At 50.9% G+C, this 141,666-nt stretch overlaps 6 protein-coding genes and 3 pseudogenes across 6 annotated transcripts in view; 4 read left to right on the top strand and 5 right to left on the bottom strand.

Moving 5' to 3' along the window:
- Positions 1-9,107: 9,107 nt before the first annotated feature.
- On the bottom strand, positions 9,108-9,848 carry LOC135993653 (olfactory receptor 14A16-like). The gene has a single exon (XM_065643663.1). It carries the CDS (start codon positions 9,846-9,848, stop codon positions 9,108-9,110), a length of 741 nt encoding a protein of 246 aa, XP_065499735.1.
- A 30,911-nt stretch (positions 9,849-40,759) lies between these two features.
- Positions 40,760-40,878, bottom strand: LOC135993711 (5S ribosomal RNA; annotated as a pseudogene).
- A 20,164-nt stretch (positions 40,879-61,042) lies between these two features.
- Positions 61,043-61,978, bottom strand: LOC135993652 (olfactory receptor 14J1-like). The gene has a single exon (XM_065643662.1). It carries the CDS (start codon positions 61,976-61,978, stop codon positions 61,043-61,045), a length of 936 nt encoding a protein of 311 aa, XP_065499734.1.
- A 12,129-nt stretch (positions 61,979-74,107) lies between these two features.
- Positions 74,108-74,226, top strand: LOC135993702 (5S ribosomal RNA; annotated as a pseudogene).
- A 7,049-nt stretch (positions 74,227-81,275) lies between these two features.
- On the top strand, positions 81,276-94,867 carry LOC135993650 (olfactory receptor 14C36-like). Its single transcript, XM_065643661.1, has 3 exons — positions 81,276-81,314; positions 85,775-86,728; positions 94,676-94,867. The coding sequence occupies exons 1-3, from the start codon at positions 81,276-81,278 to the stop codon at positions 94,865-94,867; spliced, it is 1,185 nt and encodes a 394-aa protein (XP_065499733.1).
- Positions 94,868-108,005: 13,138 nt separating this feature from the next.
- Positions 108,006-109,007, top strand: LOC135993649 (olfactory receptor 6E1-like). Its single transcript, XM_065643660.1, has one exon. The coding sequence runs from the start codon at positions 108,006-108,008 to the stop codon at positions 109,005-109,007; it is 1,002 nt and encodes a 333-aa protein (XP_065499732.1).
- A 2,312-nt stretch (positions 109,008-111,319) lies between these two features.
- On the bottom strand, positions 111,320-112,255 carry LOC135993648 (olfactory receptor 14A16-like). Its single transcript, XM_065643659.1, has one exon. The coding sequence runs from the start codon at positions 112,253-112,255 to the stop codon at positions 111,320-111,322; it is 936 nt and encodes a 311-aa protein (XP_065499731.1).
- A 12,901-nt stretch (positions 112,256-125,156) lies between these two features.
- Positions 125,157-126,205, top strand: LOC135993647 (olfactory receptor 14C36-like; annotated as a pseudogene).
- An 11,627-nt stretch (positions 126,206-137,832) lies between these two features.
- Positions 137,833-141,666, bottom strand: part of LOC135993596 (olfactory receptor 14J1-like) — an 11,489-nt gene continuing 7,655 nt past the window's right edge. Inside the window, exons 2-3 of the mRNA XM_065643548.1 lie at positions 139,806-140,282; positions 137,833-138,021 (exon numbers count right to left, since the gene is read on the bottom strand). Coding sequence (XP_065499620.1) covers positions 137,833-138,021; positions 139,806-140,282 — 666 coding nt within the window. The remainder of the gene's footprint in view (positions 138,022-139,805; positions 140,283-141,666) is intronic.

Raw genomic sequence — 141,666 nt, 5'->3', positions numbered from 1 at the left:
ATCTATTAGATAAATTAGATGAAACCAGCTTAGTTTTACCTGCTCACACACTGGAGCACAAGGAGGGTGATGGCTGGGTATGATGTCATGTGCTCAGCTGTGTCTCAGGAACTCATAGTCCACTAGGAAGCGAATGGCTGTGGAGGGGACTGTGAGGTCACTTGTGCCTCTGCAGGGGATAGGCCAACAGCAGGAACATGGCTGGGAAAGGGACTGGGAGGTCACACATATGAGACGAGCAATCGGGCCCAATCAGCATGGCTTTATGAAAGGCAGGTCCTGCTTGACCAACCTGATCTCCTCTTATGACAAGGTGACCAGCTTAGCAGATGAGGGAAAGTCTGTTGTGGGGGAGTGAATCCGCCACACAGGCTGTGGATGTTGTGCACTTAGAGTTCAGTAAAGCCTTTGACATCGTATCCCACAGCATTCTCCTGGAGAATCTGCAGCTCATGGCCTGGATGGGTGTATCTGCGATGGATAAAGAACTGGCTGGAGAGCCGGGCCCAAAGAGTTGTGGTGAATGGAGCCAAATCCAGTTGGCGGCTGGTCACGAATGTTGTTCCCAGGGCTCAGTATTGGAGCCATTTCTGTTTTTATCAATGATCTGGGTGAAGGGATCAAGTGCATCCTTAGTAAGTTTGCGGGTGACACCAAACTGGGTGGGAGTGTTGATCTGTCGGAGGGTGGGAAGGCCATACAGAGGGATCTTGGCTGACTGAGGCCAATTGTCTGAGGTTCAACAAGGCCAAGTTCCGGGTCTGGCACTTGGGTCAGAACAATCCCCTGCAACAATACAGACTCAGGGAAGAGTGCCTGGAAAGCTGCTTTTTGGAAAAAAGACCTGGGGGTGTTGATCGACAGCAGCTGAACATGAGCCAGCGTGTGCGCAGGTGGCCAAAAAGGCCAATGGCCTCCTGGTGTGCATCAAGAATAGTGTAATGGGCAGAACCGGGGCAGTGATCATCCCCTTTACTCGATGCTGGTGAGGCCACAACTCGAATCCTCAGTTCAGTTTTGGGCTCCTCACTATAGGAAAGACCTTGAGGTGCTGGAGTGAGTGCAGAGGAGGGGACAAGGCTGTTGAGGGTATGGAGCAGAAGTCTTCTGAGGAGCAGCTGAGGGACCCCGGGGTGTTTAGCCTGGAGAAAAGGAGGCTGAGGGGAGACCTTTTCACTCTCTACAACTATCTGAAGAGAGGCTGTAGCATGGAGGGTGGTGTTGTTCTCCTGAGTAGCAAGTGATAGGATGAGAGGAAATGGCCTCAGCTTGTGCCAGGGAAGGTTCAGAATTGATATTAGGAGACATTTCTTCATGGAAAAGGTTGTGAAGCAGTGGAACAGGCTGCCCAGGGAACTGGTTGAGTCACCATTCCTTATGCCTTAGCACAGCCACTGGGTTAGTCAGGCAGGACCTCCCCTTGGTGAAGCCGTGCTGGCTGTCTCAAATCAGCTCCCTGTCCTCCTTGTGCCTCAGCACAGCTTCTAGGAGGATCTGTTCCATGATCTTCCCAGCCACAGGTAAGAGGCTGACAGGTCAGTAGTTTTCAGGGTCCTCCTTTATACAGCAGAGAGAAACACTGCCACACAGCACAGCTTGGAACGTGGAGACTGGACATGAGGAGGAAGAAATGTCACTCAAAGGGTGGTGCTGCGATATGAGAAATCATCCAGAAGGAGCATGAGATCAGTCCACCTCCTTGTGTTTCAAGGCACAGAGCATGAGAGTGGAGACACATGAGTCAATGTATGGAAATACCAGGGTGAGAGCAAGGGGAGGAAGCGAGATGGGTGTCTACAGCCTGCACAGAAACAGAAGCAGCTGTGGGACAGTGTAGGACAAGCTGTGGTGGAGATGGCAAAGGGCACTGGCAAGGCTGGATGTCACCAAGAGAACCCAGGTCTTTGTCCCCTTGGCTATGGCAATCATCTCTGCCACCAAGGCCTGTGAGGAGACATGTTGTCCTCAGGCACTGGGGGCACCTCATGGCCTCCTTGCACACCCCAGTAAGGCTGGGAACTGTCACACCATTGTCCTTCACTCAGCATCACACACCCCACATCCCCCTGCCCCAGGAAGAGCCCTGAGCAACGTGTGAGGGACAGGATCTGCCTTCCCAGGGGCTGGGGGTCAGGCCTTGGCCTCTCTGCTTCATCCAACAAAACCAGGGTTTTCTCAGCACCTCAGCTGCCTGCACATTACCCTTTGTTTATCTGCCATCATGGCCTCCAATTCTCTGCTGTAACGAGTCCCTGGGGAGGCTTTGCTGGTACTTGCCCTCAGTGGAACTCATTAATACTTCAAGGTACTTAGTACTTCTTTCTTCTGACTTTGACTTCTGGAAAGGTTTGTGCAATCTCCTCTCAGCACCTGAGGTGCAAGGACTCAGCACCAAATGCACCATGGGGCTCATTACACCGAAGAAATCTCTAAGAAACCATGTCTCTTCTTGTAATTTCCTTCTAGTCTTGTACAGTTAATGAGAGAGGTTTCCTAGTGTAGCTACAGAGAGTGATTTTAAAACCTTGTAATAAAAATGACTTTTTTTTTTTTGGTAAAATGTATAGTTTATTTTATTTTAGTGTGGAGAAGAGGTGATTGCAGCATTATCTGATATCGATCCAGGGTCTCTCCTAAGGAGGTCTGGACTGGTCAGAGAAGCTGTCCCTTGAGCTCTGACACCGTGTGGACAACCTTGCTCCTCACCTCCCCAACCCCATCATTTCTCTCATGGGCCACCTGGGACTTGCATCCCTTTTCCTTACACCAGACTTCTCCACTGCAGTCTGCAGCTGGATGTTCCAGCTGCTTTGCACCAGCTCCCACCTGCTCTCCTTAGAGACCTGGCTGCACACAGGCAAAGAGGGACTTTTCTTTACTTTTGAACAAACAAAATAAAACTGATAAGATTCATGTTTAAAACATACTCCTCAACTCTTTGCCAAGGAAAAACTGCCACCAATGAGGTTCACTCTCTCCAAGGCATAACCATGCAAGAAATGTTTTAGACAGAAAGGAAATTAGAAAATAAACACAATAAAAGAGTTGGCTAAAGACAGAATTAGACAGACTACTGAAAGACAAGGAAGCTTTTAACTCCTTGAAGCTGAAAGCAGCAACTGGATTGTTGACAAGTGTCTGAGTGATCAAAGAGTAAGGGGAAGGGAAATCCAGAGAGCAATCGCAAGTGCTTGTGTGCAGATCGGCTGCTGGAAATGGGACTTCAGACATGGTCAGTTTAGTTAGGGCAGGAAGAAATACCTGGAAGATGAGGGAGATCAGATGCACAGCCTAACAGAGAGAGTGCTGAGAAGGCAAGTCTTGTGGAAGATCAGTAGTTCTCCTCTTGCTCTTAATGCACATCCTGAAAAGTCTCATTTTGATCTCATGGGAAAACACTGATATTTAAAGTATTCAAAACAAAGAAAGGAGAATTAAAACACCAACAACGTTTGATGCTTAACGTTGCAAGAAGACATTTCCTTTACTCTACATCTTTCACTTGGTTTCTTTTTCCCTCCAATTTTTAGAAAATGTTCTCTAGATTTCTATCCTACCAAAGCCTCCAGCATTAAGAAAGATAATCTTTGTGTCTTGCACAGAGTTGAAGGCACCAAAAAATCCACTGCCCTGGGCTGTCAATGCCACTTCTTACTCTTGGCACAGAGTGCGTCATGCTTGAAGCTGTTGGCCACTCTTGCCTGATGGAGGAAAAAAGGATGAAAAGGTTAATCGAACTGTTCTCTTTGTAGATGGCCATGTTGACAGTGATCTCAACAAATCTGTGTTATCTGTCTTTCTGTGTGAGTATAAGGAAAAATAAATATTTATGTAGAGGTAAATGTATAGCAAAATGCACAGGTGCGTCCAGTTACTCAGCAAAATACATTTCCTACCAGCACTCTCAAAGGAAGAATCTTTCTTCTGAGAAATTGCTGTTTTGATACTGTCTTTGTCACTCCGTCCCCTGCCCCACTGGCCACTGGGACCAGGGTTCCAGCCTCCCTGCACGTCCTTCTGCTGTTTGATCTCCTAAGTCAGGGGGTCACTGTGCACCCATGCTGACCTCTTGCCAGGCCCTGCTCGACTCCCTGACCATCAGATTGGTTTCTTCCTGGGCTTTGAGGATGTTGTCCCTGAAGATGGAAGAGAGTTTATTTAACAGCTCCTTTGTTCTCCAGGACAGCCCAAGGAGATCCTCAGCTAACTGAAATCAGCTCTCCTGCAGGACTGCACTGTTGTTCTGCAGTTGTCGTACTTCTCCACCATCTCATGGTCACTGCAGCCATGGCTGCCCTCATCCTTCAGATCCCCAGCCTGATCCACCTTGTCTGTCAGTAAGAGACCAGCCCTAGTCAGCTCATCCAGTGTTTGTCTCAAAATGCTGTCTGCCACACCTGCAGGAACCTCCTGGGTTCCTTGTGCCCAGCCCTGCTGTCCTCCCAGCAGACTAAGAGATGGTCCAACTTGCCATGTAATCAAGGACTTGTGACCATGAAGCTTCCTCCAAGGCAAGGGCTGTGCACGCCAGGCTCCCCTCTGCACAGAGCTCATCGCCACCTCCTCATCCACCCACCTGCCTTCCTGAGGAGCCCTGCCCATCCATGGCTGCCCTCCCACCACTGAGCTGTCCCACCAGGGCTCTGCAGTCCCCATGGGGAGCACGTTGCTGCCTGCCCAGCAGAAACGACAGTGCTGGGTAGGAAAGAGGAGAAACAGGTAAAAGGGCAGTGTCTGGGAGGTTGGCTGTGAGGTGACCCCTGGTGCCAGAAGAGGATGATGCAAGGTGAGGCATCATGGGAGGGAGGTAGATTATGAAGTCACATCTTTGGAAACAACCCAACCGGGCACGTGGTGAGACAGGCCTAGTGATGTCACCTGGATGCTGGGAAACACACCCAGCAGTGCTGAGAGCTTGGGAGACGGGAGATGCAGGAGAAGGGGAAGATGACATGGCTGGAGGTGGGTTGTGATTCCACTTCTATTGCAGTTACCTGGGGGTAGATGTAGGCAAAGCCAACATGGCCAGATTGTTACTTGTGATGTCACCTCATGAGAGCAATGTGATTGGCCAGAGGTAGGCAGATATCATGAGGTCATCAAGGACACCAGACGGGAAGGCTGCAGAAAGATGAGTGAGCCCCTGGTGAGGCCCTGCCCTGGAGTGAAACCACCTGTACGTGCCATGGGAAACTGTGGGACATGCATGATAAGCCGACGGATGTGAGAAGGGACCAGCAGTATGGGCAGCTCCGTGTGTCCCAGCTGGGCCTCACAGGTGGCTGCAGATGAGACCAGGTTGGCCAAACTGCACAGAGGAGAGCACTGGGGACTGTCTGGGCAGTCAAGGCTTGCAAGGCCATCAGTGCCTGGAGGAGCCACCAGTGATGCCACTGAAGTCCCAGAGGACCAAGGCAATGGAATCCAAACTATCAAATTTGAGGGCAAGTGGAGAAAACCTGAGCCCACTGGGGAAAAAGTAACTGATGATGGTTATGAATTGGGGAGGAGATCGGGGCAGAGAAATTTGGATCATGGAAGAAGCAGCCTGTGGAATAGTGGGGAGGAGGGGAATTCAAGGGACCAGCTGCCCATGGGGAGGTGGCTGGTCAGTGCTGGTCTGGCCAAACCCCCTGCCTGATCACCATGATCTGTCCTGCTTACTAGACTGGTTTCAGCTGGGGTAGAGTTAATTATCTTCATAGCCACTTGTATGGGGCTGTGTTTTAAATTTGTGATGGCAAGAGTGTTGATCACACCCCAGTGTTTCAGTCATTGCTGAGCAGTACTTGCACAGTACCAAGGCATTTTCTGTAGGCTGGGGGTGCCCAAGAAATTGAGAGGAGACACAGCTGAGACAGCTGACCCCAGCTGACCGAAGGGGTCTTCTGTACCATATGAAGTCAAGCTCATCAGTAACATCTGGGAGAAGAAGGAAGGAGAGAACTTTCAGAGTGATGGTGTTGGTCTTCCCAAGTAACTGCTGTGTGTGATGCAGCCCTCGTTTTCTGGAGATGGCTGAACACTCACTTGCCAATGCAAAGCAGGGGATAAATTCCTTATTTTTCTTTGATTGCACACACAGCTTTTACTTTACCTATTAAACTGTCTTTATCTCAACCCAAAAGTTTTCTTTTACTTTTCTGATCCTCCCCTCATCCTGCCACACCAACTGTGTGGTGTTGAGATGATGACCAGGGTTAAACTACAATATTTCTTAAACACCGCTCCTGGCTATTTACAGTGTGAGTGGGTTCACTGTTGTGTGTGTGTTTGGGTGTAAATGTATGCACACACTTTCTTGGTCAGTTCTAAGTGAGGCTAGCAAGGAGGCGGACCCCAGGATCTGGAGAAACCCAGGGTTGGAATGTCCACGTGGGTAATATCTCTGAGTCTGGGCTGACCCAAACCCTAGGTCCACACTGGAGGGACCACAGGGGTGTGTGAAACTGCAGGTAAGTTCTACCCGGGATGTACAGACCAGTCATGCAACCTTCACACCAGATCAGTCTGAGAGGGGGAACAGGACAGGGTCAGTTCTGTTGCTCATGGTTGTGTAAGTGCTGCTGTTGGTGTGGTGGCTGTGAAGGTGCTGTTGCCTGTTGGAGCTGGTCTGTGTCAGATGGTCTGTGTCCATCTTTGTTTCCCTGCAGATACCTGCATTTAGTGCTTTCCCTTTGATGACTCCACCTTGGCCCATGTCTCACTCTGTGGGGTCCTGTCACTGCCCACCTCAGACACACCTGGTCCATGTGTATCTCATGGGCTCTCCGGGCAGCTCCAGATTCCTCTCCTGGCGGATTGTCCTCTGCCCCATCATGCACTGGGACAGCCTAGTCTAGCTGTATCTCATGGCCACTCCCCATCTCCACTGTCAACAGACAACAAGGGTTGTGTCTTAAATCACACCTTTGCTGTCTATCAGCTTCCAAAGTGACAAGGAGCTTTTTCCTCAGGCCGTTTTGAGGGAAATTTCTGGGCCTGTTGTTGAAAGCAGCTTTGGAAGAACGACCAAATCTTGAGGAACTGCACTCTGGAGATGTCATTTTGTTACAGAAATGCTATGAGAGAGTCAGCACTGACACAGTGTTAGAAAAGTACTTACAGAGGTTTCAGGTGTTTTCAAATCATTCTGGGTTCATTTCTCATGAGAGTAAGCTGCATACAAATAACTATACAGAAAAATAATAACTACAAATAACAATACAGGTAATGCTAAAAAATAAAAAGGATAAAATAGTAAATGGGGTACAGGCCTGCAGTGGGATATATCAGATATTATTTGTGGAGAGTGATGGAAAGTTTCTCAGTATTGACTGACACCCATGAAATCACTTTCCTAATGGAGCACTTGAGCTCCTGGATCCTCATGCTGTAGATGAGAGGGTTCACTGCTGGAGGCACCACTGAGTACAGAACTGTCACCAGCAGGTCCAGAGAAGGGACGAGATGGAGTGGGGCTTCAGGTGGGAAAACGTGGCAGTGCTGACATACAGGGAGACCACGGCCAGGTGAGGGAGGCACGTGGAAAAGGCTTTGTGCCGTCCCTGCTCAGAGGGGATCCTCAGCACGGCCCTCAAGATCTGCACAATGAACACATTAGCAGAGATTTTAAACCTGATGCTTCGTGTTCGCTGTGGCCTAGGGAGCCACCAGTTGCCACTTCTCCCACGAGGCCCTCTCTGTTGGTGAGAATCAAATGTAGGAAGGCACCTTTCCTGGTCGGCTCCCTTAGTACCTGCACCAAGAAGTTATTGTCCAGATGCTCTAGGAATCTTCTGGACCTGTTGGTGCCAGCTGTGTGATATTCCTAGTTGACATCTGGCAATTTGAAGTCCCGCATAAGGACAAGGGCAGATGACTCGGAGGCTTTGCTTAGTTCCTTGAAGAAGAACTCAGCAGTGACATCATTGTGGCTGGATGGTCTATAGTAGATTTCCATTACGACATCCACTTTATTTGTCTGACCCATAGTCCTCACCCAGCCAGAGGCTCTCAGCTTTGCCATCGCCAACTGCCAGCTCCATGCATTCTAACCCCTCCACTGCATACAGTGCCACCCCTGGCCCCAAGCTATACACTGGTCTTTTTCCTCTCCCGGGCACTTTCCAGCTCAGCACAGCCCCTCCCCAGCTCTCCCCACAGCCCATTTCTCTCCAGCCCAGCCCAGCAGAACAGCCCAGTCTGGGCTGGCCCCACGGCCGTGCCCAGCGCAGGGGGCTGCAGAGCTCTGGGCACTCACTCCACAGCCCCAGCCCCTCTGAAGGGCACAGCAGCTGCTGGGGGCAGAGAAGAGGGTCATTCTCCCCATCAGCCTCAGGGGTGGGCTCAGCCATGGCATGAGGAGAGGGAGGCCAGCGTCTCCCTGTGTCTGCTGCTCTTGTTTCAGAGGGATCCTTATTGCCCAATTGTGGCAGCCCCACTGTGCCATTCACTCACCCGAGCACAAGACTTGTGACCTGGAGGCTCCCCAGGACTCTTCTGCTGCACCAGTGACAGAACAGCCTGCTCAAACTCATGCATGCAGAAATAGGTCTGCTCTTCTCCAGGGATGCCATCTTGGGGATGGCCCTGAGGTGGTAGTGCTGCTCTGCCAGGCAGTTGTGCCCAAAAGCCACAGAGAGATAGTCCCAGTTATACCCCTGGTATTTCCATTGGCACTGGGCACCCACATGTGAAGGCTCATTCCAGGCCCACTCCCGAACACATCCTCCCACGTCCTCCTGCCCTGTGACCAGGCAGACACCCAGGACAGCAGAAGGCTCAGAGGGGCTATTTCTTAAGCCTGTTCCTGACCTTCACTTTTGAAGAAGAGCCCAACCTGCAGACACCAGCACCGACTAAGTCCATTTTATTGCACATATGTGACACAGGAGGCCATCTGTAACATCATCCCAGAAAAAAAGAAAAAACAAAACCAAAAACAAAACAGAGGAGGTGGCTCAGACAAGGGTGGGTTCATGCTTCTGGCAAACTGGAGTGGATGTAGACAACCCTGGACAAAAAGATGTATCACAGATAAAATTTCAACAACACAGGAAGTTCAAAAATAAATTGGAAATAATTTCTGAAAAGACACAAACAGCTTATACGTGCTCAGAAAAAAATTATTCAATCAACATCCTCAGTGCATATTTGAGCTTCTCGTTCCTCATGCTGTAGATGAGGGGGTTCACTGCTGGAGGTACCACTGAGTACAGAACAGACACCACCAGGTCGAGCAATGGGGAGGAGACAGAGCAGGGCTTTAGGCAGACAAACATGATAGTGCTGACAAACAGGGAGACCACGGCCAGGTGAGGGAGGCACGTGGAATAGGCTTTGTGCCATCCTTGCTCAGAGGGGATCCTCAGCACAGCCCTGAAGATCTGCACATAGGATAGCACAATGAACACAAAACACCCAAATGCTAAACAGGCACTAACCACAATAAACCCATCTTCCCTGAGGTAGGCATCTGAGCAGGAGAGCTTGAGGATCTGGGGGATTTCACAGAAGAACTGGTGCAGGGCATTGCCCTTGCACAGTGGCAGTGAAAATGTATTGGCCGTGTGCAGCAGAGCATGGAGAAACCCACTGGCCCAGGCAGCTGCTGCCATGTGGACACAAGCTCTGCTGCCCAGGAGGGTCCCGTAGTGCAGGGGTTTGCAGATGGCAACGTAGCGGTCATAGGACATGACAGTGAGGAGACAATACTCTGCTACTACCAAGAAGGTAAAGAGCTGTGCAGCACATCCTGTATAGGAGATGGCCCTGGTGTCCCAGAGGGAGTTGGCCATGAAGAGAGGGACAGTGGCAGAGAGGGAGCCCAGGTCAAGGAGGGCGAGGTTGAGGAGGAAGAAGTACATGGGGGTGTGGAGGTGCTGGTCACAGGCTATGGTGGTGATGATGAGGCCGTTGCCCAGGAGGGCAGCCAGGTAGATGCCCAGGAAGAGCCAGAAGTGCAAGAGCTGCAGCTCCCGTGTGTCTGTGAACGCCAGGAGGAGGAACTGGGTGATGGAGCTGCTGTTGGACATTTGCTGTATCTGAGCGTGGACACTGTCATACGAGGAAAAGAAAATGAAAAGATAGGAGACACTTCTCTGAGCAAAATCAAAGCCATTTCTCGTACAACCTTCCCTGCTCCACACCCCTTGTCCTTTTCCAGACCTTCCTTCAGCTCCGTGGCTGAACCCTGGGTGGTGCTGGCTGGAGGTGCCGTGAGGAGCAGGGCCTGTGCCCACTGGCTGCCCAGGAGTCAGCCCTGCTCTGCAGCAGGGGTCATGGAACGGGGGCAGGGGCCAGACCTGGGGTTCAAAGTTGTCATCTGAAACTGCTGCTGGTGAAGAAGAGCCTGTCAGCATCTGCACTGTCACCGAGAATGAAACAGGATGGTAAAATGAAGCTTGAAATGTCTGGGGTTTTGACAGCTTCACAGAATCACACAATGTTAGGGATTGGAAGGGACCTCGAAAGATCATCTAGTCCAATCCTTCAACTCCCCTGGAGAGTGTTGCTGGGTTTCAGAAACCCTCAGCATTTCTGCTGCACTCAGGGAGAACAGAGCGAGTCCGGCGATACCAGAGGATGTCGGTGGGTCAGTGCAGAGTGAGGGCAGCTGGTCTGTCCCTCTGTCTTGCTCCAGCTGCCCTAGGCTGGCACCTTTCTGAGATGGAGGCTGATCACACTCCCATGTTACCCTGAAAAGCCACTGGGCGCTGCTGAGAGCAGTCCATGTCAGACCATGACATGTTTAACCCAGGAGAAACACGGATCATTTCACAAACCAAACAGCATTTTCTCGGTCACAGCATCTCTGTGCTTCTCCGTGGGGCTTTCAGATAACACACATATGCTGTAGGACGTTTGCATCCTGGAGGGAGGATCACAGCCTGGAAGCAAACCTCAAGGAAACAGCCAAGTGTCCTAATGCTGGCATTTGATTCAGGGAGACTCAGCTCATTCTCCACCCCACAGACTGCATTGCCCACAGCCCCACAGGTCAGAGGAAAGCTGGGACATGTGTTCCCATGGACACAGCTGCAGGAAAGGACCCACAAGATCAGGCTGTGACTCTGCAGCTGAAACTCCCATCCCCAGAGAGCCTGACAGCAAGAACCAGATCACAACAACAGTGACCCAGAGCAGTGGAGCAAGAAGGAAACTGCGGTGAGGGTGGGTGTGAGAGAGGCCAGGGCAGAGGCAGCCGGGCACTCAGACAGCGTCACCCTTCCCCAGCTGTGCAGCCACCTCCCACACACCAACTTTGCTGGGCAGCTGCTCTCAGCCCCTGTGCTGCTCAGGGGGCTGCTCAGAGGAGGGATCTGCACTGCAGGGGATCATACGGGGTTTTCTGTGTTCTCCCTCCCATAACAGTTCTGGGTTTAGTGACCTCTCATTTCTGATCATTTCACTGCTGTTTGGAGAATCTCCCCCTGAGAGGTGTTTCCCTGTCCCTTTTCCCTGTCTGTGCTCACAGACCCCATCCCACCCTCTGTGCCCTCATGCTGGCCCTGCAGAAACCTGCCTGTTCACAGGACACTATCTGGGGGCATCTTCCTGTTTGCAGGCTAGGGAAAAGGACAGGTCAGACTAAGGCTGACGGGTTCAGCAGATGTGATGCTGGTGCTGTGCAAAGGCAGAGCAGCAGTTAAAGGGATGTTACGAGTCTTCTGGCAGATGTACTGATGACTCTGAGTTGCAGTTCAGGAGTTTCAGTGACTTGTTTAAGCAGGAGGGCTCATTTTCATTTTAACCTTTCCTGCACCCCCCAACCCTCGGGATAGGAAACTGAAAAGACAGGGTCAGGAAAGCTCCCTATCTGTCTGGTAATCCTTGCATTGATCTTCTGCTTGAGGCATCCACTTGGAAAAATCCTGGGGGTGAGCTGGAGCTGTGAGCAGCCCTGACCCACACGGCATCCTCTCCACAGCAGAAGCACCTTTCCTGCCCTGATAGGGGTCGCTCCTTCCCCACACAGCTTCTCCTTCAGTGTTGTTGGGATCTCCCCGGGCAGGCTGAGTGCTGACCCTGGCAGGCGGCAGAGTCCTTGCCCCGGCACAGCCCTGGGGTGCAGGGACCCTGCTCTGCAGGACAGCCCTGGGCACCCCTGGGTGCACATTGACATTTAGACCCCACAGCCATCCTTGGGGAAACACATCATTCATGCCTCTTCACTCTGATGGTGCAGAAGGCAATCCCTGCTCTGCAGCACAGCCTCCTCCTCTAATCAGAGAATCTCTGAGAGTTGTGCTTACATGTCTTGTAGTCTCTGTGATTTGCCAGCTTTCTGAGATCCTACCATGATTTGCAGATGCAAGGCCCTGCAGCCACAGGATTAATATCTGTGAAGATTTCTCTCCCAGTGATCTCTCAGCATCCTCCCATCCCAGACTGTGTTTCCCCTCTCTCTGCCTGGCTCCTCTGCCCTCGGTGCTGCAGGCAGAGCCCTCAGTCCTGCTGCGCTTTGCAGAGGAGCTGCTCCTGGGCAGAGCTGTCTCTCTGCAGTGCTGCCGCTTGCCATGAGCTCCCTCTGTCCCAGGAGCCCAGCCCAGCTCAGTAGCACAGGAGCAGCCCATGATGTCCCTTTCTCTGTCCCCTCTGGGCTCCCTGCAGGTGTCCCTGGGGCTCCAGGGTCACATCCTTTGAAACAACCTGAAGTAATCAATGATGTTGATTCTCTTTCCTCTGCAGAGACACTTCTTGCCAGCATTGTGTTCTTTGTATTAAAAAATAAATTGATATGAGAATCATCTTTTCTTGTCCCATCATTAGAGACGATACCAGGAGGTTACAGCAAAGGATCTAATTTCTCCAAGCTGGGGGAGGAATATCTTCAGTGGAATGAATTTAGGTGTTTTGTTCTTGTTTTATACTCCTAGGTCTAGAGAGATATCCAGCAATCTTTCGGCCATGTCATGTCCGTGCTCAGAGGCAAAGCCTTTGCACACATAGGCTCTTGGACACTTAGTACCAGGTTTCCTTGGGGCAGGTCAGAGCTGGGCTGGTGCCACAGCTGGGGTGGTTCAGCCCAGATGTGAGGCAATGGCCTCAGCCAGGGACCTGACAGGGTGGGCTGGAGCTGCCAGTGTTGCAGACAGAGCTGTGACACGGATGGAATAAACCACCAAGGCAGGGTGGCAGAAGTTAGTTCATCTGGTCTTCAAGGACAGCAGCCTCCTAGCACAGCAACAGTCCAGAGCAAAACTCAGTCTAGACCTGTAAGGCAATTCAAGGGCCCCATAATGAGCTGTTACTACTGCAGGAACAGTTAAAGAAGAAAGAAAGACACTGGGTGGCCACTGATGAATTTAATAAGGGAAAGAAGTGATATTCTCTTTGTCTCTTGTCCTCCATCTTCACCAGCAAGGTCTCTCAGGCCTTTGTGGCTGGAGGCAGAACAACCAGCAGTGGATGGGGATCAAGTCAGGGATCACTGGAACTAACACATTCCTGACCAGTTTATGGGACAGGAGGGGCAGCATCCCAGGAGCTGAGACAGCAGGATGATATCACAGTGAGGCCAATCTCCACCATCTTTGAAAGCTCATGGAGACTGGGGGGGGGCTCCCTGACCACTGGCAGCTCTCACACATTGTGTGCACTTTTCAGAAATGGCCAACGGGTGAGCAGGGGAACTAAGGGCTGTGCCCCAGAACATGTCCACTGGGACCCCATTTCTGGATGTCTGAAAGAGAAGGTGATGGGGTTTACCCAGGGTAGGTTGTGTCTGTCCATCTTCTTTGCTTTCTGTGAGGAAAGGACAGGGTTGCTGGACGTGAGGAGATCTGTGGTGGTCTGTTACCTGGAAGTCAGCAAAGCATTCAGCATCATGCCCCACAATACTCTAGTGTCCAAGGTAGGATATTATGGTCTGTGTCAGTGTGTAAGTAGATGAGTAAAAACCAATCTGGATGCTTGAGCTTGGAAACGTGCTACAGAAAGGGAGAAACTTTCCAGTCATGAGATCAGTGAAGCACTGGAAGCTGTTTCCCAGGAGTGCGTATCCACTCTACTCCAGAAGGTGACCAAGATGTGTTTGGATAAAGCCCTGAGTAATCTGGTCTGGCCCTGCTTTGAGCAGGAGGTTGGTCAAGACACCTCCCGAGGTCCCATCCAGCCTGAGTTGCACTGTCCTTTCATCCCCTTCATGTTTTCTGTTTAGAGAAATCTCTCAGATTCTCCCTGACCACATTAATAATTCACAGGAGGTGCAGGGCTGCTTTACAAATGCCCCCAAACAGCCCTGACCACATCTTTTGCACCCCTTTTCATTTGCCCCAACCCAAGTTCTTCTGTTTTGCTGTCCTCATGCCCACTTTGTTCATCCTTTCAGAGCAGGTTGCTCAACAGGTGTCAGCATCCCTGTAAAGAGTCTGCACATCAGCCAGGCAGCAAAGCCATCGTTACAGAAATGGAGACGAGGCTCTTGACCAGCTCCTTGCACCCAGGAATCAGCATTTCTTGTCTGCGGAGACTCCCGGGAACACCTGAACTTGAAGAGCAGAGCCTGTGAGTCCTCATTGGGTATCCTGGCTTGTCTCCTAACCCATGTGGTGCTTCAGGCTCTGAAGAGAATCAAACCCAACATTTTGGCTGGGGTAGTTTCATCTTACATGTGTCACACAGGGCAGATGAAGGGAGCTCAGAAATCCAGACTCTGCTGCACTGTTGGGACTTGAGAGACTGGAAATTCAGGTGACAGTGTGTGTCAGTGCACACCACATAAACATTCTGGCTTCCTTTGTGCCTTTGCACTGACCTGGCATCTGTTCCTTGGTTTTCTTTGGCTAAAAAAGAAACAACTCCCCTATGCCACCTCCACCTCACACCAGAAAAAAAGAACAGGTGTGGAAGAAGGAGGATTTGGGAGCAATTCCGCCCAAGAGGTGTAGTCTTTTCTCTTTCTATGAACTTCATGGAAGAGGTCAGCTGCTGAGACATAGCAGCTGTTTTGAGAAGCAAGAATGACTGTTGGGAATGAAATTAAAAAGCTGTAGGTCATCATCACTGAGAGTAAGGAGTTCCCTGCGACTGTTATTAGTGATTGTACAACTATTGAAAAACATCCTTGAGAGCATCTCTGTTGTCCCTCGCTCCAAAGCTCAACCTACTCAGATTTTGAAAGGAAGAGGTCAGACCTCTGCCCCCCAAATCCTTACAACCCTCTGTCATCGAAGGTCTTTTACCCCAGGAAGGGGAAAACTCACAGTGCAGGCACCAAACCAGTGCCCAACCTGCCTGGAGAGCCAGGACAGTTGTGCCACACAACAGCAGCCCCTGAGTGAAGCTGGAGGTGGTGGGAATTGAAATGGTTTTAACTCAAATCATAATTTAGGTTGGAAAAGACCCTTAAGGTCATAAAGTCCAGTCAAAAATACGACACTGCCAAGCCCCCCTAATACACCATATCCCTAAGTGCCATGTCTACACATCTTTTAAATACCTTCAGGGATGGAAGCTCCAATCCTGAGCTGGCAGGACAACACTGTCTGCAGTTAGACATAAGATACCTGTCATGGCTGTGACTTCAGAGCTCATTGGCAGAGATTCTCACACCCTTCACCGAGCAGGGCAGGTGTTGGGAGATGGGTGCACACTTCAGTTTCCAGATCCCAGGATGGAGCCCAAGCCATCCTTCCCTTGGCCTCTGGCATCCCATTTCTTGAGATGCAAAGCTGCTGGGGCTTCTGTGGATAATCATGTTAAAATGCATCAATAATCATTCAAGTGTTTGTGTAATTTCTCTAAGAGCGTCAGTATTAAAAATAATAATAATTAAAAAAATACAAAAGGGTTCATCTGCCTACATATGAATATCTGCAACTCAGCAGTCTGCATCTGTGGTAGCCTCACTGGCAGTGCCAATCAAATAGGTATTTGCAGTATAAGGCATGACACCCCATCCATAAGTACACATCTAAGTGGTTCAGATGAATGGTGGTCTGGCAAAAATCACCCTTTTCCTCTCCAGGTGCATGGACACTGCTCATGTGCCTCTCCAGAGAGTGGCAGAAGCTGGATGCCCTTCTTGGGACAGACATCTTCCAGGAAAGACACAGCAATGGGGGTAACTCATCAGGTCTTCATGGCATTTCACTCGGCATCAGTTTTTATGTATTTGGTGCTTTCCTGTGACTATTCTTTCTGCACAAATGCTCATAGAAAGACACTCATTTAGTAAGGTGCTGTTATGGACAAGAAATATCAAGATGAGCTCTGGAGGGAGTGAGGAAGATCATAACAATCACCAGGAAGAACCAAGAAGCTCAAAGCCTCTTCTGAAGAGTGAAAGGCCCTGAGCAGCAGTGAGCAGCCATGTGTAGGTGTGGGAGAGAGGGTCAGGGGATGTGAGGTAGAAAAGGGTGATGGCTGATGACTTCAGCAAATCCTTACAACCATGTCTGAGCCTGCAAATGGAATGTGGTTGATGTCTGCAGGCGGAGGAGGAATAGGAGAAAGATCTTTGGTGATTTTGGAAAGAAGGCAGGCTTCTCTTGGATTAGTCATACATGGCAGTGACATTTGCATGCTGTTGGCATGGCTGTTCCTGGGAGATGGGGAATGGCTGCTGCTGGGGGTGGCTGTGCTCAGTCATGCCCAATGAGGTGACCTTGCTCTGCTCCTCTCTTACACTCCCCACACTTGGATGATCCTCAGGAATCATCCATGAGCCTGGAGGAAACATGAACTTCCTGGAGTGATGGGGTACAGATACAAATAGAGGACTCAAGCACCTTTAGGACTGGGACATTGAGGTGATTGGTGACCATTGCCAGGTGCATGAAAGAAGCTGGAGGAGTTGTGAGGAACTCACAGGCATTTCCAGCTCCACAGAAAACCAGAGCCTTCCAGTTAAAGCAACAGCACTTGACACAAAACCCACCCCCAAAACACAAAACACCCACAATGACCACAGGCAAAGCCTTGAAAAACACTTGAGAGATATCTAGCAGGTGTCAGGGCTCAGCCATTCTGGTGATAAACAAGCATCAAGGGCTGACATGGCATCAGAGCTACCTCCACATTGCCCTCACTACCTGTAACCAGTGTCTCCAAGTCTTTGCTTCACCAGCCTCCAGGGACAGGGACATCGACTGGTTGTTTCCTTCACAGCTGTGTCAGTGATGGCCCTTCATGGAGTCCAAAGCACGCTCAGAACCTTAAGTTTTGCTTTGGCCTTCCACTTCATTAGAGGTTTGTTCATTCTTTCTGTAGCTGCAGTTCAGGACCACAGCAGCAGAGGGCTCATTAACATCTAAAATGCCCCTACATGGCAAGGCTTTAGGCATCATTTTCCTAAATGCTTCAAGTCTGGTGTGGATGATTAGAGAGATTTCAGGAATAGCCAGAGAGCATTTCCATAATAAATAGCAATAAAGCAGTATTTCTTCTGTTTCCTTTCCTCCTCACCCTTCCCCCCCTTTCCACAACAGGTGGTATCAGCAGTCTCCTGTTCATATTGATGTGGAGCATCTCCTGATAAAGACTGAATATGACAGAAATGTGGGTGCCTAGGTCACGAGAGCACCTCCAGAGGAATCACCCTCCTCTGGACCAAAAGGTGGGTGTTCGTGGGAACACCAGGTGCAACAGCATAGCCATACTTGTGTCCGGGGAACTTGTCAAATGACCCATCTGCTTTTCTGTAATGGTGTCTGAGTTTGCTCAGGTAAACCCTGACTTGAGCCCCATCCACTCCTGGCTGTTCTCCAGACTCTTGCTTACAGGAACAAAGTCCCAGCAGACCTTGCTGATGAAGATGGAGGCAAAGAAGCCGTGAAGTACCTCAGTCCTGTCTTACGACGTTCAGTCCTCTCTTACTAACTTCAGCAGCAGGCCCTCATTCACCCTGTCTATTCTTTTACTGTAAATGAAGCAGCGTCAGCTCATCTTGTTGCCCTCAGCCTCTGCTGCAGGAGTCAAGTCCAGGGGAGCTTCGGCATCATCCCTACATCCATGGACAAGGTTTCTAAATTCTTCCTTGACAGCTTCCCCTGCTTCCACCTCCTGTGTGCTGCCTTTTTGCCCTGGAGCTTCGCCAGCTCAGAGGAGCAGCTTCATGAGATAAATGCTTCTTTTCATGGGTACTTGGAGAGATCATTCTTGTGCTTGGAGCAGGCTGTTCTGTAAGGCTTCTCAGGTTTCCTGAGCTCCTTCACCCTTCAGACCTACTTCCATATCACGATGTCACCATCTCACCGGCCACCCTCCAGTACATCAAAGTCTTCTCCTCTAGAGCCCACCAGCCTGTGCTCTGCTGCTGGCCTTCCTCCTTCCCCTCTGTAAAGCAGTTGGCCCAAGATCCTCTGGACTGTTGGCAGCTGCAGCTTGACCTGGCCAGTGAATGTTAGGACAATTACAGTTCCCCATAGGAACCTGCTCATTCACTGGTGACTTCCTCACACTGCTGACGGAAGATCTTTACCATTTCTTCTCCATGATCAAATAGTTTGTAACACCCAACACAGTGTCACCATCTACCGGGTTTACATGGCAAAGTCTTGGAACAGGGGGTGAGTGTGGGTGTGCTACAGTTGTCACCTCTCCGAGAAGACAACAGGAGTTGGACCGATGTCAGACAAAGCCGATTTCAGCTGGCTCCAAGATGGACCCACTCCTTGACAAATCTGAGCCACTCAGTGATGCTAGCGGCACCTCTGATATTCACAGAATCACAGAATGTTAGGGATTGGAAGGGACCTCAAAAGATCATCTAGTCCAATCCCCCTGCCAGGCCAGGAACACCTAGGTGAGGTTACACAGGAAGGCGTCCAGGCGGGTTTTGAATATCTCCAGAGGAGAATCCACAACCTCCCTGGGCAGCCTGTTCCAGTGTTCCGTCACCCTCACTGAGAAGAAGTTTCTTCTCAAATTTAAGTGGAACCTCTTGTGTTCCAGCTTGAACCCATTACCCCTTGTCTTACTGTTGGTTGTCACCGAGAAGAGCCTGGCTCCATCCTCGTGACACCCACCCTTTATATATTTATAAACATTGATGAGGTCACCCCTCAGTCTCCTCTTCTCCAAGTTAAAGAGACCCAGCTCCCTCAGCCTTTCCTCATAAGGGAGATGCTCCACTCCCCTCCATCTTTGTGGCCCTGCGCTGGACTCTCTCGAGCAGTTCCCTGTCCTTCATGAACTGAGGGGCCCAGAACTGGACACAATATTCCAGATGAGGTCTCACCAGGGCACAGTAGAGGGGAAGGAGAACCTTTCTCGACCTACTACCTACCCCCATTTCTAATACACCCCAGGATGCCATTGGCCTTCTTGGCCACAAGGGCACAGTGCTGGCTCATGGTCATCCTGCTGTCCACCAGGACCCCCAGGTCCCTTTCCCCTACACTGCTGTCTAATGGGTCATTCCCCAACCTACACTGGAACCTGGGGTTGTTCCTGCCCAGATGCAAGACTCTACATTTTCCCTTGTTATATTTCATTAAATTTTTCCCCGCCCAACTCTCTAGCCTGTCCAGATCTCGCTGGATGGCAGCACAGCCCTCTGGCATGTCAGCCACTCCTCCCAGCTTGGTGTCATCAGCAAACTTGCTGATAGTACACTCAGTTCCCTCATCCAAGTCATTGATGAATATATTGGATAGTATTGGTCCCAGAACTGACCCTTGAGGGACTCCACTAGATACAGGCCTCCAACCAGACTCCACCCCATTGACCACAACTCTCTGGCTTCTCTCCTTCAGCCAGTTTGCAGTCCACCTCACTACCCAATCGTCCAGTCCACACTTCCTCAGTTTAGCCGTGAGGATGCTGTGGGAGACGGTGTCAAATGCTTTGCTGAAGTCAAGGTAGACCACATCCACTGCTCTGCCATCGTCAATCCACCTTGTTATGTCTTCATAAAAGGCTATGAGGTTGGTCAAGCACGACTTCCCCTTGGTGAAGCCATGTTGACTGTTGACCCCAAATACATATTGTATTTGAGAAAGGGTAAAAACCGCTGCACAACAGTAGGTGGGAGAGAGGAGGGAGGAAATGTGTGAGAAAAAAAAACACTGCAGAGACCAAGGTCATATCCCATAGGACCCAAGTAGGGCCCTCAGCAGGCCAAGGCCTGCTCTCCCGAAATCCTGCTCTTTGCCGTGTTATCATCTTCCAGGAGTCTCAACTCCACTTTCCCACCCCTGACTGTTACATCCCTGACCAACTCTTTCTGGTTTGTAAGTGTGAAGTCCCACAGGGCACCTCACCTCACTGACTCCTCAGCCACTCATGTCAGGAAGATGTTGTCAATGAGCTCCAAAACCCTCCTGGATGGCTGGTACCTTGCAGCTATTGGGATATCTTAGATCTGCCACGAGGACACAGCCCTGTGAACATGAGGCTTCTTTCATTTGTCTGAAAGAGGCCTCATCTAATTCCTCTTCACTGAGGCTGTAGCTGATGTCGATGTTGTTCCGCCCTCTCATGCTGACTCCTCAACCTTCAGCTGACATCGTCTGTCCCCAGGCAGAGCTCCACACATTGCTGCTGCTCTCCCACATGAAGGGAAACTTCCCCTGTGACTCCAGACCTCTGGCATTATGAGAACCAGACCCCCAAGACCCCACAGTTTCTCCAGGAGGGGCTATTTGTGGTGTCCTGTAAATCCTCATGCTGTTGTCTTGGGAGAGACACACTCATCAGGAGAAGCCGTCTGCATGCAAACATTAACAGCTGAGCAAATGGAGCTTCAGTCCAGGGAGAGTCCAGATCTGGAGAAAATCTTGGGTTTGCCATCAGAATGCTCTGAAGTTTGATAAGGAGAAGTGACCAGTTCTGTATTGGGGCAGGAGAATACCCCACCCATCAGAACAGAGCAGGATCTCGCACGCTGAGGAGGACCTGACATGCTACATCGGCCCAAGGCTTTGTGTTTCAAAGAATAGCTGAGGAGGATGGAGAGAGATCAGCAAGGGAAGGAAGATGCTCAGACAAGAGCAAGGCAGGGCAGCATGGGGAGATGTCTCCAGCCTGTAAGGAAAGAGGTGCAGGTGATGCCACAGCATAGGATAGGCTGTCGTGGAGATGATCAAGGGATGTGAAGTGGCTGAAATCCCACAACGAACATGAGATCCTACCCCTGCTCACCACAAACAGTCCTCTGAGTCCAAAGGGGTCCACAAAGTGCCTGCAAAACAAGAAGAAAACGCTGAACCAAGTCACCAGGCACTACTACGCTCCTGAACACCAACCACCACCTCACCTTCTTGGCTGTTGGTCGGCGTATGGCTTCACCTATCTGAGCTTGCCTGTAGCACCTGCTAAAACAAAGGCACATGCTCAGATACTGCCCAAAAGCACAGCCTGCCTGCAGACAGTCCCATCTCCCATTCCTTTACCTCGGCTGCTTGCCCACCTGGCCTCCGTCACTTTCAACTGCCACACTGTTGACCACATTGAGGCTCAGCTGCCACCTGTAAAACATAAGCAAAGGATGCTCAGACCTGCACCACAAACAAAGACATGAAACGAGCTGCTGCTTCAGCCCAGCACTCCTTGCTCACCTTGCCCAAGGAGCCGCGGTGCTGATACCCGGCTTTCCTCTTGGCTTCACACCCATAAAGTAGAGAAACAACCAAACTTACATAGAGGCAGACGGCATACCTTCCCTCTGAGACCACACACCAGCCCACCTGCTTACAGCGCTCTGCTTGCCTCTTCTGTCACTTTTTTGGGCCAAGCTGTCCCTCTGCATCTGAAATCAATTATTCAACAAGTCACCCAGATGCTGATCAACAGCTTGACCATTCCACAGGTCTGCGTTCTATTCACAAATAACACCTGAAGCTCTAATTGAGTCCCCAAAACACTGGTGAAGGAACCATCTATTCCCCCTGCCCATGGCTACTCCATCCCGGGTGATGGTACAACCTTTGCCTACAGAATTTAATATGTCAAGAAATTAACCATGGACTCCTAGGGCTCAGTCCACCCACACCTGACTCTACGCCTCGGGGCAGAGCAGCTCCAAGACAAATACGCACATGCAAAGACTGATGCTCCACAGAACGCTACAAACAACACGACTGCAACAGCACCAAAAACCTTCAAAAGGAGAACAACTCCAACAACAGAGACAGCACCAAAACAAACTACAAGGAGGTAGTGGTGAGGCGAGGAGCCTGTACTGCAACCCCAAAACAAAAAGGAGCCGAACATCACGGCTCCTTACGAGATGGCGGCACTGGCACAACCAAACCGAGACGGCGGCACTGGCACAGGAAGCTGCTGGAAGACCTAAAGGCTTCAAGATGCTGGGAAGAAGTGCCAGTCCATTAGACTGGATGGATAGAGAGCAGAGCTGCCAACGCAGCCTAGAACACCACCATAAAAACAACTGACCAGAAATGTCTGAGGCGCAAGAACCATCCACGCTTTCAGCTGCTGATACAAGAAAACCGGCACCCAACTGGCAATAGGCCAATCGGCACCAGCATTCCAGACCCCGGGACGGCACCTGAGATGCCTGTCATGCCCCTCAGGCACAACAAGACCCCAGGATTGTCTAAAAGGCGCAAGGCAGGCTTCCCAAAGTACACACCAACGCAGACACAGGCTGGAGCTGCCCTGCCCAAGCTGGCATCGCAATGTAAGGTTCCCTGCGCCCTTTAGCCACCCAAAGGGGACTGTTCCTGGACGGCCCTTTCCCCTCTGAGAACTTCAACTCCCCCCACCCCGCAATTCTCAGCCCCCATGCCTCCACTTATCTTTCAGAGGGCCAAGGGACTGAATTCATCCTCAATATACAAGAACACCACATGGGCTAGCGGGGATCTTCCTGCAGTTGCCACTTTCCCCTTCATCACCTGCAATAAGAAAAAAAAAAAAAGAAAAATCACAAGCACACTATTGAGCACCAGGATAATATTTACCAGTACTAGTGCACTAGCCATTGCTCACCTTGGCTGAGTTCTGGGAAGTACACTTGAATGATCTACCAGGGGCCACCGCACGCTGCAAGGGTTCTGGGTACAACACGGTGTTCTGTGGGTGAACAGGGAGGCAATGAGCCACCCCATAGCCTGAAAGACACTCTGCCTTATGGCCCTGCTGCTTCCTTCAGAAATGCTAGAACTCCATCTACAGATACAAGACGCTCACTCTAACCCCTGCTAGATAACCTGAGCGTCAGTCCTAGGAGAAAAGATTGTATCAGCAGCTTGGTATACAGCAGTAAAACCAAAAAACAACGCTGCATTTTCATTGCAGTCAGAAGTTCAGGGAAAATGCAAAGCTCCTAGAATTGAATCAATAAATTAAGCATAGTTACAAACATACTTTCTACTACAGCTGCTGTTGAACCTTCGCTGCTCCTTAAGCTATTACCTCAAATAGACACCTCCATTTCTCCAAACACATCTGTCCACGTAGATTAAACAGCACAAAAGCTCCCAAGTGCTGAAGGAGCGGCAAAAAACCAGCACCAGAGCAGCCCTGGAGCAGAAAGAGCTCCCTGCCCAGGGGCTGGGGCTCAGATAGCCTGGGCCCCACCCACCCCTTCCCACAATCACCTGGGGAAGGGGAGGGGCGAATCATCCTGGACCCCACCCACCACCCTTACCAAACCACCTGGGGAAGGGGAGGGGTCAATCACCCCAGGACCCGCCCACCAAGGAACCCAAGCACCTGGACCATCACTGGAAATGACAGCACCCCCCTGGTAGGAGCAGTGTAGGAGTAGCCTGAGAGTGCTTGAAGGGTGGTTTCAGAGATGGAGGAGGTTTTCTTCATAGTGGAAAGAGCATGAGAAAGAAATAATGGCACACAGTGCAGCTGGGGAGGTCCAGGCTGGACATGAGCAGGAAGGAATGTGACTGGAAGGGCAGTGCTGTGGTGGAGCAGGTCACCCAGAGGGAGTCTGCATCAGCCCAAGGCTTTGTACTTCAAGGAACAGCTGGGGAGGATGGAGAGAGATCAGCAAAGGAAGGAAGATGCTCAGACAAGAGCAAGGTGGGGCAGCAGGGGGATGTGTCCAGCCTGCATTGAAAGTGGTGCAGGGGATGCCACAGCATAGGACAGGCTGTCCTGGAGAAGATCAAGGGATGTAAAGAGGCTGAAACCCCCAACAGACATGAGCTGCTTCTCCCCTTAGCGATGTCTGTTGTCTCCACCACTGATGCCTGTGAGGAGACACCTTGTCCTTACAGCACAGGGGCCTCATGGCCTCCTTGTCCCCAGCCAGGAACTTGGGAGGTGTCGGACCATAGTCCTGCCCTTGGCCTTGCACAGCCCCACATCACACTGTCCCAGGAAGGGCGCTGGGCAACGTGGGAGGGACAAGATCTCCCTTCCCAGAATCTGGGCGTCAGGGCTTGGCCCTTTGATTAATGAAACACATCCAGGTTTGCTCAGCATTAGAGCCACCTTTACTTTGCTTTTCCTGGCCTGTCGTCACTGCTTCCAGTTTTTTCTCTGACTAGACCCTGGGGATGGTTTCTCAGTAGGTTTTTTTCAGTTTCCTATCCGAAGGGGTGGGGGGTGCAGGAAAGGATAAAATGAAAATGAGCTCTCATGCTTAAACACGTCACTGAGAGTCCTGAGCTGCAAGTTTGAGTGATCAGTACATCAGCCAGAAGCGTGATAACATCCCTTGACTACCCCTCTGCCTGTGCACGGCACCAGCATCACCTTTGCTGGTCCCATCTGCTTTAATCTGACCTGTCCTTTTTCCAATCTGCAAACAGGAAGATGCCCCCAGGCAGTGCCCTGCAAACAGGCAGGTTGCTGTAGGGCCAGCGTGAGGGGACAAAGGGTGGGATGGTCTGTGAGCACGGACAGGGAAGAGACATGTAAATGGAAACACCTCCCAGGAGGAAAATCTCCAGGCAGAATGGACAGGATCAATGAATGAAAGGAAACTCAAACCAGAAATGCTGCTGGAGGAACAATTCAGAAATCTCCGTATCATCCCCTGCAGTGCAGATCCCTCCTCTGAGCAGCCCCCTCGCCTCTTCTCCCACCCAGCAAAGCCTCTGCCCTCAGGGCTGGGGGCTCCAAGGCATGAACCAGCTCCTGTGCAGCCAGAGCTCCAGTTCCCTCTGCAGAGCACAGGGGCTGAGAGCAGCTGCCCAGCAATGTTGGTGTGTGGGAGGTGGCTGCACAGCTGGGGAAGGGTGACGCTGTCTGAGTGCCCGGCTGCCTCTGCCCTGGCCTCTCTCACACCAGCCCTCACCGCATTTTCCTTCTTGCTGCACTGCTCTGGGTCACTGTTGTTGTGATCTGGTTCTTGCTGTCAGGCTCTCTGGGGATGGGAGTTTCAGCTGCAGAGTCACAGCCTGATCTTGTGGGTCCTTTCCTGCAGCTGTGTCCATGGGAACACATGTCCCAGCTTTCCTCTGACCTATGGGGCTGTGGGCAATGCAGTCTGAGGGGCTGGGGAATGAGCCATGTGTGTCATGCACTAAACATGCAGTGCTGAGTCCTTAGGGAAGGGTGAGACATGTCATGGTCTGAGGTGGATCCCTCTGCTCTCAGCAGTGCCTGGTGGCTTTTCAGGGTAACATGGGAGTGTGATCAGCCTCCATCTCAGAAAGGTGCCAGCCCAGGCCAGCTCGAGCAAGATAGAGGGACAGACGAGCTGCCCTCACTCTGCACTGACCCATAGGAATCCTCTGGTCTCACAGGACTTGCTCTGTTCTCCCTGAGTACAGCAGAAATGCTGAGGGTTTCTGACACCCAAGAACACTCTCCAGGGGAGCTGCAGGATTGGACTAGATGAACTTTGAAGGTGCCTTCCAATACCTAACATACCATGTTTCTGTGATTCTGCAAAGCTATAAAACAACCAAACCTTTCAAACTTAATTTTACCATCGTATTTCATTCTCTGTCACTGTGCAGATGCTGACAGGCCCTTCTTCACTAGCAGCAGTTTCAGATGACCACTTTGAACCCCAGGTCTGTCCCCTGCCCACCGTTCCCATGACCCCCTGCTGCAGAGCAGGGCTGACTCCTGGGCAGCCAGTGGGCACAGGCCCTGCTCCTCACGGCACCTCCAGCCAGCACCACCCAGGGCTCAGCCACGGAGCTGAAGGAAGGTCTGGAAAAGGACAAGGGGGAGTGGAGCGGGGGGAGGGTGTATGAGAAATGGCTTTGATTTTGCTCAGAGAATTCTCCCCTAACTTGTCACTGTCTTTTCCTCCTGTAACAGTGCCTCATGCCCACAAGCAGCAAATGTCCAACAGCAGCTCCATCACCCAGTTCCTCCTCCTGCCATTCACAGACACATGGGATCTGCAGCTCTTGCACTTCTGGCTTTTCCTGGGCATCTACCTGGCTGCCCTCCTGGGCAACAGCCTCGTCATCACCACCATAGCCTGTGACCAGCACCTCCACACTCCCATGTACTTCTTCCTCCTCAACCTCGCCCTCCTCGACCTGGGCTCCATCTCCATCACTATGCCCAAATCCATGGCCAGCACTCTGTGGGATACCAGAGTCATTTCCTATGCAGGATGTGCTGCCCAGGTCTCTCTGTTTATCTTTTTCATTTCAGCAGAGTATTTTCTCCTCACCATCATGTCCTACGACCGCTACGTTGCCATCTGCCAACCCCTGCACTACAGGACCCTTCTGGGCAGCAGAGCTTGTGTCCACATGGTAGCAGCTGCCTGGGCCAGTGGGTTTCTCAGTGCTCTGCTGCACACAGCCAATATATTTTCACTGCCACTGTGCAAGGGCAATGCCCTGGACCAGTTCTTCTGTGAAATTCCCCAGATCCTCAAGCTCTCCTGCATGGACACCTACCTAAGGGAAGTTGGTTTTATTGTGGTTAGTGTCTGTTTAGCATTTGGATGTTTTATTTTCATCGTGGTGTCCTATGTGCAGATTTTGAGGGCCGTGCTGAGGATCTCCTCTGAGCAGGGACGGCACAAAGCCTTTTCCACATGCCTCCCTCACCTGGCTGTGGTCTCCCTGTTCCTCAGCACTGCCCTGTTTTCCCACCTGAAGCCCCCCTTCATCTCTTTCCCATCCCTGGACCTGGTGGTGGCAGTCCTGTACTCAGTGGTGCCTCTGGTTGTGAATCCCCTCATCTACAGCATGAGGAACCAGGAGCTCAAGGATGCCCTGAGGAAACTGATTACTGGATTATTTTCTTATAGCTATAAACTGCCTATCATCTTCTGCATAACAGCTACAGTGTAAATTGTTGCAGGCCGAGCCTTTCCTTCTGTATTTTTTGTTGCTGCTTTTCGTTTTTCACATGTAATAATATTGTCATCTCCTTTCTAATTCACTGTGTTCTTTGCTTACTGAGGGGCTCTGTAAATGAAGAGCTGGGCTCTATATGTGTTTAAACAAATTAAAAGGCCTTGCAGTGTCTATTTTTTCCTGAGATCCTTTCACCAAGGCCTGTTTGGAGCTGCAGGGACAGTTCCTGTGTGCACGGGTGGAGGGGAAAAGAGTCCAGCATGGCAGCACTGCCAGGGAGCACCAGCGCTTGGCCTTCCAGAGCTGTTCTTGTTCCACTCCCATACTCTCCTTCTCATCCCTTGTGTTGCTGCAAGGCCTGAGTGCTCTGGCAGCTTGGTCACCGTCCTGCTGTGTGTCAGTCCTGTGAGCGCAGGCAGGGACAGGCAATGGGCACTTGTGTGACAGAGCTGGCCTCACAACAGCCTTTCCAGAAAGAAAGGTCATCTCCTATGGGCAGGGCCTGAAGGCTTAGGTCTTCTTACAAAGATTCTCTCAAGAACATGCCCAAAAAAGTGGCCACAGATGCAAACAGCAGGGTACAGCTGAACAGTGTGTGTGTGCAGGGCTGGGCACACAGCAGTGTCCTCTCACAGCCAGGCCTCCTGCCAGAGACCTGCAGGACCAGCAGAGCACGGTCTGGGCTGTGCCCGTGTGCACTGGACACCCCACGGAAGCTGCCCCAGGGCATCATCATGGACTGGCCCCTCACAGCCACCATTTTCAGCACTGGGCTGTCATACCAAATTGGAGAATTTGTTCCTGAATGGGTAGGTCAGAAGTCCATGTTTGCATTGTGCAGATGAGATGTGAGCCTGCACATCATGTACGTGATGTGACATGAACACGAGTGAGCACAAACACCACCGGAGTTCCATGAATGCCTTGGGACAGACAGTGTCTGGAGGTCACTTCACACTGGGAGTAACAGCTCATGGGAAACCACCCACTGGGATCTTCTTCCTTGAACTGAGGTCCCTGTGTTCATTCCTCATGATGTGGGACATCTCAGATGAGTGCAGAGCAGGGTGACACACCACAGGGCTGAGGTGCCTCCCGTCCCTTTGGAGTGGCAACAGGAGGCCAGAGGGACACTGTGACTCCTGCCGCTGTGTGTAAAAGGGACAGACTCTGTCTCTGAACATCCCTGGGTGCATAAGGAGTCCTGAGACCAGCTCAGACACGGATGCCTGATGGAACCCTGGCATTTCTGTGTGTGACTCCAGGAACAAACCTCAGTGGCTGAGTGAGATTCATCTCAGCTGCTGGGACAGGCTCATTGCAAGTGCTCCTATCTGCTACATCACCCTTGCCCATGATTCCGGATTGTGCTTTCAAAAGTGACAGCAGAATCAGAGAAGTCCTGAGGCCCTTGGGAAAGGAAGATGTCAAATCCATCTTCAAGAAGGGCAGGAAGGAGAATCAGATGAATTACTGGCTGGTCTGCCTACCTCTGTCCCTCAGAAGGGCATAGGCCCTGTCTTCCTGCACCAATCTCCAGGCACCTGAAGGACAAGGAAGGGATTGCTGAACCGAAATGAGCAGAAAACCCAATGAGTCCCAAGAAATCCTCTGAACCCACTCCAGAGCTATAAACCTCTGTGAAAGAGCTCAGTGACAGTGCAGCCCATCCAGTTGCATCTGTGTCCCTCACTGAGCAGCACAACCAGTGTGGAGTCACCCCATGGTTCTGCAGCCACCCTGCTCTGTAGAGCATCAGTGCCAGGTTGGGGCCCTGTGGGGAGCACAGGGAACAGGCCAGGAGCACCAGACCAGATCAGAGGAGGGATGGGGGGAGATCAGACAGGAGCTGACCTGGGCTGGAAATTGCCTTGGAGAGAAAAATGCTGGTGTTCAGCTGCCCCAAGATTATATGCAGAGTTCAGGGTGCAGGGCCAGAAGTCCTTGCTGTCCTGGTGCTTCACCAGGCCTGGGAAGTAGCTGGAGAAGGATTGGTGTCCTCCACTTGCCATCTCTTAGGGCATCATCCCTCGTGAAGGTTGGCATGGAAAGCAAGTCTGGGACTCTGTGTCAGGACTTGCACTGAAGAAAGTATTCACCCAGAAGCCACATCGTTTTGCTCTGGTACTTCAGTCCTGGTGCTCATCACACGTCCTTAAGACAAACTTATGCACCACTCTTGTCAACCTTACCCCAAAAGTCATCCCTAGACAAAGCTCCTGAGCTGGGGCTGAGCTGGAGAACCAGAATCCAGCTGTGACCAGAGGAAGGACAAGGCCTGTCCTGTGTCCTCTAAAGGGCTGGCAGCCTCTGTGATCTCCACCAGAAAAGGCAGCATGCAGGAAACTGTAGACCATCTCCATGCCCATTGGAGGCCCTTAGGAAGAGTTCCTCTCTCCAAAGATCCAGCCCAGCTTGTTGCTGCATGAACAACCAGGAGAAACTGCCCCAGAACCCTCATTCCAGACCCCATCTCCTCCATCCCATACAGTCAGTGCTCTCCCCCTTGTCACTGCGATGGTTCCTGGGACCCAAGAGACACCTGTGGGGAGGAGATGTTGGGTAGGGATATGGTGTCCTTCAGTGCTCCTCATGGTACCTCCTGCTGGGCTTTGTGCCGCTGGTCACCACCCTCTGAGCCTGGATGTTCAGTCAGTTCTCAGTGGTGCTAAACAGGAATATGCCCATGAGCACATTGGGCTGCACTGGGAGGAGCGTGGCCACCCAGCCAAGGGCAGTTATTGTCCATCTGGACTCAGCACTGGTGTGGTCACATCTGGAGCAGGGTGTCCCAGTGGGAGGTTCCCCATTCTGGAGGAATGGGGAGGAACTGTCGTGTGGCCAGAGAAAGTCGGGTCATGTGTGGAGATGTTGAGAGACCCAAACTTCTTTAGCCTGGTGAAGTGGAGGCTGAGGAAACGTGCTGTTTTTACTGAGATTGAGTTAATTTTCTTCATGCATTTTGAATCTCTCCCCTTCATAGCTAGTACAGTCTTTTGTTTAGATTTGCTATGAGAATAACACTGTTTCTTCCCTGGGATAGAGTTAATTTTTTCTTTTAGCAGCTTTACAGAGTTTGCCATTTGGTATGAAAGGAATGTCACAACTCACTGATATCTTGGCTGTTGTCAGGGAAACCAAGGACTTCTTTGGCCATCCAGCTGCAGATGCAAACTGGCAGGAGGGGACACAGACAGGACAGCACCTGGACTGACATGCAGGCTGATCAATGAAATATTCCCTATGATTAGCGTCATGCTCAGTCTAAAGCTGGAGCCGGCTTTTAGGGCTTGTTACATCCGTTACTTTGGGTTTTCCAGCTGGTTTGGTTAGTTCCATTCAGAAGTTTCATTCTGTCAGGAGTTTGATGTCAGTTCAGCCTTTTGCCATTCTGCCATTTTGCGGTTGGCCCTTGGGCCTTTTGCACTTTTACTTTCTCTTGCTGGGATCAGCTGTTCAGGACCAGGGTGCTCCCTTCTTTTGGGCTGTCTGTTTGGCACAAGTGGAGTTATGTGAGGAATTGCACTGAGTATCATATATTTTACTTCATGTATATTTTAGTGTAAGTATATTAGTAGTAGTAGTGTATTATTTTTATTGTCTTATTATTTTTTTTTCTAAACCCACAAGTTTCTCCCTTCCCCTTCAGTTCTCTCCCTTATCCCACTTGGAGACTGGGAGCAGGATGTGAGCAGCTTTTATGGTCTTAGTTTGCGGCTGTGGTAAAACCATGACAAGAAAGAGTAGTAGCAGCTTCAGAAATCTTGAAAATCACTTTCCAAGATGGTGGCACTTTTTTGAGTTTGGTTTTTTTTTTTGGTAGAGGGAAACAACATGACAAAGGAAAACTGTCAGAAACTGCAGCTCTGGAGGTCCAGAGTGGACCTCAGGATAAAGAAATGTCATTCTGAGCACAGTGCTGTGGTCATTCAGAAGGACGCTGGATCAGTCATGGCTTTGTGTTTCAAGGAACAGCGGGTGAGGATGGAGAGATAGCAGCACAGGTGGGGACACGCTGGGGTGAGAACAAGGTGGGGAAGCGCATGGGGTGTCTGCAGCCTGTGGGGAAACAGCCACAGGCCTGGGACAGTGTAGGATGGACCGTGGTGGAGATGGCCAAGGGTGCTGGCAAGGCTGGATGTCCCTGAAAGCCCCGAGGTCTTTGTCCCCTTGGCTATGGCTGATGTCCCTGGCAGTGAGGCCTAAGAGGAGACACATCGTTGTCATGGCCATGGCACCCCATTGCCTCCTTGCACCCCCCAGGGAGTGTCACACCATTGTCCTGCACTGGGCGTCATCCCCACATCTCCAGGAAGAGCACTGAGACACACATGAGGGACAGGATCTCCCTTCCTAGGTGCAGAGGCTCAAGGCTTGGCCATTCTCCTTCATCAAACAAATCAAGGGTTTTCTCAGCATCAGAGCTGCTGCACTTTGCCTTTGCCTGATGCAATCACAGCCTCCAATTGTCTGCTCTAACGAGTCCCTGGGGAGGCTTTGTCAGTAACAGCCCTCAGTGGGGCCCATTAATGCTTCAAGGTACTTTGGAGTTTGCTTCTGACCTGGACTCCTTGAGGAGATTCTTCTTTAGTCTGTCCTTGGTATCTGGGGTTCATGGACTCAGCACCAAATACGCCATGGGGCTCATTAAAACACAGAAAGCCCTAACGAGCGATGTTTCTTTCCGCGATTTTCTTCAAATCTTCAAGACTTGTAGAACTAATTGGAGAGGTTTCAATGGGACACTTAATGATGAAGATTTCAAAGAAGATCTCATAAAGGAGTGTTTTTTCTTTCAAGGGTATTTTCTGTCATTTTTCAGTGTATGGAAGAAGTGACAGCGGCATTCTGCAATGGACATGGATCCAGAAGGTCTCCTGAAGACATCTGGACAGGCAGGAGAACAGTCCCTTGAGGCTGGACACTGTATGGACAACCTTGCTCCTCACCCCCCATCCCCAGTCTGCTCACTCCCTCATTGGCCACCAGAGACTTGCATCACTTTTCCTCACATCAGACTTCTCCACTGAGCTCTGCAGGTGGATGCTGCAGCTCCTGTACACCAGCTCCCGCCTGCTCTCCTGTGTAAACACTACACAATTTCATAAACACTAAAACAGTTTCCTCAACTGTGTGTGTAAGCTGGATTTAATGAGGTCCACCATCCACACGGGACATCCACACAAGAACTGTTTTAGACAAAGAGATAGGAAAGGAAAGAAATAAACACAATTAACCTGTTGACTATCATGTTAATTAAACCTCTGAAGAATGGGGCGTTTGTAACTCCCTGAAGCTCAAAGCAGAAATGAAACAGTTGAGAGGCAACTGAATGACCAAAGAGCAAGTGGAGGAGGAAACCTGAGAGCACTGGGAAGGGTAAACATCCAGACAGTCTGCTGGGAAGTTGTCCTTCGACATGGACATTTAATCAGGAGAGGTGGAAACTCCTGAATGACGAGGGAGATGAAATAATAGAGTGTTGGTAGCAGAAGTACAGGGGAAGACCAATATTTCTTCTCCTATCCATAGTACACTTCCCCATAATTCACTTTTTGGCTTACTTTTTTTTTAAATTTTAATATGTAAAAAACCCAAACAAACAAAAAACTCCAACCAGCGAAAAAAACAAACAAACGAAATAAACAAAATTTACAATGCAGGTGGAGCCTGGGCAGGGGTTCCTGGGGCATCTACACTGGCACCAGGTGTCTGTGTCCCTGGAGCTGAAGACATTTGTGTCCTAAATCCATTCCCAGTTCTGGAAAACTCTTTCCTTTTCAAAGAAAAGAAACCCTCCCAAAGAAAAAACAAAAATAAAGACAAGTATGTTGACACCTTCCTTTGCTTTGGATCTTTGTCTTCAGTTCTTCTTATTTTAATTTTTATTGACATTAACTGATATCTGACAGGCCTACAGGCATTAAGCCAAGATCATTTTGTGTCTTGCATAGCGCCCCATGCCCTCTAAACCTTCCCTGCCCAGGACTCCTCACACTTTGTCCAGAGTGTCACGCTGAGGTGTTGATTGCTTCACTGGTTGAGATGTTGGTTTAGAGGGTCACCTACAGCACAGGTGGATTCACGGCCCATAATCGTCTGCTCTGCTCCAGTTAGAAACAGGGCCCAACATCACAATGGGATTGTAAGAGAACTGAGGTTAAAGGGACCTGAGGAGTCTGCAGTCCAACCTGTCACAAACTGGGTCACACCAAGGTGTTCAAGCCCTGATTCAATCAGAGATTGAAAACCTGCAAAGACAGAGACTGTGCAGCTTCTCTGGGTGACCTGAGACAGCAATTGGCTGAGCTCCTGGGGAAAAAGCTTTTCCTTATGTCCTGGCTGAACCTCTCTCACCTTCCATCCATTATCTTTCGTTCTTCTACCACGCACCATGGTGAAGAGCCTGGCTGTGTGTTCTCCGTGATCTCCTATAAGAGTCAGTCCGAAGAACAGTATTTGCCTCAACATTGCCTTCAGGGACTTGGAGAACAGATGCCCTGATAGAAAGAACTGTACAAGGACTTGGAGAGACACCTGAGGAAAAGAATTGTGTGGTACAGGTCTCTCCAACCTGGGGCTACAGGTAACAATAGCTGCTGTCCAGATGGATTTTCACCTGCTGCCTCAGTCAAACTTGCCCCCACCTCCTAAAAGGAATTGTGTTGTATAGGTCTCTCCGACCTGGGGACAATAGCTGCTGTCCAGAATATGGATTTTCACCTGCTGCCTCAGCCAAACTTGCCCCCACCTCCTCCCTGCTACTAAGGCCAACAAAGAAGAGCATGCGCAGAGGCTTGACAAAGGTCTTGATGTCGCCCAGCGGACCAGTAAGAGACCCCTGAACCGAGGCGACGCAGACGGGTTCTGGCAAGCGAAGTGGGGACTCTTCAGGCCTGCGCAGTTAAGCCTGTATGGCGAAACAAAGGCAGTGATTGGCCTCAATCCATGGGAGCAAGGCGGGGCGAAGAAGCATAAAAGACAATTCCCGACTGGACATCATTGAGCTCACACCACCAAAGGATCACGCATCATGACGGAGGACCAGCAGGACACTGTACGGGACCTGACACCACAGGGACGCCTTTGGACTTCTGGTGGTAGCTAATCCTCTTTCCCCCTTTTTTTCTCTTTCTCTTTTCTCCACTTTCTCTATTGTGTGCCTCTTTACAGACAAAATAATAAAGTTAACACTGTTTGGTTGGATTATAACCCTGTGGCATTTTGGGCACTTCAAGATCAAAGTAAACGAACCATCATGAGTCCATCGACGAATGGACCGTGACATTAAATTGGTGTCATGGACAGGATTGTGAGAAAAGAAAGGAGTGCAGGTACTATGTGGTCTGTAATAGGGGAAGAAAGTTTCACTCCATCCACACCTGGCCCTCCACCCAACAAGGTGAGAGGTGTCCAGAAAGCAAGGGGGGCGATTCAGATTTCCCGCACACCACACACGCCTTGGTGTTGAGCTCTCCAAACTTGAGTTGAGGGCTCTGTCTCTCGGATCTCAAAGTGCAAAAATGGGTGTTGTTCTCATGTTGATGAGAATTGTCTGCTAGAGAGAGCGAAGGGGCAATTCTGAGTGTTTGTGTAACTAAGTTGAGCCTTCTTGTAGCAGATTTTTGGCCCCTCTAATCACTCGGGAAAGAAAAGGGTGACACAGCAGTTGCTGTGGCATTGTGTAACTAAGTTGTGCCTTCCCGAAGTGGGTTTGGTCCCTTCGTAATAAGAATGACTGAAAAGGCTGACAATCAGGATTTTTGGTTAGGGAAAGATCAAGACTCATTCTACACACTTTTAGCAAAGTATGGAGCTCGACCCTCTGTACCTGGAGAAGACTGGGCTCATGATAATTGGGCTAATTTACAGAGTGTAGTGGACTGAGTGATTTCTCTACAAAGTCTAAGTTTAGATCAGATAAGAACAAAGCTACAGTCTGTGCTGTCCTAGGAGCCAGCCTAGTCACAGTGATTGAAGATCGCCTCAGGCAACGTGGTAATGAAAGCAAAATTATAGAATCCCTTGAAAATCTGGTGCAGATTTTGCAAAAAACAACCTCCAATTTAGAACAAAAATTAGAAAATTTTTCACAACGATCAGAAAAAGAGAGGAAAGAAAACCGCTCATTTAAAGCTACTCTAATGGAGAAATGTTTAAAAAACACACGGGTGCTGAGGGAGCGGGAGCTAGAGGAGAAAGGTATCTGACAAATAAATCAAATTTACCCTCAGAAAGAATTGGAGGAGACGAGAAAACATTATGAGGAATACCCACATGTGAGACCCTTAGTGAAAACAGAATATTTTTATGCAAATGAAGAGGATACTGACCTTCATATTACAATTAATCAAACACCTTACACTGCCACCGAGCTGGCCAAGCTAAAGAGAGAGTATGGTCACCTCCCTAAAGAATCTGAAACGGAGTACATGTGGCACGTATCCCTAACTGGGAGAGACCAAATTCAGTTAAGTGAACAGGAAGCTAATAGTTACTGAGGACGTGAGGTTTTCTTAACAACTGGTGACAGACGTGCCCCATGGTCCCTAACCCAGCCAGCTGCTTACTGGGCTGGAGGGCTAAACCCTTTAGATAGGGGAGAGCCCCTGGCAATCACTGGCACACCTGATCAATTGCTAGAAAGTGTACACAAAGCAGCCTGCTTGCAAATGATACATGAAAGAAAATTGATTCCCGAATGTGAATCCTCAATGATACTGGCAGTGAGTCCTGACATGATGACTCCCTTGATAAGGAGACTCCCGGAGTCACTTAAACCTTCAAAGGACAATCGCATTGATGAGCCCAGTAGAAAGATTGGAAGGTTTGATGAGAAGCCAGGGTACCAGAAGTGGGAGCCAGAGGGATTGACCTGACACTACCATTGATTCACTCTTTACCCCTGCTCCGACTTCCCCCAACCAACCAAATACTAAAAAGGTGTAGACATGGGGGGAAGCAGCACAAGAAATGATACATTATAATAGGAAATATGGACCTGTAAAAATCCTAGAAGAAAGGTCGAGAGGAATCCGTCATATTGAAGTCAAGAAACTGCCCCTTTCTACCGGTAGTGCTGCTACCAGTGCTCTGAGAAAGGAGCATCCGCATATTAGAAGAGGAAAGGGACAACAACCTAAGATCCGACAACAATGGGAATTAAAAAGGGAGTTCCCAGAGATATAATGGAGGGCTTACCCCTTGATAAACTGAGTAAACTGGTATCAAGTTGGCATAATACACAGTGGGGCACAAAATGTCCTAAGGAGCCATCGACTGCCCTATTGAAGGTTCTGAATCTCAGGGGGATGTGCAACTGCCACAGTGGGGCATTGTGACGTCACTGGTGATGTCACAAAGGGCCCTGCCCAGGCACCCCTTTAAAAGCGGGGCAGGGGTTGCCGAACTGCATCCTCTGGCAGGACAGGGAGTTGGCCACTCCACCATGGCCCAGTCCTGGTGAAAGAGGAGATGTCACTGCAGCTGGACACGCTGCCGTGGCCGGCGCCGCTACCAGAGCCGCTCTCGCTGCCGCTGTATCCCATCCCTGGAAACTGTGAGGCCCCTAAGAGCCAAAATTTCCCTGCACACCTTGGGCCACTCAGGATATAATTTCCTGTCCCTGGACCCATTAGGTCACCAAGACCTAAAATGTCACATCCCTGGACCCCTTGGGCCACCGAGAGCCAGAATGTCCCATGCCAGACTCTGGATATCGCATTCCTGAAGACTCTGGGACTGAGACCTAAAATGTCCCATCCCTGGATCCAAGATGTCCCATTTCCAGACACTTTAGGCCACCCAGGACCAGATATCCCATCTCTGGACCCCATGAAACCATGAAGACCCAGGATGACCCATACTTGGAAACTCTGGGGACACCAAGTCCTAAGATGTCCCGTCTCCAGCAACCTTGGGCCACCAAGATCAAGATGTCCCATCCCTGGACACTTTGGGCCACCAAGACCTAAAATGTCCCATCCCTGGATCGAAGATGTCTCATGCCTGGAGACTTTGGGCCACCAAGATGCAAGATGTCCCATCCCGGGACCCAAGATGTCCAATCTCCAGCCCCCTTGGGCTACCCAGGCCAAGACATCCCATCCCTGGACACATTGGGCCACCAAGACCAAGATGTCTTATCTCTGGACACTTTGGAACATGAAGACCAAGAGGTGTCATCTCCAGACCCAAGATGTCCCATCTCCAGCCACCTTGGGCCAACCAGACCCCTGATGTCCCATCCCTGGACTCCTTAGGCCAACAAGATGTCCCATCCCTGGACTCTGTGAGGCCATTAGGAGGCAAAATTTCCCATCCCTGGATCCCTTAGGTGACCAAGACCAAGATGTCCCTTCCCTGAAAACTATGAGGTCACCAAGATCAGGATGTCCCATGCCCAGACATCTTGGGCCACCAAGACCAAGATGTCTCATCCTTGGACCACTTGGGCCACCCAGACCCAGGATATCTCATCCCTGGACTCACATTGTCCTATCTCCAGCCCCCTTGGGCCATCAAGAGCCAAAATTTCCCATCCCTGTATCCCCTGAGCTACTCAGAGCAAGATGTCCATCCCTGGACCCCTTAGGCCACCAAGACCTAGAATATCCCATCCCTGGACACTTTGGGCCACTAAGACTTATAATGTCCCATCTCTGGATCCAAGATGTCCCATCTCTGGAAACTTTGGGGACACCAAGACCCAGAATGTCCCACCTCTGGACCCAAGATGTCCCATTTGCAGCCATCTTGGGCCACCAAGAGGTTAAATGTCCCAACCCTTGGACCCCTTGGACTACCCAGGCCAAGATGTGCCATCCCTGGACCCCTTAGGCCACCAAGACCAAGGCCACTGTGAGCCAGGATGCCCCATCTCAGACCTCCGATGTCCCATCCCTGGAAACTTTGGGCCACCAAGACCAAGATGTGCCATCCCTGGATCCAAGATGTCCCACGAAGATGCAGGATATCCCATTTTTGGAACTTTTAAGCCACTATAACCCAAAATGTCCCATCGCCAGGCATCTTGGGCCACCAAGACCTACAATGTCCAAACCCTTGGGCCCATTGGACCACCCAGGCCAGGATGTCCCATTCCTGAACACAAGAAGTCCCACCCCTGCACACTTTGGGCCACCAAGACCAGGATGTACCATCTCCAGTCATCTTGGTCCACCAAGACCAAGATGTCGCATCACTGGACCCCTTGGGCCACCGAGACCAAGATGTCCCATTCCTGGACCCCTTGGGCCACCCAGGCCCAGATGTCCCATGTTTGGACCCCTTGGGCCAACCAGAACCAAGACTTCAACATCTCCTCCAACTTCGTCCCACCTTACGTGGAGAGTGTTGAACTCCAAGACCTCAAAACTTCTCCCCAAACTTCCCCCCTCCTCAACTGGGGATGTTCAACACCAACCGTCTCCCTAACTTCACCGCACCTCATCTAGAGGATGTTGGACCCCAAGACCAAACATCTCCCCCAACTTCACCCCACCTCACCTGGAGGAGGTTGAACTCCAGCTGAGACCCAACATCTCCCCCCAGTGTTGTCCCACCTGGGGAATAGAGAACCCAAGACCTCAAACAACTATTTCCCCAACTTCACCCCATCTCATATGGAGGATGTTGAACCCCAACCAAGACCCCAAACATCTCTCCAACTTTGTTCCACCTCATCTAGAGGGTCGAGAACCCCAAGACCCCCAACATTTTCCCCAGTGTTGTCCCACCTGGAGGATGTTGAACCCCAACCAAGACCCACAAACATCTCCCCAACTTCATCCCTCTTCACTTGGGAGCATGGAGAACCCAAGACCTGAACCATCTCCCCCAGTGTTGTCCCACCTCACGCTGATGAGGTTGAACCCCAAGACGCCAAGATCTCCCCAACTTTGTCCCACCTGGAGGATGTTGAACCCCAACTGAGACCCTCAAACTTCTCCCCAACTTCATCCAACCTCATCTGGAGGATGGAAAACCCAAGACCCTAACATCTCCTGTCAACTCCTCCAGATTGGTGAGCGGACGGGGTGGGGCCTCTGGGTGGGGTCTGTGGGAGGGGCCTGCCAGTGGCTGTGGCCACTGCTCCTCTCCCAGGGAAGTTCATCTGGATCCATTTTGGGGGCACCAGGAAGTTGGTGTCACCCAACAAGATGTGTGAGTGGGCGGAGAGCCCAGCAGGGGGCATCTGGTTGGCCAGCGTCTACTTATCCATCATCCATCTGTCCATCCGTCCATCCCTCCACATGGCCATCCCTCCATCTCCTCATCCCACCACCCACCTGACCCCCATTCTCCATCTCCTGCTGTCTCCACCCTCATCTGTCCATCTGTCCATCCCCATCCTCTCACCCACCTCCTGGTCCCTCCATCTCCTGGTGTCTCCATCTCCTCGTGTCTCCATCCATCTGTCCATCCCCATCTCCTCACCCACCACCCACCTGACTCTCCCTCTCTTGGTGTCTCTATCTCCTCATCCATCCACCTCCTCACATCTCCCTCTCCTGGCCCCTTCATCTCACAGAATCACAGAAATCAGGGATTGGAAGGTGTAAGAGTCGGTCCGAAGAACAGTATTTGCCTGAACATTGCCGTCAGGGACTTGGAGACTCTTCGGCCCTGCGCAGTTAAGCCTGGACTGTGAAACAAAGGTGGAGATTGGCCTCAATCCATGGGAGCGAGGTGGAGTGAAGAAGCATAAAAGATGATTCCCGACTGGACATCATTGAGATCTCCCCATCAAAGGATCACGGATCACAAGGGAGGACCGGCAGGACGCTGTACGGGACCTGAGACCACAGGGACGCCTTTGGAGCTCGTGGTGGTAGCCAACCCTTTTCTTTTCCCCCTTTCTTTCCTTTCCTTTTTCTCCACTCTCTCTATCGTGTGCTGCTTTATGGGCAAAATAATAAATAGTGTTTGATTGAATTATAACCCTTGGCATTTTGGTTGCATTGATTTTGTGCTTTGAGATCATGGAAAACAAATCATCATGAGTCCATCGATGAATGGACCGTGACAGAAGGGACCTTGAAAGCTCATCCAGTCCAATCCCCCCGCCGGAGCAGGAACACCCAGATGACGTTACATAGGAAAGTGTCCAGGCGGGTTGGAATGTCTGCAGAGAAGGAGACTCTACAACCTCCCTGGGCAGCCTGTTCCAGGCTCTGTTACCATCACTGAGAAGTTTCTTCTCATATTTAAGTGGAACCTCCTGTGTTCCAGGTTGTACCCGTTGCCCCTTGTCCTATCCTTGGTTGTTACCGAGAAAAGCCTGGCTCCATCCTCATGACATTCACCCTTTACATATTGATAACCATGAATGAGGTCACCTCTCAGTCTCCTCTTCTCCAAGCTCAAGAGCCTCAGCTCCCTCAGCCTTTCCTCACATGGCAGATGCTCCACTCCCTTAATCATCTTCATGGCTGCGCTGGACTCTCTGCAGCAGTTCCGTGTCCTTCTGGAACAGAGGGGCCCAGAACTGGACACAATATTCCAGATGTGGTCTCACCAAGGCAGAGGAGAGGGGCAGGAGAACCTCTCTGACCTACTGACCACCCCCTTGTAACCCACCCCAGGTACCATTGGCCTTCTTGGTCACAAGGACACAGTGCTGGCTCAGTCCACAGCACCCGGTATTCCCAATTGGTCTCCCATCCAAGTACTAACCAGGCCCAACCCTGCTTAGCTTCCAAGATCAGACAAGATCGGGAGTTCTCAGGGTGCTATGGCTGTATATATTATATGTATGTATATATATATGTTCCCCAAGTATATCCTGATAGTATCTGAACTAAACCCTTTTTGCAAGGGCAGAGTAGAGGGGGAGGAGAACCTCTCTGACCTACTAACCACCCCGCTTCTAATCCCCGCCAGGTACCACTGGTCTTCCTGGCCACAAGGGCCCAGTGCTGGCTCACGCTCATCCTGCTGTCCACCAGCACCCCCAGGTCCCTTTCCCCTACACTGCTCTCCAACAGGTCGTTCCCCAACCTATACTGGAACCTGGGGTTGTTCCTGCCCAGATGTAAGACTCTACATTTGCCCTTGTTTTATTTCATTAAGTTTTCCCCGCCCAACTCTCTAGCCTGTCCAGGTCTCTGGATGGCAGCACAGCCTTCCAGTGTCAGCCACTCCTCCCAGTTTGGTGTCATCACCAAACTTGCTGACAGTCACTCGATGCCCTCATCCAAGTCGTTGATGAATATATTGAATAGCACTGGTCCCAGTACCGACCCTTGAGGGACTCCACTAGACACAGGCCTCCAACTGGACTCTGGCCCATTGACCACGACTCTCTGGCTTCTTTCCTTCAGCCAGTTCACAGTCCACCTCACCACCCGATCCTCCCGACCACACTTCCTCAGTTTAGCAGCAATCATGCTGTCAATCATCCATGTGCTGCACTCCCACCAGCTGTGATTGGTGCAGCCAGCATGGCCCGCCCCTGAACACTGCTTGGATTGGTCAACTCTCACCACATGTCCTGCAGGCCTCAAAGCTTGATTGGCTGGTTACCTATCAGTCACATGACTTGCCCCACCTCCTCAAATGTGATTGGCTGTCCCAGGTCTACTGACTCTGTACAGACTCCTGGTTGGTTGTTGCCAGGCAATGAGCTCCATCTGAAAATGAAACTGTGGGCCCTAAGCAAAGGCCGTGGGTGATAAAAGACACGTTGGGACCCTAAACATGAGGATTTGGGCCCCAAGAAGGAGGCTCTGGGCACTCAAAAGGACGGGCAGATGCTACAGATGGCGCTTTGGGCCCTGAACACGAGGGGACCCTCTTGGTTCCCACCCGAGCTGGGTTTGGTGCTTGTGACCCCATGTAACAGGCACCTGTGCTGTCCGGAGTGGCCACGGAACAGATGGAGCCCAAAGCCACGGACTCCACGAGCTCAACGGGGAGTTGTGACATTTCATGGATGTTTCACAGGGCGGCCCATGGCCTGAGGGCAACTGTGTGTGTGACATCAAAGGGTGGGCAGGGGAGCGGTGGTTGGTGAGGACGTATTGGATCGTGTGGGACCTGAGCCTGACGTCCATGGGGTGGAACAAGGGGTGGAGAAAGGACCGTCGTGGCTGAACCCCAGCCGGTAACTGAGCCCCACGCGGCCGCTCGCTCCCTCCCCACAGCAGGATGGGGGAGAGAATTGGAAGGGTAACAGTGAGAACATTCGTGTGTTGAGTTAAAAACAGTTTAATAATTGGAATTAAAAAAAATAGACCAAAAATTTAAAAATGACATTTAAAAAATTGAAATTAAAATAGGCAGTAATAAAAATTATACATATGATAATGAAAAAGAAAATACCAAATAGAAGGCATCATAGAATCATAGAATGTACTGAGTTGGAAGAGACACACAAGGATCATCGAGTCCAACTCCTGTCCCTGCACAGGACAACCCCACAGTTCACACCATGTGTCTGAGGACATTGTCCAGTCTCTTCTTGAACACTGTCAGGCTTGGGGCCGTGACACCTCCCTGGGGAGCCTGTTCCAGTGTCCAGCACCCTCTGGGTGAATAACCTTTCCCTCCTGTCCAACCGACCCTCCCCTGGCACATCTTCCTGACATTCCCTCTCATTGGTCACTAAGAAGAGTTCGGTTCCTGCCCCTCCAGCTCCCCTTGTGAGGAAGATGGAGACTACCAAGAGATCTCAGTCTCCTCCAGGCTGAGCAAACCCGGTGACTTCAGCTGTTCCTCATACGCCGTCCACTCCAAACTCTTCCACAACTTCGTAGCCTCTCCAGTAGCTTTATCTCCTTATCCTGTGTCCCCAGCCCTGCACACAGTGAATGCTCCAGGTGAGGCCACCCCAGCGCAGAGCATTGTGAAAGATTGGCTATGATCAAGCAAGCCAAGCGGTTAAAGCCTTTGTGGTATAGGGGGGGGCGATGACTGAAGTGTAAATATGGCAAACTGACTATATCACGCTGCCATAAACCCACCATGGCAAGAGCGCTGTGCTTACAATGGTGGAAACCACCACCAGATGGCTGGAAACATACGCCGTGCCCCACGGCACTGCCCCCAACACTGTCCTGGGCCTTGAAAAGCAAGTCCTGTGGTGACACAGGAGCCCAGAGGGAACTGAGCCAAACAACGGGACTAATTTCTGGAACATCCTCACAGACACCTGGGCCAAGGAGCACGGCATTGAGTGGGTCTGTAACATCCCCGTCATGCACCAGCCTCTGGGACAATGGAGTGGTGCCACGGACTGTTAGAGACTATGCTAAGAGCAATGGGTGGTGGAACTTTCAGAAACTGGGATTCAAATTTAGCACCCAGTTGCCCAGTGCTGAGCTGACCCTGTGCCTCCCAAGGGGACACCCTGACCTCCCTGCCCAGGCGCAGGGTCACAGTGGGGCCCTTTGTGACCGCACATGGTGACACCCGCTGCCCTGCATGTGCTCAGCGCAGCTGTGGCCCCAGCCCGCACTGTCCGACAGGACAGCGACTGGACAGGGCAGGAGCACGGAGCTGGCGAGAGCCCCTGAGCGTAGCCCACGTCTTTAAGAGATTTAGCTAATCTTTTTGGTTGGAAGTGACCCTTAAGACCGTCGAGTCCAGCCATATCCTAACTCTAGCTGCCCCTGGCAGACTCCCCTCTGCCCCTGGCAGACTTGTGCTGAAGACTCCCCGAGTGCAGCCCAAGTCTTTCCTGACTGCCCCCGGCAGACCGCTGGCATTTTGCCAAAGCTTCCCCCTTCCCCACCCATAGCTCTTTGCTTGGACCCACAAAATGGCAGAGAAACACCTTAGCACCCCCAGGGTGGCCCTGGAGGAGGACAGGGCTCCCCAGGAGAGCAGATCTCCAGCAGAGCCCCAGGAGCTGTGCATGGCCCAGCAACTGGAGATGGGTGAGTGAGGGACCCTGATAGTCTGGGCAGGGCAGGGGCCAGCGAGCGCTCCCTGCTCGACACCAGGATCACGTTTCCCCACACGCTGGCAGGGGGTCCCACGGGTGGTGGTCATGATGTTGCCTGAATGCCAGGGCTGCTCCGAGCTGGGAGCTGGCCCCAGCACAGCCTCTGCGGGCAGAGGAGACCCAGCTCCTGCTCCAGGGCACGGGCAGTGAGAGGCAGCCGGGTGGGCAGGAGGCAGCGGTGCTGTGGGACAGGGACCTTTCCTGCCTGTCTGAAGCGAGTTCCTCACCCGCTGCACTGGGGGCTTTCCCCGTCCTGCCTGGGGTCTTCTGGGCACCCTCCAGCCCTGACACGCTGGGGGATGATCCAGTTCAAGACTCCCGAGGGAAAGGAAAGTTGCCCAAGGCACAGAAGTCAGAGTGCGCATTTGTTACACTTTTGGCAAAGTGAGAAGGGGAACACACTATTTTCCAAAACTGTGCTTTGACCAGGAAATTTCAAGGGCAGTGTGAGGCTTCCCCCAGTGTTTCTGTGTTGGAGGCTAGAGCTCATTTTCCTGGGTGCTCCTGTACAGAACTCGACTTTTAAATATGCTTTTGTGCAATAACATGGTCTCATCTCTCATCCAATGTGCTTTCTTGGCAGTCGTTGCTGAGGGAAGGGCTCCGCCGCAGAGGATCCTCTTTCTCCTGCAGAAGATTTGCATGGGCTGGCAGCACAGCCAGAGAGCTGGAGCGGGACTGCACAACCTGGGCAACATGTGCTTCCTCAACTCCGTCCTGCAGTGCCTGAGCTACACCCCGCCTCTGGCCAACCACCTGCTCTCTGGGGAGCACAGCCAGGCCTTTCAGTACTTTTGGGAACTTTTCCGTGTACATCTGTTGGGCACTGCCCAAGGGCTCCCAGAATCTGGAAGCTGATCAGCTGCCTGAGTTGGTGTTCTTTGAACACTCAAGCCTAGAAGCGGCTTGTTGTACCCGTATGTGTTCATCTTTAGAAAGGCACCTCTTTCTAGCCCGGGCTCTTGGCCCCTATTCCTGCAAGTTAATCTCTTTTGCTTATTGCAGAGAAAGCCTCTCTCAGTTAAGCATCCCTCTGAAGAAAGTTTTCTGTGCACTTATATGTCCCGGGCATGTTGGGACTTGGGCCCCTTGGGAAGAGTGGAGAATTCTTAGAACTTCTTAGGTTTCCCATCGCTGTGGATATTTTGGAAACCTGAGGAGCTTCCCTCTCTCCCTCCCCATCTCCCTCCTTCTCCAGGTGGCCAGGAAGGCTTCTGCATGATGTGCAGAATGGAAGCGCACGTTAAACAGGTCCTGCATTCCTCAGCCAGTGCCATCGAGCCTTGGGCTGTTTTTGATGTTCTCACACGTAAGTCAGTCTGTGACATGTTTTGTGCCATTCTCGTAGGAGAGAACTAGTAAGTTCTTCTTTCTTAGAAATAGGAGAAAATTTCCAGCATGGCAGGCAGGAGGATGCCCACGAGTTCTTACGCTGCACCGTGGATGCCATGCAGAGAGCTTGTCTGAGTGGAAGCAGCGAGTAACCACAAACAAATTGTCTTTCCCGCATTCCCAAGCCCTTTGGACTCCTTGATGGCCTCCCCTCAAGGAAAACTATGCCCAGGGCTTTCAGACAAAGCCAAGCTCTTGGAGGAGATAACTCTCTGCCTTCCCATTTGTTTGCAGCTTGGACATCTCCTCTCAAGCAACTACCATCGTCCATCAGATCTTTGGGGGCTTTCTGAGATCCAGAGGTACTTTTCCACAGCTACTGCTCTCCTTGGAATCGTCTCTGCCCTCCTGTCTGCCTGCGATAGCAGCTGATCGTGTGATTGGCGCAGTGGGTGTGAAGAGCGTAACCCGGCACAGCCCGTCGACTTCCCCTCTCGCTGAGCATTTCCATTTGCCTTCCAGTCATGTGCTGGAGCTGCCAAGCGGTTTCCGATTCCTACGAGGCCTTCCTGGATATTCCTCTGGATATCAAAGTAAGAGGGTTTGTAATTGTGCTTCAAGATGTCCCAAGGCCACTGGAGCTTTCCAGAATCCACACAGTTGGCTTAAAAATGTATCCAACAAACACAAGAGAGCTTGGTGGTGGGCAGGAAGTGGAATGGACTGTGTTCTCCTGCAGAGTCCATGGCAGTTGTCTCCCTGTCGGTGCTGGTTTCAGCTGGACAGGCACTCGTGACCTTCTCTGCACTGTGACGTACCCTCCTTCTTCTTCCCTTGCCCTCCCTCAACACCCGTCTGGCTCCCAGTCTCATGGGGTGTGTTGTTTCCATCACTGGTGACCCGCACACCATCGTAGCTGAACTGTGCGGTGCCACAAAGAGGTAGCTCTGGAGAGCACCGGGAATCCCTGGAAATGAGGGAGATATTCAGCATCACACCCTCTTTCTGCCTCCTTCTGGAGACTGCTTGCGGGTTCACAGTGGCCCTCCTCAGCGTCATCAAGCTGGTTTTTTGCGTAAACTCCTCCTAAGTGTTTGGGTGAGGGCATTTCCCAGAGCTCAGGGCTCTCCCTTCTCACTCCTCCAAGCAGCCGCATCTGTCACTGCAGCTCTGGAGGACTTTGTGAAACCCGAGCACCTGGATGATGAAAACTGCTTTAAATGTAGCAAGTAAGACGATTACTAATGACATATTAATACTAGATGCTGCGTGAAGGTGTCATCGAGCAGAAGTCATGTTTTCACATTGGTTTAAGGCACTAGTAATGAGAGGCAGGTTTTTTAACATGGCCTCATGGTACTGAATAGCCTTAAAATAGCGCCGGGATGTGTGAGACAGGAAAGGCTGTCTGGCCTTTGGGGGAAAAAATGGTGAGTTTCAGCCCTTGGCTCTGTCCTTGCTTTCAAGGTGTGACAAGATGACTGCCGCCTCCAAGAGCTTCATGGTCCATCGTGCACCCAAGGTTCTCACGGTGTGTCTGAAGAGGTTTGAAGCTTTCACCGGCGACAAGATCAGCAAGGTGTGTACACAACTGGAGGGCAACGTTCTCTTCCTGGAGCGGGTTTCCCAAAGCCAGACATTCTGTCACAAGCAGCTCATGTTGAGATTCTCATGTTCCCTTCTGGGGACAGTTCCCATGGGAAGACAAGCATGTCCTCTGCTCCCACAGAGCTGCTTTGGCCCAGATCTGTTTCCTGCCACCCAACCCACGACATGTTGCTTTAGGGAAAACCAAGTGTTGATGATTCCAAACGATGCATTTCTACACCTCTGGCCTTTAGCCTTGGAAGGCTGTGTCCTCAAAGGTTTCGGGATCATTGCTGAGCCCTCCTGGTCTCTCCGTAGGTTGTGGAGTTTCCCCAGTACCTGGATCTTCGCCCATACGTGTCTCAGGCAGCAGGAGAACTGCTCCTCTACTCCTTATACGCCGTCCTGGTGCATGGAGGTGGCAGCTGCCGTGCAGGACACTACTTCTGCTACATAAAGGTGAAAAGCAACTTCCTTCTGAACAAGGGAAAAATGTATCCTGGGGAAAACCAACTTTCCCAGCTGTGTTCTGGCAGCCAAGGATCTGAGGGGAGGAGGTTTCCTCAGGGGCTGGATCGGATTTGTTTTGGAACGCTCCTGGTTCAGCAGGCTTTGGCCTGTGTCTTTGTGGAGAAGCTGTGCCATTCATCTCCAGATATCGACACTTTTCTTTGCAGGCCAGCGATGGACTGTGGTACCAGATGAATGACGAGACTGTGGTTCTTTGCGACATCGACACAGTTCTCAGGCAGCAAGCCTATTTACTGTTTTACATCAGGTAATCACAAGTTTTAAGCTGTGTTCAGAATACGTTTCCTTTTCCTGGCTTTGCTATTTTTCTTTTCATCCTCAGGAGTGTTTCTGTCATAGCTGACAATTACCACCTGCATCGTTCAGCCCAATCGAATTTCCCATTTGTGGTCTTAGTTACATATTCTCTCTGTCATATAAAGTGCTCCAAGAAAATGCCTGAACCCAGAGGAGGCTGCAAGAACAGTCTTCAGCAGAGATCCCTCTTTTTTCCCCAGGTGCTCTGATTTGAAAGTTGGACAAAGGGCTTCTTCCTCACCGGCACCATCACACACCCATTACCTCCTCAGTCAGTGGGCAGCCGGCAGCAAGCAGGTGGGTTCTGTGGGACCGCAGTGTCTGCCCTGTAGGACTAAAGTGGCTGCGAGGAGGTGGTCAGGGCACCAGATTGACAGCGGGTTTCTTTCAGGGATCTTGGCAGCGTTCTCTTTTTCCCTCCCACACAGCAGCTTTCTGCACATTTGCAGCACGGCTCCCTCTCCCAGCATCCCACCTGCATCCATCCCATTCATTCTCCTTGGCCCCTCTGCAGCCTCCAGGAGCCTTTGAAGGCCCTTAGTTGTCCCCTCACAGCTTCTGGGGGTTCCCCAGTGGTGGGTCCTGTCAGGAGGAAAGGGCAGCACCTTCTCACAGCTCTCTTTGCAGGACATGGCGGGGGGCATGGAGGACTCTGCAGAGGACAGCAACTCCTCCGCACCAGCCAGCAGCAGCCAGCAAAGCCGGGCAGGTGGCCGGGAGGCAGCTGTGGGCCGGCCGTGCCCCATCTGGCCAGGCAGGATCACCAGCAGCTCCTCCGTGGGCTCCTGCTTGCGTCGCTTCTTCCATGGCTGCATCAGGCTGGTGTCCAGAAGGAAAGCTGCGCGCCCGCTGCACTGTCACCCCCGTGACCGTGTGCTCCACACTGCGCGAGAGGACAGCAGCAAAGAGGAGCAGGGATTCAGCCCTTCTGCCCACTGCCAGGAGAACGGTGCCAGGGAGAGGGCCCGGAGCAGATCCCCACAGTGGGGCAATGATCTCCGCAGCTGGGTTGTGGACACCGCGGACTATGAACACGCAGATGGGAGGAGGGGGAGAACCAGTCCCCTGAGCTGTGATCACTCACAGGGATGAGGCAGCTCCAAGACCCTCCAGCAGCAGCTGCCAGTCTGCACCAGCACCTCCAGTGCCCTCCAGCAGCAGCTCCCAGTCTGTTCCTGGCCCCAGAGCTGCTCAGGAGCAAACCCGGCCAAGGCAGAGAGATCAGAGCAGATCCCTGTGGCGGGGCTGTGATCTCCGCAGCCGGTTTGTGGAGATCACGGAGCAGCATCGTTCAGTGAGGAGGACAAGGAGCTGGAGAACAAGTCCTCCATGCTGTGACCGAGCCCTAAGGGATGATGCAGCTCCAGGGCCCTCCAACAGCAGCTCCCAGTGTCCTTCCGCACCCAAAGCTGCTCAGGAGCAAACTCAGCCAAGGCAGAGTTATCGGAGCAGATCCTAGCTGTGGTGCTATGACGTCCACAGCCAGTTTGTGGAAATCACAGACTGTGACCCCTCAGCACACAACGGGAGGAGGAGGAGGAGAAGAAATCAGAAATCAGAAAAACAGCCAGTGGTGACCGAGGCATATTGCAGCCTGGGATGAGGGAGGACACAGTATGTGACCCCTACGATGCTGGAGAGGAAGAGAGAGGAGGAAGAGTCCAGGAAGCGCCAAAGCTGCCCCAGCAGGGACCAAGCTTCCCCAAGGGCACCAGCAGCCAGAGCTGCCTCTGGCCAGGAAGAGCTCAGAGAGCCCTTCCAGAGCCAGGGGCAGCTCTGCCGGCTGGCCCGCCTGCCCACAGGCCCTTCGAGGAGGAGCTGCAACCTGCGTCCCATGGCTGGGATCGCTTCTCAGAAACACGCACTGGGCACCAGCGGGCAGAAAAGCCAAAGCCACAATTAAAACCAAACTCCCGTTGACCTTGCGTGTGTCATTTATGGGGTATTTGCTTCTCTGTTGGTTTTGGAGCAATTGGTGAAATCCCCATTGTGAGAAGTCTCTGTGATGGGATTTTGAGAGCTGTGTGCTGTGTGTTCCCATCTTGCTGTCTCTTCTGTTTCAATGTGGAGGTCGAGTTGTAAGGAGCCATTGAAGGAGGAATGTTGTTTTTACAACTGATCTGGCACCTGACCCCAGCAGCGGGGAAGGACTGAGAGACATCAGACTACGAATCCTTAATGTAAAACAAAGTCTCTTCAAAATAATCCTGGAATGCAAACTGATTACTGTATTTAAAAAGTTAAGCTTAAGTGATAGGGTTACCAAAGAGCCAGGAATCCATATTTCATTTAAATCATTAAGGTTAGAGAGTTGTTAGAATCAGATGAATGAGACAGGTAAACTGAGGCAGGTGTCGGGTAGTCCATAAACACTGCAGTACCCAACCAATGGGGAGCAGGGGAGGGAATTTACAGCTGGGATTTGGGAGGTAAATAAGCGGAGGCTTTTCGCCCTATTCTGTGTACCTGCTTTTGGGTAGAACACCCGGTCTTGTAAAACTGTTTATAAAATGTGCTTTGCTGAGAGATCCTGCCCGGGCCTATTCTGTTGGCAGGGTGATTGTTTCTACAACAGGATGCAGCAGCAGAAGGGAGGCAGGACAAGAGAGTCCATGAGGTCAGAAAGCACAGCAGACAGCGGGTACGTGGGGTCACGGGCACCAAACCCAGCTCGGGTCGGAACGGCCTGGGAGAACTTGCTGGTGAAGATGGAGGACAAGAGGACACAGGAATTCTCACTTGCTTCCCTGATTAAATTCATCCGTGGCCACCCAGTGTATATTTCTCCTTTAACTGTTCCTGAAGTAGTAACAGCTCATTATGGGGCCATTGAATTGCCTTACAGGTCTAGACCGAGTTTTGCTCTGGACTGTTGCTGTGCTTGGAGGCTGCTGTCCTTGAAGACCAGATGAACTAACTTATGCCACCCTGCCTTGGCAGTTTTTTCCATCCGTGTCACAGCTCTGTCTGCAACACTGGCAGCTCCAGCTCACCCAGTCAGGTCCCTGGCTGAGGACATTGCCTCACATCTGGACTGAACCACCCCAGCTGTGGCACCAGCCCAGCTCTGACCTGCCCCAAGGAGACCAGGTACCAAGTGTCCAAGAGCCTATGTGCGCAAAGGCTTTGCTTCAGAGCGCAGACATGACATGGCCCAAGATTGCTGAATGTCTCTCTAGCCCTAGGAGTATTAAAACCATAATAAAATGGCTAAATGCCTTCAACTGAAGATATTCCTTCCCAGCTTGGAAAAGTCTGATCCTTTGCTATAGCCTTCGGGGTGTCCTGTCTAAAGATAGGACAAGAAGAAATGTTTCTCATGCCCAAATTATTTTCTAATATGAAAAATGCTGCTCCAGGAAAGAAGCATCTCTGTAAAGGTGAGAGAAGAAACATCATCGATTACTTCACACTGTTTCATGGGACATTTCTCTGGAGCCCCAGGGACACCTGGAGGGAGCCCAGAGGGGACAGAGAAAGGGACATCCTGGGCTGCTCCTGTGCTGCTGAGCTGGGCTGGGCTCCTGGGACAGAATGAGCTCATGACAAGCAGCAGCGCTGCAGAGAGACAGCTCTGCCCAGGAGCAGCTCCTCTGCAAAGCGCAGCAGGGCTGAGGGCTCTGCCTGCAGCACTGAGGGGAGAGGAGCCAGGCACAGAGAGGGGAAAGGCAATGTAGGTGGTAGGTTGCTGAGGGCTCGTTGAGAGACAAATCTTCACAGTCCTAATACGGTAAGTCTCTACATTTAGGACAATGCAGCTGCATTTCCTGGAGGGATCTCCTAAAGCTGGCACATGACACAGTTTGCAGGATCTGTCAGGTCTCTCTCACAGTATCTCTGTTGTAGAGAAGAACACACTCCAGAGCAGGGCTTCCCTGCTGCCCTGTCAGTGGGAAAGGGCATGATGGCACCTTCTGCTGAGGGTGACTGCAGGGGGGAGCACGCAGGGGTGCCCAGGGCTGTCCTGCAGAGCAGGGTCCCTGCACCCCAGGGCTGTGCCGGGGCAGGGACTCTGCCGCCTGCCAGGGTCAGCGCTCAGCCTGCCCGGGGAGATCCCAACAACTCTGAGGGGAGAAGCTGTGGGTGGAAGGACCGACCCCCGGCAGGGCAGGGTCCTTCTGCTGCTGGGTTCTCTGTGGGTCGGGGCTGCTCACAGGTCCAGCTCACTCCAGACTACTTCCAATTGGATGTTTCAAGGAGAAAATCTATTACTGTAAAGATAACGAGCTTTCCTGAGTCTGTCCTTTCTGTTTCCTGTTCCAAGACTGGGGGAAGGGAGGTGTAGGAAAGGATAAACGCAAAAGGAGCTCTCAAGTTTTAACAAGTCACTGAGACTCCCGAAATGCAACTCTGAGTGATCAGTACGTCTGCCAGAAGACTCGGAACATCCCTTCAGCCACTCCTCTGCCAATGGACAGCAGCAGCATCACATCTGCTGAACCCATCAGCCCTAGGCTGACCTGTCCTGTTTTTCAACCTGAGAACAGGAAGATGCCCCCAGGCAGTCCCCTGCAAATAGGCAGGATCTGTAGGGTCAGGATGAGGGCACAGAGAGTGGGATGGTCTGTGAGCACTGACAGGGAAGAGACACGGACAGGGAAACACCTCCCAGGAGGAAAATCTTCCGGCAGCAAGGATATGATCTGGGAAGGAGAGGAAAATGAAAACAGAAATGTTGTAGGAGGGAGAATGCAGGAAACTCTGTACGATCCCCTCCAATGCAGATCCCTTCTCTGAGCAGCCCCCTCACCTCCTCTCCCACCCAGGAAAGCCTCTGCCCTCAGGGCAGCCTTGGGGCTCCAAGGCATGAGCCAGCTCCTGTGCAGCCAGAGCTCCAGTTCCCTCTGCAGAGCACAGGGGCTGAGAGCAGCTGCCCAGCAATGGTGGTGTGTGGGAGGTGGCTGCAACAGCTGAGGAAGGGTGACGCTGTCTGAGTGCCCGGCTGCCTCTGCCCTGGCCTCTCTCACACCAGCCCTCACCGCATTTTCCTTCTTGCTGCACTGCTCTGGGTCACTGTTGTGATCTGGTTCTTGCTGTCAGGTTCTCTGGGGATGGGAGTTTCAGCTGCAGAGTCACAGCCTGATCTTGTGGGTCCTTTCCTGCAGCCGTGTCCATGGGAACACATGTCCCAACTTTCCTCTGACCTGTGGGGCTATGGAAATGCAGTCTGTGGGGCTGGGGAATGAGCCATGTGTGTCCTGGAGTAAATGGGGGCTACTGAGACCTTGGGAAAGGGTTAGTCATGTTGTGGCCTGAGGTGCATCCTTCTGCTCTCAGCAGTGACTGGTGGCTTTTCAGGGTATCATGGGAGTACGATCAGCCTCCATCTCAGAAAGGTGCCAGCCCAGGGCAGCTGGGAGCAAGAGAGAGGGACAGACCAGCTCCCCTCACTCTGCACTAAGCCACACACGTTCTCTTGCTTTGCAGGACTTGCTCTGTTCTCCCTAAGTGCAGCAGAAATGCTGAGGGTTTCTGACACCCAGCAACACTCTGCAGTGACCATGGGAAGAGGTGTAAAAAAATCTGGAACTCCTAAACTTCATTCACCATCTCTGTTCCTTATCACTGGGAATGCAAGTGCTGACAGCTCTTCTGTGTTAGCAAAACCAGGACAGTCCCCACCGTTCCCATGACTGCACTTCAGCAGAGCTGGGCTGACTTAGCGAGAGCCCATGGGCAGAGGCCCTGCTTTTGGTTGCACATTTGGCCAGCACCAAGCAGGGCTCCAGCCACAGTGCTGAAGAAAGTTCTCCTAGAAAAAGAAAAGGGTGTCTGTGTGTGACAGGGGAGGGTCTATGGGAGTTGGTTTGATTTTTGTCAGAGGACTCTTCCCTGGCTTCTCGCTGTCTTTTTTTTTTTTTCTCATGACACTTCCCCATGCTCAGGAAAAGCAAATGTCCAACGGCAGCTCCATCACACAGTTCTTCCTCCTGGCATTCTCAGACACACGGGAGCTGCAGCTCTTGCACTTCTGGCTCTTCCTGGGCATCTACCTGGCTGCCCTCCTGGGCAACGCCCTCATCATCACCACCATAGCCTGTGACCAGCACCTCCACGCCCCCATGTACTTCTTCCTGCTCAACCTTGCCCTCCTCGACCTGGGTTGCATCTCTGCCATTGTCCCCAAGTCCATGGCCAATTCCCTCTGGGACACAAGGGCCATCTCCTACCCAGGATGTGCTGCACAGCTCTTTTTTTATTTTTTCTGTGCTACAGCAGAATATTCACTTCTCACAGTCATGTCCTACGACCGCTACGTTGCCATCTGCAAACCCCTGCACTACAGGACCCTCCTGGGCAGCAGAACTTGTGTCCACATGGCAGCAGCTGCCTGGGCCAGTGGATTTCTCAATTCTCTGCTGCACACGGCCAATACGTTTTCACTGCCACTCTGCAAGGGCAATGCTGTGGACCAGTTCTTCTGTGAAATCCCCCAGATCCTCAAGCTCTCCTGCTCAGGCATCTACCTCAGGGAACTTGGGCTTATTGTGTTTAGTGGCTCTTTAGCTTTTATGTGTTTTATTTTCATTGTGCTGTCCTATGTGCAGATCTTCAGGGCTGTCCTGAGGATCCCCTCTGAGCAGGGACAACACAAAACCTTTTCCACATGCCTCCCTCACCTGGCTGTGGTCTCCCTGCTTATCAGTACCGGTTCATTTGCCTACCTGAAGCCTCGCTCCATCTTCTCCCCATCCCTGAATCTGGTGATGGCAGTTCTGTACTCAGTGGTGCCTCCAGCAGTGAATCCCCTCATCTACAGCATGAGGAACCAGCAGCTCAAGGATGCAGTGTGGAAACTGATAACCTGATATTTTTCTGAAGCAATAAACTGCCCATCTTCTGTTTAACAGTTATCATGTAACACATGATTTTTTTTTTTTTTCTGGTGGTGGTGTTGGTGGGTTTTTAAAGTTATAAAGTAATGATAACATTTCTTATTCACTATCTTCTTTTATGATCGAGTGTCTTTGTAAATGAGTAGCCCTGCTCTCTGTGTGTTTAAATATAATAAAGGGTTCTGCAGCAGTCTTTTAAAAAAATTTTTCTTATATTGCTCATCCATGTCTTTTTGGAGCTGCTGGGACAGTTCCTGTGTGCATGGGTGGAGGGGAAAAGAGTCCAGCCTGGCAGCACTGCCAGGGAGCACCAGCGCTTGGCCTTCCAGAGCTGTTCTCATTCCACTCCCACACTCTCCTTCTCATCCCTTGCGTTGTGCAAGGCCTGAGTGCTCTGGCAGCTTGGTCACCGTCCTGCTGTGTGTCAGTCCTGTGAGCGCAGGCAGGGACAGGCAATGGGCACTTGTGTGACAGAGCTGGCCTCAAAACAGCCTTTCTAAATAGAAAGGTGATCTCCTATGGGCAGGATGTGAAGGTTTAGGTCTTCTTACAAAGTTTCTCTCAAGAACATTCCCAATACAGTGACTGACAGATTCAAAAAGCTAAAAACTGTAGGCCTGCAGGTTTGGGGCATTCAGCAGTGTCCTCTCACAGCCAGGCCTCCTGCCAGAGACCTGCAGGACCAGCAGAGCAGGATCTGGGCTGTGCCCGTGTGTGCTGGACACCCCATGGTAGCTGCCCTAGGGCAATTGTCATGGACTGGCCCCTCACAGCCACCATTTCCAGCCCTGGGCTGTCACACCAGCTTGGAGAATTTGTTCCTGAATGAGCAGGTCAGCAGTCCATGTTTGCATTGTACAGAAGAGATGTGAGCATGCACATCATGTACGTGAGCAGAAATGCCATCAGCTATTCCTTGGGGTTCCTTGAAGGCCTCTGAGACAGACAGCGTCTCAAGGTCACCTCATAGTGAGAGTAACAGCCCATGGGAAACCACCTGAATGCAGCACTGGGTTGTGCTTCCTTGAACCGAGGTCCTTGTGTCCACTCCCCATGACGTGGTACATCTCAGACGAGCGGAGAGCAGGGGGACACACCGTAAGGCTGAGGTGCCTCCCATCCCTTGGGAGTGGCAACAGGTGGTCAGACTGACACTGTGACTCCTGCCTCTCTGTGTAAAAGGGACAGACTCAGTCTCTGCATATCTCTGGGTGCGTAAAGAGTCCATGAGGCCAGCTAAGAGATGGGCACCTGACAAAACCCTGACATTTCTGTGTGTGACTCCAGGAACAAACCCCACTGGCCCAGTGTCATTCATCTCAGCTGCCTTGGACAGGCTCACTGCAAGTGCTGCTGTCTTCTACGTCACCCTTAACCATGATTCGGGATTGTGCTCTCATGAGAACAGTAGCAATCAGAAGTTCTGCAATCTTTGGAAGAGGCAAACCTCAAACCCACCTTTGTGAAGGGCAGTAACAAGAACTGGGAGAATTACAGGCTAGCCAGCCTACCTCCATCCCTGGGAAGGGGATGGGACACGTCCTCCTGCAGCCATTTCTAGGAACGTGAAGGACAAGGAAGGGATTGCTGAACCCAAATGCACAAGGGAAAGATAGGCATGCTGTGTACAGGGAGTTCCTAAGGCCTCAGAAGTGGCCTTCTTCTGGCCAGAGTGCTGCTGACTGGGCTGAAGAAGTGGATGCTGGGCGGGAAGTTGGCTGCACCATCAAGCCCAAATATCATCAGTGGTGCAAAGTCCTCTGTGCAGCCAGTTACTAGTGTCACCTGGAAAGGTACCTCTGCCAAAGGGCCCACAGGCTCTACCCAGGAAGAGGCCTTGGAGAAGGGTTGTCATGTCCATCCCACCTGAGTACATGACGGGCCAGCCGCAGGAACATGGTTGTGTCTGTCAGAGAAGCTGAAAGGCCAGCAGTAGTTATGGGATTTAGGAGATCATGGTGAGGTTCCTTCTCTCTGGGCAGCTGAAAGACCACAAGAAGCCTAACAGGTTGGTTTCCCTGCTTGAAGGGTAAGTTCTAGAATGGTTGAGCTTTTATTGGCAATGGGAAAGAGCAGGAGAGAGAAAAAAGTCACAAAGTGCAACTTGGAAGGTGGAGACTGGATATCAGGAGGAAGAAATGTCACTGGAAGAGCAATGCTGTGGTGCAAGAAGTCACCCAGACGGAGCTGGATCAGCCCATGGTTTGTGTTCCAAAGAACAGCCAGTGAGGGTGCAGACACATCAGTGAAGGGACAGAAATGCTGCGGTGAGAGCAGGTGAGGAAGCGAGATGGGTGTCTGCAGCCTGCAGGGAAAGAGGGGCAGGTGTGGGACCGTGTAGAACAGCCTGCGGTGGAGATGGCAAAGGGCACTGGCAAGGCTGGAAGGGACCAACAGATCCCAGGTCTCTGTCCCCTTGGCCATGGCAGTTGTCTCTGCCACTGAGGCCTAGGAGAAGACATGTCCTCATGGTGCTGGGGCCTCATTGCCTCCTTGCAGCCCCATGGGGAAGCTGGAAGTTATTGTATCAGTGTTGTCCTTCCCTCGGCCTTGCACACCCACATCCCACGGTCCCAGGAAGAACCCTGAGCTGTGTATGAGGGACAGGATCCCCCTTCCCATTGCCTGCAGGGCATGGCTTCTCCTTTCTGCTTCAGAAAGCAAACCAAGTGGTTTCTGAGCATCAGAGCTACCTGCACAGGGCCTTGTCCTACCTGCCATCACAGTCTCCAATTATCTGCTCTAACGAGTTCCTGGGGAGTCTTTGTCAGGAACAGCCCTCAGTGGGACCCATTAACGCTTCAAGGAACTTTGAGGTTTTGCTGTTGACTTTGGCTCCTTGAGAGTTTTGTTGAGTCTCTTCTCAGTACCTGAGGTTCATGGACTCAGCCTCCAACACTCCATGGGCTTATTAAAATGCCCTAGGCCCTCACAAGCCATGTGTCTTCCATCATTTTCTTCAAGTATTGAAGACTTGTACAGCTAATTAGAGAGGTTTCAGGAGGGCAGGTAAATAGGACATTTTGAATGAGCACCTCGAAGAAGTGATAAAAGAATGGGATCCCATGGATACTGGTGCAGCGTGTCTCCTAAGGAGGTTGGACAGGTGTGAAAAGCAGTCCCTTGAGGCCAGACACAGGATGGACAACCTTGCTCCTCACCTCTCCAACCTCCCTGTTTTACTCATTTGGCCCCTGGGAGTTACATCACTTTTCTTTACATCAGATTCTCCACTGAAGTTTGCACCTGATTGTTACAGCTTCTTTGCAAGGAATTCCTACCTGCTTTCCTTAGAGAACTCGATGTAAAAAGGCACAGAGGGCTTTTGGTTTTAATTGGGTGACATGAAAAAATAAAGAATTTTTAAAAAGATAGTAGAAGTTAATAAGCAATAAAATTAACTTCTCAGCTCTGTGGGTAGTTTAAGCAACTTTCAGTGAGGTGCATCACCACCAGTGAAGAGTTGCCTATAGGGAGTATGAGAGCGATGGCTGAAAGACAGTTCAGTTTTACCTGCCTGAAGCTCAAAGCAGAGAAGGGTGAGAGTCTCTGAATGAGCAAAGAGTGAGAGGAAGAAGAACCTCTGGAGAGCAATGGAAAGTGCAAATGTCCAGGGAGGCTTCTGAAAAGACGACTGCAGACATGCTTGGTTGAATAATGACCAGTGGCAACATCTTGAAAGTCACGGAGATTAAATACACAGCATGACTGACAGAGCTCTCACAATGTAAGCCCAGGAAAAGGTCAAGATTTCTCCTCACACAATGAATCCACATTCTGAAAATTCATATTGAGAAATTCCACTGATATTTATTGAAAGTATTGAATCATTTCAACTGACTAAAAAGTTGTGGGGATTTTTTTTTTCCTGTTTTGTTTCGTTTTTAGGTATTTAGAGCAGTTCTCATGTTTTCAGGCAGAGCTCCATGGTCTGACCATAAGCCAGCAGTGCAGAACTCTGGAGTCCCCAGTGTACCTGAGGTATCTGCCTGGGACTGGCAGTTATCAGAGAAGACTGACAGAGCCCTGTTGCTTCCGTCATGTATACGTGATTTTCAAGACTTGTATGCTTAATTAGATAAGTTTCAAGAATGTAGTTAAAGAGTAAGGCATGTAAAGAGCACATAGAAGAAGTGATAGAGGAATTCTCCAGTTGATATCAATGCACACTGTCTCCTGAGGTGGTGTGGACAGGTGGGAAAACCAGTCCCCTGAGGTCCATCACTGTATGGACAACCTTGCTCCTCACCTCTCCAACCCCACCATGTCTCTTTGTTTGTGTGATTGGCTGTGTCAGTGGAAAATACATATCCATATGAGACACATATGGTTTAGATTCCTCCCCAAGCAGGTCTTAGGTTGACAGAAGTTCACCTTGGATTCCTGAATCTACACAGACAACTCAGAAAAAGGAAAACACACACAAATGAATGGTTCTGGGATGAACAGTTCTTGAGCTTGAAGATCACAGAAGCATAAAATATCTGAAATTAGAAAGGACTCATAGGGTTCGTTAAGTTCTCTCGGCCCTTCACAGGACTACCTAACACTAAACCTTATGACTAAGAGTGTCATCTGGACACTCCATGAACTCTGAGAGGCTTGGTGCATTGACCAGTTCCCTGAGGATCCTGTTCGTGTGACCATCAACCTCTCAGTGAAGAACCTTCTCCTCATGTCTCACCTGAACTTCTCCCGATGAAGCTTCATTCCATTTCCTCAGGTTCTACCGCTGGTCACCAAAGAGAGAAGATCAACCCATCCTCCTCCACTGCCCCCCTTGAGGAAGGTGCAGACGGCGATGATCTCCATCCAGCCCCAGCCATGTCCCATGCAGGGTCTGCAGACAGCCCTGCTCTGGGCTCTGCCAAGCTCTGGGCAAGAAGAGAGGCTGGGCAGGGCTGGCTGTTCCCTGACACAGGCACCAAGTCCCGCAGGAGGAAGGAGAGGGACAGAGAGCAAACCTGACCCATCAACTGGGGGAGCAGCCAGTGCTGGAAATGGCGACAGGAGAGACCAATGTCCTGGGCACCTTCCCAGTCTGCCCATGCACCAAGGGCACAGAGCGGCTTCCTCTCTCCTGCCCCTGCGTGTCTTGGCTCTGCACCTCACCCTACTGCAGTGTGTCCTCCCCCTGCATGGTCACACAGCTCAGCCAGCACTGGGCTGTCCTCTCCCGGGCACTTTCTAGCTCAGCCCAGCCCCTCCCCAGCTCTCCCCACAGCCCATTTCTCTCCAGCCCAGCCCAGCAGAGCAGCCCAGTCTGGGCTGGCCCCATGGCCGTGCCCAGCGCAGGGGGCTGCAGAGCTCTGGGCATTCAACCCACAGCCCCAGCCCCTCTGAAGGGCACAGCAGCTGCTGGGGGCACAGACGGGTCTCAGCCTCCCCCACAGCCCCAGGGCTGGAGCTGGGCATGGCACAAGGACATGAAGACCAGTGGAAATCCAGGGCTGCTGGTGTCAACTCCAGGAGATCCCCAGCATAGACGGCCTGTGTCCCTCAGTGCCAGTCCCTCTCCCCAGGCCAGAACAAGAGTCCTGGTCCAGCAGCAGAGCAGCCAGCCCCAAACGAGTGCCTGCTGAAGGAGGTTTCTCTTGCTCCTGGACTCCTCTCTGCAGGCACAGAAATGCTCCCTTGCCCAGCACTGCAAAGCCATGTCCTACTGCTGGCCATGGCCATGGCTCCAGGGTTAATAACACAGGGATGTTTTAGTTCCTGCTGAGCAGTGCTTACACAGCATCAAGGCCTTTTCTACTTCTCACACCACCACACCAGCGAGTAGTCTGGGTATTGGAGAGAATTTGTGAAGGGGACATGGCTGGGACAGCTGACCCCAACTGGGATCCCAAGGGATCTTCCAAAGCATATGACATCATGCTCAGCACTGAAAGCTGGGAGCAAAAGAAGGGAGGGGAGGACATTTGACGTGATGATGTTTATCTTCCCAAGGAATTGTTATATGTGACATAGCCCAGCTTTCCTGGAGATGGCTGAAGACCTTCCTGGCTGATGAGAAGCAGTAAGTGATTTGTTTATTTTGCTTTGCTTATGAACACAACTTTTGATTTACCAATTAACCTACCTTTATCTCAAGTCAGGAACTGTCTCACTTTTACACTTCCAATTCTCTCCCCCACCCCACTTTGGAGGAGTGAGCAAGTGGCTGTGTGGTGCTGAGCTGCCTACTGGGGTTAAACCATGACAGTACATTGGGATAGTAGCTCATAAAAAACATGTCAAGAAGTGAGTTGAATACTACTATTTCATTGCAATTAATATTATCAAAGGTATTAACAAAATAACAAAATAAGGAAAAGAACAAAAGATATTCCTGAGATTTCCTGAGATACTGTGGGGTTCTTATAAGGCATGTGAGTACCTTAATGATGCTGAAAGAGTAAGTGTTCAAACACTTTCCTCACGGAATCTTTGATCTCTTTGTTCCTCATGCTGTAGACAAGGGGGTTCACTGCTGGAGGCACCACCGAGTACAGAACTGCCACCAGCAGGTCCAAGGATGGGGAGGAGATAGAGGGGGGCTTCAGGTGGGAAAACATGGCCGTGCTGACAAACAGGGAGACCACGGCCAGGTGAGGGAGACACATGGAAAAGGCTTTGTGCCATCCCTGCTCAGAGGGGATCCTCAGCACGGCCCTAAAGATCTGCACGTAGGACAGCATGATGAACACAAAACACATAAAAACTAAAAAGCCACTAACAACAATAAGCCCAACCTCACTGAGGTAGGTGTCTGAGCAGGAGAGCTTGAGGATCTGGGGGATTTCACAGAAGAACTGGTCCAGGGCATTGCCCTTGCAGAGTGGCAGTGAAAATGTATTGGCCGTGTGCAGCAGAGCATTGAGAAACCCACTGGCCCAGGCAGCTGCTGCCATGTGGACACAAGCTCTGCTGCCCAGGAGGGTCCCGTAGTGCAGGGGTTTGCAGATGGCAACGTAGCGGTTGTAGGATATGACGGTGAGGAGAGAAAACTCTGCTGTAGCAGAGAAAAAATAAAAAAAGAGCTGTGCAGCACATCCTGGGTAGGAGATGGCCCTTGTGTCCCAGAGGGAATTGGCCATGGACTTGGGGACAATGGTGGAGATGAAGCCCAAGTTGAGGAGGGAGAGGTTGAGGAGGAAGAAGTACATGGGGGTGTGGAGGTGCTGGTCACAGGCTATGGTGGTGATGATGAGGCTGTTGCCCAGGAGGGCAGCCAGGTAGATGCCCAGGAAGAGCCAGAAGTGCAAGAGCTGCAGCTCCCGTGTGTCTGTGAACGCCAGGAGGAGGAACTGGGTGATGGAGCTGCTGTTGGACATTTGCTGCCTCTGCTGAGGACCTGTCCAAAGAAGAAAAGACAGTGACAGTTTAGGTGAGATGTCTCTGAACCAAAAAAACATGTCATTTCTCATAGAAAATCTCCTCCCTGAAAGAGCAATGATTCCGCTCATTCTCCATGACTGTCAACTGAATGACATGGTTCATCGCAGCTTAAAACATAGATTCAGCATGTAGTTTCCATGGGGATGCTCCTGGGACAGGACTCTCAGTGTTGGTGTCTGAACAAAAACTGACCCACATCCCCACCCCAACCCTAGAGAGTAAGTGCACCAGGACAGGTGGAGAAACAGGGAAGAACACGGCAGTGCTCCAGAGCAAATAAAGCACGGACAGAAAGACAGAAGGATATCCCAGGAAGCCTTCTCCCTACCCAGCCGTGCTCACTGCCCCTCACATGATGTCAGGGTAGGGCAAGTGCTTTTAGCACCTTTTTTATGTACCATGTTCCAGAAACCCTTCACCTGCAGGTCCAGCTGCTGAGGTGGTGACTCATGCCCTGGACCCCATGGCTTTGGGGCAGAGGCTCTGCTGGGGAGGAGAGGAGACCAAGGGGTTGCTCTGGGAAATGTGTCTGCACTGCAGGGGATGGCAGGGGGGTTCCTGAATCCCCTCCCCAGCATTTCTGGTCCCAGCTCCCTCTCTCTGCCCACGTGTCTGCTGCCTGGAGCTGTCCATGCTGGGAGCTGTTTCTCTGTCCCTGGGTCTGCTCCCTGTCACTGCTCATAGAGTCAAACTCACCTGCTGTGTGCTCAGCTCTGTCCTGCTCACACCTCATGGCACCAGGCACTGCCCAAGGGCAGCTCTGTGCATACAGGGGCTCAGGAGCAGCTCAGACAAGTCCTAACAAGAACTGGGGCCGCAGTTGCTTTCTCCAGGGCAGAGAAATAAATCCCCATCTCCCACTGCCCACCCAGCAAATCAAGAGTGGAAAAAATCAAAGCACAGTATCTGGAAAAAGGCTGCCTCAATGTTCTTCACAAGGACCCTCGGCAAGTGTCCCAGAGTGAGCTGGAGCTGTGCGCTGTCTCCTCTCAACAGCAGAAGGACCCTGCCCTGCCGGGGGTCGGTCCTTCCACCCACAGCTTCTCCCCTCAGAGTTGTTGGGATCTCCCCGGGCAGGCTGAGCGCTGACCCTGGCAGGCGGCAGAGTCCCTGCCCCGGCACAGCCCTGGGGTGCAGGGACCCTGCTCTGCAGGACAGCCCTGGGCACCCCTGCGTGCTCCCCCCTGCAGTCACCCTCAGCAGAAGGTGCCATCATGCCCTTTCCCACTGACAGGGCAGCAGGGAAGCCCTGCTCTGGAGTGTGTTCTTCTCTACAACAGAGATACTGTGAGAGAGACCTGACAGATCCTGCAAACTGTGTCATGTGCCAGCTTTAGGAGATCCCTCCAGGAAATGCAGCTGCATTGTCCTAAATGTAGAGACTTACCGTATTAGGACTGTGAAGATTTGTCTCTCAACGAGCCCTCAGCAACCTACCACCTACATTGCCTTTCCCCTCTCTGTGCCTGGCTCCTCTCCCCTCAGTGCTGCAGGCAGAGCCCTCAGCCCTGCTGCGCTTTGCAGAGGAGCTGCTCCTGGGCAGAGCTGTCTCTCTGCAGCGCTGCTGCTTGTCATGAGCTCATTCTGTCCCAGGAGCCCAGCCCAGCTCAGCAGCACAGGAGCAGCCCAGGATGTCCCTTTCTCTGTCCCCTCTGGGCTCCCTCCAGGTGTCCCTGGGGCTCCAGAGAAATGTCCCATGAAACAGTGTGAAGTAATCGATGATGTTTCTTCTCTCACCTTTACAGAGATGCTTCTTTCCTGGAGCAGCATTTTTCATATTAGAAAATAATTTGGGCATGAGAAACATTTCTTCTTGTCCTATCTTTAGACAGGACACCCCGAAGGCTATAGCAAAGGATCAGACTTTTCCAAGCTGGGAAGGAATATCTTCAGTTGAAGGCATTTAGCCATTTTATTATGGTTTTAATACTCCTAGGGCTAGAGAGACATTCAGCAATCTTGGGCCATGTCATGTCTGCGCTCTGAAGCAAAGCCTTTGCGCACATAGGCTCTTGGACACTTGGTACCTGGTCTCCTTGGGGCAGGTCAGAGCTGGGCTGGTGCCACAGCTGGGGTGGTTCAGTCCAGATGTGAGGCAATGTCCTCAGCCAGGGACCTGACTGGGTGAGCTGGAGCTGCCAGTGTTGCAGACAGAGCTGTGACACGGATGGAAAAAACTGCCAAGGCAGGGTGGCATAAGTTAGTTCATCTGGTCTTCAAGGACAGCAGCCTCCAAGCACAGCAACAGTCCAGAGCAAAACTCGGTCTAGACCTGTAAGGCAATTCAATGGCCCCATAATGAGCTGTTACTACTTCAGGAACAGTTAAAGGAGAAATATACACTGGGTGGCCACGGATGAATTTAATCAGGGAAGCAAGTGAGAATTCCTGTGTCCTCTTGTCCTCCATCTTCACCAGCAAGTTCTCCCAGGCCGTTCCGACCCGAGCTGGGTTTGGTGCCCGTGACCCCACGTACCCGCTGTCTGCTGTGCTTTCTGACCTCATGGACTCTCTTGTCCTGCCTCCCTTCTGCTGCTGCATCCTGTTGTAGAAACAATCACCCTGCCAACAGAATAGGCCCGGGCAGGATCTCTCAGCAAAGCACATTTTATAAACAGTTTTACAAGACCGGGTGTTCTACCCAAAAGCAGGTACACAGAATAGGGCGAAAAGCCTCCGCTTATTTACCTCCCAAATCCCAGCTGTAAATTCCCTCCCCTGCTCCCCATTGGTTGGGTACTGCAGTGTTTATGGACTACCCGACACCTGCCTCAGTTTACCTGTCTCATTCATCTGATTCTAACAACTCTCTAACCTTAATGATTTAAATGAAATATGGATTCCTGGCTCTTTGGTAACCCTATCACTTAAGCTTAACTTTTTAAATACAGTAATCAGTTTGCATTCCAGGATTATTTTGAAGAGACTTTGTTTTACATTAAGGATTCGTAGTCTGATGTCTCTCAGTCCTTCCCCGCTGCTGGGGTCAGGTGCCAGATCAGTTGTAAAAACAACATTCCTCCTTCAATGGCTCCTTACAACTCGACCTCCACATTGAAACAGAAGAGACAGCAAGATGGGAACACACAGCACACAGCTCTCAAAATCCCATCACAGAGACTTCTCACAATGGGGATTTCACCAATTGCTCCAAAACCAACAGAGAAGCAAATACCCCATAAATGACACACGCAAGGTCAACGGGAGTTTGGTTTTAATTGTGGCTTTGGCTTTTCTGCCCGCTGGTGCCCAGTGCGTGTTTCTGAGAAGCGATCCCAGCCATGGGACGCAGGTTGCAGCTCCTCCTCGAAGGGCCTGTGGGCAGGCGGGCCAGCCGGCAGAGCTGCCCCTGGCTCTGGAAGGGCTCTCTGAGCTCTTCCTGGCCAGAGGCAGCTCTGGCTGCTGGTGCCCTTGGGGAAGCTTGGTCCCTGCTGGGGCAGCTTTGGCGCTTCCTGGACTCTTCCTCCTCTCTCTTCCTCTCCAGCATCGTAGGGGTCACATACTGTGTCCTCCCTCATCCCAGGCTGCAATATGCCTCGGTCACCACTGGCTGTTTTTCTGATTTCTGATTTCTTCTCCTCCTCCTCCTCCCGTTGTGTGCTGAGGGGTCACAGTCTGTGATTTCCACAAACTGGCTGTGGACGTCATAGCACCACAGCTAGGATCTGCTCCGATAACTCTGCCTTGGCTGAGTTTGCTCCTGAGCAGCTTTGGGTGCGGAAGGACACTGGGAGCTGCTGTTGGAGGGCCCTGGAGCTGCATCATCCCTTAGGGCTCGGTCACAGCATGGAGGACTTGTTCTCCAGCTCCTTGTCCTCCTCACTGAACGATGCTGCTCCGTGATCTCCACAAACCGGCTGCGGAGATCACAGCCCCGCCACAGGGATCTGCTCTGATCTCTCTGCCTTGGCCGGGTTTGCTCCTGAGCAGCTCTGGGGCCAGGAACAGACTGGGAGCTGCTGCTGGAGGGCACTGGAGGTGCTGGTGCAGACTGGCAGCTGCTGCTGGAGGGTCTTGGAGCTGCCTCATCCCTGTGAGTGATCACAGCTCAGGGGACTGGTTCTCCCCCTCCTCCCATCTGCGTGTTCATAGTCCGCGGTGTCCACAACCCAGCTGCGGAGATCATTGCCCCACTGTGGGGATCTGCTCCGGGCCCTCTCCCTGGCACCGTTCTCCTGGCAGTGGGCAGAAGGGCTGAATCCCTGCTCCTCTTTGCTGCTGTCCTCTCGCGCAGTGTGGAGCACACGGTCACGGGGGTGACAGTGCAGCGGGCGCGCAGCTTTCCTTCTGGACACCAGCCTGATGCAGCCATGGAAGAAGCGACGCAAGCAGGAGCCCACGGAGGAGCTGCTGGTGATCCTGCCTGGCCAGATGGGGCACGGCCGGCCCACAGCTGCCTCCCGGCCACCTGCCCGGCTTTGCTGGCTGCTGCTGGCTGGTGCGGAGGAGTTGCTGTCCTCTGCAGAGTCCTCCATGCCCCCCGCCATGTCCTGCAAAGAGAGCTGTGAGAAGGTGCTGCCCTTTCCTCCTGACAGGACCCACCACTGGGGAACCCCCAGAAGCTGTGAGGGGACAACTAAGGGCCTTCAAAGGCTCCTGGAGGCTGCAGAGGGGCCAAGGAGAATGAATGGGATGGATGCAGGTGGGATGCTGGGAGAGGGAGCCGTGCTGCAAATGTGCAGAAAGCTGCTGTGTGGGAGGGAAAAAGAGAACGCTGCCAAGATCCCTGAAAGAAACCCGCTGTCAATCTGGTGCCCTGACCACCTCCTCGCAGCCACTTTAGTCCTACAGGGCAGACACTGCGGTCCCACAGAACCCACCTGCTTGCTGCCGGCTGCCCACTGACTGAGGAGGTAATGGGTGTGTGATGGTGCCGGTGAGGAAGAAGCCCTTTGTCCAACTTTCAAATCAGAGCACCTGGGGAAAAAAGAGGGATCTCTGCTGAAGACTGTTCTTGCAGCCTCCTCTGGGTTCAGGCATTTTCTTGGAGCACTTTATATGACAGAGAGAATATGTAACTAAGACCACAAATGGGAAATTCGATTGGGCTGAACGATGCAGGTGGTAATTGTCAGCTATGACAGAAACACTCCTGAGGATGAAAAGAAAAATAGCAAAGCCAGGAAAAGGAAACGTATTCTGAACACAGCTTAAAACTTGTGATTACCTGATGTAAAACAGTAAATAGGCTTGCTGCCTGAGAACTGTGTCGATGTCGCAAAGAACCACAGTCTCGTCATTCATCTGGTACCACAGTCCATCGCTGGCCTGCAAAGAAAAGTGTCGATATCTGGAGATGAATGGCACAGCTTCTCCACAAAGACACAGGCCAAAGCCTGCTGAACCAGGAGCGTTCCAAAACAAATCCGATCCAGCCCCTGAGGAAACCTCCTCCCCTCAGATCCTTGGCTGCCAGAACACAGCTGGGAAAGTTGGTTTTCCCCAGGATACATTTTTCCCTTGTTCAGAAGGAAGTTGCTTTTCACCTTTATGTAGCAGAAGTAGTGTCCTGCACGGCAGCTGCCACCTCCATGCACCAGGACGGCGTATAAGGAGTAGAGGAGCAGTTCTCCTGCTGCCTGAGACACGTATGGGCGAAGATCCAGGTACTGGGGAAACTCCACAACCTACGGAGAGACCAGGAGGGCTCAGCAATGATCCCGAAACCTTTGAGGACACAGCCTTCCAAGGCTAAAGGCCAGAGGTGTAGAAATGCATCGTTTGGAATCATCAACACTTGGTTTTCCCTAAAGCAACATGTCGTGGGTTGGGTGGCAGGAAACAGATCTGGGCCAAAGCAGCTCTGTGGGAGCAGAGGACATGCTTGTCTTCCCATGGGAACTGTCCCCAGAAGGGAACATGAGAATCTCAACATGAGCTGCTTGTGACAGAATGTCTGGCTTTGGGAAACCCGCTCCAGGAAGAGAACGTTGCCCTCCAGTTGTGTACACACCTTGCTGATCTTGTCGCCGGTGAAAGCTTCAAACCTCTTCAGACACACCGTGAGAACCTTGGGTGCACGATGGACCATGAAGCTCTTGGAGGCGGCAGTCATCTTGTCACACCTTGAAAGCAAGGACAGAGCCAAGGGCTGAAACTCACCATTTTTTCCCCCAAAGGCCAGACAGCCTTTCCTGTCTCACACATCCCGGCGCTATTTTAAGGCTATTCAGTACCATGAGGCCATGTTAAAAAACCTGCCTCTCATTACTAGTGCCTTAAACCAATGTGAAAACATGACTTCTGCTCGATGACACCTTCACGCAGCATCTAGTATTAATATGTCATTAGTAATCGTCTTACTTGCTACATTTAAAGCAGTTTTCATCATCCAGGTGCTCGGGTTTCACAAAGTCCTCCAGAGCTGCAGTGACAGATGCGGCTGCTTGGAGGAGTGAGAAGGGAGAGCCCTGAGCTCTGGGAAATGCCCTCACCCAAACACTTAGGAGGAGTTTACGCAAAAAACCAGCTTGATGACGCTGAGGAGGGCCACTGTGAACCCGCAAGCAGTCTCCAGAAGGAGGCAGAAAGAGGGTGTGATGCTGAATATCTCCCTCATTTCCAGGGATTCCCGGTGCTCTCCAGAGCTACCTCTTTGTGGCACCGCACAGTTCAGCTACGATGGTGTGCGGGTCACCAGTGATGGAAACAACACACCCCATGAGACTGGGAGCCAGACGGGTGTTGAGGGAGGGCAAGGGAAGAAGAAGGAGGGTACGTCACAGTGCAGAGAAGGTCACGAGTGCCTGTCCAGCTGAAACCAGCACCGACAGGGAGACAACTGCCATGGACTCTGCAGGAGAACACAGTCCATTCCACTTCCTGCCCACCACCAAGCTCTCTTGTGTTTGTTGGATACATTTTTAAGCCAACTGTGTGGATTCTGGAAAGCTCCAGTGGCCTTGGGACATCTTGAAGCACAATTACAAACCCTCTTACTTTGATATCCAGAGGAATATCCAGGAAGGCCTCGTAGGAATCGGAAACCGCTTGGCAGCTCCAGCACATGACTGGAAGGCAAATGGAAATGCTCAGCGAGAGGGGAAGTCGACGGGCTGTGCCGGGTTACGCTCTTCACACCCACTGCGCCAATCACACGATCAGCTGCTATCGCAGGCAGACAGGAGGGCAGAGACGATTCCAAGGAGAGCAGTAGCTGTGGAAAAGTACCTCTGGATCTCAGAAAGCCCCCAAAGATCTGATGGACGATGGTAGTTGCTTGAGAGGAGATGTCCAAGCTGCAAACAAATGGGAAGGCAGAGAGTTATCTCCTCCAAGAGCCTGGCTTTGTCTGAAAGCCCTGGGCATAGTTTTCCTTGAGGGGAGGCCATCAAGGAGTCCAAAGGGCTTGGGAATGCGGGAAAGACAATTTGTTTGTGGTTACTCACTGCTTCCACTCAGACAAGCTCTCTGCATGGCATCCACGGTGCAGCGTAAGAACTCATGGGCATCCTCCTGCCTGCCATGCTGGAAATTTTCTCCTATTTCTAAGAAAGAAGAACTTACTAGTTCTCTCCTACGAGAATGGCACAAAACATGTCACAGACTGACTTACGTGTGAGAACATCAAAAACAGCCCAAGGCTCGATGGCACTGGCTGAGGAATGCAGGACCTGTTTAACGTGCGCTTCCATTCTGCACATCATGCAGAAGCCTTCCTGGCCACCTGGAGAAGGAGGGAGATGGGGAGGGAGAGAGGGAAGCTCCTCAGGTTTCCAAAATATCCACAGCGATGGGAAACCTAAGAAGTTCTAAGAATTCTCCACTCTTCCCAAGGGGCCCAAGTCCCAACATGCCCGGGACATATAAGTGCACAGAAAACTTTCTTCAGAGGGATGCTTAACTGAGAGAGGCTTTCTCTGCAATAAGCAAAAGAGATTAACTTGCAGGAATAGGGGCCAAGAGCCCGGGCTAGAAAGAGGTGCCTTTCTAAAGATGAACACATACGGGTACAACAAGCCGCTTCTAGGCTTGAGTGTTCAAAGAACACCAACTCAGGCAGCTGATCAGCTTCCAGATTCTGGGAGCCCTTGGGCAGTGCCCAACAGATGTACACGGAAAAGTTCCCAAAAGTACTGAAAGGCCTGGCTGTGCTCCCCAGAGAGCAGGTGGTTGGCCAGAGGCGGGGTGTAGCTCAGGCACTGCAGGACGGAGTTGAGGAAGCACATGTTGCCCAGGTTGTGCAGTCCCGCTCCAGCTCTCTGGCTGTGCTGCCAGCCCATGCAAATCTTCTGCAGGAGAAAGAGGATCCTCTGCGGCGGAGCCCTTCCCTCAGCAACGACTGCCAAGAAAGCACATTGGATGAGAGATGAGACCATGTTATTGCACAAAAGCATATTTAAAAGTCGAGTTCTGTACAGGAGCACCCAGGAAAATGAGCTCTAGCCTCCAACACAGAAACACTGGGGGAAGCCTCACACTGCCCTTGAAATTTCCTGGTCAAAGCACAGTTTTGGAAAATAGTGTGTTCCCCTTCTCACTTTGCCAAAAGTGTAACAAATGCGCACTCTGACTTCTGTGCCTTGGGCAACTTTCCTTTCCCTCGGGAGTCTTGAACTGGATCATCCCCCAGCGTGTCAGGGCTGGAGGGTGCCCAGAAGACCCCAGGCAGGACGGGGAAAGCCCCCAGTGCAGCGGGTGAGGAACTCGCTTCAGACAGGCAGGAAAGGTCCCTGTCCCACAGCACCGCTGCCTCCTGCCCACCCGGCTGCCTCTCACTGCCCGTGCCCTGGAGCAGGAGCTGGGTCTCCTCTGCCCGCAGAGGCTGTGCTGGGGCCAGCTCCCAGCTCGGAGCAGCCCTGGCATTCAGGCAACATCATGACCACCACCCGTGGGACCCCCTGCCAGCGTGTGGGGAAACGTGATCCTGGTGTCGAGCAGGGAGCGCTCGCTGGCCCCTGCCCTGCCCAGACTATCAGGGTCCCTCACTCACCCATCTCCAGTTGCTGGGCCATGCACAGCTCCTGGGGCTCTGCTGGAGATCTGCTCTCCTGGGGAGCCCTGTCCTCCTCCAGGGCCACCCTGGGGGTGCTAAGGTGTTTCTCTGCCATTTTGTGGGTCCAAGCAAAGAGCTATGGGTGGGGAAGGGGGAAGCTTTGGCAAAATGCCAGCGGTCTGCCGGGGGCAGTCAGGAAAGACTTGGGCTGCACTCGGGGAGTCTTCAGCACAAGTCTGCCAGGGGCAGAGGGGAGTCTGCCAGGGGCAGCTAGAGTTAGGATATGGCTGGACTCGACGGTCTTAAGGGTCACTTCCAACCAAAAAGATTAGCTAAATCTCTTAAAGACGTGGGCTACGCTCAGGGGCTCTCGCCAGCTCCGTGCTCCTGCCCTGTCCAGTCGCTGTCCTGTCGGACAGTGCGGGCTGGGGCCACAGCTGCGCTGAGCACATGCAGGGCAGCGGGTGTCACCATGTGCGGTCACAAAGGGCCCCACTGTGACCCTGCGCCTGGGCAGGGAGGTCAGGGTGTCCCCTTGGGAGGCACAGGGTCAGCTCAGCACTGGGCAACTGGGTGCTAAATTTGAATCCCAGTTTCTGAAAGTTCCACCACCCATTGCTCTTAGCATAGTCTCTAACAGTCCGTGGCACCACTCCATTGTCCCAGAGGCTGGTGCATGACGGGGATGTTACAGACCCACTCAATGCCGTGCTCCTTGGCCCAGGTGTCTGTGAGGATGTTCCAGAAATTAGTCCCGTTGTTTGGCTCAGTTCCCTCTGGGCTCCTGTGTCACCACAGGACTTGCTTTTCAAGGCCCAGGACAGTGTTGGGGGCAGTGCCGTGGGGCACGGCGTATGTTTCCAGCCATCTGGTGGTGGTTTCCACCATTGTAAGCACAGCGCTCTTGCCATGGTGGGTTTATGGCAGCGTGATATAGTCAGTTTGCCATATTTACACTTCAGTCATCGCCCCCCCCTATACCACAAAGGCTTTAACCGCTTGGCTTGCTTGATCATAGCCAATCTTTCACAATGCTCTGCGCTGGGGTGGCCTCACCTGGAGCATTCACTGTGTGCAGGGCTGGGGACACAGGATAAGGAGATAAAGCTACTGGAGAGGCTACGAAGTTGTGGAAGAGTTTGGAGTGGACGGCGTATGAGGAACAGCTGAAGTCACCGGGTTTGCTCAGCCTGGAGGAGACTGAGATCTCTTGGTAGTCTCCATCTTCCTCACAAGGGGAGCTGGAGGGGCAGGAACCGAACTCTTCTTAGTGACCAATGAGAGGGAATGTCAGGAAGATGTGCCAGGGGAGGGTCGGTTGGACAGGAGGGAAAGGTTATTCACCCAGAGGGTGCTGGACACTGGAACAGGCTCCCCAGGGAGGTGTCACGGCCCCAAGCCTGACAGTGTTCAAGAAGAGACTGGACAATGTCCTCAGACACATGGTGTGAACTGTGGGGTTGTCCTGTGCAGGGACAGGAGTTGGACTCGATGATCCTTGTGTGTCTCTTCCAACTCAGTACATTCTATGATTCTATGATGCCTTCTATTTGGTATTTTCTTTTTCATTATCATATGTATAATTTTTATTACTGCCTATTTTAATTTCAATTTTTTAAATGTCATTTTTAAATTTTTGGTCTATTTTTTTTAATTCCAATTATTAAACTGTTTTTAACTCAACACACGAATGTTCTCACTGTTACCCTTCCAATTCTCTCCCCCATCCTGCTGTGGGGAGGGAGCGAGCGGCCGCGTGGGGCTCAGTTACCGGCTGGGGTTCAGCCACGACGGTCCTTTCTCCACCCCTTGTTCCACCCCATGGACGTCAGGCTCAGGTCCCACACGATCCAATACGTCCTCACCAACCACCGCTCCCCTGCCCACCCTTTGATGTCACACACACAGTTGCCCTCAGGCCATGGGCCGCCCTGTGAAACATCCATAAAATGTCACAACTCCCCGTTGAGCTCGTGGAGTCCGTGGCTTTGGGCTCCATCTGTTCCGTGGCCACTCCGGACAGCACAGGTGCCTGTTACATGGGGTCACAAGCACCAAACCCAGCTCGGGTGGGAACCAAGAGGGTCCCCTCGTGTTCAGGGCCCAAAGCGCCATCTGTAGCATCTGCCCGTCCTTTTGAGTGCCCAGAGCCTCCTTCTTGGGGCCCAAATCCTCATGTTTAGGGTCCCAACGTGTCTTTTATCACCCACGGCCTTTGCTTAGGGCCCACAGTTTCATTTTCAGATGGAGCTCATTGCCTGGCAACAACCAACCAGGAGTCTGTACAGAGTCAGTAGACCTGGGACAGCCAATCACATTTGAGGAGGTGGGGCAAGTCATGTGACTGATAGGTAACCAGCCAATCAAGCTTTGAGGCCTGCAGGACATGTGGTGAGAGTTGACCAATCCAAGCAGTGTTCAGGGGCGGGCCATGCTGGCTGCACCAATCACAGCTGGTGGGAGTGCAGCACATGGATGATTGACAGCATGATTGCTGCTAAACTGAGGAAGTGTGGTCGGGAGGATCGGGTGGTGAGGTGGACTGTGAACTGGCTGAAGGAAAGAAGCCAGAGAGTCGTGGTCAATGGGCCAGAGTCCAGTTGGAGGCCTGTGTCTAGTGGAGTCCCTCAAGGGTCGGTACTGGGACCAGTGCTATTCAATATATTCATCAACGACTTGGATGAGGGCATCGAGTGACTGTCAGCAAGTTTGGTGATGACACCAAACTGGGAGGAGTGGCTGACACTGGAAGGCTGTGCTGCCATCCAGAGACCTGGACAGGCTAGAGAGTTGGGCGGGGAAAACTTAATGAAATAAAACAAGGGCAAATGTAGAGTCTTACATCTGGGCAGGAACAACCCCAGGTTCCAGTATAGGTTGGGGAACGACCTGTTGGAGAGCAGTGTAGGGGAAAGGGACCTGGGGGTGCTGGTGGACAGCAGGATGAGCGTGAGCCAGCACTGGGCCCTTGTGGCCAGGAAGACCAGTGGTACCTGGCGGGGATTAGAAGCGGGGTGGTTAGTAGGTCAGAGAGGTTCTCCTCCCCCTCTACTCTGCCCTTGCAAAAAGGGTTTAGTTCAGATACTATCAGGATATACTTGGGGAACATATATATATACATACATATAATATATACAGCCATAGCACCCTGAGAACTCCCGATCTTGTCTGATCTTGGAAGCTAAGCAGGGTTGGGCCTGGTTAGTACTTGGATGGGAGACCAATTGGGAATACCGGGTGCTGTGGACTGAGCCAGCACTGTGTCCTTGTGACCAAGAAGGCCAATGGTACCTGGGGTGGGTTACAAGGGGGTGGTCAGTAGGTCAGAGAGGTTCTCCTGCCCCTCTCCTCTGCCTTGGTGAGACCACATCTGGAATATTGTGTCCAGTTCTGGGCCCCTCTGTTCCAGAAGGACACGGAACTGCTGCAGAGAGTCCAGCGCAGCCATGAAGATGATTAAGGGAGTGGAGCATCTGCCATGTGAGGAAAGGCTGAGGGAGCTGAGGCTCTTGAGCTTGGAGAAGAGGAGACTGAGAGGTGACCTCATTCATGGTTATCAATATGTAAAGGGTGAATGTCATGAGGATGGAGCCAGGCTTTTCTCGGTAACAACCAAGGATAGGACAAGGGGCAACGGGTACAACCTGGAACACAGGAGGTTCCACTTAAATATGAGAAGAAACTTCTCAGTGATGGTAACAGAGCCTGGAACAGGCTGCCCAGGGAGGTTGTAGAGTCTCCTTCTCTGCAGACATTCCAACCCGCCTGGACACTTTCCTATGTAACGTCATCTGGGTGTTCCTGCTCCGGCGGGGGGATTGGACTGGATGAGCTTTCAAGGTCCCTTCTGTCACGGTCCATTCATCGATGGACTCATGATGATTTGTTTTCCATGATCTCAAAGCACAAAATCAATGCAACCAAAATGCCAAGGGTTATAATTCAATCAAACACTATTTATTATTTTGCCCATAAAGCAGCACACGATAGAGAGAGTGGAGAAAAAGGAAAGGAAAGAAAGGGGGAAAAGAAAAGGGTTGGCTACCACCACGAGCTCCAAAGGCGTCCCTGTGGTCTCAGGTCCCGTACAGCGTCCTGCCGGTCCTCCCTTGTGATCCGTGATCCTTTGATGGGGAGATCTCAATGATGTCCAGTCGGGAATCATCTTTTATGCTTCTTCACTCCACCTCGCTCCCATGGATTGAGGCCAATCTCCACCTTTGTTTCACAGTCCAGGCTTAACTGCGCAGGGCCGAAGAGTCTCCAAGTCCCTGACGGCAATGTTCAGGCAAATACTGTTCTTCGGACCGACTCTTACACCTTCCAATCCCTGATTTCTGTGATTCTGTGAGATGAAGGGGCCAGGAGAGGGAGATGTGAGGAGGTGGATGGATGAGGAGATAGAGACACCAAGAGAGGGAGAGTCAGGTGGGTGGTGGGTGAGGAGATGGGGATGGACAGATGGATGGAGACACGAGGAGATGGAGACACCAGGAGATGGAGGGACCAGGAGGTGGGTGAGAGGATGGGGATGGACAGATGGACAGATGAGGGTGGAGACAGCAGGAGATGGAGAATGGGGGTCAGGTGGGTGGTGGGATGAGGAGATGGAGGGATGGCCATGTGGAGGGATGGACGGATGGACAGATGGATGATGGATAAGTAGACGCTGGCCAACCAGATGCCCCCTGCTGGGCTCTCTGCCCACTCACACATCTTGTTGGGTGACACCAACTTCCTGGTGCCCCCAAAATGGATCCAGATGAACTTCCCTGGGAGAGGAGCAGTGGCCACTGCCACTGGCAGGCCCCTCCCACAGACCCCACCCAGAGGCCCCACCCCGTCCGCTCACCAATCTGGAGGAGTTGACAGGAGATGTTAGGGTCTTGGGTTTTCCATCCTCCAGATGAGGTTGGATGAAGTTGGGGAGAAGTTTGAGGGTCTCAGTTGGGGTTCAACATCCTCCAGGTGGGACAAAGTTGGGGAGATCTTGGCGTCTTGGGGTTCAACCTCATCAGCGTGAGGTGGGACAACACTGGGGGAGATGGTTCAGGTCTTGGGTTCTCCATGCTCCCAAGTGAAGAGGGATGAAGTTGGGGAGATGTTTGTGGGTCTTGGTTGGGGTTCAACATCCTCCAGGTGGGACAACACTGGGGAAAATGTTGGGGGTCTTGGGGTTCTCGACCCTCTAGATGAGGTGGAACAAAGTTGGAGAGATGTTTGGGGTCTTGGTTGGGGTTCAACATCCTCCATATGAGATGGGGTGAAGTTGGGGAAATAGTTGTTTGAGGTCTTGGGTTCTCTATTCCCCAGGTGGGACAACACTGGGGGGAGATGTTGGGTCTCAGCTGGAGTTCAACCTCCTCCAGGTGAGGTGGGGTGAAGTTGGGGGAGATGTTTGGTCTTGGGGTCCAACATCCTCTAGATGAGGTGCGGTGAAGTTAGGGAGACGGTTGGTGTTGAACATCCCCAGTTGAGGAGGGGGGAAGTTTGGGGAGAAGTTTTGAGGTCTTGGAGTTCAACACTCTCCACGTAAGGTGGGACGAAGTTGGAGGAGATGTTGAAGTCTTGGTTCTGGTTGGCCCAAGGGGTCCAAACATGGGACATCTGGGCCTGGGTGGCCCAAGGGGTCCAGGAATGGGACATCTTGGTCTCGGTGGCCCAAGGGGTCCAGTGATGCGACATCTTGGTCTTGGTGGACCAAGATGACTGGAGATGGTACATCCTGGTCTTGGTGGCCCAAAGTGTGCAGAGATGGGACTTCTTGTGTTCAGGAATGGGACATCCTGGCCTGGGTGGTCCAATGGGCCCAAGGGTTTGGACATTGTAGGTCTTGGTGGCCCAAGATGCCTGGCGATGGGACATTTTGGGTTATAGTGGCTTAAAAGTTCCAAAAATGGGATATCCTGCATCTTCGTGGGACATCTTGGATCCAAGGATGGCACATCTTGGTCTTGGTGGCCCAAAGTTTCCAGGGATGGGACATCGGAGGTCTGAGATGGGGCATCCTGGCTCACAGTGGCCTTGGTCTTGGTGGCCTAAGGGGTCCAGGGATGGCACATCTTGGCCTGGGTAGTCCAAGGGGTCCAAGGGTTGGGACATTTAACCTCTTGGTGGCCCAAGATGGCTGCAAATGGGACATCTTGGGTCCAGAGGTGGGACATTCTGGGTCTTGGTGTCCCCAAAGTTTCCAGAGATGGGACATCTTGGATCCAGAGATGGGACATTATAAGTCTTAGTGGCCCAAAGTGTCCAGGGATGGGATATTCTAGGTCTTGGTGGCCTAAGGGGTCCAGGGATGGACATCTTGCTCTGAGTAGCTCAGGGGATACAGGGATGGGAAATTTTGGCTCTTGATGGCCCAAGGGGGCTGGAGATAGGACAATGTGAGTCCAGGGATGAGATATCCTGGGTCTGGGTGGCCCAAGTGGTCCAAGGATGGGACATCTTGGTCTTGGTGGCCCAAGATGTCTGGGCATGGGACATCCTGATCTTGGTGACCTCATAGTTTTCAGGGAAGGGACATCTTGGTCTTGGTCACCTAAGGGATCCAGGAATGGGAAATTTTGCCTCCTAATGGCCATGCTGGAAATTTTCTCCTATTTCTAAGAAAGAAGAACTTACTAGTTCTCTCCTACGAGAATGGCACAAAACATGTCACAGACTGACTTACGTGTGAGAACATCAAAAACAGCCCAAGGCTCGATGGCACTGGCTGAGGAATGCAGGACCTGTTTAACGTGCGCTTCCATTCTGCACATCATGCAGAAGCCTTCCTGGCCACCTGGAGAGGGAGGGAGATGGGGAGGGAGAGAGGGAAGCTCCTCAGGTTTCCAAAATATCCACAGCGATGGGAAACCTAAGAAGTTCTAAGAATTCTCCACTCTTCCCAAGGGGCCCAAGTCCCAACATGCCCGGGACATATAAGTGCACAGAAAACTTTCTTCAGAGGGATGCTTAACTGAGAGAGGCTTTCTCTGCAATAAGCAAAAGAGATTAACTTGCAGGAATAGGGGCCAAGAGCCCGGGCTAGAAAGAGGTGCCTTTCTAAAGATGAACACATACGGGTACAACAAGCCGCTTCTAGGCTTGAGTGTTCAAAGAACACCAACTCAGGCAGCTGATCAGCTTCCAGATTCTGGGAGCCCTTGGGCAGTGCCCAACAGATGTACACGGAAAAGTTCCCAAAAGTACTGAAAGGCCCGGCTGTGCTCCCCAGAGAGCAGGTGGTTGGCCAGAGGCGGGGTGTAGCTCAGGCACTGCAGGACAGAGTTGAGGAAGCACGTGTTGCCCAGGTTGTGCAGTCCCGCTCCAGCTCTCTGGCTGTGCTGCCAGCCCATGCAAATCTTCTGCAGGAGAAAGAGGATCCTCTGCGGCGGAGCCCTTCCCTCAGCAACGACTGCCAAGAAAGCACATTGGATGAGAGATGAGACCATGTTATTGCACAAAAGCATATTTAAAAGTCGAGTTCTGTACAGGAGCACCCAGGAAAATGAGCTCTAGCCTCCAACACAGAAACACTGGGGGAAGCCTCACACTGCCCTTGAAATTTCCTGGTCAAAGCACAGTTTTGGAAAATAGTGTGTTCCCCTTCTCACTTTGCCAAAAGTGTAACAAATGCGCACTCTGACTTCTGTGCCTTGGGCAACTTTCCTTTCCCTCGGGAGTCTTGAACTGGATCATCCCCCAGCGTGTCAGGGCTGGAGGGTGCCCAGAAGACCCCAGGGAGGACGGGGAAAGCCCCCAGTGCAGCGGGTGAGGAACTCGCTTCAGACGGGCAGGAAAGGTCCCCGTCCCACAGCACCGCTGCCTCCTGCCCGCGCAGCTGCCTCTCACTGCCCATGCCCTGGAGCAGGAGCTGGGTCTCCTCTGCCCGCAGAGGCTGTGCTGGGGCCAGCTCCCAGCTCGGAGCAGCCCTGGCATTCAGGCAGCATCATGACCACCACCCGTGGGACCCCCTGCCAGCTTGTGGGGAAACGTGATCCTGGTGTCGAGCAGGGAGCGCTCACTGGCCCCCGCCCTGCCCAGACAATCAGGGCCCCTCACTCACCCATCTCCAGTTGCTGGGCCATGCACAGCTCCTGGGGCTCCGCTGGAGATCTGCTCTCCTGGGGAGCCCTGTCCTCCTGCAGGGCCAACCTGGGGGTGCTAAGGTGTTTCTCTGCCATTTTGTGGGTCCAAGCAAAGAATTATAGGTGGGGAAGGGGGAAGCTTTGGCCAAATGCCAGCAGTCTGCTGGGGGCAGCTGGGAAAGACTTGGGCTGCACTCGGGGAGTCTTCAGCACAAGTCTGCCAGGGGCAGAGGGGAGTCTGCCAGGGGCAGCTAGAGTTAGGATACGGCTGGACTCGATGGTCTTAAGGGTCGCTTCCAACCAAAAATATTCACCGTTTCTCTGAAAGATGTGGGCTACGCTCGGGGGCTCTCGCCAGCTCCGCGCTCCTGCCCTGTCCAGTCGCTGTCCTGTCGGACATTGCGGGCTGGGGCCACAGCTGCGCTGAGCACATGCAGGGCAGCGGGTGTCACAATGTGAGGTCACAAAGGGCCCCACTGTGACCCTGCGCCTGGGCAGGGAGGTCAGGGTGTCCTTTTGGGAATCACAGGGTCAGCTCAGCCCTGGGCACCTGGCAGCTAAATTTGAATTCCAGTTTCTAAAAGTTCCACCACCCATTGCTCTTAGCATAGTCTCTAACAGTCCATTGCACCGCTCCATTTTCCTGGAGGCTGGTGCAGGACGGGGATGTGACAGACCCACTCAATGCTGTGTTCCTTGGCCCAAGCGTCTGTGAGGATGTTCCAGAAATGAGTCCCGTTGTTTGGCTCAGTTCTCTCTGGGCTCCTGTGTCACCACAGGACTTGCTTTTCAAGGCCCAGGACAGTGTTGGGGGCAGTGCCGTGGGGCACGGCGTATGTTTCCAGCCATCTGGTGGTGGCTTCCACCATTGTAAGCACAGAGCTCTTGCCGTGGCGGGTTTCTGGCAGTGTGATATAGTCAATTTGCCAGGCCTCTCCGTATTTACACTTCAGTCATCGCCCCCCCCTATACCACACAGGCTTTAACCGTTTGGCTTGCTCGATCATAGCCAATCTTTCACCATGGTGAATAACCTGTGCAACAGCGTCCATGGTCCACTCTGCCCTGAGGTGCTGTTTACTCTGATTGGCTGTCTGGGATTTCCCCCGGCTCCTCCCATCAAATGAGTGGTCAGAACACTTGTCAATCAGCCATGTGCTGCACTCCTGCCAGGTGTGATTGGTGCAGCCAGCACGGCCTGCCCCTGAACGCTGCCCAGTTTGTTCAGCTCTTGCCACCTTTCCTGCAGGCCTCAAAGCTTGATTGGTTGGTCACCTATCAATCACATAACTTGCCTCACCTCCTCAAATGTGATTGGCTGTCCTGGGTCTGGGGTAACAGTGTAACAGGGTTACAGTGAGAACACTCGGCTTGAGACAAAAACAGGTTAATAATTGGAATTAAAAAAAAATAGATGAAAAATTTTAAAATGACATTGAAAAAAATGAAAATAAATATGCAGTAATAAAAATTATACCTATGATAATGAAAAGGAAAATACCAAAGAGAAAGGATCATAGAATCATAGAATGTCCTGAGCTGGAAGAACCCACAAGGATCATGGAGTCCAACTCCTGTCCCTGCACAGGACAACCCCACAGTTCACACTGTGTGTCTGAGGACATTGTCCAGTCTCTTCTTGAACACTGTCAGGTTGGGGCCGTGACACCTCCTTGGGGGCCTGTTCCAGTGTCCAGCACCTCTGGGTGAAGAACCTTTTCCTCATGTCCAACTGACCCTCCCCGGCACGTCTTTCTGACATTCCCTCTCCTTGGTCACTAACGAGAAGAGTTCGGTTCCTGCCCCTCCAGCTCCCCTTGTGAGGAAGATGGAGACCGCCAAGAGATCTCGGTCTCCTCCAGGCTGAACAAACCCAGTGACTTCTGCCGCTCCTCATATGCCGTCTCCTCCAAACCCTTCCCCAACTTCGTAGCCTCTTCTGGACACTCTTCGGTAGCTTTATCTCCTTTTTATCCTGTGTCCCCAGCCCTGCACACAGTGAATGCTCCAGGTGAGGCCGCCCCAGCACAGAGCAGAGCGGGACAATCCCCTCCCTGCCTGGCTGGCTGTGCTGTGCTGGATGCATGAGGACACGGGTCCCTCTTGGCTCCAGGGACACTGGTGGCTCATGTTCAACTTGCTGCTGACCAGAACCCCCAGATCCCTCTCTGCAGAGCTGCTCTCCAGCATCTCGTCCTCTAGTCTGTCTGTACAGTCAGAGTTGCCATGTCCCACGTGCAGAATCACGCGCTCTTCTGCTTCTGCGTAGGGTGACCCAAAGAAGGAGCAGCTTGTGCCATGTCTCCTGGGAGCTGTTTGGGGGCACTTGTAAAGCAGCCCTGCACCTCCTGTGAATTATTCCTGTGGTCAGGGAGACACTGAGAGCTGTCCCTAAACTGAAAACATGAAGGGGAAGGAAGGACAGCATCATTCAGGCTGGATGAGACCTCGGGAGGTGTACTGACCAACCTCCTGCTCAAAGCAGGGTCAGAGCAGATTACTCAGGGCTGTATCCAAACACATATATGGGCACTTTCTGGGGTAGAGTGGATGTGCACTCCTGGGAAACAGCTTCCAGGGCTTGACTGTCCTCAGGACTGGGAAGTTTCTCCCTTTCTATTGACACAGATCATAATAGCCTACCTTGGACACAAAAATATTGTGGGGGATGATGCTGAATGCCTTGCTGACTTCCAGGTAACAGACCACCGCTGCTCTCCCCACGTCCTGCAACCCTGTCCTTTCCTCACAGAAAGCAAAGAGGATGGACAGGCACAACCTACCCTGGGTAAAACCTGTCACCTTCTCTTCCAGACACCCACAAATGGGGTCCAGTGGACATGTTCTGGGGCACAGCCCTTAGTTCCCCTGCTCACCCGTTGGCCATTTTTGAGAAGTGCACACAATGTGTGAGAGCTGCCAGTGGTCAGGGAGTCCCCCCAGTCTCCATGAGCTTTCCAAGATGGTGGAGAGTGGCCTCACTGTGACATGGTCCTGCTGCCTCAGCTCCTGGGATGCTGCCCCTCCTGTCCCATAGACTGGAAAGGATTGTGTTAGTTCCAGTGACAACTGACTCAATCCCCATCCACTGCTAGTTGTTCTCCACCAGATTCCTGTCTCAAGTCACAGAGGACTGGGAGAACTTGCTGAAGATGGAGGACAAAAGGACACAGAGAATGGAAGTTCTTTCCCTTTTTAATTTCATCAAGGGCCAAACGGTGTCTTTGTTTCTTCTTTAACTGTTCCTGCAGTAGTAACAGCTCATTATGGGGCCATTGAATTGCCTTACAGGTCTAGACCGAGTTTTGCTCTGGACTGTTGCTGTGCTTGGAGGCTGCTGTCCTTGAAGACCAGATGAACTAACTTATGCCACCCTGCCTTGGCAGTTTTTTCCATCCGTGTCACAGCTCTGTCTGCAACACTGGCAGCTCCAGCTCACCCAGTCAGGTCCCTGGCTGAGGACATTGCCTCACATCTGGACTGAACCACCCCAGCTGTGGCACCAGCCCAGCTCTGACCTGCCCCAAGGAAACCGGGTACCAAGTGTCCAAGACCCCATGTGTGCAAAGGCTTTGCCTCAGAGCACAGACATGACATGGCCCAAGATTGCTGAATGTCTCTCTAGACCTAGGAGTATAAAACTAGAATAAAATGGCTAAATGCCTTCAACTGAAGATATTCCTCCCCACCTTGGAAAGATTAGATCCTTTGCTATAACTTTCGTGTGTCCTCTCTAACAATGGGACAAGAAGAAATGTTTCTCATGCCCAAATTCTTTTCTAATATGAAAAATGCTACAGCAGGAAAGAAGTGTCTCTATAGAGGTGAGAGAAGAAACATCATCGATTACTTCACACTGTTTCATGGGACATTCCCCCAGAGATCCTGGAACACCACAAGGGAACCAGGAGGCAACAGAGAAAGGGACATCCTGGGCTGCTCCTGTGCTGCTGAGCTGGGCTGGGCTCCTGGGACAGAGGGAGCTCATGGCAAGCGGCAGCGCTGCAGAGAGACAGCTCTGCCCAGGAGCAGCTCCTCTGCAAAGCACAGCAGGGCTGAGGGCTCTGCCTGCAGCACTGAGGGGAGAGGAGCCAGGCACAGAGAGGGGAAACACAGTCGGGGGTGGGAGGATGCTGAGAGCTCACTGTGAGAGAAATCTTCTCAGATATTAATCCTGTGGCTGCAGGGCATTGCATCTGCAAATCTTGGTAGGATCTCCTAAAGCTGTCACATTGCAGAGCCTGCAAGAGACATAAGTACAACTCTCAGAGATTCTCTGATCAGAGGAGAAGGATGTGCTGCAGAGCAGGTATTGCCTTCTGTACTCTCAGTGAAAATACGTGAATGCTGCATTCTCCCAAGGATGGCTGTGGGGTGTAAATGAGCACCCAGGAGTGCCCAGGGCTGTCCTGCAGAGCAGGGTCCCTGCACCCCAGGGCTGTGCCGGGGCAGGGACTCTGCCGCCTGCCAGGGTCAGCGCTCAGCCTGCCCGGGGGGATCCCAACAACACTGAGGGGAGAAGCTGTGGGGGGAAGGAGTGACCCCAGGCAGGGCAGGGTCCTTCTGCTGCTGGGTTCTTCATGGGTCAGGGCTGCTCACAGCTCCAGCTCACTCCAGACTACTTCCAATAGGAGGTTTCAAGGAGAAGATCTATACAGGTATTACTATAAAGATAAGGAGCTTTCCCAGGTCTGTCCTTTCAGTTTCCTATTCCAAGACTGGGGGAAGGGAGGGTGTAGAAAAGGATAAATGAAAATCAGCTCTCAAGTTTTAACAAGTCACTGAGACTTCTGAACTGCAATTCTGAGTGATCAGGACATCTTCCAGAAGCCTCGGAACATCCCTTCAGCCACTCCTCTGCCAATGGACAGCAGCAGCATCATATCTGCTGAACCTTAGGCTGACCAGACCTGTTTTCCAACCTGCAAACATGACGATGCCCCCAGGCAGTCCCCTGCAAATAGGCAGGATCTGTAGGGCCAGGGTGAGGGCACAGAGAGTGGGATGGTCTGTGAGCACTGACAGGGAAGAGACACGGACAGGGAAACACCTCCCAGGAGGAAAATCTTCCGGCAGCAAGGATATGATCTGGGAAATGAGAGGAAAATGAAAACAGAAATGTTGTAGGAGGGAGAATGCAGGAAACTCTGTATGATCCCCTCCAATGCAGATCCCTTCTCTGAGCAGCCCCCTCGCCTCCTCTCCCACCCAGGAAAGCCTCTGCCCTCAGGGCAGCCCAGGGGCTCCAAAGCATGAACCAGCTCCTGTGCAGCCAGAGCTCCAGTTCCCTCTGCAGAGCACAGGGGCTGAGAGCAGCTGCCCAGCAATGTTGGTGTGTGGGAGGTGGCTGCACAGCTGGGGAAGGGTGATGCTGTCTGAGTGCCTGGCTGTCTCTGCCCTGGCCTCTCTCACACCCACCCTCACTGCATTTTCCTTCTTGATGCACTGCTTTGGGTCACTGTTGTTGTGATCTGGTTCTTGCTGTCAGGCTCTCTGGGGATGGGAGTTTCAGCTGCAGAGTCACACCCACCCTGATCTTGTGGGTCCTTTCCTGCAGCTGTGCCCATGGGAACACATGTCCCAGCTTTCCTCTGACCTGTGGGGTGTGGGCAATGCAGTCTGTGGGGCTGGGGAATGAGCTGAGTCTCTTTGAATCAAATGCAATCATTAGGACTCATGGCTGTCTCCTTGAGGTTTCCTTCCAAGCTGTGAGCTTCCCTCGAGGATATAAACCTGTCCTACAGCATCCTTCTGTATCTGCAAGCCCCACGGAGAAGCACAGAGATGCTGCAACCTAGAAAATGCTTTTTAGGAAAGGGTGAGACATATCGTGGTTCCATGTGAGAAAGCTGAAACCCAGGACTGTCCCTTTTGCACATCCCATCTTCAGGAGCCCTGACTCTGCTCTGCCTGTCCTGCTGGGCTCACGAGCTTCCCACAGAAAGGCCCAGCTCTGCTGTAGGATCCCAGGAGTGCTGAGCCTTTCCTTGGGTCCACACTCTCCTGCCAGAATCCTTTGCTTGTCTCGGTGAGGGGTCGAGCCCTGCTCTCTCCATCACATCTCCACCTCTGGGCTGGGACAGAGTTTGCAGATCTGCCCTTTCTAAAAGGGCTCTCCTGCTCCAGTATGAGTCCAGTTGTTTGGATTAATTAGATTAAATTGTGTCTGAAGTAATTTTCAAGGCAGCAAAAGCTGAAGCACAGGACAGATGAGAAAAATCCTGATGGACACTTCTGCTGTCTGACTCTGCACTGAGCCAGACAAAGCTGAGTCTCTTTGCCTGTTGGTCTCAAGACGCGTCACATTTTAAATCACAGAAGAGAGGATTTCTCCCCCTAAAAAAACCCCGCTCACCTGAGTGGTGGTGGAAAAAAAAAAAACACAGATAAAATATTTAAAAAGACATGGTAATTGTCTCCTCTGCAGCCCAAGCCCTTGACAGTCATGAGCATGGATATTAAACTTTTTCATTGAAGGTAGATTACATCTGTCCATGTGAACATGGGAGCTGTCACAATCCAGCTCCCCTGTCCCCCCTGCAGCAGAGCAAAGCTGGCTGCTTGGCAGCACACGGGCAGAGGTTCCGCTGCGCACAGCACACTCAGCCAGCACAAAACAGAGAAAGGAAATGCATTTCAATTGGGCTGATATCAATGAAAAATGGTGTGGCTTTGGTAAGAGGAGTCTGTCCTAATTTAAAGTTGCTTTATCTTTTTTTGAACAGAGCCCACATGCCAACAAAGAGCAAATGTCCAACAGCAGATCCATCACCCAATTCCTCCTCCTGGCACTTGCAGACACACAGGAGCTGCAGCTCTTGCCCTTCTGGCTCTTCCTGGGCATCTACCTGGCGGCCCTCCTGGGCAACGGCCTCATCATCACCACCATAGCCTGTGACCAGTACCTCCACACCCCCATGTACTTCTTCCTCCTCAACCTCGCCCTCCTCGACCTGGGCTCCATTTCCATCACTGTCCCCAAATCCATGGCCAACTCTCTGTGGGATACCACGGTCATTTCCTATGCAGGATGTGCTGCCCAGGTCTTCTTTGTATTTTTCTTGTTTAGTGCAGAATATTCTCTTCTCGCGGTCATGTCCTACGACCGCTACGTTGCCATCTGCAAACCCCTGCACTACAGGACCCTTCTGGGCAGCAGAGCTTGTGTCCACATGGCAGCAGCTGCCTGGGCCAGTGGGTTTCTCAATGCTCTGCTGCACACGGCCAATACGTTTTCACTGCCGCTCTGCAAGGGCAATGTCCTGGAACAGTTCTTCTGTGAAACCCCCCAGATCCTCAAGCTGTCCTGCTCAGACACCTACCTGAGGGAAGTTGGGTTAATTGTGGTTAGTGTCTGTTTAGCAGTTGGGTATTTTGTGTTCATCTTGCTGTCCTATGTGCAGATCTTGAGGGCCGTGCTGAGGATCCCCTCTGAGCAGGGACAGCACAAAGCCTTTTCCACATGCCTCCCTCACCTGGCCGTGGTCTCCCTGTTTGTCAGCACGGCCATGTTTTCCCACCTGAAGCCCCCCTCCATCTCCTCCCCATCCCTGGACCTGATGGTGTCCATTCTGTACTCAGTGGTGCCTCCGGTTGTGAATCCCCTCATCTACAGCATGAGGAACCAGGAGCGCAAGGATGCCCTGAGGAAACTGATGGCTGGATCATGTTCTGAAGCAGTAAACTGCCCATCATCTTCTGCATAACAGTTACAGTGTAAATTTTTGCAGGCCCAGCCTGTCTTCTCTGTTTTTTGTTGCTGCTTGTGGTTTTTCACGTGTTAACATCGTCATCCCCTTTCTAATTCACTGTCTTCTTTGCTTACTGAGGGGCTGTGTAAATGAGGAGCTTTGCTGTATGTGTGTTTAAAGAAATTAAAAGGCCTTGCAGCATCTATTTTTTCTGAGATCCTTTCACCAAGTCCTGTTTTGAGCTGCAGGGACAGTTCCTGTGCATGGGAGGAGGGGAAAAGAGTCCAGCATGGCAGCACTGCCAGGGAGCACCAGCGCTTGGCCTTCCAGAGCTGTTCTCGTTCCACTCCCATACTCTCCTTCTCATCCCTTGTGTTGGTGCAAGGCCTGAGTGCTCTGGCAGCTTGGTCACCGTCCTGCTGTGTGTCAGTCTTGTGGGCGCAGGCAGGGACAGGCAATGGGCACTTCTGTGACAGAACTGGCCTCGTAACACTACTTCTGTAAAGAAAAGTGATGTTCATAGGGCAGTGCCTGAAGGCTTACGTCTCCGTCAAGTTGACCTTAAGGACATGCACAAGAAAGCAGCCTGCAGTTTGAAACACCGGCGTAAGAGATAAACAGTGTGTGTGTGTGCAGGGCTGGGCACACAGCAGTGTCCTCTCACAGCCAGGCCTCCTGCCAGAGACCTGCAGGACCAGCAGAGCAGGGTCTGGGCTGTGCCCGTGTGCACTGGACACCCTTAGTAAGGAGCCTCAGGTCAATCATCATGGACCGGCTCCTCACACCCAGGAAGAGGCCTTGGAGACGGGCTGTCGTGTCCATCCCACCTGAGTTCATGACGGGACAGCAGCAGGGACATGGTCGTGTCTATCAGAGAAGATGAGAGCAGGTGAGGAAGCGAGATGGGTGTCTGCAGCCTGCAGGGAAAGAGGGGCAGGTGTGGGACCGTGTAGAACAGCCTGCAATGAAGATGAGAAAGGCCACTGGTGAGGCTGGAAGGAACCAACAGATCCCAGGTCTCTGTCCCCTTGGCCATGGCAGTTGTCTCTGCCACTGAGGCCTAGGAGAAGACATGTTGTCCTCATGGCACTGAGGCCTCATTGCCTCCTTGCAGCCCCATGGGGAAGCTGGATGTTGTTTTACCAGTGTTGTCCTTCCCTCGGCCTTGCACACCCACATCCCATGGTCCCAGGAAGAGCCCTGAGCTGTGTATGAGGGACAGGATCCCCCTTCCCATTGCCTGGAGGTCATGGCTTCTCCTTTCTGCTTTAGCAAGCAAACCAAGGGGTTTCTGAGCATCAGAGCCACCCGCACAGGGCCTGGGCCTCCCTGTCATCACAGCCTCCAATTATCTGCTCTAACGAGTCTCTGGGGAGGCTTTGTCAGGAACAGCCCTCAGTGGGGCCTATTAATGCTTCAAGGAACTTTGGGGTTTGCTTTCACCTTTGGCTCCTTGAGAGTTTTGTTGAGTCTCTTCTCTAGTAACTGAGCTTCATGGACTCAGCGTCATATACTCTGTGGGCTCACTAAAATTCTCCAAGCCCTCAGAAGCCATGTGTCTTCCATAATTTTCTTCAAGTATTGAAGAACTGTAGAGCTCATTAGAGAGGTTTCAGGGAGGTAGGTAAAGAGGACATTTTCAATGAGCACTAGGAAGAAGTGAGAGAAGAATTCTCCCATGGATACTGGTGCAGAGTGTCTCCTGAGAAGGTTGGACAGGTGGGAAAAGCAGTCCCTTGAGGCCAGACACGGGATGGACATCCTTGCTCCTCACCTCTCTTACCTCCCTGTTTTGCTCATTGCCCCCCTGGCAGTTACATCACTTTTCTTTACATCAGATTCTCCACTGAAGTTTGCACCTGATTGTTACAGCTTCTCTGCACAAATTACTTCATGCTTTCCTTAGAGACCTGCATTTAAATAGGCACAAAGAGGCATTTTAATTGGCAAAAGCAAAAAACATAATGAGAAAGAAAACACAACAGAACATAACGAACAATAAAATATACTCTATCGTTAGTTAAAGCAACTTCCAGTGAGGTCCATCACCACAATTGAAGAGTTGCCTACAGGGAGTATGAGAGCAACGGCTGAAAGACAATTCAGCTTTACCTGCCTGAAGCTCAAAGCAGGGAGAGAGGTGAGAGGGCTCTGAATGAGCAAAGAGTGAGAGGAGAAGAACCTCTGGAGAGCAGTGGAAAGTGCAAATGTCCAGGGAGGCTTCTGAAGAGACCACTGCAGACATGGTGGGTTGAATAAGGACAGGTAGAAACACCTGGGTGTTCAGGGGGATTAAATATACAGTATCATAGGCAGAGTTCTGGAAATACAAGCACAGGGTAACTACAATATTTCTTCTCCTGCAATTCATACCTATTGTAGAAATCCTTATTTTGGCAGGACAGAAATTCATGGACATTTTATTTAAAATATTGAATCATTTCAGCTGATGAGTAAGTTGTCGTTCTGTATTGTTTGTTTGTTTTCTGAAGAACTGAGAGCAATTCTCATGTTTTCAGGCAGAGCTCCATGCTCTGACCATAAGCCTCCGGTGCAAATCTCTAGAGGCCCCAGTGTACCTGAGGTATCTGGCTGGGACTGGCAGTTATCAGACAGGACTGATAGAGCCCTGTCACTTCCCTCATGTACATCAGGTCTTCAACACTTGTGCACTTAATTAGACACATTTCAAGGGTGTAGTGAAAGAGGAAGGTACAGAAAGAGCACTTAGAAGAAGTGATAGGAGAATTCTCCCATTGATACTGATGCAGAGTGTCCCCTGAGGAGGTGTGGACAGGAAGGAGCAGCAGTCTGCCTGAGGTCCATCACTGTATGGAGAACCCGCTCCTCACCTACCCAACCCCGCCATGTCTCTTTGTACTCTTGACTGTGTTAGTGGAAAATATTCGTCCATATGACACACATAAGGTTTAGATCCCTCCCAGAGATCTCTTTATCTCCCCAGTTAGCGCAGAAAGAGACAAACACACACACAAATGGGTCTGGGATGGACTATTCCTGAGCTTGAAGATCACAGAATCATAGAATATCTCGAGTTAGAAGATCCCCATAAGGATCAAAGAGTCCAGCTCCCCGCTGCTCACACGACGACGTAACACTAAACCATAAGACAAAGAGCATCGTCCAGACACTCCTTGACCTCTGACAGGCTGGGAGCTGTGACCACGTCCCTGGGGAGCCTGTTCCAGTGACCAACCACCCTCCAGTGAAGAACTTTCTCCTAATGTCCAGGCTGAACTTCCCCTGACGCAGCCTCATTCCATTTCCACCTGTCCTGTTCTCACTGGTCACCCGAGACAGGACATCAGCCCCTCACCTCTGCTGCCTCTCTGAGGAAGGTGCAGACTGTGATGAGGGCTGCCCTGCTTTTGGTTAAAACAAGACTAACTCTGTTTCAGTGAATTTTCCTTTCAGCTTAAGCTCTTCTAAGTAACTGCATATTTCTGCAGCTGGCTGCATGTTTTTCAAACACTGTCTGCTCCAGAGCTGACAATGGCCAATATTGACAGTTTTACTGAGCTACCGGTAGGGCTGGTATGCAGAAAAGGCCTAGGACTATATTTTATTGCTATAGCAGCCAACATCGCTGGTGAATCTCTTATGTCCCATAAGTGAGGGGGTTGTACTTGCAGGGAGGGGTGGACAGAACAAGTGACGCCAATTGAAAACTGAGTTGTTCCATGCCATCCACGTCATGCACAGTTTAAAGCTGGGAGATCACAAGGGTCTCAGGCTCCTGGTCCATGGCCAGCATCTCAAGAGAAGCCTACCCGTTGTCCTGCCTGCAATCCTGATCCTGGTTCCAGTCCTTGCATCCCTGAATCCAGTTCCTGTCTACTGCGGGGTCCAGTCCAGGACTTCCTGATGTCTTCCCTGCAGCCTCTGCTGTGACACCAGCCCCTGTGGCAGCATTTTGGCTACTCTGGGAAATTCAGTATTGGTTTTGTATATTTTGCCTTATTTGTCTCATTATTAGTATTATGAGTGAAGTTTTTGGTTTTGTTTTGTTTTTCAAATCTTTCGGACTTTTAAGTCTCTCTCCCTTTTCCTCCTTTTCCCTTCCCTTAGTGGGGAAGAGAGTGTGGTTAAGAGAGAGTATCTGCCACACTTTCTTGTTGCCACTGTTCTCAGCGCTGGTCAGGCTGTAGCTTGAATCCTGTGTTGCGTTTTGGGCCCCTCATCATGAGAAGGACATTGAGGTACTAGAGAGAGTGCAGAGGAGGCGACAAAGCTGGTGAGGGGCCGGAGCACAAGTGTGATGAGGAGCAGCTGAGGGAAGTGGTGGGTTCAGCCTGGAGAACAGAAGGCTGAGGGGAGACCTGATTGCTGTCTACAACTGCCTGAAAGGAGGTTGGACCATGGAGGGTGTTGGTCCCTTCTCCCAAGGAGCAAGTGATAGGACAAGAGGAAATGGCCTCAAGTTGTGCCAGGGGAGGTTTAGACTGGAGGTAATTAGGGACATGCATTAGTGCTAGAGTTGGGTTATGTTTGGACTCGATGAACCTGAGGGTCTCTTCCAAACGCAACGATCCTATGATTCTATGGAGACATGATCTGAGGGCAGGTTGGCAGCAGACCCTGAGGCTGTGCCGGGGGTAGGCACATCTGGCTCCTTCCAGCAGGATTTTGGAAAGTCCCTTCCCAGCTGTGAGCGCCAGGCCAAGGGCACAGGGCAGAAACAGCCCCCACACCTGAGGGCCCTGGCCCCCAACTGGCCTCTGTCCCCAAACTACTCAAACTTCTAAACAGGCTCTCCCTCTACCTGAATTATCTTCAGTTTTAAGAAAATGCCAAACAAACGTGTACTTCTGGATGAGGATGGAGCAGGTTCAGGTCCAGGACCAGGGGTGCTGCAGGAGCAGGTGTCTCTCAGCACGGACAGGCTGGGGAGCCTGTCGACCTCAGCACCCCTGGGCCCCACCATGGCCCAGTTCACCAGCCCTGGCCCCGAGGGCTCAGCCCAGGGACAACCCCACAACCAGGGTCAGAGCGGTTCCTGCTGCTGCCCCGAGGGTCACCAGCCCCAGTCAGCCCTGAGCCAGAGTGCAGGTGTCTGAGCTGGGCTGAGGTGGAAGGGGCTGGAAGACAACTCATCGAGAGGAGGCGATGGAAGAAGGTGCCATGCGTGTGGCACCGCGGATGAACTCACACCCTCAGTTTGGTATCTGGATCTGTGCTGGGCTTGCACATGGACTAAGCCCCATCTCAGAGCACAGATTGCTGTTGCCAGCGCTGGGTGCCAAGCACTGTTCCTGCTCTCTAGGAAATGATCTAGGAAAATGGAAATAATGGACTTATGTTTAATATGCTGTTTTTCTGGCATCTGTAAGAAATTGCAAAAGGTAAATGGGACTGAGGAATGTAACTGTTGCTGAACTAATTGGAATTGCATATAAAGTGTATTATGACTGGAATTAAATGGGAAAAAAAAAAAAAAAAGAGAAGAAAGCGAAATATCCCAAGCCTGGGCTGTACAGCTTGAACATAAATTTCAAGCCTGTGCCAAGCTGTGAGATAAGCTAAACCTCCTCTGTCCGCATGGCCTTGCCTTGTGTCTAAACTGCAGCAAGAAGAAAAAGAAAAAAAAAAAATAGAGAAACCGCTGCTAGAAGCGGCGAAGTGGGGGGAGGAACGTGGAGTGGAGGGGGAGGACGGGACCGTGGTGGGGGCAGTCAGATACCTCTCAGGGTAGCCCTGTATCCTCTCACACCCGAAGCAAGGAAACATTGCAAGCTCCCCTCAGAGAGGCAGTGGGCCAGAGGGGGAGTCAGTCTTAATAAGTGTACCTTTCTCTTCATTTGATCTTGAAACATGCAAAACAGTAACCAAGAATTATTGGAGCGATTCTGTGGGGGTCACTAGACATTTCCAGTTTTTGATCAAACAACATAACCCCGATTGGAACGATATAATTGTTATTAGAACGTATGACATAAACTGAAAAACAGCTAATATTGAAAACAACCCAAGATTTGGCTATTAGCCAAATTGGCAATGCAGGAAAAGATGTGAAAAACTATTTCCCTTTACAGGATCCCCATTGGGATCCAAATAGGGGAGTACATGTGGGATTATTAAACCAATATAGAGACTGGGTTGTGAAAGGGATGGAACGAGCCATCCCGCAAACGATTAATTGGTCAGCCTTGTACAGTATCAGGCAAAGGCCAAAAGAAACCCCCACAGAATTCTTAGATAAGTTGCAAGATACCATGAGAAAACATACACCTCTTGATGCGGGTTCAGAAGTAGGGATACAACAGTTAGTGTCATTATTTATAGGTCAGTCAGCAAAAGAAACTGAGAGCAACAGAAAGTAGAAATTTGGAAATGTTGTTAGATGAAGCTTGGAGAGAATTTAATAACAGAGAAGAGTAAGATTGTCGAAAGGATAAGAGTAGGGAGCTAAAGAGGTTGGAAGGCTTTGAAAGCCTTTAGAGAGAGATCAATGTACAGTGGGAAAATGAATGTCGGTGAAGGTACAGAGGAAGTAGGCAGAGAGAGAATTGGACAGTAGCAAGTTTTGAAAAGGACTGACGGGAACCTGGGGAACCTAGCAGATCCATTAGTTATAATGAAGCTAGGGAAAGAACAAAAACAAGTGGAATTTTTGGTAGATTGCCAATAAGTAACAATTACATAGTAGGTAAAGGGAGTCACTGGCCAAAGTGAAAAAGCATATTTTGCGAACCTTTGAAATACAAATTGGATAAACAAGTAGGAATTCATAAATTTTTATATATGCCCAATTCCCCGAAACCTCTTTTGGGGAGAAATCTGTTGGAACAAATGGGTGCAGATTTGAAAAAGGAGAAATTACTCTGGAGGTAAACGATCAACAATATGCGCAAATAATGAGCTTGCTGTTAGCAACTATTCCTACAGAAGGCAAGATTACTGAAGAAGTCGTGAACCAAGTGTATCCCGGGGTATGGGCTACTGATGTACCTGGAAGGGCCAAAATACTCCACCTGTCGAGGTAAAAATCAAAGAAGGACAAAAACCGGTAAGGATCAAACAATACCCTTTGAAAAAGGAGGACAGGGAGGGAATTCGGCCAGTAATAGAGAAATTCCTACAAATCGGGTTATTAAAGGAATGTGAGTCTAGTTATAACACCCCCATATTGCCCGTTCGCAAGCCGGATGGGTCATATCGGGTCGTTCAGGACTTAGGAGCTATAAACAAAATAACAAAAAATCTCTACCCAGTGGTAGCAAACCCATACACCATTCTGACTGTATTAACCTTGATTTGGTTTACTGTTTTAGATTTAAAGGATGCCTTTTTTGCCTCCCTTTCCATGAAGCCAGCCAGACAATATTTACGTAAAACACAGCTCACATGGAGGGTGTTGCCACAAGGATTTAAAAACAGCCCAACAATATTCGAAAATCAACTTGCTAAAGATCTTGAATCTTGAGAAGCCCCGTCTGATGAAGGACAGATGCTACAATATGTGGATGATATTTTGATCGCTACCAGAATAAAGGAGACGTGCATAACCTGGACCTCACAGATCAGAAACACCTACAATGGAATAAAGAAGCTACACGAGCCTTTGAAGAACTTGGTAAGGCTTTGATGTCAGCCCCTGCTTTAGGACTCCCAGATGTGAGTAAACCATTTTTTCTATTCTCTCACGAGAAGCAGGGAATAGCTTTGGGTATACTGGCACAGGACCTTGGCCCGTACCGAAGAGAAGTGGCCTATTTCTCCAAACAATTAGATGCAACTGCGAAGAGGTGGCCTGGATGCCTAAGGGCAGTTGCAGTGGTGGCACTGAACATACAGGAGGCCCGGAAATTTACCATGGGTCAGAAAATGACTGTGCTAGTATCTCACACGGTGTCTACAGTTTTGGAAGCAAAAGGGAGACATTGGTTTTCCCCGCAAAGATTTCTTAAATACCAGGCTATAATGGTGGAACAGGATGATGTAGAAATCATCGTCACTAACATTGTCAACCCAGCTTCTTTCCTCAGTGGTAACATCGGAGAACCAGTTCATCACGATTGCCTGGAAACCATCGAAGCAACATACTCCAGCCGACCCGATCTAAAGGACAATTCTATGGAGAACACTGAGGACTGCTTTATGGACTGAAGCAGCTATATCCTGAACAGTGAAAGGCATGCTGGTCATGCTATAACGACTGGCCACGAAGTGATGGACTGTGGACCTCTGCCTAGAAGTACTTCCGCACAAAAGGCAGAAATAATCACTCTTACTTGTGATCTGGAACCAGCTCAAGGTAAAACTGTGAACTTTTATATGGACTCTAAGTATGCTTTTAGGGTCGTGAATGCGCACAGAGCAATTTGACAAGAAAGAAGACTCTTGAACTCTCAAGGCAAACATATCAAACATGCAAATGAGATATTGAAATTATTGGAAGCAGCAACTTCCTAAGAAGGTGGCAATCATGCATATCAAGGCACACCAGAAAGTGAGCTCAGAACTGGAAAAAGCGAATGAGTTGGCGGACAGAGAGGCAAAACTGGCGGCTAAGCAAAAGGTAAAAATAGAAAGTGCCCTAGTCCCCGATGGGCAGGTCTCTTTAGAAGGTAAGCCAGAGTATACTAAGGAAGACCGGAAACTTATTATAGATTTAGAAGGATCATATGGTAAGGAAGGGTGGCTTCACACCCCACAAGGAAAACTTATTGTTCTCTCCTATTTAGTTTGGTCTTTAGTAAGGGAAGAACACAGAAAGGGACATTGGGGAGCAGAAGCATTATATAAATATTTGATCAGAAAAATAGTGGCTAGAAATTTGTATACTACCGTAAGACAAGTGACACGGCAATGTGATCTTTGCCTCCAGACTAATCCCAACAATACACCCAAGCCAGAAATGGGTCAAATTGGGAAAGGAAATGGACCTGGGCAACAATGGCAAATTGATTTTTCGGAACTCCCAAGAAAAGGGGGGTACTGATATTTGTTGGTACTAATTGATATCTTTTCAGGTTGGCCAGAAGCATTCCCTACTAGAACAGCAAAAGCTCGAGAGGTAACTAGAACATTAGCACAAGAAATAATACCAAGGTTTGGAGTTCCAGCTGTCATATCCTCTGATAGAAGGCCATATTTTATTTTGAAAGTTATATAGCAAGCCAGTCAGCATTTGGGAGTAGACTGGCAGCTACATACCCCTTACTGTCCTCAATCCAGTGGCCAGGTAGAAAAAATGAATCATCTAATTAAACAACAAATTGTAAAACTGGGACAGGAGGTGAACTTAGCTTGGCCTCAATCTTTGCCTTTGGCCTTCTTGCGTATACGAACAAGGCCAAGAGCAAAGGAAGGGTTAAGTCCTTTTAAAATCCTGTATGGGAGACTTTATAGTGTATAGAAGGGGATGTCTACACAAATAGCGGATGAAATTATGACTTCTTATATGGTGACATTGGGTAAACAACTTAACAAAATTGGGAAGTATGTGTTTGGGACTTGGAGCAGGAGTTTGGATGGGCCAGTACATAACATCCAACTGGGAGACTATGTGTACATAACATCCAACTGGGAGACTATGTGTATGTGAAGTCTCTTGCAGAAAAGACTTCGGAACCACAATAGGAAGGTCCATTTCAAGTCCTCCTGACATCCTTCACTGCTATCAAGATTAAAGAACAGAACGCCTGGATCCATCATTCTGAAGTGAAAAAAGCCTGCAAAGCACCATGACGGGTAACCCAGGTGCAACCTGGAAAATTGTATTTCTTATGGTCATAGCCTTAGCACATGGGTGGGATGAAAATTGGCATGGGCAAGATCTGAATAAAACCATGGGAGGACACTTTAAATTGGTGCTTTGGAATCAAACCGATCAGAGTATATATGTTACATTGCCCACTTCTGCAGGAGAGAGTTTTAAGTTCGTGGTAATTCACCAAAATATTTCTGAAATTCTATCAAAGAAATTAGGTTACATCCACCTTGACATGTTTTGGTCCTTCTGGACCTTCTGGGTGACCATTTGGTCCTTTTGGTCCTTATGGGTGACCAGCCCAGGTGGCACTTACTACATCGGCAAGAAGAAACCCAAAAGAAGAGACAAATGCTACAACTGCAGTGAGCAGGGTCACCACGCCAAAGAATGCAAGCTCCCGATGCAGCCCAAAAGATGCCATTTCTGCCAGAGCACCAGCCATATGATTGCCAGCTGCCCCAAAAGAGCTTAGCAGCATGGCGGGCAAACACTGGGAGCCTGACTTTTGCATTAACATTAAAATCTGTTTGTTCTTTGAAGGATAGAGATGGGTTTTCTCAGGTAGAAGTACCCTTCTTACCTGTGGTCAGAGAAAACATAGATAAAGAATCATCATATTAGTAAAAGAATTTACTAACCTCCTAGAAAAGGGGGGACTGATACAAGGAATTAACTAGTTAACACTTGACTAATCAATACTTAAAGAACTAACACTTAAGGAGCTAATGCTTAGAGAGCAAACCCTTAACCCACAACGCTTAGAACCCTTAACCCACATTACAATTGCCTAGCTTTGCTTAGCCTTGTGTAAGAGAAACAAAAGTTTATTGACGACTTTACAGGCCCTGCAGGGAGACAAAATCTTGGGTGCATCCTTGGTGCATCCTTGGGTGGATTAGATAACCAAAACTTGGACACAGGGCAGGAGGTATGCCAACTCAGCAGTCTGAGTCCCAACCAACTCATCACACCAGGCCAGAGGTGAACATGTACAGAGAAGATGACCCTGATCCACGATCACTGCGCAGGTGCAACCAGGAGGAGCCAAAGGTGGGGACTATGGAAATGATCTCCCGGAACTCATTGTAATAAGAACCGCCTTCTCGGGGACAGGTTATGAATATGTATAGGCGTTCCTAGAACTTCCATGAATATGTAACACTTTACAGTATTTAACTAAGCTCACAGCTGCTGGAAATTTGCACACGTCTTTGGTGAAAATTATTTTCCCGTGTGCCCAGCGCTGGAATAAACATACCTGCTTTACAGTCTTACAGATTGTAAGGTCATTCTCCGCGCATCACCTGTGGCACCCATAGTAGCATCTTGCTCCAGAAGCTTCCTTTAGAGTGGTCCATTGAATAAAAGAGGAATACGATGGGAAGGGAGCGACTCCAAGGAGCTTGTTTCTTCTGAGAGCCAGGAGGAACCTTCAGGCCACTCCACTCTTAGACCTATCTTCACCCCCTGCTTAGAAATGCTGTGCAACCCCCTGCTCCCCACTCCAGAGAAATCACTTACATAGACAGCAAAGTCCTTTGGAGCTGTGGAGGTACTTTCTCCATGGAACGCTGTCTCTGAGACATGGTCCATGGTGACTGATCTGGGAATGACTGGCACAGACAGCTTGATGAAGACATGTCCTTGACTTCCTGGGAAGGGCCAGCAGTTTCCAGGATGATTTTCTGGCTGAACGAAGAAGAAGAAATTACACTGACATGGAGAAGGTTGCCCTGGCTCTCTCCCAGAGCTCTGCAGGCACCTCTGCCATTCTCCTTCCATGCTGTGCTGACAGTTTGCACAGCGACTGGGCAGACACAGACTGCAGGAGCAGCCTGGCCTGGTAGAAGCTCCTGAGGAGAACCTGGGGCTCTCTGGGACAGGAAATACTCAGCAGGGAGACACAGGAGGAGAGCAGGTCCATGCGAGAAGGAGGCAGGAGAAGAAGCTTCGAGGAGCAAAGACAGGGGGAAAGGCAACTCTGAGCAGCATGTGCGGGTCATTCTCCCGACCTTTGTTTTACTGCTTCTTGGTGCTCCTACCTCCAGAAAAAGCTCAGGGGACCTCATGTAATCCATCACCGGCATGGAGTACAGGAAGACTTTGGCTTTGTCATTCTGGAGGGATGGAGAAGTCCTCGAATGAATGACAGCAGCCCCTGGAAATTAAAACAGGAGCAGAATCATCAGGCAGTGTTGGGAGGAATATTGCACTGTTGACTTGGAAAAGCTTCTCAGTTGTCATCCATGTCCTACAGTGGGTTCCCCTCTTTCTTACTGGCACGGCACCTCTGGAACACACAGCAGGGAGTCATGGGGCCATGGAAAAAGACAAGGACATGAACCAGGCTTTCTGTGCTTCCCATGGGGTCTGGACCATTACAGGCTCTGTCAGCAGGGGGACTTGTAGGGCACAAGGTGACGCTTGACTTCTTGCCCCTTCTCTCCTACCCCTGGGCACGTTCCAATGCCCATCTTGTCAATCTGGACAGGAAGCGCTTTGGAACTGGTTTGTTTGTACAATGTCATGGCACCTGCTGATTTCAGGGCGTAATCAGGCATCGGGATCCGGATTTCTTCCAGCTTCTCCAGGGCTTGATTGATGATCTCCTGAACCGCCTGGGAAGGAACACAAAAGAGAGCACCTGTTGGAAGGAAAAGGAATGAGGCAAGCACCTCCTCTGCAAGGCCAGCCAAGGTGAAAGAGGACAAGGCCCATCTCAGATGGAAGGAACGCCCACATTGCCTGGAAGCCTCCCAGGTTTGCTCTGCTGTGCTTGATGGGATCAGAAAGGGGTGGCTGCTCACTCCAGTGCTCTGAATGCTGAAGCTGTGGGAAGGGGCTTTTCCTGTGGAGAGGCCCCAGTCCAGGCAGCACAGACAGACAAGGAAGCGTGGCCATGACAACACTTGTTCCAGCAGCATCAGCCTGTTGGCTGTGACAGGGAATGGAGTAGGAGACGTGCTGGAGGGAGGATAAAACCCCTGAGCAGATCCTTCTGCCTTGTGCCCTTACCCGTCCGGTAAAGCCCGGGAGCTTTGCCTGCTTCACGCCTTCCTGTAGAGCCCGCTCAGCCACATCCTTTGTGCTCCAGTGCAGATGATAAAGCTGTTCCTGGAGCTTAGTTTCACTCAGGTCTCCTAACTCTGCTGCAGTGCTCCAGAGTGTTAAGGCGCCAAGTTATCCGACGTGGTAAACACCTGTGGGACACACACCAGAGCTTAGAACTTGGTCTAAGGCTGGGTTGTGCCTCAGGCTGCCCACACCCTTTTCTGTGTCTCTCCCAAGTGCCATTGTTGTCTCTCCTCTTATTGTCTTTGACAATGGCCATCATGGCGTATGGGCTCCGCAAGAGATGGACATTCCCTGCCCTGGACTGTGCTCCTTGTCCTGCAGAAGATTTTCATCCCCTTGGGGCAGGAGAGCTCAGCCACGGCCTCTCTCTCGCCTGAAGAGAACTGGCTTAGCCCTCCTGGGGAAGCAAGGCACCCCTTCCTCACCCCCACACCCGTCCCGCTGGAGCAGGGACTGGCACAGCTCTGTCGGGGACTTTCTGCTCTTAGCTGAGCTCCTCTGGTCACAGCGGGGGAAGCGGAACAGGGCAGGATGGAGCCTCGAGTACCTCCTAAAGCACCGTCCTCAGGTAGGAGCTCTGCAGAGACTCACCGAGCCGAGAAGCAGCACCAGGATTGTTGCTTTCACTGCCTTCATCTTCCTGCAGAGCAACAAGGAGAAAAAGGCTGGTGAAGCTGCCGGTTCCCATGCAGATCAGCAGCAGACTGGACGGCAGCAGGGACTGCAGCCCTTGAGCCTGGCGTTCCTGGCGTGTGAGTTGGCTTGGTCCTGCACCAGCTCAAGTCACTGCTGGAGTTGTCACCAGCTGCACCAGTGGGGGATTTGTCGTGGCAGCGATTGTTTCATTAGGGACAAAGGGCTCAAGATTGACTCCAGACTAAGAGCAGGAGTTGCGACAAGAGCTGTGGCCACAGTGCACATCTGTGGGGCTGGAGAAGGATTGTTTGGAAATGGAAGGGACATGACGAACGCTGTTTCTCCTGCCCACCATCCGATTGGCACTTGTGCCGATCCTGTTCTCCACCCTCCCAAGAGAAGGTTCAGCCTGTGCCCCTACAGTTCAACAGCTGCCAGGTGGGGGGTGTGTGTCTCCCCTCTCGCAGCGTTTCTTTAACCCTCAGGTTACCATTTGCCCTTTTCGTGGCATAAGTGTGGACAAATGCAGACTGGGGAAAGAGGGAGGGAGGGCTGAATGTCAATGCCTGCTGGCAAGCAACAGGCAACCAAGGAAGTGCCAAAGAAACACTCTGCTGGCTGGGCCGTGAGCCTGCTCTGCCATGACATAGCACACACTGCTCTGCAAGGAGGAAATTCCTCCTGCCTGTTCCAGGAGGCTCTCAAAAGGCTCACAGTGTACACTTCATCAGGAATGAACAATCCCCTTTTGTTCTCCTAAAGAACTCCTTGCACCCCTCAGAGGATCTTGAGCCCCTTTCCTAAGGCAGAGCCTTGGTGAGGAGCTGTCCAGGTTTCCGAAAGAAACCTCTTGTGTCAGGAACACAAGTCAAATCCACGGCCAGCAGAGGAAACGCTGGTGTCTTTCTGGTCTGAGTAGAGAGGAAAACCAAGCAGGCTCAGGGACATAACCCACCCTGCAGAGCACAATACAGGACTGAGCTGAGCTCTCACAATTACTACGGCAGGCTGTATTAGGGCCACTGCTTGGGACTCCGTCCGTGCGATCCAAAATAGACCTGTCCCTCATTCTGCAGAGATCAAAGGCTTTCTGGGCCTTGCCCCTGTGGTCATGAAGAGACTGAAAGGTGGCTGCTGCCTTCCACCAGCTCCAGACCAAGCTCTCAGGCTGCCCTCATGTTCCTCTCCTGTCCACCCTCCACCCACCCCAGCTGACAAGGTGGAAAACACACCTGGGCAAAGGGGAGGAGGATTTTTCAAACATACCCATTCAGACCTTCAGCCTTTTCTGCCTGTCTCTTGGTACCTGCTGAGGTGCAGGTAACAAGCATCTTGCTTGCTCAGGAGTGAGCCAAAAACTCTGCGATCTCAGTTCCCTCAAGATCGAGAGTGACAAAGGCGCAGGGAGACCCCTGGTCTTATACCCTGCTGTGCCGACCTCAGCGCTGATGCTGCTTTGTGACATCAACGGCAGTGGGTGATGTCACAGTGGAAGAGGCTGTGCCACATTTGGAGGCAAAATCCAACCTGACAGGAGCGGGTTTTGCAGTCCTCTCTGCAAGGGAAGGAATCCTTCACCATAGAAAGATGGGAAAGGTACAGGAACATGTTACTCTCAGAAAACAGATTCTGTCAACCACTCTTCCTCTTGCTTACCAAAGTTCACACGGTGTAAGAAAAAATCCCACAAAATAGTGAGATACTTGTTCTTATTTTATGGACCGTATTATATCAGCCACTCAGCATTAAGTTCAACTCCAATCCCTTAGAATAAGAAATGCCGTCTTAAAATTTCCAGGAGAAGGAAGGGCTTTGAAGTGGCAAGACCAGAAAATGGTAGTGAAAGCAGCGTCATGCAAGTCCACACCCCTGATCACAGACCACCTGCCTCATTACCTAAGGCAGTGATGTTCTCAGCTGATTCACAGCCACTGACAGCTGGAAAATAGCACAAGTTCTCTTGTTCTTTAGCATTAAGCACGTAGGTTGGCACTGGAGCTGGTAACAAAGACATCTACAGTCAGTCTGGTTTCATTCGAGGACATCAGGACAAGTGCAGTTCACATTCACAAGGAATCACAGCAGGTCCCACCAGTCCCTGCAGACCCCGACACGGCTCCTGTGCAGGGTCCCGAGGAGCAGTGAGCACAGAACAAGAAACCTTCCTTCAAAAGAAGGCCCCCAGCAGGCTCTTTCCCTAAGCTGCACAGAGCAGCAGCTGAGAACAACCTCTGCCACAACTACACCCGGCTCTGCCGTCTGCAGAAGGAGACCAGCTCCTAAATGATCCCCAGCCCTACAGACACAGATCTTGCCCAGGGCAGTGCTCAGGAAATACCAGAGCACAGCGACACCTGGTCATTCACTTGAAGCTGCTGGGGAGAAGGATGGGGACTAGAAAGAGACAAATCAGACAAGAGAGAAGATAGAGGAGCCCAGAGAGAAAGAAACACACAGGGAAAAGGCTGGAGACATGGAGAGATCAAGACAAATAGGGACAAGGAACCACAATGAGACAGGGAGGAAGAAAGAGGAGGGTGGAGGAGCAGGACAGAGGGACAAGGGGATGGGAAGGAGAAGGAAAGTTGGGTAGAGAAAGACGGGGACAGGGATGGGAATGGACAGATGGAGAAAAGGAAGGACAGAGAGCAGAACGAAGGGACTGAGAAATAAAGGGAAGGTAAGATGAGGATGAAGAGACTGACAAAGGCAGAAAACCCACAGTGAGCTGGAGGAAGAGGAAAGGAGGGCTGAGAAGCAGGAAAGAGGAGGAGACAAAAAATAAAAGGCAGAGCCAGCTGGACAGGGGTCTATTGCCAGAAGCAATGGGACAGGCAGCAGGGCAAGAATAAAGACAGAAAAGATGGGGACAGGCAGCAGGACAGAGGGACAGTGAGAGGATAAAAGAGGCAGGGAAGAGGAGATACATGGAGAAACAATCAGCAGTAACAGAGAGAAAGATAGAAGAGAAAAAAGAGATGAAGCGGGACATCGGACAGGGAGACAAACAGAGAAGGAAAGGGAGCAGGACATGGATTGTCAGAGAAACACAAAGACAGGGAGCAGGACAGGGCAACACAGACAGAGGAAAAAGAGTCAGGGAGGCAGCACAAAGGGAAAGACAAAAATAAGAGACAGGCAGCAGGACATAGATAGAGGTAAAAAGACCTGGGCTGGGCAGCAGGGCAGAGATGGAGACCAAAAACCAGCTTTGGGCTGCAGGACAGAGATGGAGTGAGAAACGAAAGTGACAGGGAGCAGGAGGGAGTGACAGAGAGAGTGGAAAAACTACAGAGGGAGCAGGACAGCAAAACAGAGCGGGAGACAGACAGGGAGAAGGGCAGAGAAACAGAGAGGGAATGAGAGGGGCAGGGAGCAGGACAGAGAGCTGGAGCAGGAAGGGAAAATGAGATGGGCAGCAGAACAAAGGGAAGGAGAGACAAAGACAGGGGCAGGGAGCGGGACAAAGGGATGGAAGAAGAAAAAAAGTAGTAATGGTTCAGGACTGAGATGAAAAAAAAAATTAAAAATACACCGGGACTGGGATGGAGTGACAGAGAAAGGGCAAAGGAACAGGGGGCAGGACAGCACTGAAGGAATTACCAACTGTGGTGGGCAGTGGGACAGAGAGATGGAGAGAGGAAAAACAGAGCAGGAGAGAGAGGAAAGAAGGGGCAGCAGCTGGACAGGGAGACATAGTGAGAAAAGATGGGACCAGGAATGGAACAGAAAGAAAAGAAAAAAAAAGGACAAAAAGACAGCAAGAGGGAAAAAAATGCACAATCAAGAAATCAGGTCAAGAAGCCAACACCGGGGGTGTACCAGCTGGGAAGAAACCGGGGACACCAGAGACCCCCGATGAAGACTCTCGAGTACCAACGATGGAGTTCAGCAAAGGGCGGGGTTATGGAAATAATTTATGTTTAACACATTAACTAAGCAGTAGAAACAAATGAATATGCAATAGGTATTTGTAATAAATAACAAGAAGTGCGAATCACATGCACGCTCGATTAGAGGAACAATCCTCTGAGCATCCGGCGTGCTGTAACAAAAGTGCTGCTTTTAACACTTCCAAAACTGTGTTAAAGAACCTTTTTGCCGACTTTTCGGTACCATTTTCCCCCCGCCCAGGAGAACAAGGCCAGAGCAGCCCACGCACACCTGAGCCAGATGCAGCAACAACATCCCCAGGGCCCCAGCTGCAGGAAAAAGGGCCCCAGGGCTGGGCCGGGGGCTGCTCAGCCTTGGGGCAGCTCCAGGGGCACCACGGCAAAGCTCAGCCTGGCCGCCCGCAGAGCCACCACCTCCTCAGCTTGGGCTGTGCCACCATTGGTCAGGAGGGCTGTCAGTCTCCTCCCCTGAGGTGATGCTTCCTGTGATTGGCTCTTCGGGATTTTTCCCTGACTCCTCCTATCAAGTGATGGGTTAGATCTCTTGTCAATCATCCATGTGCTGCACTCCCACCAGCCGTGATTGGTGCAGCCAGCAGAGCCCGCCCCTGAATGCTGCCCAGCTCGTTCAGCTCTCGCCACCTTTCCTGCAGGCCTCAAAGCTTGATTGGCTGGTTACATACCAATCACATGACTTGCCCCGCCTCCTCAAATACGATTGGCTGTCCTGGGTCCACTGACTCCCCATAGACTTCTGGTTGGTTGTTGCCAGGCAACGAGCTCCACCTCAAAAGGAAACTGTGGGCCCTGAACAAAGGCCATGAGTGATGAAAGACACGTTGGGAGCCTAAACATGAGGATTTGGGCCCCAAGAAGGAGGCTCTGGGCACTCAAAAGGACGGGCAGATGCTACAGATGGCGCTTTGGGCCCTGAACACGAGGGGACCCTCTTGGTTCCCACCCGAGCTGGGTTTGGTGCCCGTGACCCCACAGAACGGACACCTCTGCTGTCCAGAGTGGCCACAGAACAGACGGAGCCCAAAGCCACGGACTCCATGAGCTCAACGGGGTGTTGTGACATTTTATGGACATTTCACAGGGGTGGCCCATGGACTGAGGGCAACTGTGTGTGTGTGACATCAAAGGGTGGGCAGGGGAGCGGTGGTTGGTGAGGACGTATTGGATCGTGTGGGACCTGAGCCTGATGTCCATGGGGTGGAACAAGGGGTGGAGAAAGGACCGTCGTGGTTGAACCCAGCCGGTAACTGAGCCCCACGCAGCCACTCGCTCACTCCCCGCAGCGGGATGGGGGAGAGGATCAGCAGGGTAAAACTGAGAAAATTCGTGCTTTGAGATATAAACACTTTAATAACTGGAATTTTTAAAAAATATATGAAAATGTAAAAAAATAAACTAAAATATGCAATAATAAAAATTATACCTAAAATAATGAAAAAGAAAATATCAAAGAGAAAGGATCATAGAATCATAGAATGTCCAGAATTGGAAGGTACCCACAGGATCATCGAGTCCAATTCCTGTCCATGCACAAGACAACCCCACAACCCTGGGTTGCCCCAAGGGGCCAAACTGCTGAAGTAGGGTAGGGAGAGGGGTTGGAGGTGATGAGGGTTGAGCATGGCAATGAGAGCTTTGGGGATGAGGTGTTCAATTTAGGGATTAGGGATTAGAGCTCGCTGTTCAGGGTTAGTATTTAGGCATCTAGTAATCTGCCGAGGTGTGTGGTTAGTGTTAAGGGTGCGGTCTAGCTTTGTGATTTAGGGGTGTTTTTTTAGGGTTGTGGTGAGGCCTAAGGTTAAGGCTGGTATTTTAAGGCTAGGGATACAGGGTAGGGATTGAAGTGAGTACAAGGATACGACTAAGAATAAGGGGTTTGGGTTTGGGGTTTTGCTAGTATTTTTAAACTAATTTTTGTGAAACTCTTCATAGTCAGTCAGTTAGTTAGTTAGTTTGTTTTGACAGTACCATGGGCAAGTGTCAGCAAGCTAATTAAACACTGTATCTCTATATGAATATTTTTGTGCAGCCATTTCCCAAAATACATAGCCTGCCAATGGTTTGAGTTGAGAAACACTGTTCAGAGGATCTTCTCAATTTGTATTGGCACATTTTATATCTCTACTTCTTTCCACTGTCTCTTTTACTTCCTTGCCTATTATTTGAAGAGCTCCCTGAGGAAAAAATTACTTGAATTATGGAATACCATAGATTGGAAGAGACTCCTTTGCAAGGATCTTTGCAACAGTGTCTTCAATTGAATCAAGTGAGGCTTCCCTTACAACAGTTCTGCTGAGTTCTTATAATTCAGCCAGCCTGTTGTCCTGCACATCCTCTCTGGCATGTGCAAGCGAGTTAAGTAATTACTGTTTACTCAGTTTTATTCAGTTTTGCAGCAGAAACTGCTACAAGGATCTCTGAAACAGTCAGAGTCTTCATCCAGGATGTTAAAAACTACCTTTATGCACAGGAAATAGGCCCAGGCACAGCAGGATCTGCCTGTCTCCAGCACTGTCTGGAATCCCACCTGGAGAAATCCCACAAAATTCAGGCCAACATTTAATTTGAAGGTGATTAATTTTTGCTGATTTTGGAGGTGGTTGATATTGAAGGAGGTTGATTTTACTCAGTCACTTGGTTTCAAGTTGATCCATTGTCTCAGACCAGTTTCTGCTGTTGTCTCTGTGGACAATGAGATGGGAAAGTCCTTGGACCACCCAGGTGACTAGTGACTGAAGAGCTCTGGTTGCACACCCACACAACTTTGTTTCACCACCTCAAACCCACCATCTCCTCTTCTCCCTCTTCTCCCCTTGCATTTTGAATTATTCTTTTTTTTGGAGCCATCTGCTCTACTCCTTTCTATGCCTGAAAACAAATGGAAAGATGAAGGGAAAAACACCAGTCTTTATTGTATATGTGGGATTTTTTTTTTGTCCTTCTTTCTCCTAGATGTGTAGTTTGATTTAAAAAACAAAATAACTTAAGGAATCGGAGATTTGAGACTTGAATAGTGAGTTTCACCTGCTTCACAACAGGTGCCTGTGAGAATTTGTTTTCCCAAGGCTCCCTGTAGAATCAATGGAGACAGGAGAAAACTCTCAAGGCTGGGTCCTCCCAACCTAGAGCTGGCACGCAAAAGAAAAGTTGCAAATCTCTTCCAGTCACTATTCTCCTGGTCTGTGTTTAGGTCAGGACATTTGATAGTAATAGCAATGAGCAGCTGTTTGGAAGTAACTGCATTTCGGTGCAGATGGATGTCAGATGAGACTGTTTGGAACTGTAACTAAAGAAGATGAGTTATACTTGGTCCCTATTCTGCCCTCCCCTCCCCTCTCCTGAAGAAACAGAGAGCACAAAGCTGTGGAAGAAAGCACAGGGTTATGAAAGAGATGCTTGATACTGCTTTTTCTGAAATCAATAGATACTCAGGGATTCCTAGTCCAAAAGGCAAGTACTGAAAAGTAGAAAGAAAATCTTTCAACATACATTTAATTTGATTTGATTTGATTTGATGTAATAGTTTGGCATTTGTGCAATAAAAGAGATGACTTAGGCACATAGGTTTGACAGATGCTTGGAAAAGACCTGTGTGAATTTGGAATTTCCCAGGAATGGGATAAAATAGCTAACAGACTTTAAAATCCTCTGTTTTGAAGGAAGAGTTCTTTATGAGTGTTTGAAAAAGGTAGAAAGAAGACAACAGATTCTCAGAACTCCAAATGAAATTTGATACAGAAAAATCCGGATATGAGAAGTGCTTGAAGTACTCTATCTGTGTACTATAGGAAGACGGCAAGAAAGGAAAGAAGCAGAGAGTTTTGGGGAGCCTTTCACCCAGACTGTGGAATTATCACACTTGTTTTTTGCCATGTTCCTGTCTCGGCATGACGAACCGAAATTCAACATGGGAACAGAAAACGAAACTGCAGTTACTGAGTTCATCCTAGAGGGTTTCTCAGGGCTTGATCAAAGGCTGCAGCTTGTACTCTCTCTGGTCTTTCTGCTCATATACCTGACAACAGTGATGGGGAACGCTACCATCATTTTCCTCGTGTATGCAGATCACCGCCTTCAAACCCCTATGTACTTTTTCATTAGCAATTTGGCCTTCCTGGAAATCTGGTTTACATCCTCCACAAGCATCAAGTTGGTTGTGATCCTGGGTTCTGGTAGGAGAACAATCTCACTAAGCAGCTGCTTTGCCCAATCCTCTTCCTATTTTACCCTGGGCTGTACAGAGCTTATTCTACTTGTTGTCATGTCCTTTGACCGCTATGTTGCCATCTGCCAACCTTTGCATTATGCTGCCATCATGAAGCCTCAGCTCTGCATCCACCTGGTTGTTGCTACTTGGGTCACAGGCTTCACACTCTTGAGTTACCGCCTGGTCATCCTCTCCCAGCTGACTTTCTGTGGCTCAAATGAGATCCATCACTTTTTCTGTGACAACTCCCCCTTATTCAAACTGTCCTGCTCTGACACCAGCCTGCTTTGGAAAATAGACTCTGTTTTCTTATCATTTGTCATTTTGGGTTCCTTATGTTTAACTCTGGCATTTTATATGTGCATCGTTTTCTGTATTCTACATCTTCCAACAGCCTCTGGGAGGAAAAAAGCTTTTTCTACATGTTCTTCCCATCTCACCACCTTGGCAATTGTATATGGGAGCTGCATTGCTCTCTACGTGTGTCCTTCAGTAGGTGTTTCCTTGGAGAATAGCAGATTTGTAGCGTTGCTGAACACCATTCTGTACCCCTTCTTAAATCCATTCATCTACAGTCTTAGAAACAAGACTGTGATACTGGCCCTGAATCAGCCATTGCCCGTACAAGAACACAGTTTTTCCCCTAATCATGAGGCATTTCTGGACAGCAATTCCAGTGATCTGCTATCATATGTTAAATAATACCGATGCATATGTATGTAACTTCCAGACAGAGATACCTCAGGAGATTGATAGAATCATAGAATCCTTTTAGTTGCAAGAGACCCTCAGGATCATCGAATCCAACCATAACCCAATTCTAGCACTGAACCACGTCCCTAAAAACCTTGTCTAAACAGCTTTTAAACACCTTCAGGAATGGTGACGCCCCCACTGCCCTGGGCAGCCTGTTCCAATGCCCAACAACCCTTTCCAGGAAGAATTTTTTCCTAATATCCACTCTGAACCTCCCCTGCTGCAACTTAAGGCCATTTCCTCTTGTCCTATCTCATTGGATTGTGTTAAGTGATAAAAAGCTCCTCTGCACACACAAAGAAGGCACTAACAATGGCAGGAGGAGAAAGTCAGTTAATACCCTGCCCCGGCTGCTCCCAGTGCCATCACTGGGGAGCCACCAGCTCATCACGAGCCCATCTCCAAAACCAAGAAGAGCACAGAGGCTCATTGGCAAGTGGCAACCCAAATTACAGGCTCTGAGGAGTGAACATCTTGTCCCAAGGCTACCCTGGGAGAGCCCTCAACCTCATTGTTCAGGTGTGAAGCCCATCAAGAGGAGTCACTGAGAGCAGCTCTCTGGATCACCATTTAGACTAATGGGATTGTTGCCTAGGGGTGCAGGACGCATGGTGGGATGCAGGGGAAGAGCATCTTTAGATTACACAGGACTTACCATGGGAAGTTTGGGGAAGGACCCCAACAAGTGCAGTCTGTCCTGTCTTCTCATTAAACTTAATTTCTAAGTCTTTGCTATGTGAGCAAATCTCTTCTCTGCGCGAACGTGTGAGCATGGGGCTGTGAGTGTAGCAACTGGAGCATGACCAGAGGGTCAGACGGCCTGTATGTCATTGATGCCAGCAATTGAGAGACCAGAGTGACTGGGCATAAGAGTGCCTCCCTACAAAAAAGACCTTGAGGTGCTGGAGTGAGTTCAGAGAAGGGCAACAAAGCTGGTGAAGGGTCTGGAGAACAAATCAGATAGAGCGCGGTTGAGGGAGCTGGGGCTGTTTAGCCTGGAGAAAAGAAGGCTGAGGGGAGACCTTTTTCGCTGTCTACAACTACCTGAAATGAGGTTGTAGCATGGAGGGTGTTGGTCTGTTCTCCCATGTGGCAAGTGGTAGAAGGAGAAGAAACAGCCTGAAGTGGCACCCGGGAAGATTCAGTTTGGATATTAGGAAAAATTTCTTCGTGGAAGAGTTTGTGAGACATTGGAACAGGCTGCCCAAGGAGTGGTTAAGTCATCATCCCTGGAGGTTTTTAAAAGACATATAGATGAGGTTCTTAGGGACATGCTTTAGTGCCAGAGTTGGGTTCATGGTTGGACTCAATGATCTTGAGAGTCTCTTCCAACCTAAATGATTCTATGATCTCATTGGGATGAGAAACATGGTGGGGCAGCTCACCCACATGGAGTACTGATATGGATGGATGGATGGAGGGATGGATGGATTTGGACAGACAGAAGGATCAGCCTCCTTATCAGCCAGCCGTGGCATGATGGAAGCAAGGCCAGTCCCCCTTTGTCCCCTGCTCTTGTTTTCAAGAGATCCTTTACACCCATTGCTGGCAGCCCTCCTGTGCCAGCCCCTCTCACCAGCACAAGACTCCTGGCCCAGGAGCTCTTCATGCTGCTCCTGCTACCACAGTGACAGAGCAGCCTGCCCTGAGCTGGGGAATGCAGAAATAGGTTTCTGTGTGTCATTTATTCCCCTGTTGAAGCACAGAGCACTGGAAGCAGGCTGTGGTGCCTGAAAACCACAGCGGGACAGTCCAAGGCAGATCACTGAAGGTCCTTCACCATCTCCAGGAACACTGGGCACCCACAGATGAACACTCAAACCAGCACCATGATGTAACATGTTGCCCCGTGTCCTCCCCTGAGTCCATGAAAAACCCAAGCACAGCAGCATGGCCTTGTGAGGGAAATTTATTCAGGCTGACCACAGCTTTGGAAGAAGAGCCTAAGCTCCAAATACTGCAACTGAGGAAATCCCCTTTTACAGGATGTTTCAAAAACATGGCCCCAATTTCAGAGATACAGTGATTTCAAAATGCGTCTATCCTTTTGAAACACCCTGTATTACAGAGATGTGACACAGGACACCAGCTGTACCAGGGTCCCAGAAACAGGTAGACAGGCCTCTGAGTCATGGTTCTGGAGAAGTGCCATAGGTGAAGAAGTTCCTTGACAAACATGGTTATCACAGATAAAATGCTCAATGCCCAGAAGGTTCCTGAGATGAACTGGAAATCACTTCTGAAGAGACATGGGTAACTTACTGTTGCTGACAGAAAAATGATTGAATCAGCTTCTTCAGTGCCACTTTCAGCTCCTGGTTCCTCATGCTGTAGATGAGGGGGTTCACTGCTGGAGGCACCACTGAGTACAGAAAAGATACCACCAGATCCAGGGATGGGGAGGAGATGGAAGGGGACTTCAGGTAGGCAATCATGCCAGTGCTGACAAACAAGGAGACCACGGCCAGGTGAGGGAGGCACGTGGAAAAGGCTTTGTGCCGTCCCTGTTCAGAAGGGATCCTCAGCACGGCCCTGAATATCTGCGCATAGGACAGCACAATGAACACAAAACACCCAAATCCTAAACAGACACTAACCACAATAATCCCAGCTTCCCTGAAGTAGGCATCTGAGCAGGAGAGCTTGAGGATCTGGGGGATTTCACAGAAGAACTGGTCCACAGTATTACCATGGCAGAGTGGTAGTGAAAATGTATTGGCAATGTGAATCACTGCACAGAGAAACCCACTGGCCCAGGCAGCTGCTGCCATGTGGACACAAGCTCTGCTGCCCAGGAGGGTCCCATAGTGCAGGGGTTTGCAGATGGCAACGTAGCGGTCGTAGGACATGACAGTGAGAAGAGAAAGCTCTGCTCCAACCAAAGAGGCAAATGTTAAGACTTGAGCAGTGCATCCTGTATAGGAGATGGCCCTGCTGTCCCAGAGGGAATTGGCCATGGATTTGGGGACAGTTGTGGAGATGGAGCCCAGGTCGAGGAGGGCGAGGTTGAGGAGGAAGAAGTACATGGGGGTGTGGAGGTGCTGGTCACAGGCTATGGTGGTGATGATGAGGCCGTTGCCCAGGAGGGCAGCCAGGTAGATGCCCAGGAAGAGCCAGAAGTGCAAGAGCTGCAGCTCCCGTGTGTCTGTGAACGCCAGGAGGAGGAACTGGGTGATGGAGCTGCTGTTGGGCATTTGCTGTCTCTGGGCACAGGGCGCTCTCATAGGAGAAAAAGTCAGTAACAATTTAGTGGAGACTTCTCTGACATAAACCAAAGCCATGTCCCACAAACCCTCCCCTGTGACACACAGACACACTTTTCTTTTTCTACAAGACCTTCCTTCAGCACTGTGGCTACAGCCCTGCTTGATGCTGGCCGAGTGTGCAACCAAGACAAAAGGGTCTCTACCCATGGACTCTTAATAAGTCAGCCCAACTCTGCAGAATTTGGCTGGGGCCAGGGTCAGGCCTGAGGTTCAAATTTTTCAGATGAAATCACTGCTAATACAGTCTGGCCTGTTGGCACTCTCGGTGACAAAGAAAAGGAATTGTAAAGGCATTTTAAAAGTCACGGGTTTTTTTACAGTTTCACCACCATCTCCTCTGGAGAGTTTTCTTGGACATCAGAAATCCTCAGCATTTCTGCTGCACTCAGGGAGAACAGAGCGAGTCCTGCGAGACCAGAGGATGCCTGTGGGTCAGTGCAGAGTGAGGGCAGCTGGTCTGTTCCTCTGTCTTGCTCCAGCTGCTCTGGGCTGGTACCTTTCTGAGATGGAGGGTGATCACACTCCCATGTTACCCTGAAAAGCCACCAGGCACTGCTGAGAGCAGAGTGATCCACCTCAGACCATGACATGTCTCACTCTCTCCTAAGGTTGCAGCTCTCCACTTCTAGCCGAGGATACACATGGCTCATTTCACAAAATCAACAGCATTTTATCTGTCACACCAGCTCTATGTTTCTCCAAAGGGATTTCAGATAACACAAAGATGCTGTAGGACAGGATTGGAAGAAAACATCAAGCAGACAGCCAAGTGTTCTAATGACGGCATTTGATTCAGGGAGACTCAGCTCTTTCCCCAGCCCCACACACTGCATTGCCCACAGCCCCACAGGGCAGAGGAAAGCTGGGACACGTGTGCCCATGGACACAGCTGCAGGAAAGGACCCACAAGATCAGGCTGTGACTCTGCAGCTGAAACTCTCATCCCCAGAGAGCCTGACAGCAAGAACCAGATCACAACAACAGTGACCCAAAGCAGTGCAGCAAGAAGGAAACTGCGGTGAGGGTGGGTGTGAGAGAGGCCAGGGCAGAGGCAGCCGGGCACTCAGACAGTGTCACCCTTCCCCAACTGTGCAGCCACCTCCCACACACCACCATTGCTGGGCAGCTGCTCTCAGCCCCTGTGCTCTGCAGAGGGAACTGGAGCTCTGGCTGCACAGGAGCTGGTTCATGCCTTGGAGCCCCCGGCCCTGAGGGCAGAGGCTTTGCTGGGTGGGAAGGAGGCGAGGGGGCTGCTCAGAGGAGGGATCTGCACTGCAGGGGATCATACAGAGTTTTCTGTGTTCCCCCTCTCATAACAATTCCGGGTTTAGTTTCCTCTCATTTCTGATCATTTCCCTGCTGCTTGGAGATTTTCCTCCTGGGAGGTGTTTCCCTGTCCATGTCTCTTCCCTGTCAGCACTCACAGACCCCATACCACCCTCTCTGCCCTCATGCTGGCCCTACAGATCCTGCCTGTTTGCCTGGGGGCATCTTCCTGTTTGCAGGTTGGAAAGCAGGACAGATCAGACTAAGGCTGATGGTCCAGCAAGGTGGTGCAGGTGCTGTCCACAGGCAGAGAGGTAGAGAAGGGGCTTCTGGCAAATGTACTGATCACTCAAAGTTGCAGTTCAGGAGTTTCAGTGACTTGTTTAAGCATGAGAGCTCATTTTCATTTTATCCTTTCCTGCACCCCGCAACCCTCGGGACAGGAAACTGAAAAGACAGGCTCAGGAAAGCTCCCTATCTGTCTGGTAATCCTTGCATTGATCTTCTGCTTGAGGCATCCACTTGGAAAAATCCTTGGAGTGATCTGGAGGTGTGAGCAGCACTGACTCACACAGCATCCTCTCCACATCAGAAGCACCTTTCCTGCCCTGATAGGGGTCACTCCTTCCCCCCACAGCTTCTCCTCTCAGTGTTGGTGGGACCTCCCCGCGCAGGCTGAGTACTGGCCCTGGCAGGCGGCAGAGTCCCTGCCCCGGCACAGCCCTGGGGTGCAGGGACCCTGCTCTGCAGGACAGCCCTGGGCACCCCTGGATGCTCACCTGGCTTCACAGCTGTTCAACATTGCCTGACAACAGCCCCCTCCTTACAGATCCCACAAGCTGTGCTTGTGCTAACTTGAGGAGATGCCTCCAGGAGCTACTGCTGCATTGCCCTGCACCCAGAGACTTACCATTGCAAGGCCTGCAAAGATTTCTGCTCCAGTGAGCTCTCAGTCGGACTCCCCATCCTGACCACCTTTAATCTCTCTCTGTCTTGCTCATCTCCCTGAGATCCCCAGGCAGAGCCCTCAGCCCTGCTGTGCTTTGCAGAGGAGCTGCTCCTGGGCAGAGCTGTCTCTCTGCAGCGCTGCCGCTTGCCATGAGTTCCCTCTGTCCCAGGAGCCCAGCCCAGCTCAGCAGCACAGGAGCAGCCCAAGGCACTTTAATGACCCCTCTGGTGGGTTTGCTACTGAGTCCATGAACCTCAGACCCTGAGAGGCAGTTGAAGAAACCTGTCAAAAAGTCAAACTCTGATTCAAACACCAAAGTTTCTTTTGATGTTAACGAGTCCCACTGAGGGACACTACTGAGAAACCATCCCCTGGGTCAGTTGGAGCAGAAAACTGGAGACAGAGATGACAGGTCAGGAAAGGGAAAGTAAAGGTGGCTCTGATGCTGAGTATGCCTGGATGTGTTTCATTAATCAAAGGGCCAAGCCCTGACCCCCAGATTCTGGGAAGGGAGATCTTGTCCCTCCCGCGTTGCCCAGGGCTCTTCCTGGGACAGTGTGATGTGGGGCTGTGCAAGGCCAAGGGCAGGACTATGGTCCGACACCTCCCAGGTTCCTGGCTGGGGACAAGGAGGCCATGAGGCCCCTGTGCTGTAAGGACAAGGTGTCTCCTCACAGGCATCAGAGCTGGAGACAACAGCCATAGCTACGGGGAGAAGGACCTCATGTCTTTTGGGGGCTTTCAGCCTCTTTACATCCCCTGATCATCTCCACGACAGCCTGTCCTATGCTGTGGCATCCCCTGCACCTCTTTCCCTGCAGGATGGAGACATTCCCCCTGCTACCCCACCTTGCTCTTGTCTCCCCAGTTCCTCCCTGCTTCTCCAAACTGGGAAGCCGCACACTGGCACACACTCGTGTGTGTTGGGTCACACCAGTGCTGAACCGAATGGGATGAGAACTCCAGGTGTCTGGGTCCCCACGCTCCTCCATATGCAGCCCCGTCTGCAGCTGCCTTGTTCATGGTGAGAGTGCAGCACGGGCTTGTGTGGCGGCCCTTGTAGTGCCCAGGCCCTTCTCCTCAGGGTCACTGCTCAGCCTGTCAGGTCCTGCTCTGTCCTGATGGATGGGGCTATTCTCCTGCCCTGATACAGAACTGGCCACTTCTCCTTGTACAACTTCAGAGCTTTCTGATGGGAAAATCTCAAAGGTTCTCCAGGTCTGGACCCTCCCTAGACTGAAGCTCCACTTGCTCAGCTCTACATGTTTGAATGCAGACGGCTTATCCTGATAGGGGTGTCTATCCCAATATAACAGCATGAGGAGTTACAAGCCACTATAAATACCACCTCCTGGAGAAACTGTGGGGTCTTGGGGGTCTGGTACTCACAATGCCAGATGTGTCAACTCAGAGGGGAAGTTTCCCTTCATGTGGCAGAGCAGCAGGAATGTGTGGAGCTCTGCCTGAGGACAGACAATGTCGGCTGAAGGTTGAGGACTCAGTGTGAGAGGGCAGAACAACATGGACAGTGTTGTGGTGACTGGACATCAGCTACTGACTCACTGATCAGGAAGAGGAATTAGATGAGGCCTCCTTCAGACAAAGGAAAGAAGCCTCGTGTTTCTAGGGCCGTGTCCTCATGGCAGACTTAAGATATCCCAATAGCTGCAAGGTACCAGCCGTCCAGGAGGGTTTTGGAGCTCATGGACAACATCTTCCTGACAAGGCAAACAGCAGCATTTCAGGAATCACAGAATCACAGAATCATGGAATGTTAGGGATTGGAAGGGACCTCGAAAGATCATCTAGTCCAATCCCCCTGCCAGGCCAGGAACACCTAGGTGAGGTTACACAGGAAGGCGTCCAGGCGGGTTTTGAATGTCTCCAGAGAAGAAGACTCCACAACCTCCCTGGGCAGCCTGTTCCAGTGTTCCGTCACCCTCACTGAGAAGAAGTTTCTTCTCAAATTTAAGTGGAACCTCTTGTGTTCCAGCTTGAACCCATTACCCCTTGTCTTACTGTTGGTTGTCACCGAGAAGAGCCTGGCTCCATCCTCGTGACTCCCACCCTTTATATATGACACGGGTGACTGAAGAGTCAGTGAGGTGAGGTGCCCTGTGGGACTTCACACCTACAAACCAGAAAGAGTTGGTCAGGGATGTGACAGTCAGGGCTGGGAAAGTAGAGTTGAGGCTCCTGGAAGATGATAACAAGGCAAAGAGCAGGATTTCAGGAGAGCAGGCTTTGGCCTGCTGAGGGACCTGCTTGGGTCCTATGGGATATGACCTTGGTGTCTGCAGCATTTTTTCTCTCACATTTCCTCCCTCCTCTCTCCCATATGCTGCTGTGCAATGTTTTTTTACTCTTTCTCAAATACAATATCACAGAGGTGCTGCCAGCATCACTGAGTGACTCAGATTTGGCAAGGAGTGGGTCCATCTTGGAGCCAGCTGAAATCAGCTCTGTCTGACATTGTTATGGTCCATTCGGTGATGGACTCATGATGGTTCGTTTACCTTGATCTCGAAGCGCAAAATTAAGGCAACCAAAATGCCAAGGGGTTATAATTCAATCAAGCAGTGTTGCTTTATGAATTTTCCTGTAAAGCAGCATGCGACAGAGAGAGTAGAGAAAAAAAAGGAAAGGTAAAAGGAAAAAGGGGGAAAGAGGGTTGGTTACCACTGAACGAGTCCCAAAGGCGACCCTCTGGTCTCAGGTCCCATGAGAAGAGTCCTGCCGGTCCTCTGTCGTGATCCGGGATCCTTTGGTGGGGAGATCTCTATCATGTCCCATCGGGAATTGTCTTTTATGCTTCCTCACCCCTGCTTCACTCCAACAGATCGAGGCCAGTCTCCGCCTGTGTTGTGCAACCCAGGCTTTACTGCGCAGGCCCAAAAAGTCCTCTCTTCTTTTGCCAGAACCCGTCTGCGCCTGCGCTGCCTCGGTTCGGGGGTCTCTTGCTGGTCCATTGGGTGACCTCAAGACCCTTGGCGAGCCTCTGTGCATGCTCTCCTTTGTTGGCTTTTGTTACAGGGAGGAGGTGGGGGGCAAGTCTGGCTCAAGCAGCAGGTGAAAATCCATCTTCTGGACAGCAGTTATTGTCCCCAGCTGGGAGAAGCCTTCGTAACGCAATTCCTCTCAGGTGGTGGGAGCAAGTTTGACTCAGGCAGCAGGTGGAGTCCATACTGCAGCCATTGTTACCTGTAGCCCCCATGTCGGAGAGACCTGCACAACACAATTCCTTGCTTCAGGCCCCACTCCAAGTCATTGTCCAATTCTTTCTATCAGTCCATCTGTTCTGCAAGTCCCTGATGGCGATGTTCAGGCAGAAACTGTTCTTCGGACCGACTCTTACAGACATTAAACTCCTGTTGTCTTCTCAGAGAGGTGACAACTGTAGCACAGCACACTCACCCCCTGTTCCAAGACTTTGCCATGTAAACCCAGTAGATGGTGACAATGTGTTGGTTGTTACAAACTACATGATCATGGAGAAGAAATGGAAAAGATCTTCTGTCAGCAACCTGAGGAAGTCACCAGTCAATGAGTAGGTTCCTGTGGGGAACTGTCATTGCCCTGGCATTCACTGGCCAGGCAAAGTGGCAGGTGCCAACAGTCCAGAGGATCTTGGGCCAACTGCTTTACAGAGGGGAGGGAGGAAGGCCAGCAGCAGAGCACAGGCTGGTGGGCTCCCGAGGAGAAGACTTTGACATACTGGAGGATGGCGGGCAATAAAGGTGGTGACATGGAAGTAGGTCTGAAGGGTGAAGGAGCTCAGGAAATCTGACAAGACTTACAGGACAGCCTGCTCCAAGCACAAGAATGATCTCTCCAAGTACTCATGAAAAGAAGCATTTATCTCATGAAGCTGCTCATCTGAACTGATGGAGCTCCAGGGCAAAAAGGCAGCACACAGGAGGTGGAAGCAGGGGAAGCTGCAAAGGAGGAATTTAGAAACCTTGTCCACGGATGTAGGGATGATGCCGAAGCTCCCCTGGACTTGACTCCTGCAGCAGAGGCTGAGGCCAGAGAGATGATCTGACGCTGTTTCATTTGCAGTAAAAGAATAGACAGGGTGAACGTGGGCCTGCTGCTGAACTTCATAAGAGTAGAATAAGACAGGACTGAGGTACTTCACGGCTTCTTTGCCTCCATCTTCATCAGCAAGGTCTCCTGGGATTTTGTTCCTGAAGGCAGGAGTCTGGAGAACACCCAGGAGTGGATAGGGCTCAAGTCAGGAGTTGCCTGAGCAAACTCAGACACCATTACAGAAAAGGAGATGGGTTATTTGAGAAGCTCCCTGAACACAAGTATGGTTGTGCTGTTACACCTGAGATTCCCAGGAACACCCACCTTTTGGTCCAGAGCGGGGTGATTCCTCTGGAGGTGCTCTGGCACCCACATTTCTGTCATATTCAGTCTTTATCAGGAGATGCTCCACATCAATATGAACAGGAGACTGCTGATAACACCTGTTCTGGAAAGGGAAGGAAGGGTGAGCAGGAAAGGAAATAGAAGAAATACTGTTTTATTGCTCTTTATAATGGAAATGCTCTCTGTTTGGCTATTCCTGAAATCTCTCTAATCATCCATACCAGACTTGATTAGGAAAATGATGCACAAAGCCTTGCCATGTAAGAGCGTTTTAGCTGTTAACGAGCCCTCTGCTGCCATGATCCTGAACTGCAGCTACTGAAAGAATGAACGAGGCTCTAATGAAGTGAAAGGCCAAAGCAAAACTCAAGGTTCTGAGCGTGCTGCGGACCCCATGAAGGGCCATCACTGACACAGCTGCAAAGGAAACAACCAGTCGAGGTCCCTGTCCCTGGAGGCTGGTGAAGGAAAGACTTGAAGACACTGGTTACAGGTAGTGAGGGCAATGTGGAGGTGGCTCTGATGCCATGTCAGCTTGTTTATCACCAGAATGACTGAGCCCTGACCCCTGGAAACTGGCATATTTTTCTCAAATGTTTTTCAAGGCTTTGCCTGTGGTCAGTGTGAGTGTTTGGTGGTTTGGGGGCCGGTTTTGTGTCAAGTGCTGTTGCTCTAACTGCAAGGCTCTGGTTTTCTGTGGAGCTGGAAATGCCTGTGAGTTCCTCACAACTCCTCCAGCTTCTTTCATGCACATGGCAATAGTCACCAATCACCTCAATGTCCCAGTCCTAAACTTGCTTGAATCCTCTATTTGTATCTGTACCCCATCATGCCAGGAAGTTCATGCATCCACCAGGTTCATGGATGATTCCTGACGATCATCCAAGCATGGGGAGTGTAAGAGATAAGCAGAGCAAGGTCAGCTCATTGGGCATGCCTGAGCACAGCCACCCCCAGCAGCAGCCATTCCCCATCTCCCAGGCACAGCCATGCCCACAGCATGCAAATGTCACTGCCATATATGATTAGCCCAAGAGAGGCCTGCCTTCTTTCCATAAACTCCCAAAAAACTTCCTCTGATTCCTCCTCCACCCACAGACATCAACCACATTCCACTTACAGGCTCAGACACGGTTGTAAGGATTTGCTGAAGTCATTAGCCATCACCCTTTTCTACCTCACATCCCCTGACCCTCCCACACCACACATGGCTGCTCACTGCTGCTCAGGGCCTCTCACTCTTCAGAAGAGGCCTTGAGCTTCTTGGTTCTTCCTGGTGCTTATTATCACTTGCCCCACTCCCTCCAGAGCTCATAGAGAGATTTCTTGTCCATAACAGCATCTTTATGACCATGTTTTACTAAGTGGGTGTCTTTTTGTGAGGATTTGTGCAGAAAGAGTAGTCACAGGAAAGCACCAAATACATAAAAACTGATGCCGAGTGAAATGCCATGAAGACCTGATGAGTTACCCCCATTGCTGTGTCTTTCCTGGAAGATGTCTGTCCCAAGAAGGGCATCCAGCTTCTGCCACTCTCTGGAGAGGCACATGAGCAGTGTCCATGCACCTGGAGAGGAAAAGGGTGATTTTTGCCAGACCACCATTCATCTGAACCACTTAGATGTGTACTTATGGATGGGGTGTCATGCCTTATACTGCAAATACCTATTTGATTGGCACTGCCAGTGAGGCTACCACAGATGCAGACTGCTGAGTTGCAGATATTCATATGTAGGCAGATGAACCCTTTTGTATTTTTTTAATTATTATTATTTTTAATACTGACGCTCTTAGAGAAATTACACAAACACTTGAATGATTATTGATGCATTTTAACATGATTATCCACAGAAGCCCCAGCAGCTTTGCATCTCAAGAAATGGGATGCCAGAGGCCAAGGGAAGGATGGCTTGGGCTCCATCCTGGGATCTGGAAACTGAAGTGTGCACCCATCTCCCAACACCTGCCCTGCTCGGTGAAGGGTGTGAGAATCTCTGCCAATGAGCTCTGAAGTCACAGCCATGACAGGTATCTTATGTCTAACTGCAGACAGTGTTGTCCTGCCAGCTCAGGATTGGAGCTTCCATCCCTGAAGGTATTTAAAAGATGTGTAGACATGGCACTTAGGGATATGGTGTATTAGGGGGGCTTGGCAGTGTCGTATTTTTGACTGGACTTTATGACCTTAAGGGTCTTTTCCAACCTAAATTATGATTTGAGTTAAAACCATTTCAATTCCCACCACCTCCAGCTTCACTCAGGGGCTGCTGTTGTGTGGCACAACTGTCCTGGCTCTCCAGGCAGGTTGGGCACTGGTTTGGTGCCTGCACTGTGAGTTTTCCCCTTCCTGGGGTAAAAGACCTTCGATGACAGAGGGTTGTAAGGATTTGGGGGGCAGAGGTCTGACCTCTTCCTTTCAAAATCTGAGTAGGTTGAGCTTTGGAGCGAGGGACAACAGAGATGCTCTCAAGGATGTTTTTCAATAGTTGTACAATCACTAATAACAGTCGCAGGGAACTCCTTACTCTCAGTGATGATGACCTACAGCTTTTTAATTTCATTCCCAACAGTCATTCTTGCTTCTCAAAACAGCTGCTATGTCTCAGCAGCTGACCTCTTCCATGAAGTTCATAGAAAGAGAAAAGACTACACCTCTTGGGCGGAATTGCTCCCAAATCCTCCTTCTTCCACACCTGTTCTTTTTTTCTGGTGTGAGGTGGAGGTGGCATAGGGGAGTTGTTTCTTTTTTAGCCAAAGAAAACCAAGGAACAGATGCCAGGTCAGTGCAAAGGCACAAAGGAAGCCAGAATGTTTATGTGGTGTGCACTGACACACACTGTCACCTGAATTTCCAGTCTCTCAAGTCCCAACAGTGCAGCAGAGTCTGGATTTCTGAGCTCCCTTCATCTGCCCTGTGTGACACATGTAAGATGAAACTACCCCAGCCAAAATGTTGGGTTTGATTCTCTTCAGAGCCTGAAGCACCACATGGGTTAGGAGACAAGCCAGGATACCCAACGAGGACTCACAGGCTCTGCTCTTCAAGTTCAGGTGTTCCCGGGAGTCTCCGCAGACAAGAAATGCTGATTCCTGGGTGCAAGGAGCTGGTCAAGAGCCTCGTCTCCATTTCTGTAACGATGGCTTTGCTGCCTGGCTGATGTGCAGACTCTTTACAGGGATGCTGACACCTGTTGAGCAACCTGCTCTGAAAGGATGAACAAAGTGGGCATGAGGACAGCAAAACAGAAGAACTTGGGTTGGGGCAAATGAAAAGGGGTGCAAAAGATGTGGTCAGGGCTGTTTGGGGGCACTTGTAAAGCAGCCCTGCACCTCCTGTGAATTATTAATGTGGTCAGGGAGAATTTGAGAGCTCCCCCTAAACAGAAAACATGAAGGGGATGAAAGGACAGTGCAATTCAGGCTGGATGGGACCTCGGGAGGTGTCTTGACCAACCTCCTGCTCAAAGCAGGGCCAGACCAGATTACTCAGGGCTTTATCCAAACACATCTTGGTCACTTTCTGGAGTAGAGTGGATACGCACTCCTGGGAAACAGCTTCCAGTGCTTCACTGATCTCATGACTGGAAAGTTTCTCCCTTTCTATTGCACCTTTCCAAGCCCAACCATCCAGAATGGTTTTTACCCATCTACTTGCACACAGACACAGACCATAATATCCTACCTTGGACACTAGAGTATTGTGGGGCATGATGCTGAATGCTTTGCTGACTTCCAGGTAACAGACCACCACAGATCTCCTCACGTCCAGCAACCCTGTCCTTTCCTCACAGAAAGCAAAGAGGATGGAAAGGCACAACCTGCCCTGGGTAAAACCCATCACCTTTTCTGTAACGCACCCAGAAATGGGGTCCCAGTGGACATGCTCTGGGGCACAGCCCTTAGTTCCCCTGCTCACCCGTTGGCCATTTTTGAAAAGTGCACACAATGTGTGAGAGCTGCCAGTGGTCAGGGTGTCCCCCCAGTCTCCACGAGCTTTCCAAGATGGTGGAGAGTGGCCTCACTGTGACATGGTCCTGCTGTCTCAGCTCCTGGGATGCTGCCCCTCCTGTCCCATAGACTGGAAAGGATTGTGTTAGTTCCAGTGACCCCTGACTTGATGCCCAGCCACTGCTGGTTGTTCTGCCTCCAGCCACAGAGGCCTAGGAGACCTTGCTGGTGAAGATGGAGGACCAGAGACACAGAGAATATCACTTCTTTCCCTTATTAAATTCATCAGTAGCTACAAGTTTTCTGTTTCTCCTTTAACTATTCCTGCAGTAGTAACAGCTCATTATGGGGCCCTTGAATTGCCTTACAGATCTAGACTGAGTTTTGATCTGGACAGTTGCTGTGCTTGGAGGCTGCTGTCCTTGAAGACCAGATGAACTAACTTCTGCCACCCTGCCTTGGCAGTTTATTCCATCCATGTCACAGCTCTGTCTGCAACACTGACAGCTCCAGCTCACCCAGTCAGGTCCCTGGCTGAGGACATTGCTTCGCATCTGGGCTGAACCACCCCAGCTGTGGCAACAGGAAACCTCTGAGTATAATCCAGAACAAGACGCCTGAATTCATTCAACTGAAGATATTCCTCTCCCAGCTTGGAGAAATTAGATCCTTTGCTGTAACCTTTCTGGGGTCCTGTCTAATGATGGGAGAAGAAGAGATGATTCTCTTACCAATTTATTTTTTAATACAAAGAACACAATACTGGCAAGAAGTGTATCTGCAGAGGAGAGAGAATCAACATCACTGATTACTTCAGGTTGTTTCAAAGGATGTGCCCCTGGAGCCCCAGGTACACCTGGAGGGAGCCCAGAGGGGACAGAGGAAGGGCCATCATGGGCTGCTCCTGTGCTGCTGAGCTGGGCTGGGCTCCTGGGACAGAGGGAGCTCATGGCAAGGGGCAGCGCTGCAGAGAGACAGCTCTGCCCAGGAGCAGCTCCTCTGCAAAGCGCAGCAGGGCTGAGGGCTCTGCCTGGGTATCTCAGGGAGACAAGCAAGGCAGAGAGAGATTAAAGGCAATGTGGGGTGGTAGGTTGCTGAGGATTCAATGAGAGACAAATCTTCACAGTCCTGACATGGTAAGTCTCTGGCTGTAGGACAATGCAGCTGCATTTCCTGGAGGGATCTCCTAAAGATGGCACATTCCATGTTTTATAGGATCTGTCAGGTGTCCCTCACAGTATTTCTCATATAGAGGAGAAGAACGTGCCCCAGAGCAGGGCTTCCCTGCTGCACTGTCAGAGAGACAGGGCATGATGATAACTTCTTCTGAGGGTGACTGCAGGAAGGAGCACCCAGGGGAGCCCAGGGCTGTCCTGCAGAGCTGGTTGGCTGGGTGTGCAGTGGGAGATGGGGATTTATTTCTCTGTTTGGAGAAGACACTGAGGCCTCAATTCTCATTAGGACTTGTCTGAGCTGCTCCTGAGCCCCTGCACACACAGAGCTGCCCCTGGGCAGTGCCAGGAGCTGTGAGAAGGACAGAGCTGAGCACACAGTGGGTGGGACGGGGTCTGTGACACTGACGAGGAGCAGACCCAGGGACACAGAAACAGCTCCAGGCAGCAGAGACACAGGCAGGGAAAGGGAGCTGGACCAGAAATGCTGGGGGGGGATTCAAGACCTCCCCTGCCATCCCCTGCAGTGCAGACACATTTCCCAGTGCAACCCCCTGGTCTCCTCTCCTCCCCAAAAGAGTCTCTGCCCCAAAGCCATGGTGTCCAGGTCACGAGACCACCTCAGCAGCTGGACCTCCAGGTGAAGGGTTCCTGAAACGTGGTACTCAAAAAAGATGCTAAAAGTACTTGCACTACAGTGTCATTATGTGAGTGGCAGCAGCACAGCCGGGTAAGGAGAAGGTTTCACAACATGCCTGTTTGCCTTGCTGTCCTTGCTTTGCTTTTCAGGAGAATTGCAGTGTTCTTCGTGTATCTTCACCTGTCCCTGGTGCTCTTGCTCTCTGGGGTTGGGATGGGAGTGTGAGTCAGTTTTTGTTCTGACACCAAATCAGGTGGTCTTGCCCCAGAGGTGTGTTCATGGAAACTAGCTTCCCAAGTTGCATTTTAAGCTGTGATGAACTGTTTTTCTCACTTGGTAGAAAGAGGGAATGAGCTGAAACATCCCTCCATCAGGAAGGGTGTTTTCCATGAGAAACAACATGATTTTCCTCAGAGAAGTCTCCCTAACTGGTCGCTGTCATTTTCTCCTTGCACAGGTCCTCATGCCCACAGGCAGTAAATGTCCAACAGCAGTTCCATCACCCAGTTCCTCCTCCTGCCATTCGCAGACACATGGGAGCTGCAGCTCTTGCACTTCTGGCTCTTCCTGGGCATTTACCTGGCTGCCCTCCTGGGCAACAGCCTCGTCATCACCACCATAGCCTGTGACCAGCAGCTCCACACCCCCATGTACTTCTTCCTCCTCAACCTCTCCCTCCTCGACCTGGGCTGCATCTCCATCACTGTCCCCAAATCCATGGCCAACTCCCTCTGGGACACCAGGGCCATCTACTATGCAGGATGTGCTGCACAGCTCTTTTTCTGCCTCTTCTTGTTCACAGGAGAGTATTCTATGCTCACCATCATGTCCTACGACCGCTATGTTGCCATCTGCAAACCCCTGCACTATGGGACCCTCCTGGGCAGCAGAGCTTGTGTCCACATGGCAGCAGCCGCCTGGGCCACTGGGTTTCTCAATGCTCTGCTGCACACAGCCAATACATTTTCACTGCCACTGTGCAAGGGCAATGCTGTGGACCAGTTCTTCTGTGAAATCCCCCAGATCCTCAAGCTCTCCTGCTCAAACTCCTACCTCAGGGAACTTGGGCTTCTTGCGGTTAGTGTCTGTTTAGGATTTGGGTGTTTTCTGTTCATTGTGCTGTCCTATGTGCAGATCTTGAGGGCTGTGCTGAGGATCCCCTCTGAGCAGGGACGGCACAAAGCTTTTTCCACGTGCCTCCCTCACCTGGCCGTGGTCTCCCTGTTTGTCAGCACTGGCATATTTGCATACCTGAAGCCCCCTTCAACCCATGGTTGGACCTGGTGCTCTCTGTTCTGTACTCAGTGGTGCCTCCAGTAGTGAACCCCCTCATCTACAGCATGAGGAACCAGGAGCTCAAGGATGCCCTGTGGAAACTCATATCTTACTGTTTTCTGAAGCAAGAAACTGCCTATCTGCTTCTACATAGTAGTTTTAAAGTAACTAATTACAGGCCCAGCCTGTCATCTGGAATTGCTGTTGTTATTGGTTGGTTTTTTATTGTGATAATTTTGTCATCCCCCTTCTAATTCACAGTCTACTTTTCTTTTATAACCACTGGCTGTGTAAATGAGGAGCAGTATTCTCCTTGCTTATAAACAAAAGAAAGGTTCCTGTACTGAGTTGTTTCTTACTCATCCTTCTGCAAGGTCTTTTTAGAGCTGCATGGATGAATTCTGTGTGCATGGGAAGAGTGGAAAAGAGTCCAGCACGGCAGCACTGACAGGGAGCAGCAGCTCTTGATCTTTCAGAGCTGTTCTCATTCCACTCCCACACTCTCCTTCTCATCCCTTGTGTTGGTGCAAGGCCTGAGTGCTCTGGCAGCCTGGTCACCGTCCTGCTGTGTGTCAGTCCTGTGAGCGCAGGCAGGGACAGGCAATGGGCACTTGTGTGACAGAGCTGGCCTCAGAACAGCCTTTCCAGAGAGAAAGGTGATCTCCTATGGGCAGGGCCAGAAGGTTTAGTTCTTTTTACAAACCTTCTCTCAAAAACATTCCCAAAGGAAATGGCTCACAGATGCAAACACCAGTGTACGGCTGAACAGTGTGTGTGTGCAGGGCTGGGCACACAGCAGTGTCTTCTCACAGCCAGGCCTCCTGCCAGAGACCTGCAGAGCAAGGTCTGGGCTGTGCCCTTGTGCACTGGACACCCCTTCAGAAGGAGCCTCAGGTCAATCATCATGGACTGGCCCCTCACAACCACCATTTCCAGCACTGGCCTCTCACCCACAGAGGCTGTTCTTCCCTCCATGGATGGACAGTGAATGAATAGTTTAGCAGTCCATGTTTGCTTTGTACAGATGAGATATAAGCACACACATCATGTACATGAGGTGACATGAAGGTGAGTTAGCACAAACACCGTCAACTATTCCTCGGGGTTCCATGAAGGCCTGTGAGAGAGACAGTTTATTGAGGTCACATCATGTTAGGACTAATATCCGACAGGAAACCACCAGAATGCAGCACTGTGATGTGCTTCCTTGAAACAATGTCCATTCTTAATGATGAAGGACATCAAAGATGAATGTAGAACATGACAACACACCACGGGGCTGAGGTGCCTCCCATCCTTTGGGAATAGGAACAGGAGGCCAGAAAGACACTGTGACTCCTGCCTCTGTGTGCAAAAGGGAAAGTGTCTGACCCTGAATATCTCAATGTGTTTTAAGAGTCCACGAGGCCAGCTTAGATGTGGACACCTGACAGAACCCTGATATTTCTGTGTGTGACTCCAGGGACAAACCCCAGTGGACCAATGGGATTCATCTCAGCTCCCTTGGACAGGCTCATCTCAAATGTCCCTATTTGCTACATCACCTTTGCCATCTCCATCACATGCTGTTCTACACAGTCCTACATCTGCCCCTCTTTCCCTGTGGGAAATTCTGGATTGTGGTCTCAAAAGTGTCAGAGTAATCAGAGAGGTTCAGAGGTCCCTCAGAAAGGCAGACGTCAAACCCATCTTCAAGAATGGCAGGAAGGAGAACTCAGAGAATTACAGGCTGGTCAGCCTACATCTGTCCCTAGGAGGGGGATGGGCCACATTCTCCTGCAGCCATCTCCAGGCAGTCGAAGGACAAGGAAGGGATTGCTGACCCCAAATGGGCAGGGGAAAGAAAGGCATGTTGTGTACATGGAGTTTTGCAAGGCCCCAGACATGGTCTCCTGGTGTGGCCTTAGAGCAGATTGGTGAGATCTGGGATGAAGATGTGCATGTTATGATGGGTGGGAAGTTGGATCGATGACCAAGCCCAAATATCATCAGTGGTACTAAGTCCTGTATTTAGCCAGTTTCTAGCGGCATCCATCAGTGATCAGTACTTGGGCCAACATTGTTGAATGGCTTTATTCTCCTCATGCATCATGTCATGGAGCACATTTTCAGCTCCTTTGTGGATGATGCAAAGCTGGACAGAGGCCTAGAACAACCTCACCTTGTTGACCCTGCCTTATGCAGGAGAGTGAGACAAGATGATGTTCAGGGCTCTCTTCAAGCCTGAGTTATTCTATGATTCAATGAATCTTTACCTTGGACACGTGCTTGAAGACAGAATATGTAGTCCTTACCAGGTAAAAGAATGAATCCTGCCTGTAATTGCTAACCTAAAATATGTAGACCCTCTCTGTTTTGGTCAGTCTGCTCCTCTAACAAAGATAAAAGTGACTTTTAAAACACCTAATGAGAAGACTTTTAAAACACCTAATGCAAAGAATACTGTCCTTGCAGTGCAGAATTAGTTGAGTCTTGTTTTAACATCTATCTCAAGACTGTTAAATAAAGTGTCCTTTAGCTGAACTTTTCTCCTTATATGCTCATTATAATACTAAAATACACATCCCTAGGATGGGAGACCCAGGCTCAGCCCAGGACCCTTCCTCAACAAGCATGCGTAGTGGTAAGAGGATTATGTAACCTATATGCCAATGTGTAAACACTTGGCTCTTTAGGACTGCCATGAGGGTCTGAATGTAGTGAAAAGATTTTGTATATAATAGCTGTTTCTTTTCTATCTGATGTGCTGGTTTCATTCCAGCATCCAGACTTGCACAACTCTGTAATAAACAGTATCTCATCTCTGGGTGTGGGATTGGCTTTGCACTTCAGGTAGCGAATTCGCAATTAGCCACCAGTAAAAAGGAAAAAAACAAAAAAATAAAAGAGACAGGGGAGGACATAGAAAAGGTGTCAACATTTCACATTCCTCTAAAGAATGCTTCTCGCCTTGGATCTTTAGTAGGAAATATATTTGATCAATTTGATAACACAAGCATACTTTTATCTAGTCAGGTCCTGGCCCATAAGGAGGGTGATGGATGGGTGTGGGATTATGAGGTCACTTGTGTCTCAGAAACTCATAATCGAGTGGAAAAACTTGGGTTGTGAAGGGGACTGTGACATCAGTTCTGTCTCTGGAGGTGACAGGCCAGCAGCAGGAATAGAGCTGGGAAGGTATCTCTGCCTAAGTACCCACAGGCCCTACCCAGGAAGACGCCTTGGAGACGGGTTGTCATGTCCATTCCACCTGGGAACATGATGGCACAGCAGCAGGAACATGGTCGTGTCTATCAGAGAAGCTGAAAGGCCAGCAGCACTCATGGGATTTAGAAGATCGTGGTGAGGTTACTTCTCTTCAGTCAAGTAAAAGAGCTCAAGAAGCCTAACGAGTTCTGTTCCCTACATGAAGACCATTTTCTGAGATGGCTGAGCTTTCCTTGGTAGAGTGAAAAAGCAGGAGAGAAAAAAAATATCGTAAAGTGCAATTTTTAAGGTGGAGACTGGATATCAGGAGGAAGAAATGTCACTGGAAGTGCAGTGCTGTGGTGCAAGAGGTCACCCCGAGGGAGCCGGATCAGCCCATGGCTTTGTGTTCCAAAGAACAGCCAGTGAGGGTGCAGACACATCAGTGAAGGTACAGAAATGCTGGGGTGAGAGCAGGTGGGGAAGCGAGATGGGTGTCTGCAGCCTGCAGGGAAAGAGGGGCAGGGAGAGGACCGTGTAGAACAGCCTGTGATGGAGATGGCAAAGGGCACTGGTGAGGCTGGAAGGCACCCACAGAACCCAGGTCTCTGTCCCCTTGGCCATGGCAGTTGTCTCTGCCACTGAGGCCTATGAGAAGACATGTTGACCTCATGGCACTGGGGCCTCGTTACCTCCCTGCAGCCCCATGGAGAAGCTGGAAGTTATTGTATCAGTGTTGTCCTTCCCTCGGCCTTGCACACCCACATCCCACGGTCCCAGGAAGAGCCCTGAGCTGTATGTGAGGGGCAGGATCCCCCTTCTGATTGCCTGGAGGTCATGGCTTCTCCTTTCTGCTTCAGAAAGCAAACCAAGGGGTTTCTCAGCATCAGAGCTGAAGATTAAAAAGAGACCTCATGGTGGCTACAGCTTCCTCACAAAAGGAGAAGGAAGAGTAGGTACTGATCTCTTCTCTCTGGTGAACAGTCACGGAACCCAAGGGAATGGAAGAAGATGTGCCAGGGGAGGGTCAGGTTGGACATGAGGAAAAGGTTCTTCACCCAGAGGGTGCTGGACACTGGAACAGGCTCCCCAGGGAGGTGTCACAGCCCCAACCTGACAGTGATCAAGAAGAGACTGGACAACGTCCTCAGACACGTGATGTGAACTGTGGGGTTGTCCTGCACAGGGACAGGAGTTGGACTCGATGATCCCTGTGGGTCCCTTCCAACTCAGGACATTCTGTGATTCTATGAAATACTAGGTCAAAACCCCATGTTTTCATTGTAGAGATGAGTTGTAAACATACACATCATGTACATGTCCATTGTGTGCATGTGGTCAGATGAACCCAAGGGAGCGCAAATGCTTTCAGCTATTCATTAGGGATCCATAAAGGTCAGTGGGAGAGAGATGGTGTTCAGGGATCTCTTCCAACCGGCGTTATTCTAGGATTCCATGAATCTTTTCCTTGCAGAGCTCTTTCACATCAGAATAGATACAGGAAGAGGTGCTGGCAAGGCTGGAAGGGACCAAGAGATATAAAATGCCCCAGTGTAAATACAGCAGCTCCTCTGAGGAACGTTTCTCCACTCAAACCCTTGATAGGAAATCTATTAGATAAATTAGATGAAACCAGCTTAGTTTTACCTGCTCACACACTGGACCACAAGGAGGGTGATGGCTGGGTAAGATGTCATGTGCTCAGCTGTGTCTCAGGAACTCACAGTCCAGTAGGAAGCGAATGGCTGTGGAGGGGACTGTGAGGTCACTTGTGCCTCTGCAGGGGATAGGCCAACAGCAGGAACATGGCTGGGAAAGGGACTGGGAGGTCACACATATGAGACGAGCAATTGGGCCCAATCAGCATGGCTTTATGAAAGGCAGGTCCTGCTTGACCAACCTGATCTCCTCTTATGACAAGGTGACCGGCTTAGCAGACGAGGGAAAGTCTGTTGTGGGGGAGTGAATCCGCCACACAGGCTGTGGATGTTGTGCACTTAGAGTTCAGTAAAGCCTTTGACATCGTATCCCACAGCATTCTCCTGGAGAATCTGCAGCTCATGGCCTGGATGGGTGTATCTGCGATGGATAAAGAACTGGCTGGAGGGCCAGGCCCAAAGAGTTGTGGTGAATGGAGCCAAATCCAGTTGGCGGCTGGTCACGAATGGTGTTGCCAGGGCTCAGTATTGGAGCCATTTCTGTTTTTATCAATGATCTGGGTGAAGGGATCAAGTGCATCCTTAGTAAGTTTGCGGGTGACACCAAACTGGGTGGGAGTGTTGATCTGTTGGAGGGTGGGAAGGCCATACAGAGGGATCTTGGCTGACTGAGGCCAGTTGTCTGAGGTTCAACAAGGCCAAGTTCTGGGTCTGGCACTTGGGTCAGAACAATCCCCTGCAACAATACAGACTCAGGGAAGAGTGCCTGGAAAGCTGCTTTTTGGAAAAAAGACCTGGGGGTGTTGATCGACAGCAGCTGAACATGAGCCAGCGTGTGCGCAGGTGGCCAAAAAGGCCAATGGCCTCCTGGTGTGGATCAAGAATAGTGTAATGGGCAGAACCAGGGCAGTGATCATCCCCTTTACTCGACGCTGGTGAGGCCACAACTCAAATCCTCAGTTCAGTTTTGGGCTCCTTGGTCAAGGAAAGACCTTGAGGTGCTGGAGTGAGTGCAGAGGAGGGGACAAGGCTGTTGAGGGTATGGAGCACAAGTCTTCTGAGGAGCAGCTGAGGGACCTGGGGGTGTTTAGCCTGGAGAAAAGGAGGCTGAGGGGAGACCTTTTCACTCTCTACAACTATCTGAAGAGAGGCTGTAGCATGGAGGGTGGTGTTGTTCTCCTGAGTAGCAAGTGATAGGATGAGAGGAAATGGCCTCAGCTTGTGCCAGGGAAGGTTCAGAATTGATATTAAGAGACATTTCTTCATGGAAAAGGTTGTGAAGCAGTGGAACAGGCTGCCCAGGGAACTGGTTGAGTCACCATTCCTTATGCCTTAGCACAGCTTCTAGGAGGATCTGTTCCATTATCTTCCCAGGCACAGGTAAGAGGATGACAGGTCAGTAGTTTTCAGGATCCTCCTTTCTAAAGCTGAAACACTGCCACACAGCACAGCTTGGAATGGACATGAGGAGGAAGAAATGTCACTCAAAGGGTGGTGCTGCGATATGAGAAATCATCCAGAAGGAGCATGAGATCAGTCCACCTCCTTGTGTTTCAAGGCACAGAGCATGAGAATGGAGACACATCAGTGAATGTATGGAAATACCAGGGTGAGAGCAAGGGGAGGAAGCGAGATGGGTGTCTACAGCCTGCACAGAAACAGAAGCAGCTGTGGGACAGTGTAGGACAAGCTGTGGTGGAGATGGCAAAGGGCACTGGCAAGGCTGGATGTCACCAAGAGAACCCAGGTCTTTGTCCCCTTGGCTATGGCTATCATCTCTGCCACCAAGGCCTGTGAGGAGACATGTTGTCCTCAGGCACTGGGGGCACCTCATGGCCTCCTTGCACATCCCCAGTAAGGCTGGGAACTGTCACATCATTGTCCTTCACTCAGCATCACACAGCCCACATCCCCCTGCCCCAGGAAGAGCCCTGAGCAACGTGTGAGGGACAGGATCTGCCTTCCCAGGGGCTGGGGGTCAGGCCTTGGCCTCTCTGCTTCATCCAACAAAACCAGGGTTTTCTCAGCACCTCAGCTGCCTGCACATTACCCTTTGTTTATCTGCCATCATGGCCTCCAATTCTCTGCTGTAACGAGTCCCTGGGGAGGCTTTGCTGGTACTTGCCCTCAGTGGAACTCATTAATACTTCAAGGTACTTAGTACTTCTTTCTTCTGACTTTGACTTCTGGAAAGGTTTGTGCAATCTCCTCTCAGCACCTGAGGTTCAAGGACTCAGCACCAAATGCACCATGGGGCTCATTACACCGAAGAAAGCTCTAAGAAACCATGTCTCTTCTTGTAATTTCCTTCTAGTCTTGTACAGTTAATGAGAGAGGTTTCCTAGTGTAGTTGCAGAGAACAATTTCAAAAACCTTCTAATAAAAATGACTTTTTAAAAAAATTTCATAAAGGATATAGTTTATTTTTTTTCAGTGTGCAGAAGAGGTGATTGCAGCATTATCTGATATCGATCCAGGGTCTCTCCTAAGGAGGTCTGGACTGGTCAGAGAAGCTGTCCCTTGAGGTCTGACACCGTGTGGACAACCTTGCTCCTCACCTCCCCAGCTCCATCATTTCTCTCATTGGCCACCTGGGACTTGCATCCCTTTTCCTTACACCAGACTTCTCCACTGCAGTCTGCAGCTGGATGTTCCAGCTCCTTTGCTTCCACCTCCTCTCCTTGGAGACCTGGCTGCACACAGGCAAAGAGGAACTTTTCTTTACTTTTGAACAAACAAAATAAAACTGATAAGATTCATCATTAAAAGAAAACACAGTCTTCAACTCTATGCCAAGGACAAACCGCCACCAATGAGGTTCCCCTTCTCCAAGGCATAACCATGCAAGAAATATTTTCGACAGAAAGGAAATTAGAAAATAAACACAATAAAAGAGTTGGCTAAAGACAGAATTAGACAGACTACTGAAAGACAAGGAAGCTTTTAACTCCTTGAAGCTGAAAGCAGCAACTGGATTGTTCACAAGTGTCTGAGTGATCAAAGAGTAAGGGGAAGGGAAATCCAGAGAGCAATCGCAAGTGCTTGTGTGCAGATCAGCTGCTGGAAATGGGACTTCAGACATGGTCAGTTTATTTAGGGCAGAGGAAATACCTGAAGGATGAGGGAGATCAGATGCACAGACTAACAGAGTGCTGAGAAGGCAAATCTTGTGGAAGATGAGAAGTTCTCTTCTTGCTCTTAATGCACATCCAAAATAGTTTCATTTTGATCTCATGGGAAAACACCGGTATTTAAAGTATTCAAAACAAAGAAAGGAGAATTACAACACCAACAATGTTTGATGCTTAAAGTTGAAAGAAAACATTTCCTTCACTCTACATCTTTCATTTGTTTTCTTTTTCCCTCAATTTTTAGAAAATGTTCTCTAGATTTCTATCCTACCAAAGCCTAGAGCATTAAGAAAGATAATCCTTGTGTCTTGCACAGAGTCGAAGGCACCAAAAAATCCACAGCCATCGACTATCAATGCCACTTTTTACTCTTGGCACAGCGTGAATCATGCTCGAAGCTGTTGTCCACTCTTGCCTGATGGAGGAAAGAAGGATATAAAGGTTAATTGAAATGTTCTCTTCGTAGACGGTCATGTTGACAGCGATCTCAACAGACCTGTGTTATCTGTCTTTGTATGTGATCATAAGGGACTGAGACCAGGGTTCCCTCAGCTGCCTTGCTTGTGCTGACAATATCTTTGGAGAAGCCCTCCTGGATGCCTTCCCCTCGCATGGCCATTTCAGCCACTGCTCAGCGTTGGCTTTGCTGGCTCCATCCCTGCACACCCAGGCCAGGTGTCTGTCTGTCTGTCTCCTGGGCAGCCTGTTCCCCTCCAGCCTCCCTGCACGTCCTTCTGCTGTTTGATCTCCTAAGTCAGGGGGTCGCTGTGCACTCAAGCTGACCTCTTGCCAGGCCCTGCTTGACTCCCTGACCATCAGATTGGTTTCTTCCTGGGCTTTGAGGACATTGCCCCTGAAGATCCAACAGAGTTTAACAGCCCGTTTGTTCTTTGGGACAACCCAAGGAGATCCTCAGCTAACTGAAATCAGCTCTCTTGCAGGACTGCACTGTTGTTCTGCAGTCGTCCTCCTTCTCCACCATCGCTTGGTCACTGCAGCCATGGCTGCTCTCATCCTTAGATCCCCAGCCTGAACAACCTTGTCTGTCAGTAAGAGACCAGCCCTATTCAGCTCATCCAGTGTTTGTCTCAAAATGCTTTCTTCCACACCCTGCAGGAATCTCCTGGGTTGCTTGTGCCCAGCCCTGCTGCCCTCCCAGCAGACCAAGAGATGGTCCAACTTGCCATGTAATCGAGGACCTGTGACCATGAGGCTTCCTCCAAGGCAAGGCTCTGTGCACACCAGGCTCCCCTCTGCACAGAGCTCATCTCCACCTCTTCATCCACCCGCCTGCCTTCCTGAGGAGCCCTGCCCATCCATGGCTGCCCTCCCACCACTGAGCTGTCCCACCAGGGCTCTGCAGTCCCCATGGGGAGCGTGTTGCTGCCTGCCCAGCAGAAACGACAGTGCTGGGTAGAAAAGAGGAGAGGCAGGTAAAGGGGCAGTGTCTGGGAAGTTGGCTGTGAGGTGACCCCTGGTGCCAGAAGAGGATGATGCAAGATGAGGCATCATGGGAGGGAGGTAGATTTTGAAGTCACATCTTTGGAAACAACCCAACTGGGCACGTGGTGAGACAGGCCTAGTGATGTCACCTGGATGCTGGGAAACACCCCCAGCAGTGCTGATTGTTACTTGTTACTTGTGATGTCACCTCATGAGAGCAATGTGATTGGCCAGAGGTAGGCAGGTATCATGAGGTCATCAAGGACACCAGACGGGAAGGCTGCAGAAAGATGAGTGAGCCCCTGGTGAGGCCCTGCCCTGGGGTGAAACCACCTGTACGTGCCATGGGAAACTGTGGGACATGCATGAGAAGCTGAGGGATGTGAGAAGGGACCAGCAGTATGGGCAGCTCCGTGTGTCCCAGCTGGGCCTCACAGGTGGCTGCAGATGAGACCAGGTTGGCAAAACTGCAGAGAGGGGAGCACTGGGGACTGTCCGGGCAGTCAAGTCTTGCAAGGCCATCAGTGCCTGGAGGAGCCACTGGTGATGCCACCGAAGTCCCAGAGGACCAAGGCAACGGAATCCAAACTATCAAATTTGAGTGCAAATGGAGAAAACCTGAGCCCACTGGGGAAAAAGTAACTGATGATGGTTATGAATTGTGAGGGGATCGGGGCAGAGAAATTTGGATCGTGGAAATAGCCATCTGTGGAAGAGTGGGGAGGAGGGGGGGTTCAAGAAACAAGCTGTCCGTGGGGAGGTGGCTGGTCAGTGCTGTTCTGGCCAAATCCCCTGCCTGATCACCATGGTCTGTCCTGCTTATTAGACTGGTTTCAGTTGGGATAGAGTTACTTATCTTCATAGCAACTTGTATGAGTTCGTTTTACATTTGTGATGGAAATAGTGTTGGTCCCACCCCAATGTTTCAGTCATTGCTGAGCAGTGCTTGCACAGTATCAAGGGGTTTTCTGCTTCTCACACCAACCCCAACAGCATGTGGGTTGGGGGTGCACAAGAAATTGGGAGGGGACATGGCTGGGACAGCTGAACCAAACTGACCAAGGGCGTGTTCCACCACATGTGATACCATAGTCAACAATAAAATCTGGGAGAAGAAAGGAGGGGAGGACATTTGGAGTGATGGCATTTGTGTTCCCAAGTAACCATTATATGTGATGGAGCGTGGCTTTTCTGAGGATAGTTGAACATCCTCCTCCTGATTCCTTGGTTTTCTTTGATTACATGCATAGATTTTGCTTTACCTATAAAACCATCTTTATCTCAACCCATGAGTTTTTTTTTGTGTTTCTGATCCTCCACCTCATCCTGCTGTGGGGCAGTGAGTGACAGACTATATGGTGCTGAGCTGCCTGTCGGAGTTAAACTACAAAACTAATTAAACTCTGCTCCTGGCTCCTTGCCGTGTGAGTGGGCTCACTATTGTGTGTGCGTTTGGGTGTGATGGCACGTACACACCTTCTTGGTCAATTCTAAGTGAGGCTAGCAAGGAGGAGGAGGACCCGAGGATCTGGAGAAACCCAGGGTTGGACTGTCCAAGTGGGTAATATCTCTGAGTCTGGGCTGACCCAAACCCTAGGTCCACACTGGAGGGACCACAGGGGTGTGTGAAACTGACGGTAAGTTCTACCTGGAATGTACAGACCACTCGTGCAACCTTCACACCAGATCAGTCTGAGAGGGGCAACAGGACAGGGTCAGTTCTGTTGCTCATGGTTGTGTAAGTGCTGCTGTTGGTGCGGTGGCTGTGAAGGTACTGTTGCCTGTTGGAGCTGGTCTGTGTCAGATTGTCTGTGTCCATCTTTGTTTCCCTGTAGATACCTGCATTTAGTGCTTTCCCTTTGCTTGACCCCACCTTGGGCAATGTCTCACTCTGTGGGGTCCTGTCACTGCCCACCTCAGGCACACCTGGTCCGTGTGTATCTCATGGGCTCTCCGGGCAGCTCCAGATTCCTCTCCTGGAGGATTGTCCTCTGGCCCATCATGCACTGGGACAGCCCAGTCTGACTGTATCTCATGACCACTCCCCATCTCCACTGTCAACAGACAACAAGGGTTGTGTCTTAAATCACACCTTTGTTGTCTATCAGCTACCAACGTGACAACAAGTTTTTTCCTCAGGCCCTTTTGAGTGAAAATCCTGGGTCTGTTGTTGAAAGCTGCTCTGGCAGAACGACCAAATCTTGAGGAACTGCACTCTGGAGGTGTCATTTTATTACAGAAATGCTATGAGAGAGTCAGCACTGACACAGTGTTAGAAAAGTACTTACAGAGGTTTCAGATGTTTTCAAATCATACTGGGTTCATTTCTCATGAGAGTAAGCTGAATACAAATAATTATACAGAAAAATAATAACTACAAATAACAATACAGGTAATGCTAAAAAAAATTAAAAGGATAAAATAATAAATGGGGTACAGGCCTGCAGTGGGATGTATCATATATTATTTGTGGAGAGTGATGGGAAGTTTCTCAGTATTGACAGACACCCATGAAATCACTTTCCTAATGGAGTCCTTGAGCTCCTGGGTCCTCATGCTGTAGATGAGGGGGTTCACTGCTGGAGGCACCACTGAGTACAGAACAGACACCACCAGGTCCAGGGAAGGACAGGAGATGGAATGGGGCTTCAGGTGGGAAAACGTGGCAGTGCTGACATACAGGGTGAAGGAGGCAGGTAGAAAAGGCTTTGGGCTGTCCCTGCTCAGAGGGGATCCTCAGCACAGCTCTCAATATCTGCGCATAAGACAGCAAAATGAACACATTAGCAGAGATTTTAAACCTGATGCTTCGTGGTCGCTGTGGCCAAGGGAGCCACCAGTTGCCACTTCTCCCATGAGACCTTCTCTGTTAGTGAGAATCAAACCTAGGAATCCACCTTTCCTGGTCGGCTCTCTCAGTACCTGCACCAAGAAGTTATCGTCCAGATGCTTTAGGAATCTTCTGGACCTGTTGGTGCCAGCTGTGTGATATTCCTAGTTGACATCTGGCAAGTCGAAGTCTCCCATAAGGACAAGGGCAGATGGCTTGGAGGCTTCGCTCAGTTCCTTGAAGAATAACTCATCAGTGTCATCATTGTGGCTGGATGGCGTATAGTAGACTTCCATTACAACATCTGCTTTATTTTTCTGACCCTTAGTCCTTACCCAGCCAGAGGCTCTCAGCTTTGCCATCGCCAACCGTCAGCTCCATGCATTCCAACCCCTCCACTGCATACAGTGCCACCCGTGGCCCCAAGCTATACAATGGTCTTTTTCCTCTCCCGGGCACTTTCCAGCTCAGCACAGCCCCTCCCCAGCTCTCCCCACAGCCCATTTCTCTCCAGCCCAGCCCAGCAGAGCAGCCCAGTCTGGGCTGGCCCCACGGCCGTGCCCAGCGCAGGGGGCTGCAGAGCTCTGGGCACTCACTCCACAGCCCCAGCCCCTCTGAAGGGCACAGCAGCTGCTGGGGGCAGAGAAGAGGGTCATTCTCCCCATCAGCCCCAGGGCTGGGCTCAGCCATGGCATGAGGAGATGGAGGCCAGTGTCTCCCTGTGTCTGCTGCTCTTGTTTCAGAGAGATCCTTATTGCCCAATTGTGGCAGCCCCACTGAGCCAGTCACTCACCTGAGCACAAGACGTGTGACCTGGGGACTTTCCAGGACTCTCCTGCCGCACCAGTGACAGAACAGCCTGCTCGAACTCATGCATGCAGAAACAGGTCTGCTCTTCTCCAGGGATGCCATCTTGGGGATGGACCTGAGGTGGCGGTGCTGCTCTGCCAGGCAGTTGTGCCCAAAAGCCACAGAGAGACAGTCCCAGTTATACCCCTGCCGATCGTGCACCATTTCCATTGGCAGTGGGCACCCACACGTGAAGGCTCATTCCTGAACACATCCCCGCATGTTCTCCTGCCCTGTGCCCAGGACGAAACACAGCACAGCAGAAGGCTTAGAGGGGCTATATCTTAAGCCTATTCCTGACCTTCACTTTTGAAGAAGAGCCCAACCTGCAGACACCAGCACCGACTAAGTCCATTTTATTCCAAATATGTGACACAGGAGGCCATTTGTAACATCATGCCAGAAAAATAAAAAAAAACAAAACAAACAACAAATCAGAGGACATGGCTCAGACAAGGTTGGGCTCATGCTTCTGGCAAACTGGAGTGGATGTAGACAATCCTGGACAAAAAGATGTGTCACAGATAAAATTTCAACAACACAGGAAGTTCAAAAATGAATTGCAAATAATTTCTGAAAAGAAAGAAACATCTTACACGTGCTGAGAAAAAAATGATTGAATCACCTTCCTCAGTGCATCTTTGAGCTCCTGGTTCCTCATGCTGTAGATGAGGGGATTAACTCCTGGAGGTACCACTGAGTACAGAACAGAAACCACCCAGTTGAGCAATGGGGAGGAGACAGAGTGGGGCTTCATGTAGGCAAAAATGAGAGTGCTGACAAACAGGGAGACCACGGCCAGGTGAGGGAGGCACGTGGAAAAGGCTTTGTGCCGTCCCTGCTCAGAGGGGATCCTCAGCACGGCCCTCAAGATCTGCACATAGGACAGCAAGATGAAAATGAAACACATAAAAACTAAACAGGCACTAACCATAATAAGCCCAAGTTCGCTGAGGTAGGAGTTTGAGCAGGAGAGTTTGAGGATCTGGGGGATTTCACAGAAGAACTGGTCCACAGCATTGCCTTTGCAGAGCGGCAGTGAAAATGTATTGGCTGTGTGCAGCAGAGCACTGAGAAACCCAGTGGCCCAGGCAGCTGCTGCCATGTGGACACAAGCTCTGCTGCCCAGGAGGGTCCCGTAGTGCAGGGGTTTGCAGATGGCAACGTAGCGGTCATAGGCCATCACGGTGAGTATATAATACTCTGCACCAAATAAGAAACATACAAAGAAGACCTGGGCAGCACATCCTGCAAAGGAAATGACCCTGGTATCCCAGAGGGAACTGGCCATGAACTTGGGGAGAATGGTGGAGATGGAGCCCAGGTCAAGGAGGGCGAGGTTGATGAGGAAGAAGTACATGGGGGTGTGGAGGTGCTGGTCACAGGCTATGGTGGTGATGATGAGGCCGTTGCCCAGGAGGGCAGCCAGGTAGATGCCCAGGAAGAGCCAGAAGTGCAAGAGCTGCAGCTCCCGTGTGTCTGTGAATGCCAGGAGGAGGAACTGGGTGATGGAGCTGCTGTTGGGTATTTGCTCCGCCTGTGAACACAAGGACCTGTGCATGGAGGAGAAAACAGTGATGGTTTAGATGAGACTTCTCTGGGAAAACCAAAGCCATATCCCACAGAACCACCCACCCTGTCACACAAAGAGATACTTTTCTTTTTCAGGAGAACATCCTGGCTGGAGCCCTCGCCAGTGCTTGATGAGTGTGCAATGAAGAGCAGGGTCTCTGCCCAGGGGCTCTTGAGGAGTCAGCCTGACCCTGTGTGATTGGGTGGGGCAGGGGCCAGTCCTGGGGTTCAGCTTTGTCAGATGGAACTGCTCCTGGTGCAGAAGGGACTGTCAGCATCTGTACCCCCAGACTTGAGAAACTGAGTTTGAGAGGTTTGCTGTTTCTACAGCTCCTTCTCCCCTTCCACCCTGGGGAGTGTTCTTGGGTTTCAGAAACCCTCACCATTTCTGCTGCACCCAGGGAGAACAGAGCGAGTCCTGCGAGACCAGAGGATGCCTGTGGGTCAGTGCAGAGTGATGGCAGCTCATCTGTCCCTCTCTCTTGTTCCAGCTGCCCTGGGCTGGCACCTTTCTGAGATGGTGATCACACTCCCATGTTACCCTGAAAAGCCACCAGGCACTGCTGAGAGCAGAGGAATCCACCTCAGACCGCAACATGTCTCACCCTCTCCTAAGGTCTCAGCATCCCATGTTTAGCCTGGAAACCACTCATCTCACAAACCCAACAGCATTTTCTCTGTCGCAGCAGCTCTGCGATTCTTCATGGAGCTTTCAGATAACACACAGATGCTGTAGGACCGGTTTGCTTCCTAGAGGGTAGTTCAGAGCTTCTAAGGAAACCCCCAGGAGATATCCAAGTGTCCTAATGATGGCATTTGATTCAGGGAGACTCAGCTCATTCCCCAGCCCCACAGACTGCATTGCCCACAGCCCCATAGGTCAGAGGAAAGCTGGGACACCTGTTCCCATGGACACAGCTGCAGGAAAGGACCCACAAGATCAGGCTGTGACTCTGCAGCTGAAACTCCCATCCCCAGAGAGCCTGACAGCAAGAACCAGATCACAACAGCAGTGACCCAGAGCAGTGGAGCAAGAAGGAAAATGA

This window comes from Caloenas nicobarica, chromosome 12 (assembly GCF_036013445.1).
Source record: "Caloenas nicobarica isolate bCalNic1 chromosome 12, bCalNic1.hap1, whole genome shotgun sequence".
Taxonomy (NCBI): domain Eukaryota; kingdom Metazoa; phylum Chordata; class Aves; order Columbiformes; family Columbidae; genus Caloenas; species Caloenas nicobarica.
Note: the sequence above shows the minus strand (reverse complement) of the source record. Positions and strands in the feature narration are given on the sequence as shown.

Bases quoted from the DNA above. Each gene is read 5' to 3' on its own strand.
- LOC135993650 (XM_065643661.1), top strand. From the start codon at position 81,276: ATGTCCCACGTGCAGAATCACGCGCTCTTCTGCTTCTGC. The intron at 81,315-85,774 runs GTAGGGTGACCC...TTTTTTGAACAG, and splicing joins ACGCGCTCTTCTGCTTCTGC to AGCCCACATGCCAACAAAGA. The intron at 86,729-94,675 runs GTAAACTGCCCA...CTTAAATACCAG, and splicing joins CTGGATCATGTTCTGAAGCA to GCTATAATGGTGGAACAGGA.
- LOC135993653 (XM_065643663.1), bottom strand. From the start codon at position 9,848: ATGTACTTCTTCCTCCTCAACCTCGCCCTCCTTGACCTGGGCTCCCTC.
- LOC135993649 (XM_065643660.1), top strand. From the start codon at position 108,006: ATGGGAACAGAAAACGAAACTGCAGTTACTGAGTTCATCCTAGAGGGT.
- LOC135993648 (XM_065643659.1), bottom strand. From the start codon at position 112,255: ATGCCCAACAGCAGCTCCATCACCCAGTTCCTCCTCCTGGCGTTCACA.
- LOC135993652 (XM_065643662.1), bottom strand. From the start codon at position 61,978: ATGTCCAACAGCAGCTCCATCACCCAGTTCCTCCTCCTGGCGTTCACA.